Source organism: Petromyzon marinus, chromosome 49, assembly GCF_048934315.1.
Source record: "Petromyzon marinus isolate PM22_M1 ecotype Great Lakes invasive population chromosome 49, UKy_Petmar_22M1.pri1.0, whole genome shotgun sequence".
Classification (NCBI taxonomy): Eukaryota; Metazoa; Chordata; class Hyperoartia; order Petromyzontiformes; family Petromyzontidae; genus Petromyzon; species Petromyzon marinus.
The window spans coordinates 3630159-3774337 of NC_133715.1; the positions used below are offsets into that span (position 1 = coordinate 3630159).

At 47.7% G+C, this 144179-nt stretch overlaps 3 protein-coding genes across 4 annotated transcripts; 2 read left to right on the forward strand and 1 right to left on the reverse strand.

Annotated features, from left to right (window-relative positions):
* Positions 1-5141: 5141 nt before the first annotated feature.
* On the forward strand, positions 5142-60497 carry LOC116953028 (adapter SH3BGRL-like). Of its 2 annotated transcripts, XM_076074609.1 has the most exons (10): positions 5142-5533; positions 22677-22862; positions 26541-26621; positions 28057-28119; positions 38096-38191; positions 38930-38965; positions 41519-41548; positions 45732-45776; positions 58739-58774; positions 59689-60497. In XM_076074609.1, exons 1-9 carry the CDS (start codon positions 5489-5491, stop codon positions 58751-58753), a joined length of 597 nt encoding a protein of 198 aa, XP_075930724.1. In that variant the 5' UTR covers positions 5142-5488; the 3' UTR covers positions 58754-58774; positions 59689-60497. The 2 variants fall into 2 exon arrangements, with proteins under 2 accessions (XP_075930724.1, XP_075930725.1); XM_076074610.1 differs by lacking the exon at positions 41519-41548.
* A 650-nt stretch (positions 60498-61147) lies between these two features.
* LOC116953029 (SH3 domain-binding glutamic acid-rich-like protein 3) lies at positions 61148-88064 on the reverse strand. The gene is made up of 3 exons (XM_032972849.2): positions 87896-88064; positions 66665-66832; positions 61148-61916 (listed from the first exon to the last, which is right to left on the reverse strand). Exons 1-3 carry the CDS (start codon positions 87938-87940, stop codon positions 61851-61853), a joined length of 279 nt encoding a protein of 92 aa, XP_032828740.1. The 5' UTR covers positions 87941-88064; the 3' UTR covers positions 61148-61850.
* Positions 88065-101385: 13321 nt separating this feature from the next.
* On the forward strand, positions 101386-128888 carry LANCL3 (LanC like family member 3). The gene is made up of 6 exons (XM_076074554.1): positions 101386-101816; positions 102649-102982; positions 111296-111419; positions 114779-114976; positions 124670-124877; positions 125351-128888. Exons 1-6 carry the CDS (start codon positions 101386-101388, stop codon positions 125511-125513), a joined length of 1458 nt encoding a protein of 485 aa, XP_075930669.1. The 3' UTR covers positions 125514-128888.
* The last annotated feature ends 15291 nt before the right edge of the window (positions 128889-144179 follow it).

Consider the following 144179-nt stretch of genomic DNA (forward strand, 5'->3'; position numbering starts at 1 on the left):
GAAGGCTGAGAAGGACTGGAAGCGTAGGCAGGAAGGCTGAGAAGGATTTAGAGCGAAGGCAGGAAGGCTGAGAAGGATTGAGAGCGAAGGCAGGAAGGCTGAGAAGAAAAGGAATTCAATAGCCAACGTTCTGCTGGACAGCTTCTCCAATGGATTCATATTCTTGGTTCTTTCTGTAAAGTCACGTAGAAGGGAAATAATAAAATAATAAAAAATAAAACAATTAAATTCTCGATTTAAAGCTTTCATGACTGCAGGGATTCATATTCTTGGTTCTTCCGGTAAAGTCGCCACGTAGAAGGGAAACAATAAAATAATAGAAATATAAAACAATACAATTCTCACGACGTTTCGACTGCAACACAAGCAATCATCATCACCACACCACGAAACGTTGTGAGAATGTTATTGTTTTATATTTGTATTATTTTATTGTCTCCCTTCTATGTGACTTTACCGAAAGAACCAACAAATATGAATGTGTTTTTGTTGTCGTTACGAATGCATTGAGGAGGGGAGCAGCTAAATGTTTGTGGGCACCACGGTGGCTAGGAGATGTTAAACTCCCTCGAATTCATCAGTACACGATAGTCACAAATGCTCACTGCTGCAGAGTCTGTGGGAACTCTAAATGTGGAGTGCCAAATGACACACACCGGGGCCCAATTTCGTGATTACCAATCTATTCTTATTCTATAGCACGTCATCAGATCTCAGCAGGTAAGCAGGGCTGAGCCTGGATAATACTTGGATGGGTGATTGCCACGCACAAGCAGATTAAAATACAGGCTTCAAGGTTGTGTGGCTAGGAGATGTGAACTCTCGCCTGGTACACGCGAGGTCGTGGGTTCGATCCCGATCCCTGACGCCTGTTGTATTATTTGGAGTTTGCGTGTCTCTCTCTCTCTCTCCCTGTGGTCGTGTAGATGTTTCTCCGGGTCCTCTGGTTTCCCCCCCCCCCCTCCACATTCAGAAACGCGCGTTTAGAGTTTGTGGCTGCTGCTGCTGTACATTTCGACGTGATTAGCTATCTGCGTTGAGCTATCATTTGTGGCCAGGTCGCTTCTGACCAAGAGCTAAGATATACCTGTGGGCCTTACTTCGTAAAATTAAATATATATATAGTTGGTTGTGGTATCACAAGCAAATCTTTAAATTGTGTTTACACGGCAACGCTTATGGAACGACGTAGCCACGCATGGCACGGGAACTCTTGTGCACCCATTGATGTTTTTACGTTCGAGCCTTTATGTTACAAACGCTCCGTAGTGTGAGACTAGTCACGCTTTGCTTGCTGTATGCAAACACTCTGTCGTCTTCCGTCGTCCTCAAATGAGAAGACAGGCGAACTATTAAACAATCTTGTCAACTAGTTTATCACGATCTTTGGTGTCCGCATTCCTGTGTATGTACGGAGGTAAGTTGAACGTCTTTGGCACCGTACGTAGCCAACCGTGCTGAACGGAGGTGCGGGGGAAGAACAACAAACTAAACGAAAGAAAAGTTCATGGAGGGCCAGAGAGATACATTAAACCACTCTGCTGAGCTATCATTTGTGGCCAGGTCGCTTCTGAAAAAGATATACGCTATACGGTTTATCATCGATTAGCAGGCGGTTCCAGGCCAATCCGGCGAAACCGGCAGAATCGCTCCAAAGGCTGTACCAGTCCGGCAATCGTCACCACGTAGCGTGACAAACACAAGTAGCTTCGCTTGATGTCACTGTCGAATATTAATATCCAGTACCTTATACACTACATACAACTTAATGAAAATACTGCACGTATACACATCACCACGTGATGCAGAGTCTACGAGATTGGAGCGGTAAGTTCGGTGCACAGTAAATACAGTAACTTTAAAAAGTACGAAGTTAAATTTAGTCTATTTGCATGTTTATTTAGGTCAATTTCACATAGTAAACACAAGTTTAAAACACGCACAAAAAACATAACGACGCCTAAAAACGTAATGTCATGCAAGAATGTGCAAAAATTAGCAATAATAATCACAAATCATGATTAGTGATTATTTTCCGGCGTTTTTGAAAATCCGGCGACCCCTCCCCCCTGAAAGCCGCCAGATAAATGAATCGATGATTTACTGTAGCTCAGTGGGCCTTACCTGGTGAGATAAAACAGACATAAAACATGGGAAACATAGGGTTGGGTTCCCTTGCCTGACTGAACATATGGGATATTAAAAAAAAATTATCATGACATTAGCCCCGTACGGTATTAGTTATAATGTCCATAACCACATTGTACGACGAGCCACGCGTGTCTTCTGGTGCCCGTCTTAACATTAAAACAAAGTTATTTTTACTCCGCAACAAAGTAAGCCACCATGTGTCCTCGGCCCCGAGTGGCCGGTTTAATGCGACAGACCCTCGCAATTTTGCCACTCGTTCCCAAAAGTGCGTGTGATCCATATGCCCACTTTTAATGAGTGGCAATTTTTCCTCGAGTTGATTGAAATGAATAATTTCTAACGGTTGTGTAAGAAAAGTGACCCTAATAAAAGTGAAGATATTACACGAACATATATTTTTTATGTGTGTGTACGTTAAATATGGCATGGACACTGATGTAGTATGGTGGTCTATGTCCCTCTTACTGTTTACACGACAAAATGTGTACACAAAAATTTTTTGCGTGTATGTGTGTGTTAAATATGGCATGGACACTGATGTAGTCTTGTGGTCTATGTCGCTCTTACTATTTACATTTGCCGTCTCCTCGCTTTGTTTCTGTCATTCAGTCGGTCGATCCTCTGTGCTCACCTTGCTGCGAGCCCCTTCAACTCCGTCTCGCTGCATCCTGCCCCCGCTCTTTGCCCCGTGCCATCGCCACGCAGCGTCAGCTTCGCTTCCCCGGCCCTCTCTGTGACCCCTTCAGTTTAAACACTTATCCAATTCTACCCCCTTTTCCTTAATTCGGGACCTCGAAATTCTCCTTTTGCCTCAACTGCAACTACCGCAAGCCTTCCCAAATTGTACCTGCCTGCCCGTCTTGTGTCGGGGATTGCTGCAATTACGACTCCGATTTTCACCTACAATTGTTGCTCCATCTCTGATCTTTAGCTCTTTCTGCGAAGTTGCCAGCCACGTGTCCTCTGCTTTGCTTACTCGCCCTCGCTTCGCTCTTCTGTAACAACTCCGTTGTTGGTTGTGTTCCGAGCTGACGTCTGCAGCCCTGGAAGTTATGGTCTGAAGAATGCATGTCCTCCTCCGCTGCCCCCTGGTTACGATGAGTCTCGGTGTTACCGATGGACTTCAGGTTTCAAATGAGACAACCAAAATGTGTAAAGCACACAGCCATCTGTGCAAGCACCCAGCAATTCCTGAACGTGTATTGTGTATATTCTTAGCTCTTTCGGTAAAGTCACGTTGAAGGGAAACAATAAAATAATAAAATATATATAAAACAATAAAAATTATAAATTAATGCAAACCGACACACCTGATGACGACCGTTTGTGTTATGGTCGAAACGTCGTGAGAATTTTTATTGTTTTATATATATTTTATTATTTTATTGTTTCCCTGCAACGTGACTTTACCGAAAGAGCTAAGAATATGAATGACTGCAGTCACGAAAGCTTTAAATCAAAATTTAAGTGTATTGTGGTCCTCTTGTACAGGGTGTCTATAAAGTCCATATTTTAGTGAACTAATGGTATATATATAGATAGGGACTTCATGGACACCCTCTATAGGTTACCAGCACAAATACATTCTGGAGAATGGTGACCGACTGACTGCAGCAGCAGCAGCAGCAGCAATAGACAACTTTGGAATGGTGTTGTTGTACTTAGGACTCATCAGCACGGTATAGTCACCAGGGCTCGCTGCTGCAAACTTTGCCTCTGGGAATTGTCTGTAGTTCCCACATCCACACTACGGGGCCCGTGAAAGCCGTCAACGCTCAACTCTGTAAATGACGAAACGAATCCCATCATATTAGAAAAATAATGTCCCGCTGCGGGGGGGGGGGGGGGGGGGGAGGGGACTTACTAATTTTTCTCTCATTATTTACAGATTTAAGTCAATAAACCGTACACTCTATAAGTTTATGGTCCTTTAAGTTAATGACGTACACCAACGATGCTGTGGGCCATACGGCATCTTTAATGAGGGTCTCTTTCCACGTGACCCCCGTTTAGCCTCTTAACAGACTGTTGGGGCAAGTGCTGTTAGCGAGCAGCACCTATGATAGCCGACACGGCACACGAAGCGGTGGGCGGCCAGTACCACGCCCGGCCGCCTTTGTCTCCCCAGTGGCGATGTTTACACATCGCACCAGGTAAACATATAACACGCACACACGCGCGATATTAAACTCCTGTATCTCTCAACACAGAACCACCAATACTCTTTAGTTCTATTCGGTAAAGTCACGTAGGTAAAAAATAAAACAAAAATCACGACGTTTCGGCCACAACACAAGTGGCCTTCATCAGGTGAAGGGACCGTACTGTCCAGAGGACAGCGTTGGAGTGAAGACAGCCAAGCCCAGGTCGCGTCCTTTAAGCTGTGTGGGAGAAAACAAAAAAACGCCTTGACAAAGGAATTAGCATAACATGATGTAGAGGACCGGCACGGGGGGGGGGGGGTTTACAAATGTTGGTGTGAAGGGAAATAAGCTGCTGTGAAAGTTTGGGAAACTAATTTTCAATGGTACAGTATATTTATTCAAGTAGTGTATCCCAAACTTTCACAGCAGCTTATTTCCCTTCACACCAACATTTGTAAACTCCCCCCCCCCCCCCGTGCCGGTCCTCTACATCATTGTTATGCTAATTCCTTTGTCAAGGCGTTTTTTGGTTTCCTCTCACACAGCTTAAAGGACGCGACCTGGGCTTGGCTGTCTTCACTCCAACGCTGTCCTCTGGACAGTACGGTCCCTTCACCTGATGAAGGCCACTTGTGTTGTGGCCGAAACGTCGTGATTTTTTGTTGTTTTATTTTTTTACCTACGTGACTTTACCGAATAGAACCAAAGAGTATGGATCCTTGCAGTCACGAAAGCTTCAAATCTAGAACCACCAACGTCCAATTGTCGCTGAACTTTCTAAAATAAACTGCTGCGGCAGACGGAATCTAATCACCCCTCTTCCAGTCGCTGCCGGAATCGATTCAGTGCAGGTCCTTTATTTAGCCTTCTGTGGGACAAGCACCAGCAGCAGCACCAACCCCTCCTCTCCCGCCCGCCCGTCAACCTCGCCAGCCCCCCACACATCTACCCACGACACACAGACACGCACAGTGAGAGACACTGACAACGCTGGGGACAACTGCCACCCCGAGAGAGAGAAGCAGGCAACAGCAGCAGCAGCAGCTGAGCCGTCTCTCGAACACCGGCGAGTGAGCGAGCGAGAGAGAGAGGGGTGGAAAAAAAGAGAGAGGGAGATAGAGAGACGGTGGCTGGGCCAGGAGGTGCGGACGAGGAGAGAAGGAAGGGAGAGAGAGAGGAGGAGCAGTACAACGATGGTCATTCGCGTGTTCACAGCTGCCCTGGCGGGTTCCGCCGTGGTGAGTTCACGGAACGGTCAAGCCAAACGCCAAGCAAGGATCGATCGATCGTCTTACTCGCGTGACGATGGCACCTGCGTAGCACGCGCGTGTGCTTGCGGGGCATGCGTTTGTGTGTGTATCGCGCGTGCGTCATGTGTGTTCGTGTCATGTCGCGCGAGTGTACGTGTCAAGTGTGTTAGTGCCACGCGCGTGTTGTGAGCCGTGCGTGCGCGTTTTGGCGTGCGTTTGTGTCATGCGTCGATGTGGGTGCGTCATGCATGTTGCGTGTCACTCCGTGCGTCATGTGTGCGCCAGACGTGTGCACGTGATGCGCGTGTTTGTGCCATGCATGTAGTTCGCGTTTGTGTGCAACATAAACGTGTATGTCATATCATTCATACGTTTCGTCGTGTGTGTGTGTAATACATCTTTTACACGTGTGTAATAACAGGTCACGCAGGTTGTATGTTTCATGTGCTTGTAATTCACGTATATTTGTCATGTGCGTCACAAGCATGTGTGCATTGACTCTAATACACGTGTGCGTCACGTATCATGCACATGAATAATTTGTTATACACGGGTGTGTGTGATATGAACATACGTGTGTCGTACGTGTGTATATGCCATGTATGTCACGCACGTATGTTTGCCATGCATACGTGTGCCATGCCCATATAATTTATACATATGTGTGTGTTCATGTACCGCACATATGTTAATCATGAATGATGTGGGTGCATATGCGCGTGTGTTTGTGTCGTGCATTTTATCCATCATGCGCATGTCATGCAAATGCATTCACGTGGGGAGCGGTAGTGTAGCGGTTAGTGCGCTGCGCTGTGAACCCGACCATCTGAGATCGATTCCAGCTCACGGCCAATACTAGCGACGATTATCTTAACCGGTCTTGGGCCTCCCCGAGGTCGACTCGGCCTCCAAAGAGTACCTGGTGCGGTGTGCAAACATCGCCACTGGGGAGACAAAGGCTTTCGGGCGTGTGGCTATCCGTTCATAAGGTGCTGCTACGCTAACAGCACTTGCCCCACGGCAGCCCGTTGGAGGCCACACGGGGGATCTTTGCCTTTGTGTGTCGGTGTGCTGTGGCCGAAGCTAAACTTAGCCTGGACAGCCCCGCGGTGCTGGGGGTGGTGATGGTGGGTGGTGGTGGGTGGTGGTGGTGGGTGGGTGGGGGGAAGTTTCTCGAGCGAGTTTATTTTCGTTACAAACTTTACTGTGGCCCTGCGGGCGCGGATCATTTCAATTACCCCTCCCCCCACCTCCCCACCCCGTACGAGACGTGTCATCCCACCCGCAACAACGACGATTGGTGGCAAGTTCTTGTCGTGGTGGACATTGCGTTGGTGTTTCAAACCCCATCGGATATTGCCATTCCCACGGCAGGGGTCAATATTCGAGCAGGCAGAAGACGTCAAAGCAAAGAGGCTCAGCAGTGTGAAACCTTGTCCACCCTTCCAGCCCGTGCCCACTGCCACTCACGCATTACAGACAAAGATCCCTCCCCGTATAGCCTTGAGCAAGCTGTTGGGGGAAAGTGCTCGAGCAGATATTGAGGCCGGAAAGGCGGTGGGTGTGGCCAACACTACACCCGGCCGCCTTTGTATCCCCAGTGGCGATGTTTACACACCGCACCAGGTACTCGTTTGGGGCTGTGGTCGACCTATGGGGAGGTCCAGGACCGGTTCAGATAATCGTCAAAAACTCCACAGCGCGCTAACTACTCACACTACCGCTCCCCACACAGAAACAAAGACAAAAATCCCCCGTGTAGTCTTAACAGACTGTTGCCGCAAGTGCTGTTAGCGAGCACTTATGAAGGCCGGCACCTGCACACGAGGGGTGGGTGGCCAACGCCAAACCCGGACGCCTTTGTCTCCCCAGTAGCGATACTTACACACCGAACCAGGCACTTATTCGAGGCTGAGTCGACCTAGGGGGAGGCCCAGAACCAGTTCTGATAATCGTCAAAAACCCTCGAATGGAACTCGGCGTTCCTAGGCGCAGTGCGCTAACCGCTTTACACTACCGCTCCGCACATAGACACACAGACATACACACACTCTCGCACACCACCCCTCCCACCATGAATAACGCCCTCTCTCTCACACACACAACTGTTTGGCGCTCTGAGAATTGCCGGTATGGAAGATACCGCCGTATTCTGGGGACATCTCCACTACTGGTCACACAGTTCGCCGCGTAGCAGCAATGCAATATTTCAAGCGTGTCTGGTCTTAGCGCATGTCTTGTGTAGGAGGTGTTATCAACAGGAGTGTCTTTATGCTGACATTAGCGTTCAAGGTATTCGTTGTGTAATAGCGCAGTTGGTAGATTTGTCCAATCTCCAAGCAGTGAGGCCCAGAGTTCAGGCCCCAATAAGATTATACGCTGCCTCGATATCATCATCATCAGCATCGTCGTCGTCGTGTGTGATTAGTGAAGATCGAGTTGAGCCACTAATCTGGCAGTCTCTTAGATTCAAGCAAGCCTGACTCTGCTGGTGAGACACTGAATTTCGAAAGAGGACCCCAGAGTTTGTGTTGAACCGATGCTGCTGAAATGACGCACTGACAGAAGGCAGTGTGGCCGATGGGATGTGTAAAATTACTTTTTCACGTGGATGGACGAACATGTTAAACAGGCGCATTGTGTCAATTGAACTGATTGTTGTGTCAGTTCAATTGTGAATCGTTAATTTGTAATGCGATGGTTTGTTGTTGAGCGATAGCTCAAGAAATATCTTATTCTGTGCTCTCCCGTTGCTTGGGTGAAAAGTGATGGATGGTGGTGGAATGTCCTTGCCAAAATTCTGGCCAGTGAGGTCGAAAAATCCCAATACACCAGGCAGACGCACGTGGAGCAATTCGACACTGATGGGGCACGGGCAGAGTCGCAAGATAACTCGTATGCTGGCACGCACCACGGGGGGCCACGCGTCCTTCCCTGTTGCTCGTGGTCCCCCCCCCCCACCACAGCGCCACGTGAATTATTAAACTCCGTGCTGTTTTGTTTGGAGCTGCCACTTCTGCGTAGCAAGTTATTTTTTTCGACGCGGTTTTTTTGGCAATGCCTCTGATTTGTCGGATGGGTGTGTCCGTTCCTCAATAGCTACTCCAGAGTGTAACATTGTCGTACAGTATACTAATTTAGAAACTGGTGCCATCAGAAAACACTCTTTTTGAAATGAAATTCTCATCAGGCCCCATCGGATTTCTCCATCATAAATAAATATTCTGATTCTGAATTTTTGTTTCTAATTCTCTAAAGTGCAGTCTCCAACTCTTACTATCCACACCTTCTCTCTGGCCTCTCTAGCTATGTGCTATAAAGTAAGGGCCATTGCCCAAAACGTCACCTCTTTTATATATTTGTTTAACCTTTTAAGGCCACACACAGCGTGATTGACTAATATGTTCAGTTGTTCATAATAAAGGTTTTTGGGTTAGATCGCGTTTATTTATAAATGTGTCGTAACCCTCCACCACCTGACACGGCCAATCAGCAAAAAAAAGTGTCACGTTGACAAAAGACAATTAATTCGCTACTTTAGCCCACCGGTGTGTTGAAGAGTGAATCCACATTTACAGTTTGAGTACGACGTTTCGCTGGTAAATACATCCAGCATCATCGGGCAATTCGCCAGAATGGTAAAGCCCTCGCTTGCTCCCGGTTTTAAATAGAGCAGCAGGGTGACGTCATCACTTAACTCATATCAGGTGCAGTGATTAGAGGCGGAGGGGGGGGTATTGTAATTATATAATCGATTAGTAATCAGTCATTGGTTATGATTAGTAATGAGTTGTAGATTAGTAATTCTTTAAATCAAAATGTAATGTGTATTATTTAATAATACGCTTCCAGGCCGCACTAAGCCTGTAGCTGTCAGAGCGATTAAAGTTATTCTTGTCCCTCTCAATTTCAATGGATTCTCTAATTAGTCTTTGCCAGTAATAATTAGTTTTACACACCACTGCAACATTGTCAAAATCAATTGAGTGTCCTTGTTGACAAGCATGTTCTGCCACTGCCGACAGTTGTGTTTGAGATAATTTAATATTTCTCTGATGTTCTTTTAGCCTTACGCTGATGTTACGTCCCGTCTGCCCAATGTAGCAGCTGCCACATAAACAATTAATCCGATATACACCTTCTGTTGATAATTTAGGTAATGCGTCTTTAGTGCAAGATACTAGTTTTTGAATTTTGTGTACTGTACCAAATCTTACTGTATTTTGCTTGGACGTGGCCTAAACGGTAAAATAACACACAGCGTTTACAGAAAGCAAATGCACACTGATGCCTATTTGAATGCAGAATCACATCATCATCCAGCTCAGAAATCCTCTCTTATCAAGACGCTCATACATCGGGCTAAAACAGTGTCAGATGGTGAGAGTCTAGTGAGAGAGATTAAACACGTTAAAGACGCACTACGACAGAATGGCTACAATAATGCTCAAATTAACAGAGCACTGAATGCCAAATCACGATCGCAAAGCAATACTGCTGAAAGCGACCAGATTGTTAAAACAATAAAAATTCCATATATCTCAGGAGTAACTGACAAATTAGCCCGTGTTTTGCAAAAGCAAAACATTACAGTACGATTTGGTACAGTACACAAAATTCACAGCGTAAGACTAAAAGAACATCAGAGAAATATTAAATTATCTCAAACACAACTGTCGGCAGTGGCAGAACATGCTTGTCAACAAGGACAGTCAATTGATTTTGACAATGTTGCAGTGGTGTGTAAAACTAATTATTACTGGCAAAGACTAATTAGAGAATCCATTGAAATTGAGAGGAACAAGAATAACTTTAATCGCTCTGACAGCTACAGGCTTAGTGCGGCCTGGAAGCGTATTATTAAATAATACACATTACATTTTGATTTAAAGAATTACTAATCTACAACTCATTACTAATCATAACCAATGACTGATTACTAATCGATTATATAATTACAATACCCCCCCTCCACCTCTAATCACTGCACCTGATATGAGTTAAGCGATGACGTCACCCTGCTGCTCTATATAAAACCGGGAGCAAGCGAGGGCTTTACCATTCTGGCGAATTGCCCGATGATGCTGGAGTAATTACCAGCGAAACGCGTTCCTGTTCCCGTTCTTCCTGACGCACTACTGCAGCGCTCGTCGGTGTCTCGTGGGTTCTCCAGCCACCCCGGGGTGTGCGAGGGCCCCAGGCCGGGTGGTCTGGGGTGGCCTTGCTGCCGGAGGGAGGGGGAGCCACAGGCGCCGCGGGAGGAGTGACCCCGCTGCAGCGGCCACGTGGAGATGGCGGGGATGGAGACGGAGTCGCGGCGCACGTCGCGGACCAAGGAAGACGCCCGGGGTGCTGCGAGCGACCGGAGGAGCGGCGCGGGCCCGTCTGGTGCGAGGGTGACGTTGGGTGAGGCGCAACGAGGGAAGAGAGTGGAGGGGGTGGATGGGCTGGAGAGTGCGGGGAGGGAGGAGCGGGGAGGAGAACGAGGGGGAGCGCCGGGAGGATGGGGTGGGAGTGCCCCCGACCAGAATGGGGAGGAAGGGGCAGGAGAGGCGCCTGCAGCCCAGGGGCCGGGGGAGGGGCAGTGGAGGGAAAAGACCGTGGGCGCTGGCCCGGTGGGTGCGGGGAGGCCCGGCGGAGGAGCGGGGAGGTGGCGCAGCGGAGCTGGGGCGGGCCTGACCCCGATGCAGGCCAGGAGGCACAACTGCGTGCGAGTCGAATTCAAGGAAGATGTGGAAGAGGGGGTGACCCTGGACAGGACGACCTTCGTGAGGTCGGTGGTGCTTGGGATGCTGCGGGTGGGGGTGGAGGACCTCTATTGCTTGATTGCTCTGCCGGGGGGGAGGGCGTTTGATGTGAGCTTCAACTCCAACATTCTGCTACAAAATGTCCTTGCCCGTTTCGAGGAGAAGGCAGGGGAGAAGCCGCTAACCTCCATGAGGACGCGGTTACTGTCGGACCTGGAGACAAAGGTTGTGACCGTGTTCCTTTACAATGAAGCGCTGTATGATCAGGACGTGGAGGTGTGGCTGAGGCAGCATTGTGTGGTGCTGTCGGGTTGCAAGAGGGTGCTGGATGCGGCGGGGATATGGACAGGGGCCAGACAATGGAGGGTGCGTCTGAAGACGGAGGGGGGGGGGCACTGAGGCATGTCCCGAGCGCATTGAACATTGGGGGGAACAGGGGCTATGTTGTCTAGGCGGGACAGCCCAAACTGTGTAGGAGGTGTGGGGGAGGGGGGCACCTGGCGGCAGCGTGCGTGGCACGCGTTTGTTACAGGTGCAGGGCGCTGGACCACACGGTGGAGGAATGTGGGGAGCCGGCCCTTTGCAACCTGTGTGGCAGCAGAGGGCATCTGTATAGGACCTGCCCAGAGTCCTATGCTAACAGGGTGCGGGCATGTCGGAGTGGACAGGTAGAGGAGGCGGCGGAGGAGGTGGCCGGACGGGAAGTGGGCCGGATGCATGGAGGGAAAGGGGAGGTGGAGGAACCACGACCCCCTGGGGAGGGTGAGGGGGGGGGATCTGTGGGGGAGAGAGCACCACCACCACTGGAGGGTGAGGGGGGGGAGGAGGGGAGGGGAGATGGAGAAGAGGACTCGGAAACCCCAGTGGGGGACTGGGCGGAGGTGATGGGCGAGGAGGAGGGCGAGGAGGGGCAGCGGGTGGAGGAAGAAGCGGATGACGCATGGGAGGAATCGGGGGGGAGAAAACGGAAGCTGGATAGAGTTCTGAAAGAAGCTAGTCCCCAGCAAGATGCGAGCCTTTCAGGATCCTTGCCGAATTCGGGGGAATCTGGGTGGAGGTGGGCGGAAGGGGGGGGGGACGTTTGAACCGGGGGAAGCCCCGGAGGTTGAAGGGGAGAAAAAAGGTGAAGGAGAAGACGGACAAAGGCAGACGGGGGGAGCGCGCACCGGAGCCCGACACGGAATAATGCTCGCCTCGGCATGGACATATCTGTAGCATCTGTTAATGTGAGAAGAATGAAGGGGAAGGGAAGGAGAGGGGCAATCATGCAGTGGCTGCAGATCACCAGACGTGACGTAATTTTCCTCCAAGAATGTCACCTACCCTATACCCTAGGGTCGGAGGCTCTGCTGGACGAATGGAAGGGACACTACATTTGGTCTGGCAGCAACGGGAACAGATGTACAGGCGTGGTTACCCTCCTAGGAAGAAGGGGAATGAGAGTGGAAGGGACCCAGGAAATAATACCGGGTCGGCTCCTCTGTGTAGATGCATCTTACCAGGGTGTGGAGCTACGGCTGATAAATGTGTATGCCCCGGTACGATGTATGGACAGGACGGAGGTGTGGGAGAGCCTGGCGGGCCTACTGGCCACCAGGAGGCAGGTCATTGTGGTCGGGCGATTTTAACTGCCCGTTGTGTCTGGCGGATCTGGTGTCGGTAAAGGGGAGGAGGAAGTTAGATTCCTCTTCCAGGAAACTGAGGGAGTTGATGGAGGACTTTGGGATGGTGGATACGTTCAGGAGGGTGCATGGCACGCGGCCAGGGTTCACGTGGGCGGATAAGAGTGGGGGCACACAGTCACGTATTGACTTTATTTTCGTCTCCGACAAGGTGAATGTGCGAAGTGCGGGGGTGGAACCTTTTCCCCTCTCGGATCACCGAATGGTGGTGGCGGGGCTTGTGATCCCAGGTGGGGTGAAGAGGGGGAAGGGTGTGTGGAAGATGAATGTGGGCTTGCTGGTGGATCAGGAGGTGGCGGAGGATTTCACGCGAGCATATACCAGCTGGAGGACGCTGCGGGTGTGCTTCCCCACGAGGGTGGAGTGGTGGGGGCAGATAAAGGGTAGGATAAGAACGTTCTTTCAGCGTTATAGTAGGAGGAAGGGGGTGGGTAGGGAATTGAGACAGTGGAACGCTAGGTTAGAAAGGCTGTATAGACTGCTAGAGCTAGGGTTCCCGGTGGGAGAAAGGATAGAGGAGTTAAAAGGGAGGGTAGCCTCAGTCCTTGAAAAGAGGACTAGGCAATTAGTGTATAGGGCGAGGGTCAGGGCAACAGAGGATAGGGAACAGTGTACAAGATTTTTCTTTAAGGCGGGTAGGGAGGGAGACAATGAAATGAGGGAGCTGGTTAGTCCTACTAGGGGTAGACAGGTGACGACGGAAGGGATGATTAGTGTAGCGGAAGACTTTTATGGGGATTTGTATAAGAGGAAAGGGATAGATGGGGGGCCGCGGGAGGTGCTGCTGGGGGCATTGGGGAAGAGGGTTGAGAACCCGGAGGCGCTAGAGGAGAGAATTCGACGGGAAGAAGTGGAAGGGGCGGTGAAGGGGCTGAACAAGAACAGGACCCCAGGCCCGGACGGGATCCCAGCGGACTTCTTTATAAAATTCTGGGAACTCCTGAAAGAGGATATTATGCAAATTTGTAGGGAAACTCTGGAGGAGGGGCGGGTGCCAGACGACATGCGGGAGGGCCTGGTCACATTGATTTATAAAGGGAAGGGAGACCGTAGGGACCTGGGAAGTTGGAGGCCAATAACCCTCCTGAATGCGGACTACAAGATCTTGGCAAGGGTAGTCGCGGGGCGACTGGGGAAGGTGGTGGGTGAGGTGGTGGGGCCGGACCAGACATGTGCGGTCCCGGGGAGGAGGATCGCGGACACTTTGGTAGTTTTGAGGGAGGCGATTGAAGGCGAGAGAGAGAGGGGTTGCCCGTTGGGGATCCTAAGTCTGGACCTGGACAAGGCCTTCGACCGCCTCTCTCATGAATTCATGCTGGCGGTGATGGAGAGGATGGGGGTGTGTGGGCCCCTGGTGGAGTGGGTGGAGCGACTTTATGGGGGGCTCAGAGCCAGGCTCCTGATAAATGGGGAACGCTCCGGGATCATTCCAGTGGGTTCCGGGGTGCGGCAGGGATGACCGATGTCCCCAGTACTATTTGTCATGTGCATGTAGCCTCTGGCGCAGATGATAAGGAATGACCAGAGGATTAGGGGGGTGGTAATACCGGGGAGCAAGGAGCAAGGAAAGGTGACCCTGTACATGGACGATGTGGCCGTGCTATGCAGGGACGTAGCATCGGTATGGAGGACAATGGAGGGGATGGGGAGGTTCTGCGCGGCCTCCGGATTGAAGGTTAGTGTGGGGAAAAGTGAGCTGATGGTTTATGGAGACGCGAGGCTTTTCGAGGGTCGGCCGCCGGAACTGAGTCTACAAACAGAGGGGATAAAGGTACTGGGGGTGTTCTTCTGTGGGGATAGGATGGGGGAAAATAACTGGGAGAAGGGGGTGAGGAAGGCAAGGGGCTGTCTGGGTAAGTGTGCTGGGAGGCGGCTCACGATGGCCGGTAAGATTATGGTGGTAAAGACAGAAATATTACCATCCCTAAACTACTTGGCACAGGTTTTCCCACCAGGTGGGAGGGAGGCTAAGGCCTTGACCTCGGCGATTTTCAGGTTTATCTGGGGGGGAGGGATGGAGAGGGTGAGAAGGGCTGCGGTGTGTCTGCAGGTCGGGAATGGGGGGAGGGGTGCCCAAAATGTGGGGTATACCCTTCAATCGACTTTTGTCTGCAACGCGCTGCGGCTGTTTTTCTCTGCGGAGCCGCGGGGCAAGGCAGCGTGCTATATGAGGTATCGGCTGACGTGGCGGTTGCGGGGGCTTGGGATGACTGAGATAGGAAGGAGCTCTCCTTTGGACTGGCCGGGGGGCTGGGTCAGCGACGTGGTGGGGAGCTACGTCGGGCAGCACGGCCTGTACCGGTGGGGTGGCCGGTGGGCTCCCAGGGAGGTGCGAGCTGCGGCGGAGAAGGAGGAGGCCTGTGACGAGGTGGCCGGTGCGAGGAGGGAGATGCACGGGAAGATTTGGAGGAATGTGTTGTCGGCAGCGCTCACGAAGGAGCAGAGGGACCTGTCATGGCTGGCTGTCCGGGACAAGTTGGAGACGCGGGGTTTCTTGTACAGCCGCCAAATGGCGCATACCCGCAAGTGTCCGAGGGGCTGCAACGCGGACGAAACTGCATCGCACGTGATGGTGGCGTGGCCCTTTTGCCCAGGAGGTCTGGAGGAGGAGTAAGCCGTTGCTGGCCCGTTTCGCGCTGTCGAGGGTGACGGCACAGGACGTCACGTGGGGAGAGCTGCGGGGGGTGGGGAGGGAGGACAGGGACCAGGTGTGGGCTGTGATAGGAGCGACGAAGGAGGCGCTGTGGAAAGCGCGAAAGAAGGAGCTGGAGGGGCCCCTGATGTCCCCGTTGGAGACGTGTTATGTTGCGAGGAGATTGTTGGAAAGGGTGGTGGAGGTGGACCGCGTGAAAATGGGGCGCGATGCCGCAAGGGAACGATGGAAGTGGCCGCTGCCCAGGGTGGGCTAGGGCGGCCGGGGGGGGGGGCCTTACCGGCGCCCGGGGGTGAAGGTGTGCGTGACTGGAAGGGGAGGCTGCCCCTCCAGTGCCGTGGCAGGGGTGACTCCGGTCCAGAGGATGGGTCGGTGGCCGAGCGGGGCCTTTATGGCGCGAGCGAGGGGGTGGCCCCTCGGTCTTTGCTTTGTTTTGTTTTTTGTTGTCTCCGCTGAGATACTGAATACAATTTTAAAAACCGTATTTACCAGCGAAACGTCGTACTCAAACTGTAAATGTGGATTCACTCTTCAACACACCGGTGGGCTAAAGTAGTGAATTATTTGTCTTTTGTCAACGTGACACTTTTTTTTGCTGATTGGCCGTGTCGGGTGGTGGAGGGTTACGACACATTTATAAATAAACGCGATCTAACCCAAAAACCTTTATTAGGAATAATATTGGTCGCGAAAGCCTACATGTTAAAATGTTCAGTTGTTGTTAACTGTGCTTGTGCACCACAGCCTACGCAGCAGCATCACCAGATAATTTGTTTAACATGTTTAAGATGGCATTGCTGCCTCTAACAGATTGATCTTATTTACACCGATGTTTAAAAGCCCACAATGATGTAGATGGTTAATAGAGTCTGGGATTGCAATATAACTGTACGCCGTGGTGGCAAGATGTTAACTACCTCGCCTGGTATACATTAGGTCGTAGGTTCAATCCCGACCCTGACGCCTGTATATTTGGAATTTGCATGTCTCTCTCCCCGTGGTCCCGTGTATTTTTCTCCCGGTTCGTTGAGCTATCAACTTGTGGCCAGGTCACTTCTGAAAAAAGAGCTACATAGCTCAGCGGGCCTTTCTTGATAAAATAAAAATAGTTAAGTTAAATTCGTTAAACTCCCTCCACAGAGATGGCTTTTTTCTTGTGCCCACATCTCACTTGAAGCCTCTTATCCAGTACGAAGCAATTTATTCAGTCATGCACAAGTGACCAGAGAGTGACTGTGAAATCTAAGTTGTGGAAAATTAAATTCCTTATAGTGCTTTGATGCGTCTCCGCGTCCTACCGCACGTTATTCGGCTTGATGTCCGACATTTCGCTCCGCATGCTGGGAGCAACACGACTCGTACAGAGACTTCCTGTAGCTCGGCTTCGCGGCAGGAAGTGCCAGGCACAGTACATGCTGACACACGTGTGCAATACGTGTGCACAGATTGTGAATTGTCGTTCGCTAGCACGCCACGTTACAACATTTTCCACCGGCGCCTGGGATTTATTTTCGCCCCTTTCCGAATTACGTTACAACCGCGGTTATTGATGTCGCATAAGCAGACAAAGAAATGTCCGACAAATAAGAATAGGTTTTACCCTTTCTGGCAATAAAACAGGTGTTAAGATTTTGATGTTAAGCTTTCGTGACTGCAGGGATTCATATTATTGGTTCTTTCGGTAAAGTCACGTAGAAGGGAAACAATAAACTAATAAAACATTCTTGCTGTGGTTTTCACACCTGATGATGATTGCTTGTGTTGCAGTCGACACGTCGTGAGAATTGTATTGTTTTATATTTTATTATTTTATTGTTTCACTTCTACGTGACTTTACCGAAAGAACCAAGAATATAGGTGTTAAGATGTTCAAACACCAGCTGGAAACATTTTGCAAGGAATCAAATGCAGTGTAGGCCAATCAGTTTCAAAGCCAATGCATATATAATTATCAGAGCGTGTTTGTTTGTTTTGCATGTTCAACACAAGTACGTGTGGTTAATGCAGACTTAATTCCTTGCAAAAGGTGTCTGTTGTTTGAACATCTTAACACCTGTTTTATTGACAGAAAGGGTAAAATGTATTATTAATACTTGATACTGGCAAAAAAGGTCCCATGATTAAAAACAAAATGTCCAATCACAATTCTGGCAGAGGGCACGACCAGAATTGCTTGACTGGAGGCCTCAAAGCAAACTCAGGAGGAGAGCTGGCGACGCGATTGGTTACGTCTGCTTATTTATATTATTATAATTCACTTATTTATCTAGGAGAGCCACACCGTGCTGTAGGGCTCATTTTCAGGAGGTTCCTGCCGCTGCTACATTATGAGTTTTAAAAAGAAATAAATTTTAAAATGTTTTCAGCCAATTAATGACGAGCCGTGTTTATATTGTGCAAGTGGAACTGATGGGCATTGGTCCACTGGCTCATCGACGTCCACGGGAAGGGAGTTTCCGTCTGGGTGATTCACTAACCTTGCTGCTGCTTCCACGGTGCTGGACCACCGTCGAGTGATCCACTGACAATTCTAATGGACTGCTCCGTGGCCACCTCCTCCCACACCTGTATGTGGGTATGTGTATGTCGAATTTCTTTTGCGCCGTACGTAGCCAGCCGTGCTAATCGGAGGTGCGGGAAACTTTCTGTACAAGAAACCCCAAACAAAGGCTGGAGGGGGCTCAGCATCCCTCCTACTCCCCCCCCCCCCCCTTTATAAATTGTTATCAGAATTCGAATATTTATTTATACTGGAGGAATCCGACGAGTACATTGCCACGTTTTGTTTACGTGACAAACCTGACTGGCTGTGTCGGGTGGTGGAGGGTTTATCACACATTTATATTTACGCGATCGAAACCCAAGACCTTTATTATGAATAATATTGGCCGCGAAAGCCTACGTGTAAAAACTGACTTAAGAAGATGCGTTTTCAGACTAGACTTAAAAGTATTCACATTATCGGATAAACGAATTTCCAAATTATTATTAGTGTGACGCTTGTTTACATGAGAAAGCCTCACCGTGTCTCGACTCTTTTACACGCTTTTATTTAACTCTGTTGTTGTTGTTGTTGTGGTATCAATTCTTGTAACTAAATTTTAACCCACTTCCCAATGCAAACTTGGTATACTTATGTCATACTTATGACAATACTATTCTATCATTAAAAATAAAAAAAAACATTTTAAAACAATATTTTTACACGCTTTCTATTAACTCACTCTGTTGTTGTATCCTCAAATCTTGTAACTCAATTTTAAGACACTTCCCAATGTGCTATCGACTGCAAACTTGCTATACTTCCGTCATACTGATGACAATACTATATTATATCAACATTTTTTTAAACCATCTTTTTTTATATGTTATGTTTCGGCTTGGCTCTAATTGTCCACGTTCAACTGACGTTGGCTGTAAATCACCACGGTCTCATACGTTGTGGCAAGCTTCGGGGTCACTTCCTAGAGTCGTGGAGTTCTTCCATTACTCGTACGGTACATTTAATTAAAGCGTGTTTAAAAAAAAAAGTATTTTAAAATATTACTTATTTCAGGTACTGTCAAGTTTTTTTTTTGTTGCAGTAGGCGGCGATGTTGTTCCTGCTGCTGCGAGTTCCATTCTCGCTCAAGGCCACCGACACCAGTGACGATAATCTGAACCAGTCCTGGGCCTCCCCATAGGTCGACCACAGCCTCAAATCAATCACTGCGGGAGACAAAGACGGCCGGGTGTGGTGCTGACCACCCACCCCCCTCGTGTGACGTTGCCGGCCTTCGTAGGTTCTCGCTAACGGCATTTGCCCCCACAGTCTGTTAAGGCTATACGGAGGATCTTTGTCTGATCCCAATTGAGTCATTTGCATGTCGTTTGTCAGCATTGGGATGTTGGGCCAATTCCGGTACATTCCGCGGTGTGTGTGTGTGTGTGATTTTTGTAGCTATGGGGATAAATTGTAGAACCTGGAGGGAACTGAAGGAACCTCCATTCAGAGCAGGGGACAACATAAAACATTCACAGACGAGTTGGGAATTAAACCAAAGCCCTTCTTGCTGTAAGGTCACGGGCATTACCACTGCGCTCCACTGTCGCCTAAAAAAATGTCAATACCTTTTAAACAAGATCACGCCTATATCGGATTGCCTCCCACAGTAGTAGCCACCCACCCCTTCGTGTGCCGTGCCGGTCCGATCTTCGTAGATCGCTCGCGAACAGGCACTTTCCCCAACGCGGGGGATCTTTGTCTTTGCGCGACCCAGTACTGTGCTCATTCCTGTGGCTGCTGATGTGTTTGGGGAATCAGCTCAGGGCCCAGCTGCCCAGCAGTGTCATTCACGAGCCTCCTCCTCCTCCTTGCGCACACGCTCGCTCACACCACCACTTCCACACTTGGGCATACAGCATGCAGACAGTTGGCACAAAGACAAAGATCCCCCGTATAGCCTTCAACAGACTGTTGGGGCAAGTAATCTTAGCGAGCGCCTATGAAGGCCGGCATGGCACACAAGGGGGTGGCTAGGACTACGCCCGGCCGCCTTTGTCTCCCCAGTGGCGATGTTTACACTCCGCGCCAGGTACTTATTTGAGGGTGAGTCGACCGAGGGGAGGCCCATAACCGGTTCAGATAATCGTCACCGGTGTTAGCCGTGAGCGGGAATCGAACTCGGGTTGTTGGGTTTGTAGTGCAGTGCGCTCACGACTGCACTATAGCTCACACACGCATACAGATGAACACGCACACATCAATAACTCCAACTCTCTCTATCCTCCTGGCCTGAAAAAGGGTCATTGCCCAAAACTTTACCTGATATATTTTTTTCTTTTTAAGACCACAGTGTTCCTACTGAAGAGTGTGTGGAGCTCTGTGTTGCGTTGTGCACTGCCAATGGAATGTCAGCAAATAATACTGGTGGGAAACGTAGTGGACTGGAAGCCCAACCGGGATTAATTCACAGGAGGCAGGGGATTAATTGTGTATGTCTGTGGATGTCTGTCCACGTGGGAGGGCTGGGGCTGGGTGGAGAGGGGAGGGTAGGGAGGGGCTGGGTGGGGAAGGGGCTGGGTGGGGAGGGTGGGGCTGGGTGGGGGGTGGGAGGGGTGGGGCTGGGTGGGGAGGGGCTGGTCACCCCGTGGTGCCCTTATAAAACTCAACGTTTAACCTACTCACGCCGGCTTGTGCCCTCCCTCACAGTCGGGCATATTTGCAGAATACACCACGCCGCCGTTGACCCTGGCCACTGACCGAGCAACCAACGTTCCTACCAGCCCCCTCCGCAGGAATGTGTTGTTTGTTTGAGCCATTAGCTGTCCACGTTTTGCGAAGAAGCCAAATGTGTTTATGCAAGCAATTATGTTCCAATGACAGGTACAGTCCGGGCACTGGCCTCTCTGTCCCCGTCTCTGTTTAGGGGTGGCAGGAATGATTTGTGTCGAGGTCTGCTGCCAGTATTGCGTTGAACTTTTTCACAGTGGACTGCACATTGTTGGCAATTGACTGAGAAATGAATCTGTCCGGGTTTGGTCTAAAGAGTTGAAGGTTGCATTCGCAGCGATGTTTTCAGAATCAGAATATGTATTTATACTGGTGGAATCCGATGATCTATGAAGCTCTTTTTCACAGATGTACAGCCGGGGCGGGTCAGAACGTTACAACAGGAGCCATCCTTGATAAGCACTCTTTATGAACACGAAAACATATTTTTCCACGTAAGGCCCCACTGAGCTATATAATGGCTCCTTTTCAGACGCGACCTGGCCACAAACGATAGCTCAACGAAGTGGCTTATCAAGTGTAAATTTATAGTAGCAGCCAAATACTCTAAACGCACGGTTTTTTTCTAAATGTGGAGGGAAAAACCGGAGGACCCGGATAAAAAATCCACGCGACCACAGGCAGAGACACACGCACACTCCAAATATACAGCAGCAGCAGGCGTCCGGTTCGGGATCGAACCCACGACCGTCCTGTATACCAGGCGAGGTAGTTAACATCTCCTAGCCACCGTGATGATGATGCGAGAGAGAGACACACAAACTCCAAATATACAGCAGGCGTCGTCAGGGTCGAGATCGAACCCACGACCGTCCTGTATACCGGGCGAGGTAGTTAACATCTCCTAGCCACCGTGATGATGATGCGAGAGAGAGACACGCAAACTCCAAATATACAGCAGCAGGCATCGTCAGGGTCGAGATCGAACCCACGACCGTCCTGTATACCAGGCGAGGTAGTTAACATCTCCTAGCCACCGTGATGATGCGAGAGAGAGACACACAAACTCCAAATACACAGCAGGCGTCGTCAGGGTAGGGATCGAACCCACGACCTCCTGTATACCAGGCGAGGTAGTTAACATCTCCTGGCCACCGTGATGTCACAGTGTGCTCCTGGCTCGGCTCTGACTAATAACCAGAGGAATGCCACCCGTCCGTGAAGAGCCTAGCGCGGGTTCGCCACCACGACTCTCTCCTTCGCGAGGCTGAGTGACAAAAAAAGACACGGAACGTTTAGCCACGAACGTCGATGCAACGTTGGAGGAGGCAAGATGGGGGCGGGGGGGGTGCCCCAACGTTTCTAACCGCAAGCACGTTCAGCCGTGTCTTAGGGGCCGTCCATAAATGACGTCACGCACCTAGGCGGGGGGGGGGGGGGGTCAGACATTTGTGACGATGTGTTACGAGGGGGGGGGTTGAGAAATGTGACGTCACATCAAAATGCGCAACTTTAAATAAATATAGACGACACGTTCTACTTAATTAAATAGACTTTTGAATAAATGTTTTCTCCTACAACATCAGAGTGCAGCGCCACATTAAATACGCACTACAAAGACAATAGTTTAAAGCGATTTGAAGCATGTTTTATTTTCAAAATGGGGGGGGGGGGCAGAGCTTTGTGACGTCATGAGGGGGGGTCTGCCCTTTTATGACGCCGTGTGACGAGGAGGGGGGGGGGGTCAAAAATCGTCCAAAATCGCGTGACGTCATTTATGTACGGCCCCTTACACCCCTCCCCCCCAACCCCTCCCCCCCTTTATCATTGTCGTCAGATCAAGAAGAAGCAGCAGGACGTGGTCGGCTTCCTGGAGTCGAACCGCATCGCCTACGAGGAGCTCGACATCGCCATGAACGACATCAACCGCCGCTGGATGCGGGAGAACGTGCCGGGCGAGAGGCGGCCCGTCGCGGGCAATCCGCTCCCGCCGCAGATCTTCAACGAGGAGATCTACTGCGGGGTCAGAGGCCTTCCATCCACATCACGGGGGACTCGCCGAGGATGGAGCACGCACAGACAAAGAGCTCCCCACGCCGTGTGGCCTTAACAGACTGTTGGGGCAAGTGCTGTTGGCGAGCAGCACCTGTGAAGGCCGGCACGGTTCACGAAGGGGGTGGTTGGATAGGTGTGTGGCCAGCGAGTTGGCACAGTAGGGGGGGGGGGTACAGCTGGTGGTGCATCTACCGGTCATCTCAGTCAGCCCATGGCACCTGCTGGGTCTGTCTCGTGACCTCCTGCACCTAGCCTGGCACAGTATGGGACAGCTGGTGGTACATCTACCGGTCATCTCAGCCCATGGCACCTGCTGGGTCTGTCCTGTGACCTCCTGCACCTAGCCTGGCACAGTAGGGGGGGCAGCTGGTGGTGCATCTACCGGTCATCTCAGTCAGCCAACCCATGGCACCTGTGGGGGTGAGGGTGAGGGGGGTGGAGGGTGAGGGGGGTGGAGGGTGAGGGGGGTGGAGGGTGAGGGGGGTGGAGGGTGAGGGGGGTGGAGGGTGAGGGGGATGGAGGGTGAGGGGGGTGGAGGGTGAGGGGGGTGGAGGGTGAGGGGGGTGGAGGGTGAGGGGGGTGGAGGGTGAGGGGGATGGAGGGTGAGGGGGGTGGAGGGTGAGGGGGGTGGAGGGTGAGGGGGGTGGAGGGTGAGTGGGAGGGGTGAGATGGGGTGCGGCAGAGAACGCTGGGCCCACCGCTCCGTTTGTTTTGTCCGCTGATGGAATCCTCCCCGAGTGGAGCGGTGCCAGCCGGGTTGACAGCCGCAGTCATCATCACTTTGACACGTTGCCGTGGTCGGGCTGTCACGACCAAGGTTACCCATAATAGAGGGGATTTTTTAAAATAAAAATGTGTCTTTATTTCCCGCCACCACCCGACACAGGCAATTAGTAAGGTTTGTCACGTAAACAAAACGTGCCAATTCGTTGTGTTTTTGAGAGAGAACCCACAACATTTACAATTCGGGTAACCATGACGTTTCGCAGGTAATTACAAAACAACAACAACAACAACCAGGCTCATCAGGCGACAGCCAGAGTTGTGGAGAAATCCTCCTCCTTGTTTTGTGACCTCAAACAGAGCGGAGGGGGCAATGTCACTTGGGAGCCAATCAGGTGTGAGGACCAGAGAGGGCGTTTCCTTATATGCCGCGCGCTCCACAAAAATGTTAACACTTAAATGGGAATATCGTTTCCAATGGAAAAAGAAGGGATAATGCACTGTGACGTCATAACAGATGTACTGCTAATAGCTTCGAAAAGTCAAAGGCTCTCCACGTGTTCGCCATCGTTGTCAACGCTACGTCTGGAATCCTCTCCACGTGGTCTCCAGAGCCTGGAAGAACACTTCTCGTGGCGTTGTTGCGAATTCTCAGAAGTGTCACAATGCTTGTGAAGCACCTTGTATATGAATGAAAGTCTGTCTGTTCCGAACACAAATCCACACCGTTCAAGCGATCGCCACCGAACCTTGCAGGGGTTACCTTAGCCACGTGGCGAGCCAACATTTTACATCGGGGGGGGAGGGGTCTGGGGCCCCCCAAACGGCCCCCTACACGCTCCCAGCGACGTCACCACCCCTCACCCAGCCCCTCGCCCAGCACACATCGCACATTCACGTGATGACCACCACCCCCCCCCCCTCCGCATTAATCGCGTCATTCCGATGAGCCGTCGTTGGCGATTCCAATTGACGGTGAACCTCCGTGACCACGTGCGTCACCTTCCCGTGCGAGAGACGCAAACAGCACGGCATCGTTCACCCTTCAAAACGAGATGTGTCCTCGATTTGGTCAATGAGACATTTTTTTTATTTTTCCAGCTACCGCCGTGCCTGCTGCAATTGCCCTGCCACTTGCAGGTTACACGCTTCGTGATGAACGAGCACATTTTGCCGACAATCACGCGCGGCGGTATGATGTCATACCCCATTGTGGGCAGGCAATGTTACATTTACAGCAGGCCCAATGGCACAGCAACATCTTAACAGTTGCTCTAACGCCACTGACCCCCTCCTTGCGAACACAGCGGTTGAGCCACCGCTCTGCATTCGCAAAAGATATCCGCAAGTGACCCGGGCAACGCCGGATATTTCCTGCTAGGGTATTCATAGAAATTGCAATGCATGTACAGTGAGGGAAAAAACATATTTGATCCCCTGCTGATTTTGTACGTTTGCCCACTGACGAAGAAATGATCAGTCTATAATTTTAATGGTAGGTTTATTTGAACAGTGAGAGACAGAATAGCAACAAAAAACATCCGTAAAAACGCATGTCAAAAATGTTATAAATTGAGTTGCATTTTAATGAGGGAAATAAGTATTTGACCCCTCTGCAAAACACGACTTAGTACTTGGTGGCAAAACCCTTGTTGGCAATCACAGAGGTCAGACGTTTCTTGTAGTTGGCCACCAGGTTTGCACACATCTCAGGAGGGATTTTGTCCCACTCCTCTTTGCAGATCTTCTCCAAGTCATTAAGGTTTCGAGGCTGACGTTTGGCAACTCGAACCTTCAGCTCCCTCCACAGATTTTCTATGAGATTAAGGTCTGGAGACTGGCTAGGCCACTCCAGGACCTTAATGTGCTTCTTCTTGAGCCACTCCTTTGTTGCCTTGGCCGTGTGTTTTGGGTCATTGTCATCCTGGAATACCCATCTATGACCCATTTTCAATGCCCTGGCTGAGGGAAGGAGGTTCTCACCCAAGATTTGACGGTACATGGCCCCGTCCATCGTCCCTTTGATGCGGTGAAGTTGTCCTGTCCCCTTAGCAGAAAAACACCCCAAAGCATAATATTTCCACCTTCATGTTTGACGGTGGGGATCGTGCTCTTGGGGTCATAGGCAGCATTCCTCCTCCTCCTCCTCCAAACACGGCGAGTTGAGTTGATGCCAAAGAGCTCCATTTTGGTCTCATCTGACCACAACACTTCCACCCAGTTGTCCTCTGAATCATTCACATGTTCATTGGCAAACTTCTTTGTCAGTGGGCAAACGTACAAAATCAGCAGGGGCTCAAATAAATTTTCCCTCACTGTATATTATTGGTGGGCTATTCACAGTTAATCAACATACATAATGCATGTACATTTACGTATGTACATCATGCATGTAGATTATGCATGTACATTCTGCCGCCACTGCTGCATTCATAATAATCATAACAACAACAACAACAACGAATCACCATCACTCAGGACGATGCATTTACGTGAAGTTCTCTCGTCTTTTTGAGCTGCGGTCGTCAGCGTCGAAACGTCTGGCTAAGCTCCAGCGAGGCCTTACCAGCTGCGATGATAAAGTCCACGCCCCGAACTCCTCTGCCCTCTGCACTTACACTGCAGGAGGGTCAGCGGTCCGTTCATCCACTGAGATATTCTGCTTCACGATATGTCCGGGTGATTTTTTCTGCCACCTCCACTCGAGGTGGGAACCTTATCTCTGCACTCCTCTGCTCTTCGAGAGATTCATTATTATTATGATTGTTTTGGAATAGATTCTTCATCTCGTGAGATGATGTCGAGAGCGGATTTGTAATCAATTGGTGGAGGTAAGGGGAGAGATACAACAACAACAACAAACACCCGAATTAACCACTTGATGTGAAATCGTGTGATCTGTTTTCCTCCCTCACTCCTTCAGGATTATGAGGCTTTCTTCGATGCGAAGGAGAATGAAGCCATCCTCACGTTCCTCGGAATAGCCCCACCGCCCCAAGAAAAGGTTTGACACCCACGAGTGTTAAAAGCACACGCACCAAAGACAAAGATTCCCCGAATAGCCTTCAACGGACTGCTGGGGCAAGGGAGGTTAACGTGCCGGCACGGCAAGCCTTTATCTCTCCATTGCTGATGGTAACACACACCGCACCGTTTACCCATTTAAGGCTGAGTCGACGTAGGGGAGGGCCCACCACCGGTTCAGATCATCGTCACCGGTGTTGGCCGCGAGCGGGACTCAGCCGCTAGGTCATTGTTTCACGTGTAAACTTATTGTTTCGAGTGGGCATAATTCCTACTTGTACAACTGATTGAAAAAAAAAATGGACCTACCAATCACCAGGACCAGGTGGCAACCCCAGATGGCATCTGGGCTACGCGCGACTCGAATTCTCGATGCGGCCGTGTCGGCCCCCAGCGGGGCCGGGGCACGCACACACAACCCCTACTGGGGCACCGTATTGCCCATTCCCGCGACCCAGCGGAGACGAAATTTTCAAAGTAAATACTTCCTATCGGACCTATTTATAGAGCGGCACATTGACCGTTTAGACAAGCAAGTGGCCTTGGGTAGGGCATACGGCCCAAAAGGGATGGTGGCCGATGGCCGAGACTGACGAGGCAGTGGTGGCCAGCAAAGGAAGGAACGAGCCCGAGCGTACGACCACAGCGGAGATGGAGCGGTGAAATCGGAGCGCGTGTGCAGGAGCAGTGTGGGATTGTGGCGTTTCTGAGTAATCTTGAGCCGGCGTTTAACGCCACGGAAAATATGACCGTTAAACATGACCCCATTTCCACTGACACATCCGAGCCGAACCGGCGCTGGGCTCTCTCAGTACGGGTGGCTTTCCCCTGGTTATTTGTCGAGCCGAGCCAGGAGCAGACTGTGACACCACGGTGGCTCGGAGATGTTAACTACCTCGCCTGGTATACAGGACGGTCGTGGGTTCGATCCCGACCTGATGCCTGTATATATGTAGTTTGCATGTCATTTTCCCCCTGGTCGCGTTGCTTTTTCGCCAGCTCCTCAAGTTTTTTTCCCTCCACATTTATAAACGAGTTTTGATTATATTATTTGAGTATCTGGCTGCAATACATTTCCACGTGATAAGCCACTTCTTTGCGCTATCATTTGTGGCCAGGTCGCTTCCCAAGGAGAGCTATATAGCTCAGAGGACCTTACCTGGTAAAATAAAAAATAGTTAAAAATTTAGTTTAGACACGATGACCTTCTGATTCAGGCTCGGGGGCCAAGCAGGGCCAGGGTCGGGGCTAATATTTGTTGCCATACGTGCGTCAGTCGGTAGACTCATCAGCAGCGTGGCTCGGGTTCTGCTGTGGCAAAAAAAAAACGATTTGTTTCCTTGGCACGGCTCTGTCACGGCTCAGTTTAACGGCTCAGTTTGACGGCAAGATGCATGGTCTTGTCGCCTCAACAGGCAGAAGTGGAGGAGGCCCCAGTGGAGGAGACTTTGGACGAACCGCAGGCAGAAGACCACGAGGTACCGGAAGTTAATCGTCCTTTGTTCGGGTGGTGACACGGCGTAGCGGTAGAGCGTTCGACACTTTGTTACAAAAGCTCACGGTTCGAATCTGGCAGCCTGCCACGGTTAATGATTATAAATCGTGACTCAAGTTCATCGGAGGAAGTCTGACGCAAAGGGTTTGATAGCTCACTGCTATTGAACCGCTTTTTGTGTTCAGTTTTTCTCGTCCTTCCCCCACACTTCCGATTAGCACGGTTGGCTACGTACGGTGCGACAGAAGTTCAACGTGTAAGTACAACGTACAACATCGAACACCGCGGTTGTGTGTAAACCGGGGGCAACACCAACGCACCACCCCGCCTCATTGAGGACGTCGTTCGCGAGAGGAGGCCATTGTGCGCTGGCGTCACGGCCCACGCACGTGGCCAGCCTGAAAAATAACGAGCGCTGTCGCTCAATTTTTTTTTAGCCAGAGTGAGAGAAGAGAGCTGCGAACAAGATCGAGGCGACGGATAGATATTCATTAGCGCGCGTGTGCAGGGGGCGGGGGTTCACTTTTAGCAGAATCTGAATGAGGGGCTGATATTCGGTGCACCGTAATTAATTTTTTTACGTGACTCCGGGACCCCTTGGGCCACCCCTACACTGTCGCTCGGTCTTGCTCGCGCATCATCGCCGCCACTCCTGGGCGCAACACCCCTTGAAGTGAACACCATCGGTCGATGAAACCTGGCGACGCGTTTTGTTGAAAGCGACGATGCTCGCGGCGTCCGCCGCCTGCCACGTGACCGTGTTTTTTTTTGTACCATGCTGATGGAAAGGAGGAGGAGGAGGTGGAGGAGGAGGAGCAGGTGGAAGAAGAGGTGGAGCTGCCTGCGAATGAGGCAAGCAGGACTGCCGGCCTGTGCGCGCGCTGTGGTCAAATGTCGATCGCTTGCGTGCTGTGCCCCATCGCATCCCAGGCAGCCCGCCGCACTGAGTCCACTCAGGGCCAGAAGCGATGGAGGAGTTGGCGCGTAGGGTTACACTGAGAGACGCTGGGGAGGGACCCAAGGACTGTTACGAAAGGGTGCCAAGGTGGCGAGATGTTAACTACCTCGCCTGGTATGCAGGAGGTTCGGGGGGGGTTCGATCCCGACCCTGATGCCTGCTGTATATTTGAAGTTTGCGTGTCTCTCTCCCCGTGGTCGCGTGGATTTTTCTCCGAGTCCTCCGGTTTATGCCTCCACGTCTAGGAACACGCGTTTAGAGTATTTGGCTGCTATACATTTCCACGTCACGAGCCACTTCGTTGAGCTATCATTTGTGGCCAGGTCGCCTATTAAAAAGAGCTACATAGCTCAGTGGGGCCTTACCTGGTAAAATAAAATAATAAGCATAAAAGTTGCTTAATTGGGCAGGACATGTCCCGAGAAAGGATGATGGCAACCAAATGAGGGAAGGCCCCAAAATGTTTCGTCCTCTTCGGAGATGGAGCGATGATATCGGCTCGTGTGCGGGAGCTGGATAGATCGTGGCGTATTGTGCGAGGCGTTGACAGCGTGGGCGAGGCCTTCGTCCAGCAGTGGATGAAGCATGCCTCGTGGTCACGTTGGTGACGCTGAAGCACAGCTGCACATTTAGCGAGTTCTTTCTTTTTGGCGTGCAAATTAACTGGCGGTGGTTTAGACGGCGCACTGCACGGCGGCAGGGAGACGTCCGTGTACGGGGGGCGATCAAAGAGTTTGCAGCATGACGTGGGAGAAGCGGTGCTGCGGGTAAGGATTCGGGACTGGTTAAAAGACTGGTGCAGGCGCCGGACGGATTGTTACATCGAGACGGCGTGTGGCATGGCGATGGCTTGGGGGAGGCCTTCATCCAGCAGTGGATTGATCGTGGCCTTTGACAAGTGACGACGATGGGTAATAGTTGCTCAGAACCGGCCAACGTTGGTTCAATGCGAGCGGGCTACTTGGGATGCAGCCTTCATTCATCATCTTCGTAATGACTAATCTTTCTCGTCCCTGCTTGCCCCATTGTGTGTTATTTTATGGTACAAGACTCCTTCCTCCACAGACATGGTGGGTTTGTTTGAGCTTCCTCCGCCCTGGCGAGTTTCACCCGTGCAACGTCATTCGCACACTGACATCGCTTCACCAAATTGTGGTTTATTTACAACTCAGTTTGGTTACACAATTCAAGTCAAATGTCAGAGTAATTTCCTGCTCAAATTAGCATTTGGCGCTCATCTCCTGCTTACAATACTGCAGACAGTTGGTGGAAATTTCTCATTTCATATGGCTGGGTTCGAGTCTATCCATAGGACAACCATCCATAATAAAGTTTTTTTTTTATTTTCTGGTGAGATCGTGTGAGTATAAATGTGTCCTTAACCCGCCACCACCCGGCACAGCCAATTAGTAAGGGTTGTCACATAAACAAAACGTGGCAGTTAGTTATTGCTTCAGCCCACCGGTGTTTTGGAGAGTAAATCCACAACATTTACAATTTGAGTACTGTGACGTTTCGGTAGTAATTACATCAACCAAGACACAGATCCGCGGTAATAGGGCGAAATATTTAACGTGAGATTATTCACCTCTTTCGTTACGATCAGAGTAGACATTTAGTTTAAAACCCTTTACAGATACAAAGCTATATTTATATTTACGCGATCTAGCCCAAAACAACCTTTATTATGAATAATATTGGTCGCGAAATCCTTTGTGCCAAAAGGACAAGCATCAATGACTTATCCACAAAGTGGTACGAATTTTACCGACCGTGGCAGTATGATGATGCCGATGGGCTAAGTCAAGCCCCCCTCCCCTCACAACCAGGGTTCGAACCCGCAACTTTTCCGATCGCGGGTCGCTTTCTCGAACGCTGTGAGCCACCTGGCCGGATGGTGACACGGAACTCTGGACATCACAAACATTGTCACAAAACAATTGTATCCGTATCGGTGTGCAGCACAGTGCAGTCTAACCGGTATTGGATGGGAATTTTTGAAATTTTACATTCGGGCGAAATGCCGCAACGTTTGTGAAACGTTCATTCAATGTTCAATGGGAAGGGTGGTCCCGCCTCACTGCCCAATTGACGCGGAGGTCACTTGACGTGATATCCAGGCTGGCAGTGCTGCATTCATTCCTGCCTCGGCAACGATTTACGCGCCTAGTAAACGCCACTTAATCCTTCCACCGCAAGGCGCTTCGCGTCAAGTGCCGTATTTCCTCCTTCGCAAGACTCACAGCGAGGTCGGATGACGTTGATGCAAAAACCGAGGTCAAAGTTCACGATGGATTTCAGCCGCTCTGCAAGCTGCTCGGTGGATCGTTACGGGGTCACGGGACCCCGAGGTGTGACGGCTGGGCAGGACGGTTTCATCTAGCAGTGGATTAACCGAGGCCGATGATAATGATGATGTTGCTGTTGGTATTGTAAATGGATTGTAGTGTGGTAAACCGCATTTTGAATGGTTGAGATTTGCTTCACTGTACCACTCCATCTTTATCAATGCGCCCATTGCAATCAATATCACGATCGAATTAGTACAGTCATTAGTATTAGTCCCATCATCATCATTTGATCATCATCATTGTGTGTGATTAGTGAAGATCGAGTTGAGCCACTCACTGGTCACCCCTTACGTTCAAGCAAGCATGACTCTTGCTGATGAGACACTGAATGTTTAAAGAGGCCCCCAGAGTTTGTGTTGAACGGTGCTGCTGAAATTACGCACTCCCAGAAGGCAGTGTGGCTGATGGGATGGGTAATATAACATCGTTTATTGTGTTATGTGGATGGATAGATACGTGAAGGAGGCGCATTGTGTGGGTGTGTGTTAAGCCAAACACTTATTGGGGAAATTTACCAAATATCCCAATGAAAGGACTCTCATGAAAAGGAGCCTTGAGACTCGATGAGGCTTTTCCTGGGGGATTGACAAAGAGGGCTTTAATCTCCTTGTCGTTATTCTTCTTAAATTTTGATTTAAAGCTTTCGTGACTGCAGGGATTCATATTCTTGGTTCTTTCGGTAAAGTCACGTAGAAGGGAAACAAGAAAATAATAAAATAAACACCGCCACTTTTTTCAAAATTTTATTGCTGTGGTTTTACCACCTGATGATGATTGCTTGTGTTGCAGTCGAAACGTCGTGAGAATTTTATTGTTTTATATTTGTATTATTTTATTGTTTCCCTTATACATGACTTTACCGAAAGAACCAAGAATATTTTGATTTAAAGCTTTCGTGACTGCAGTGATTCATATTCTTAGCTCTTTCGGTAAAGTCACGTTGAAGGGAAACAATAAAATAATAATAAAAAATATATAAAACAATAAAAATTCTCACGACGTTTCGACCATAACACAAACGGTCGTCATCAGGTGCATCGGTCTGCATTAATTTATTTTTTAACGGTGCATTTATTTACTTATAAATTATATAAATAAATAAACGCGCTGTTTATTTAACGTGACTTTACCGAAAGAGCTAAGAATATGAACCAATAATATGTTCTTATTATGCTAAGTCGCGTTAATGAGGTCAGTTCTTTGCTGGTTGGCATATCGCGTCGTGTAACGTTGCGTAGATGCCGCGAATGTTGATGTTCACAGACGCCCATTGACACACGTGGCAACCGTAGTGAAGATGTAACCTCCTCAGTGACGTCATTTCCTGTCACATGACCGTGTGTGGCTCCACACTGACCCAGGAGGAGGTCAAGGAGGAGGCTGAGGAGGCTGAGGAGGTGGAGGAGGTTGCTGGGGTTGAGGCAAGCCAGCCCTGCGGCCTGTTCCGATGTTCGCTCGGCACTTAATGCTTCGCTGACTACTCATCGACAGTTTTGGTTGTTGGATATTTTAATTAATTTATTTACAGTTTCAAGGTTTTTCTTCCATAACCTCTTTGTTGACGGCTTCTCTTTCAGCTCACATTGCAGTGTCGATTTGGTTTTGAAAAACTAACGCGGATTTAAATTATTTCGTCCGCGGATTATTTCCATTTTCACGTCTCTAAGTTTTTATTTGACCTTATTTCGTACGGCACAGTGGGGGTTGAGGTGAGCGGTGGCACAGTGGTTAGCGCACTGCACTACGAAGCTGGCTACCCGAGTTCTATTCCCAGTCATGGCTACATCAGTGACGAGCAATAACTGATACCGGTCCTGAGCAGCGTCGTTCTACCAACCCACACTTACCAGCGTGGTGAAGTATGGTCAGACAATCGTCCATGACCAACATAAGCGTGGGGAAGCCTTCATCAGCAGTGGATTGTCAGTGACTGATGATGATCATGGTGAATTTTCGCAGTGAAGTCAGTTAAAATCACTTTCGTGCGATTTTTTATTTATTTTTAATGCAGTGATGGGCAACGCTCGGATGAGACCATATGAGCTTGTATCTCATGGGGAACTCTGTCATCACAGTGCACTGGAGTGTGACATTACTCTGTGTCAGAGTCGGGTTCACCATTAAACATCAGTAGCCTAACTAACACATCGCCCCTCAATGCACCTTACTTCATTGGAACTTGGAATCCAAGCCGAGCTCAGCCTGGCTAGTGTACCTTTTGGGAGACTGCCTCCATTATCACCTGTTGAAGACGCTCACTGTGAGCGGGTCAGGAGGTGGCAGTGAGGCATTTGATTTTCAAATCTATCTGAGCAGAGATTTCAGTATTTTTTACTCTCATAATGTGCCACGGTGGCTAGGAGATGTTAACTACCTTGCCTGGTATACAGGAGGTCGTGGGTTCAATCCCGACCCTGATGCCCGTTGCTGCTGTATATTTGGAGCTTGTGTATCTCTCTCTCTCCGTGGTAGCGTGAAGTTTTCTCCAGGTCCTCAGGTTTTTCCCTCCACGTTTAGAATAAACATGCGTTCATAGAGTATTTGGCTGCTATACATTGCCACATGATGATAAGCCACTTCGTTTAGCTATCATTTATGGCCAGGTTGCTTCTGAAAAAGAGCTATATAGCTCAGAGGGCCTTGTCTGTTAAAATATAAAATATATATTTTAAATAGTTTTTATTTTGGGTTTTTTGTCTCTGGGTGCTCCTGTTTTCTCCCACGTGAAGCCAAATCACTCAATAGCCCATGGCAGGGCTCTCTTGAAAATAAGCCTTCAGACTCGGCGAGGATTTTCCTGGAAGAACCGGGTCATTGTTATCACACCTGTAGCACAACCGTCGTGAAGATGTAACCTCCTCAGTGACGTCATTTTCTGTCACGTGACCGTGTGTGGCTCCACACGGACCCAGGGGAGGTCAAGGAGGAGGCTGAGGAGGTGGAGGAGGTTGCTGGGGTTGAGGCAAGCCAGCCCTGCCGCGGCCTGTGCCGATGATGGCTCGGCTCTTAATGTGTTGCTGAGTGCTCATTTACAGTTTGTTGTTGTTGTTGAATTTTATACATTAATGTATTTACAGTTTCAAGGTTTGGCTTCCATAACCTCTTTGTTTACGGCTTCTCTTTCAGCTCACATTGCAGTGGTGACTTGATTTTGAAACACTAACGCGCATTTAAATAATTTCATCCGCAGATGATTTTCATTTTCACGTCTGTACGTTTTAATTTGACCTTATTTCGTACGGCACAGTGGGGGGGGGGGGGGGGGGGGGGTGAGGTGACCGGTGGCGCAGCGGTTAGCGCACTGCACTACGAAGCTGCCCCCCCCCGAGTTTGATTCCCAGCCATGGCTCACATCAGTGGCGAGGGACATCTGAACCTGTCCTGAGTCCCAACTTCTCCACCCCGCCCTTCACCAATCTGCTCTGACCAGCATGGTGAAGTATGGTTAAACAAACGTAATGGCTGACAATTTGGGGGAGATCTTCATAGGCAATGGATTGACAAAGGGCTGTAAATTATTTTAGTGTATATGTACTCTCAGCTTTAACCATAAATGTAATACTGAACAGCAGCTACATGACTTACCACGGGTTTAAATAACTCAAAACTGAGTCTGCTCGAACTGGGCATTGAAGTCCTGATGTATGTGGTGTTTAAAATTCGTCATTCGTAGTTCACTGGTCAAGTGTTGTACTTTTCTTACGAACATTTTCCTCATAGCTTCAGCCGTTCGCGTGTGTATAATTGCGCACCTCTAAATATTTGATTTTAAAAGCCACGAAAGGGGACGGCGTTGGGTGTCATCGTCGACTGGGGCTCGTGTCAAGCGCTGTCATTGGCCGGCTCCACTCAGTGTCGGATTAAGCTCGTGCGGGGCCTGAAGCTTATGTCATAAATGGCCCTTAAATAAATAAACAAAACACACACATTAACACGCACATTTTAAACTTGCATAATAAAGTAATCGTATTTTTTCATTTGCTATATAGCCGGATAATACGACAAATAGCTAACCTTAAACACCCAGTCATTCATAAAAGTTGAAGGCGGTATAGTACTATAGTAATAGAGCTAGTGCAGAATTACCGGAATTGACAGCTTGAAAGCATTTAGCGCGGGGCCCTTGAAAGTGCGGGGCCCGTAGCATATGTACAGTGAGGGAAAAAAGTATTTGATCCCCTGCTGATTTTGTACGTTTGCCCACTGACAAAGAAATGATCAGTCTAGAATTTTAATGGTAGGGTTATTTGAACAGTGAGAGACAGAATAACAACAAAAACATCCAGAAAAACGCATGTCAAAAAGGTTATAAATTGATTTGCATTTTAATGAGGGAAATAAGTATTTGACCCTTCTGCAAAACATGACTTAGTACTTGGTGGCAAAACCATTGTTGGCAATCACAGAGGTCAGACGTTTCTTGTAGTTGGCCACCAGGTTTGCACACATCTCAGGAGGGATTTTGTCCCACTCCTCTTTGCAGATCTTCTCCAAGTCATTAAGGTTTCGAGGCTGACGTTTGGCAACTCGAACCTTCAGCTCCCTCCACAGATTTTCTATGGGATTAAGGTCTGGAGACTGGCTAGGCCACTCCAGGACCTTAATGTGCTTCCTCTTGAGCCACTCCTTTGTTGCCTTGGCCGTGTGTTTTCGGTCATTGTCATGCTGGATTACCTATCCACGACCCATTTTCAATGTCCTGGCTGAGGGAAGGAGGTTCTCACCCAAGATTTGACGGTACATGGCTCCGTCCATCGTCCCTTTGATGCGGTGAAGTTGTCCTGTCCCCTTAACAGAAAAACACCCCCAAAACATAATGTTTCCACCTCCATGTTTGACGGTGGGGATGGTGTTCTTGAGGTCATAGGCAGCATTCCTCCTAAAAACACGGCGAGTTGAGTTGATGCCAAAGAGCTCCATTTTGGTCTCATCTGACCACAACACTTTCACCCAGTTGTCCTCTGAATCATTCAGATGTTCATTGGCAAACTTCAGACGGGCATGTATATGTGCTTTTTCTTGAGCAGGGGGACCTTACGGGCGCTGCAGGATTTCAGTCCTTCACGGCGTAGTGTGTTACCAATTGTTTTCTTGGTGACTATGGTCCCAGCTGCCTTGAGATCATTAACAAGATCCTCCCGTGTAGTTCTGGGCTGATTCCTCATCGTTCTCATGATCATTGCAACTCCACCAGGTGAGATCTTGCATGGAGTTCCAGGCCGAGGGAGATTGACAGTTCTTTGTGTTTCTTCCATTGGCGAATAATCGCACCAACTGTTGTCACTTTCTCACCAAGCTGCTTGGCAATGGTCTTGTAGCCCATTCCAGCTTTTTCTAGGTCTACAATCTTGTCCCTGACATCCTTGGATAACTCTTTGGTCTTGGCCATGGTGGAGAGTCTGGAATCTGATTGATTGATTGCTTCTGTGGACAGGTGTCTTTTATACAGGTAACAAGCTGAGACTAGGAGCACTCCCTTTAAGAGTGTGCTCCTAATCTCAGCTCGTTACCTGTATAAAAGACACCTGGGAGCCAGAAATCTTTCTTATTGAGAGGGGGTCAAATACTTATTTCCTTCATTAAAATGCAAATCAATTTATAACATTTTTGACATGCGTTTTTCTGGATTTTCTTGTTGTTGTTCTGTCTCTCACTGTTCAAATAAACCTACCATTAAAATTATAGACTGATCATTTCTTTGTAATTTGGCAAACGTACAAAATCAGCAGGGGATCAAATACTTTTTTCCCTCACTGTGGTAGTAGCTACTACATATGTAGCTACTATATATGTAGTTACTACTACTACATATGTAGTAGCTACTACTATATATGAAGCTACGACTACATATGTACTACATATGTAGCTACTATATATGTAGTAGCTACATATGTAGTAGTAGCTACTACATATGTAGCTACTGTTGCTACTAGAATAATCCGGCACTGGCTCCACTGAGGTCTCACGTAGATCTCAAACTAGAGCTTCATTCAGCACGGTTGTTTACATAAGAGTCAATAAGAATCTCAGAGTTGAGGTTCGGAGATGAGATTCTCAGAGGTGAGCTTCTTAGAGGTGAGTTTCAGAGGTGAGATTCAGAGGTGAGATTCGAAGGTGAGATTCTCAGAGCTGAGATTCTCAGAGGTGAGATTCCTAGAGGTGACTTTCAGAGGTGAGTTTCAGAGGTGAGATTCAGAGGTGAGATTCGGAGGTTAGATTCTCAGAGCTGAGATTCTCAGAGGTGAGATTCAGAGGTGAGATTCAGAGAGTGGAATATAGAGGCGAGACTCTCATAAAAGACCGATGAATGTCACAGTCCTGTCATGGTAACAGGATGAGGACCCTGTGAGCCACTCGTCCAGCTGCTCTTTCCATTCAAAATTCATGTGCCTTGAGTACACGACACTGGCTTTGAAGGGATGCGCTTGTAAGAGAGACAGAGAGAGGGATACTGCAATATTAATGGACCCCCCTCCCAGTCTACAATACAGCCACTCATTCTCTAAAGTCACGCCCAGACATTGGGCCACTGTCTCAGAGTGATCGCTGCTTTTAATACCTTATCTCGTCAGCGCTTTCACAACGTGCGGCGTCACTGCGTGTCTGTGTGTGCGAGACATCACCAGACAGCTCTTCATGTCGACCAATAGGAGGAGGAGGCTGAGGAGGAGGTGGAGGCGGTGGAGGAGGAGGAGGAGGAGGAAGAGGCTGATGTGAAGGAGGAGGAGGAGGAGCATGTGACAGAGGCAAGCAAGTCGCCCCTGTCTGGTGGATTAATTCTGCTGCGCGTTCGGTTTGCAGATCTGTGGTGGGCCCACACTGCGCACTGCCGTGAGCCACAGTACCAGAGGCGGAGAGCGAGAAACTTCATAACAAAGGGTGGGGTAGTGCCGAAATTCGAAGCTTTTTTTTTTTAAAGGGGGACCTACTTTAATAACAATTTAAAAAAAAACTCCATTCGTTGTTTATTCACTGGCACAGTAAATAGATTATCAATGGAATACCAAATTTAGGGGCCTCACGGGACTCGGGTACGACCACGAGGTGTCGAGTTTCCGTACCTTCTACTCAACTCAAGTTCAAAATCTAACCTCCCATTGGCACAGTTAGCTATACGTACGGTGCAAAAGAAGTTCAACATACGAATTTTTTTTTGTTTTGGCTCAGATCGCGTGAGTAAAATGCGTGCCAAAAATGAAAACCAAAACGTTCATTTGCCAACCTGTGCATCAGGCCCAGTGAGTATCAACACTGACGTTGCACAGAGCATTAGGCCACCACCACCACCGTCACCATCACTGCTGCCGCTGCCACCCCCGCCACCACCACCGCCACCACCACGCGCGAGCCAGCATCGATAATATAGCAGCGCGCCCGTCAATCCGAGACGCGTTTGTCTTCTTCAGTCTCGACTGCCGCCTCGAAAGATAACGAACGACGCGACGGGCCTGTGTGTATCCCCCCCCCCCCCCCCCTAAACGTAGACGGAGGAAGACCCAGAAGATGAGCCAGTCACAGAGGTAGAGTGACCGTGCAGCGGATTGTTTTGCGTCTCATGGATTTCATTTCTCTCTCGCCGCGCCCTTCATTGTGTGTATGTTTCCACGTTGAACTGCTTGCGCGCCATACGTAGCCAACGGTGCTAATCGGAGGTGCGTGGGGGTGAAAGGACACCATGCTAAAACACACACACACACAAAAAAGAACCCTACACTGGCGATTAGTATATTTCCATCTCTCTTGGTGTGCTTTGCTGCGTTATCTCTTCCAGCCGTAAGCCATCACGATGACACGAGGCGCGTAACCATCCATCGATGCGTGGATTACGATTTGGGTTGCCGAATTTGACTTTGATTGTGACCTGAGACGAGAGGACCACAATGCACGTTTACGGGAAAATGCTGATGGGTTGTTGTTGTTGTTTTGCTGCACAATGCACGGAGGCTGTGTGCGTTCAACACGTGGCTGTGTATGACAAAATAAGGATAGGTTTTACCCTTCCTGGTAATCTGTTAAGATGTTCAAGCACCAAATAGAAACCTTTTGTAAGAAATCATGTCTGCATTAACCACACACCATACTTTGTGCTCGATATGCAAACAAAACATGCTTTGATTACATATGCATTGTCTTTGAAACTAATTGGTGGGCAGCCTTCTTGAGTACGTGTGGTTAATGCAGGCACGTTTCCTTGCAAAAGATTTATATTTGGTGTTTGAACATCTTGTAACACCTCCTGTTTTAGTGCCAGAAGGGGTAAAACCTATTCCTATTTTTTCATACTTTAGGACTGGCAAAAACAGTGTCTGTGTATTGTGTGAACCTCGTGTTTTTCTCTGGCCTGCGCAATTTTGATATTATGATTGTACTACAGGCCATTTGTAGGAGCTTTCATCATAACCCGCCCAATGCACCGATTAACTAACAAAGACAAAGATCCCCCATACAGCCTTAACCTACGGTCAGCACAAGTGCTGTTAGCGAGCACCTACGAAGACCGACATGGCGCACAAGGCGCTGGGTGGCCAGCACCACGCCCGGCCGCCTTTGTCTCCCTAGTGACAAAGTTAACACATCGCACGAGGTACTCATCTGAGGCTGAGACGACCTAGGGGAGGACCGGTTAAGATAATCGTCACTGGTGTTGGCCGTGAGCGAGAGACAAACTCGCGCCTCCGGGTTCGTAGCGCAGCGTAGCGCTAACCGCTACACTACCGCGCCCCACAGATTCACTTTCAACCACGACCCCAGCTGTCGATGCTTTCCAAGTGAATGTTGGATGCCCTCTCCTGGGCCCATGGAGTAATTGACTGGTTATGTCCCACGGCAACAGTGTCCATCGCATTGCAGTGTCGCGAGAACATTCATCGTCCCACCGTTACATTTTAAAGCGTGCATTGGTCATACCTCGTTAATAATCTACGAATTGTGCAAATAAAACTTTCTCGGCTCTTTAGGAAGAACCGGCAGATACACTGCGATGAGCGCACCTTGACTACGCAGGAAAGCTCCGAGGTGTATACAATAAAGAAGCCAATGTTGGCCTAAACGTTCCGTGCCTTGAGATTATTTAGATTATTTAGGCGCTACAAATGTCCAAATGATGGTGCCACTTTGTCGAGCTGTCATTTGTGGCCAGGTCGCTTCTGAAAAGATGAGTTAATACCTCAGTGGGCTTTGCCTGGTAGGATGGGGATGGTTTATTTTTATTTGTGTCTGTGTTTGTGTGATTTGTTTACCTTTCTTGCACTTTGCACTCCGATGGTGTGTTTGTAATGTTTGTTTGTTGTAACGTTCTTACCCCGTGCCACTACTGAACAACTGTGAAAAAGAGCTTCATGGCTCATCGGATTTCTCCAGTATAAATACATCATCTGACTCTGATTCTGGATACGCAGGTCTCTAAACGTTTGCAGTTTGAAAAATAACAAACAAAGCTTACATAGCACCTCCAACCAGAACACACAAAGTGCTGATCCTATGGAGCAAATCAACCGCATTGGGCTACATCTCGCCAGAACCTCGGAAGCTCAGCAGGCGGTTGAGCCTGGAGCGTACGTGCGTGGGCGACCGCCTATATACATGAAGTATTAACAGGTGCTATAGGCTGCTGCTGCTGCTGGGCTGAGTTGTGGGCAGCAGACGGCAGTGCAGAAAAGCGCCCATTGGCTACGTACGGTGCGAAAGAAGTTCTACATAATACATACATCTACGCTCCCTGTGTTCAGCAACCCGGCGCTGACCAGGACGCTTGAAGTATGGTCATGTGACCCCGACGACCCGCGCGGTGTGGGAAGGCCCTCTTCCAGCAGTGGATTTGACGAAGAGGGCTTGAACCTTGTTGTTGTTATTTTTGTAAATATGTTGCGTTATATTAATGTTCTCTGTGACGTGTACGTACGTGCGTGCGTGTGTTTGTGTGCACGTGTGTTGAACTTTTGCGCACCGTACGTAGCCAACCGTGCAAATCGGAGGTGCGGTGGAGCTAATCGGACGCGTTGCGTCGTGCGTAGCGTCGTCTGATGATGTTGACGAACGCTCATTGACACGCGCGTCTTGTTGCACGTTTCTAGGACGAAGACGATGTGGAGGCAGTGTCAGAGGTAGTATGTCTCCAGAGAAAAATCCATCCCATTGCTCTGCCATCCTCTCTCTCTCCGAAGTGCGGTACTAACGTCTTCTTATAATCTCTCATTCCAGCTCTTCTACTCCGAGTGCGTTTTTGTAACACAGTTGGGTGCCACTTGTGGTGGTGGTGGTGGTGGAGGAGTTCCCCCCGTTTCGTCCGTTTGCATGAAGTTCACTCATCATTGGGTGCCGTGATTCCATTTCTTGGTTGGCATCCAGTTTGTAAACTTAATATATTTTTTGAAACTTCGCTATTTAAAAAAAAATGTTACTAGGTAAGGCCCACTGAGCTATATAAATATTCTAAAATTTGAAGTTTTCGTGACTGCAGGGTTCCATACTCTTTGGTTCTTTCGGTAAAGTCACGTGGGTAGAAAATAAAATAAATAAATTCATGGTGATTTATTTTATTTTATACCTACGTGACTTTACCGAAAGAACCAAAGAGTATGTAGATATTTTCTCGGAAGCATCCTGGCCACAAATGATAGCTCAACAAAAGTGGCTCATCGCGGGGAAATGTACTAGAAGCCAAATAAAGCATGTTTCATGCACATATTGGAAACAATTCTAGATTTAAAGCTTTCGTGACTGCAAGGATCCATACTCTTTGGTTCTATTCGGTAAAGTCACGTAAAAACACAAAACAAAAAATTCACGACGTTTCGGCCACTCCAGCGCTGTCCTCTAGACAGTCTGCTCCCTTCACCTGATGAAGGCCACTTGTGTTGTGGCCGAAACGTCGTGAATTTTTCGTTTTGTTTTTTTTACGTGACTTTACCGAATAGATCCAAAGAGTATATTGGAAACACTCAATTTATTGGCCGATGACACCTGAATATGTGGACGACCGCAGAGCTTGGGCAGTTGTTGGTAGCTCAGGCTAAACCGTCTGACCGCTGCCTCCCCGCTCGTCTGCGGTTCCTCCTCGCGCCTCCGAGCCGCATTCACAAGATTCGCTCTCTACGGGAGATCCAATGCTCGGTGGCGGTGGCGGCGGCGCATTAAATTTTGAGATTATCATTGTGAAATTATAATGATAATCACTTCATTTTATACAGCGGCAGTCGTGCAATCGCATCCCACAACGCTGCACATCGATTATCCAGTTCCGTACACAGATAATACAAAAACAAAACCCCACTACTTAGCAAATTTAAAAAATGAATACATAAATAACGAGAAAAAATATACGCATCATAACTTAATATTCATTCTAGATTTGAAGCTTTCGTGACTGCAAGAATTCATACTCTTTGGTTTTATTCGGTAAAGTCACGTAGGTAAAAAACAAATTAAAATAAAAAAAATTAAAACACGACGTTTCGGCCACAACACAAGTGGCCTTCTTCAGGTGAAGGAACCGAACTGTCGGGACGACAGCACTTCAATAAACGCTGCTAAGATTCGCAGCCTCTTTTAAGCTCGGTGGGAGGAGCAGAGCGCCTTGACAAAGGAGTTTACATATCAAACAGGATAATTTAGCATTGAAATATCTGTGTTAAAGTGTTGAAACAGCAGGTTGTTAAAACTAGCATGTAACTGGGGGATTAGCATGCTTAATATTCATTCTCTTTGGTTCTTTCGGTAAAGTCATGTAGATAGAAAATAAAAAATAATCGCAACAACAAGGGGCCGCCATTTTTTTAATTCACCTGAAGACGACCGCTTGTTGCGATCGTGAGCTATTATTTTTATTTTATTATTTTTTAAATTTTCCATCTACGTGACTTTACCGAAAGAACCAAAGAGTATGAATTCCTGCAGTCACGAAAGACTCAAATCAAGATTAACGTTCATTGCTCGTCAGAATTGCGTCATGGACAGTTGCATTGTTGGGTGAAATCATCAATGCAATAGTGCCGGTAGACCTGTTTTGTTACTTGGGCGCAGCGTGAGTCAAAATAACTTTGAGTCCAGCGATTGTGAAAGGCACTATTTTTTCTACCTTTCTTGAGCAGTTGGGAAACCGCTACACGGAATACCACAGTGTCGGACGGACGCAGACGAACGATTGTCGTCCAGGCTACGGCGGCGGTGATGGTTAATTTGGTTTTGAGTGTTTTTTTTCAAATGTATTGTACATGTCGTTTTTTTAAACAAATACATTCGAAAAATATATATATAAACTAAACACATTCGTCAATAACAACCGTGTGGTCTTAGAAAAAAATACGTAATAGGTGACGTTCCGGGCAATGGCTCCTTTTTATAGCACGTGGACAGCACACGAATCCACGTGCTATAAAGAGTGGCCATTGCCCGCGATGTCGCCTATTCTATATTTTTGCATATATTTTATTTATATGTATTATAAAAAATATATATACATACAATTTTGACAATTGTATGAAACCGCCGAAAATCTGCGCTCGCTTTTCAACGTAACTGGTTTGCTGAAAAACAATATCACTTGGCACACGTGGTGACTACTATTTTATTTGGTCGTGTCGCGCGGTGCAGGGCGGTGCATTGCTCCACCAATTAACGTTATACCCACAGGACGATCCAACCCACAAAAGAAACCAATCATGAGCAGCAACAATAATATTATCAGTCGTGAAAGCAACATGTTTCACGTTCACCAAAACCGGGAGTGTTTCGGAATGCCAGCTGCTGGGATAATGAACATCGCAGTGAGTTGTATTCAAGGCTTCATTTCCCGCTGAACGTTTTCCAGGTTCGCCCGGAGACTTGGAAGTTCAGGCGCCGCGGCCGCAGCGATAGGGAGATGAAGGCTGAGCGTGGTGTGTTGCGGGGTGGGTGCAGGAATATTCAAATTAAAGCTGTGGCTATGTGTCGTTCCAGTCAAAGGGTTACTACGGCACACAGGGCTACCTTGTTGTGGACGTGTTCAGCCGATTTGGAACGTGAGCAGGGTGTGAATTTGTAGATTCAGGCAGCAGAGGGCACACTTGGAGTGAATTTCAGGATTTCGTAATGTTGCGTTGGCAGCGGTGCGCACAAAAACAACTGATGACACAATGCCTCATTGAGCGTAAAATAAGGCGGTGTGTTACGACACACGGTCAGCTAGTAAGAAGGGCCACTTCTCGAAACGTCGCCTGGCTGAAATGAACACAGCGACAGCGGTTGGTTAATGTTCCCTTTCGAGATTTTGGAGGATGCTAGGATTTTCATGGCAGGATAGGGTATGCAACTTGGAAGGTCGGAGTTAACATCTTGCGGTGGCTAGGAGATGTTAACTACCTCGCTTGATATGCAGGAGGTCGTGGGTTCGATCCCGACCCTGACGCCTGTTGCTGTATATTTGGAGTTTGCGTGTCTCTCTCTCCCCGTTGTCGCGTGGATTTTTCTCCGGGTCCTCCGGTTTTCCCCTCCACATTTACAAACACGCCTTTCGAGTGTTTTGCCGCTATAAATTTCCACACGATGATAAGCCACTTCGTTGAGCTATCACTTGTGGCCAGGTCACTTCTGAAAAAGAGCTTCATAGCTCAGTGGGCCTCCCTCACCTGGTAAAATACAATTTCCCCAAAAAATAGGAAGTGGCAGGAAAGTGCTGTAGATGTGAGCGGGACGCATGTTTCAGGATGGAAACGGGGCAGGTGGTGACATTTCAGTGGCACTGCACTCATCGATAATAGGAGACGAAGGGAGAAGAGAGCTGATTAATAACCTTGTTGGAGGGATGTTAACTTTGCGAGGGAAGGAATCGATGGAGAGCTGTGGTGGCATCAACCGCATTGGGCCCTGATGACCTCCCTGATGGGGATTTTTGTTGTTGTTGCAGGCATCTGAGCGTTGAACTCTCAAGACTCAATGGGCAAATAAACACGTGATCGCAATCTCTGAATACATCGTAAGGCGTACTGCATAGGCGGGGTTAACTCTTCAACATCTTCTACATTAACAGCACACAAGTTGCCCGTCCACTCTCGATTGAAAGCTAATGTTTTTTAGATCTGTGTTTTTTTTTGTTGCGTTTAGTTTGTTACCCTCCCCACCCGCACCTCACGGCTGGGTACGTACGGTGCGAAAGAAGTTCAACGGACGTACGTACGTTCTCCTTCCGCATGGTGGCTGCAGACACCATCACCTGTCCGGCGATATTTAACGAATTTGCTTTTGTGTCTTCCTTTTAAACGCACGCACACCCGCACACGCACGCACCACCCCCACTCAACCCCCCAACAGGAGGAGGCCGAGGAGGAGACGGCAGAGGGTGACTCCCAAGGCGAGGTAACCCCGGAGGCCCCGCGCCCTGTGTTGAGGGTGGACCCTGCCCCCGCTCCTGCCTCTAGAAGTGCACGCAAGGGTGACTCCAAGGCCATGTGGAGTGCTTTGTTGAAGGCCCTGCCTCAAGTGACCCAGTCCCAGCCTGCCGCTCCCCTGCATGTACATACGCCGCATGCACACGTACAGCCCGCATGCACCTCCATGCATTCCGCCGCAAGCACGCAATCCGCGCCACCGCCACCACCATCCCCTCCCTCCCATTCCTCATTTGCCTCCTCCACTCGCGCGCACGCCGCGCGGTGTGTGGCATTGCCTGCCTGTGCCATGATGCAAGTAGCCCGTGTTGCATTTCCTCTTTGCAGAGTGCGCGCGCACGCGCGCGTGCATGGCGTCTAACAGCGCCCTGGCGATGACGGCCACGGGGGGGGGGAGGGGGGTGGAAATTCATCAGTCACCGCAGGGGGTCATCCGAACACGATGACCTCTGGGTTTTTTTTTTTACCGGCGCCCGCCCGCAGTGTCACTTGCTTTTCATAAATGACTAACTCCGTGTACGAGTTGAGTTATCGTCGTCAGTGGCGGCTACTGTGGGCACTCTGCCGTTGGATGAAGGCCTAAACCAATAAAAACCATCACCTTGCCATACATAGCAGGGGTGACCAAAAAGACTTCCAAAATCAAAAACGCAAGATCCAGGTCCGATTTAACACAGTACATAAAATTCGTGATCTGATCCCATCTGTGAAGGACAAGATTCCTGACATGCAATATCCCGGCGTCTACAAACTAAGCTGTATCTGCGGCAGCAGTTACATTGGGGAAACTAAGCGACATGTCTCGGACCGTGTTCGTGAGCATAAGGCAGATTTGAAACACGGTAAGACCAATACTTTTGAAGTGGCTGATCATTCTTTTAATTCGGCTGGCTCACACGAAATTAATTTCTCTAAGACGATGGTACTTTGCATGCCTATTGGCTATCAACAAAGATTCGTTCATGAAGCCATCCATATATACGGACACAATTTCAACTGAGAGGATGGTTATCAACGCAGCAGTCATTGGAAAGATGTCATCAACCACTATGGGTCATGACTTGATTTGTGTTTTCTTGTCAACCTCCACCATCAACAGCGTGGGTGTGTGGAGCAAGGTGCAATGATTGCCTGGCGGCCCTTTGATTGGTGGAGACCCACTACCTTGGCGTTGCTTCCTCCTACATTAACATTAGCTGCCCCGCCCATGCTGTTGACACACTTGGGCTACGCCCATCTCTAAAACCTTTATAAACAGTTTGCCTTTAGAGGCTAACCCTCCTTTTCCTGATGACGACCGCTTGTGTTGCGATCGAAACATCGTGGTTTTTGTTTTAATTCAGGTTAAAAACCAGACGACAATACATTATAGATTGCCAGTACACTCACCCAGCTTAATAGCCATTGCTACAATCTACATTATAGGTTGCCAGTACACTCACTAAAATTAATAACCAGGCTACAGTCTACATTATATATATCAGTACATTCACTCCGATTTAGAACCAGGCTACAGTCTACATTAGTGTGTTTTTTGTTTATTATTTTTATTATTGACTTAATTTGTATTATTATTTTTCTATCTACATGACTTTACCGAAAGAACCAAAGCATACTAACCCAAGCCGTCAACACCACCCCTTACGAACCTGCGATGTAAATTCCTGCGACCCACCTGCTACAATGGCTCCTCCGGCATCTCTGAGTCCTTCTGGACACGTTACACTCCGTGGCTGCCACTCCATCTACATTTTTGATCATGGGCCTTCATTCTAGCGATGTGGCTACCCTAGCCCACTCACGTCTCCTAACAGTTTTAACGATTTCATTAATGCATGTATGTATGTTGAACTTCTTTCGCACCGTACGTAGCCAACTGTGCTAATCGGAGGTGCAGGGGGAGTACAACAAACTAAACGCGCACAAAAAAAAACCTGCACGTGTGTTATAATCCGTGTGTTCCACTTTCTGTCCCTGACTTTAATTTCAAGCGTGCACCTATTTCCTTGCTTGTGAACTTTCCAGTCTTTGTTCCAATGTTTCTTGTTGTTGTTGTTCAAGACCATGCTGATGAATCGTATTTCGTAGCGGTTAGTGCACGCACTACTTGAAACGTTTTACATTCAGGCACGTCATTATGTTGCTCTTTACCATCAAGTTCAAAAGTCCTCCATCCTGCTCTCATCCCCTCTTTATTTGATCATCTTGATCCCGAACTGCCTTCAACTACTGCCCTCGGTACACAAACCCTGCCACGTGTTGCAGTTTGCAACGTCCCACCGGCGGAATGATCTCCCGATTTTTTTTTTTTAGAGTTTAGTGAACTTGCTGTTGCACGTGATTTGGTCACGTTCATTCCGAGCCCAACTGGGCAGCCATCTCAAATAAGTGACGGATAATGACTATTATCCTGTTATCACGACCGTTGTCGCGGCTGATGCTGATTTCCTCCATGAATATTCGTGCCTTTGATTCTCAAATCCAAATTTCAGGATAGGACTTCTAACATCGCTGTGCATATCTTTGGCAAAAGTGTGTCACTGTGTCTCGGGACTTTATAATTTCTACAATGAGACATTCTCCCCTTAACCTAGTGTGGCCGTTCAATGTTAGTTCATGATAATTATAATAATAAAAAACATATTTTTTATATTTAGCCTTGGTTTGTGAACGGTTGGATGGTTGCAGCTATGCCAGTTGAGTCGAATGTAATTTTTGTTAATAGTCTACAGAGGCCAGCCGCATTGGGAATTTAAATTAATTGGTCTTTTCCAGGATCTGGTTAATGGTATACATGCGTTCCATGGTAGAGAACCCTTTCCAAAACCCTCCTGGCTCCCGTGGTGGCTTGGCCTCTGCATTTTTCTTCCTTCTGTTCTCAATGATCAGAATAATATGCGCGTGCAATAAGAGACACATGCGCCTGTAATGCTTCAAGACCGATTTGATCTCCGTTTTTGAACAGAATAATAATTGAGGTGTCATTTCATGACTGCGATATTTAAACGATTAGTGAGCAGGTCCTCTGATTTTGTTCCAGCACTTGGACCCGCTTTAATATAATTTACACAGTCACCCCTTCTGATCCAGTCAATGTCCCCTCTTTTCACGCTGCGATGGGCAGATTTTATTTATTCACACGTGACTTACAGAACTTCATCCTCTTCATCTGCGGGAGTCGGTCATATTACGAGGCTATTATCCGTTTGATATTGCGATCTCTATAAAATTCCTCCACTTATCTTGAGAATCCGTTTCCATCATCAGTTGAGGTGTTAAACATTTTCAGATAAGGTATTGTTTATCTTTAAACGCCACCACTGGCACCGTGTGCTGTGATTTACACCATTACTATGCACTGGAGTTCTTGATTATTACAGTAAATTGACGGAGGATCCGTCACATGCTTGTTTAATCTTAAAACTGTGACGTGTGATCGATCTGGTAGAAGCCGGTAGACTGTGGCTCAACATGAGCGGATAAATCGATGAGCGGAGTTCATTCATTGAATACATTAATGAAAACGCATTTTAAAATAACACAAAAAGACCAAGATGTAATTGAATCAGTGAGTTGATTGGCAGCTGCTTTTGAAACGCCACATGCCAGGCGTGTGGCCTGTCCGATGCGGGCAACTCATCGCAGTGCCAGCCCAGCGGCACGCAGTGATGAGTGGCGATGATGACGATGACGATGATGACGACGATGATGACGATGACGACTATGATGATGACGATGACAACGATGATGACGACAATGATGACGACGATGATGACAACGACGATAATGATGAAGATGACGATGATTATGACGATGCCATTGGTCCCTCGTCATCTTGATCTCCAGTCTGGCACCACGTCACATCTTGATTTTTTTTGGTAAAATTTCCCCTTCAAATAAATGTTTCAGGATTAGAGGCTAACAAAAAATGCTGACGTATAACATTGCTCTCAGTACAAATTGCCTTTAACCCCTGCGCTTAAAACTCACGTGTTGAGGCGACTGTGAGTCAATAGTTGTTGTGTTGGCTTATGCTAACGACACGCAGATTACACGCTATTGTTTTAATTAATGCATTCTATTAATCTATATATTTTAGTCGCGGCCAGGACGTACTTTCAGTCCAATCTGTCCGAGGGGGGGGGGGGGGGGGTTGTTCGGCGATCCGGAAATTAATTCAGCACCCCCTGCACACCACATCCAGTATAACTATCTTGCTATGGCTGCGGGGGCTGTGGCTGGTCGCGTGCCACCACCCGCACCCTGGCCTACCCAACGATCTGCAAGAGATTTGGCGAGAAACTAAGCCCTGGCTCGCGGCCCTCTTCAGTTGCGAGTCCGTCGCCGGTCGATAGCGTCAGCTCGCGGACGAAGACAAACAAATCGCGAGTTGATCGCACAAGCGCCTCGATCACTGGCGGAGCCAGTGGGGTGGGTGGGGGGGGGGGGTGGCACGTGCCCCCTCCCCCCCCAATGATCCGATCGAAATCCCTAATTTCGATCGGATCATTGGGGGTTATTAGTAATTAATCGGCATTTTGCGACCCCCACTGCCACTGTGTAGCATATTATTACGTGCCAGGGACTCTATGAGATGATAGGACAATAGTCTGAGTCCATAATTGGCAATAAGTAACGGCAAATCGGTTATAAGTGACTCAGAATTGTGCGCAGTTGTGTATACAGAGTACACGACTTCCCTGAAGGCATCAACACCTTCAGTGAGCGCGATGCCGATCCATGGCTGCGCCATCGCCGCACACGCGTCTCATTAACAGCAAGGGACAAGTCCTTACTAACCACTCCTTACTAACAACTCCTCTATAATTGTTCATTGCTGGAGGGGTTGCCACCCCCCCCCCCCCCCCACCTGAAAATCCTGGCTCCGCCATTGGCCTCGATCATTCTTTGTGACGCGCGTGGCGTCGTCCGGAAACCCGGCGCGGCTACCTGTCAACCCACACGGGTTTACCCCGTATTACTGTGCAGGCGAATCGAGTTTTCGGGTCCATACGACGTACAGCCCATTGAATACGGACAAACAAACGTGTCACATTTTTTACTTGTGTTTCTCCCTTGCAATGGCACTTTGTGGGATGAACGTTGAGATTTATAAAGGGGCGCCGGGGTGACCAATGAGGTCTGAATTGTTCCGTAATAAGGTGGGGCACTGACAAGGGGTTGACAGGTGTGGGGGCGCCTCGCGCCTCGCGCGCGTGAACTCTGAAATGCAACACTGGCTCTAGATTCCCATTATGCACGCGCCCCGCAGTAAACATGAGGACACGTTGGTGCTCCACCGATTCCGCTCACGGTGCCAACAACGTCGGTTGCATTGTTCACCGAGCGCACACGTGACGATGTGTCTCTGTCTGTGTGTGTGTGTGTGCGCGCGCGCATGCGGAACACGTGTGCACGTGATGATGTGTAATGTAAATGTACACGTGGTAATTTGCGCGTGTGTAGTGCTCAGCGCCCTGCGTTGCGAAGCCTGCGAGCCGAGTTCGATTCCCGCTCATGGCCACCAGCACCCAGTGTGACGATTATCTGCACCGGTCATGGGTCTCCCCCTAGGTCGGCTCAGCCTCAAATGAGTGCCTGGTTGGGTGTGTAAGCATCGCCACTGGGGAGACAAAGGCGGTCGGGCGTGGTGCTGGCCACCCACCCCCTCGTGTGCCGAACTGGCCCTCGTAGATGCTACTCGCTTACAGCAATTGCCCCCAACAAAGTCTGTTGCAGGCTACACGGGAGAAGCTTTGTTTTTGTCTATGCAGTGGTTGAAATGTGCCGGAGCATGTGGTCGGCGGGTTTCGAAACGGTTGAACCTGAAGTAAGAACTTTATATTTGTTTGGGTAGAACGGCAGTGAACGTGGGCTGCAGGACGAATGTGTTTTCATCCCGAGGCTTCTAACATTCCAATTCGGCCACGGTGTGTGTGTTTGCGTGTGTGTGTGTATATATCTATCCATAATAGAGGGTGTTTTTTGGGTTAGATCGCGTAAATATAAATGTGTCGTTAAACCCGCCACCACCCGACGCAGCCAATTAGTAAGGTTTGTCACGTTAACAAAACATGACAATTCGTTACTCGTACAACACACCGGCTGTGTGTTGGAGAGTGAACCCACAACATTGTTACTTAGCGGCGTTATTTATCAAGGACCCAAATGCATTGCGGCTTCTGAAATATTGAGGTTTTTTTTTTGTTTACCCAATTCGAAGAAAATGGCTCGTATTGTTATTTTGGCTGCCGACCCGTATTTTGGTGACAGAGAGAGAGAGTGACAGAGAGTGCCGCATGCAGCGGTGGAGAGACTCTGCTTTGACGTTGTCTTTTAGAAACAGAGATTACTTTGGCGACATCAAAGCGGCCACCCAGCCGAAAGCCGGGGGACTATTGTTGTTTTATTATTGTCGCAGAGCGTGACCCCACGCAGCCGTGACCCTGGGGTCATTTTACTCGACGGGCCTACAAGACCGGCATGCACGTCGTGCGAAATGTGTGTGTCTGTGTGTCTGTGTGTGTGTGCCTGTGTGTGTGCCTGTGGGCTTGTGTGTGTGTCTGTGTGTGCCTGTGTGTGTGTGCCTGTGTGTGTGCCTGTGTGCCTGTGTGTGTGTCTGTGTGTGTGTGTCTGTGTATGTGTTCTGTGTGTGTCTGTGTGTGTGTCTGTGTGTGTGTGCCTGTGTGTGTGTCTGCGTGTGTGTGTGCCTGTGTGTGCCTGTGTGTGTCTGTGTGTGTGCCTGTGTGTGCCTGTGTGTGTGTCTGCGTGTGCCTGTGTGTGTGTTTGTGTGTGCCTGTGTGTCTGTGTGTGCCTGTGTGTGTGTGTGCCTGTTTGTGTGCCTGTGTGTGTCTGTGTGTGCCTGTATGTGTGTGTGTGTGCCTGTGTGTGCCTGTGTGTGCCTGTGCGTGCCTGTGTGTGCCTGTTTGTGTCTGTCTGTGTCTGTACGTGCCTGTGCGTGTCTGTATGTGCCTGTGTATGTCTGTGTGCCTGTGTGTGTCTGTGTGTGTGTCTGTGTGGGCTTGTGTGTGCCTGTGTGTGTCTGTGTGTGTGCCTGTGCGTGTCTGTACGTGCCTGTGTATGTCTGTGTGTGCCTGAGCGCGCACGCCCGAGGAGAGATCTGCATCTCCTGCAAGGAATGCGTTGGTGCGAAAGCTCACAGCACAGGTTCTGCAGAACAGTCGCGAGCTCCTCTTTGCACTAGGAAGGAAAGAAACTGGTTTAGCGACGAGATATGCTACGTTAGGTGAAAAACGGCATTTTTTGTGCGGTTATCGATGACCCCCGGGTTTTTGACCGACAGCTCGCTACGCTTGATAACAAAGGGGAAAGTCACAGGTGGCTCAAATGTAATTTCGAATCTAGGATCTTGGCCGTGCCTGTCCAGTAATTCGACGGCCGGTCCCGTAATTAAGGTTATAGTTTGTAACGCGCCACATAATTTTCGTTCACTCTCGGTGAGAGAGAGAGAGAGAGATTCAGAGGAGCGAGAAACCAGAGTAAGAAGCGGGAAGGAAGCCAAAACCGATGCTGACAATTGCCCCAAGTTCTGTCGCCCTATATTGGGATCTTTGGCCAACTCCATACTTGCCCTGAACCGTGGTCGTCCGTCCACAGGTTTCTGGAGGCCTCGAGGCAAAATACCCAGTGGGTCTCCACGTAGTCAAACAAACGGCGGAGCGCATCGTGAACTAGTGTCCTACTCGAGCCTGCAGCTGTATTCACAACCTAGATATGAAGTTGTAGTTGTTTATAAATTCATATTCGTACGAGATAGGGACGAGAGTGATTTGGCGACGGAAAAAAAACACGGTTCCGTTATGGGGTCATCTTTTATTTGAGGCCAGGAGAAAGTTTCCCCTTTTCTCCACCTCTCTGGGCGGCCCTGCTCTCACCCACTATTAGCTATCGGAGCCACCCGACTGCATCCCAGATTGCTCAACGAGCGCCACTTGTGGGGCAAAAAAAAATAGTCACGAACAAACGCCTCGTGAAAGACCCGACCCAAATGATCGCTGGCTTCGATCGTCAGCCATGAAGCTTACGAGACGACACTAAACCGCATCCAGTGCACACACCATGGCAGCAGATGCGAATACCTGATGATGATGCGGTCACCCAGAACAGAACCATGAGACATTTAACCACTCAACACCCGATTCACAATTACGAGGGAGGAGGCATCATCACATCAATTATCTGGCTCAACCACCCCGATGTAAACTCAGAGTTGTTGCTGCTCTACAGCAGTGGTGGTCCCAGCACCACCAGTGAGTGGTCCGTGACGGTTCCTCCAGGTAGTCCGCGGCTCGATCCGGACAATGCTTACATTAATTCATATTTTACTTATAATATTTAATAATATAGAAATTAAGTTAGGTAAACTACCCTGGTTAAACTACCCTGACCCTAAGATCTGAATGCCCCCCGCTCTCATTTTTGTTGTTGTATCTGCGTAAACTAATATTCCCATTATGACTAATTTGGTATGAGTGGTATTTAGAGAGAGAAGTGAATGCGTTTTGTTACCAGGAGTGTGGGTGGGGGGAGGGGGGTCCGCATAAATGTTTGCATCGGCTGAAGCGGCCCGCGGGACATGAAAGTTTGAGAAAGACCGCTCCGCATCACGATCAGCACCCATTGGAAAAAGAAGCCAAAAACAAATTTGGCCACAACTGTTTTCAATGAACGCAAAAGCCAGCGCGCGTTAATCCGTTGTGTTTCTTCAAAGGTGACTGCGGAGGAAGACAGTATGGTCTCGTATAACGCGTTTTTCATGGAGCGCATTGGATATAACGCGATTTGAATGTATTAGGGAAGACTTTTTTTTCTATACCGCGGATGCGAATTGGATATAACGCGATTGAGTGAACGGAACTACGTCGCACGTGTAAGGAATTAGCGGTTGTACGCTTGCCTCGGCGTAGCATCACGCATGGCTGGATGCTGCTGGATGCTTCTAGATGCTACCCACGCGCCTCAAGTCTTCGTTCGGTCTGCGAACGCATCTCACGTGCTATTGCGGACTGTGCTTTACCCCCCACATTATTTATTATAACGCGATTTTTCCATCATGGGGTGTTCTTCAGGAACGCACTAACTACTACCGTGTTAAAGGATAACGGACTGTAGCATTTTGAGCGTGTGCCTGGTCACGTATTCTGATGAATTGTTGTAACTTCACGTCCGTGCCTGTACTGTGTTCATAAGTGCACTTTTTTTTATTGAGACGGACAGATCTTCTCTACATTTTCCCAAAGTTTAGCTGCACTCTTTTCAGAGATATGCCCAACAATCGGCGACGTTGGTTTTCAATGTGAATTGAAATTGTGTTGGGAATTGAGCGTGCATATTGACTTACGGTTGACTTACGGTTGACCTTGAGTTAGATTCCCTGCCACGGCTAACATCAGTGGCTGAACTGGTCCTGGTGCCTCTGTTCACCAACCTGCGTTGACCACCGTGGCGAAGTATGGCCAAACAACACACCATGTCTGCCGCGTCACAGGGAGGAAGCCTTGATCCAGCAGTGGGTCGACAAAAGGGCTGTAGGTGACCGTTGATGTGCGTGTAGATGTAGAAAAAAGGGGGGGAAATCCTATTATTAGATGCATTTCTCTTTGTGATTACGGCCAGTGCTGCAAAACGTGCTGTCATATAGCCAAGTCAGCTCTTGCACATAACAGCTGTTGGCAAATGGCTCAATGTGCAGTGTTGCGTGGCCGGCTTAGTCAACGTCACCCCTTGATTATTTTACCCTGTGCTTGTGTGTGTGCGTGTGTGCGTGCGTGTGTAAGGAGCGGTGGTGTAGTGGTTAACGCGCTGCGCTACGAACCCGGCGATCAGAGTTCGGTTCCCGCTCACGGGCCAACACCGGTGACGATTATCTGAACCGGTCCCGGTCCTCCCCTAGGTCGACTCGGCCTCAAATAGGTTCCTGTTGCGGCGTGTAAATTCATCGCCACTGGGAAGAAAAAAGTGGCCGGGCGTGGTTCTGGCTACCCACCCCCTCGTGTGCCGTTTCGGCCTTCATAGGTGCCCGCTAACAGCACTTGCCCCAACAGTCTGTTCAGGCTATACGGGGGATCTTTGTGTGTACGAATCTTGTTCTTTGTCTGTACTTAACTGGCGACGTCCGGAAGATTCCGTGGAGCGATGGTTACCAGCGCCACCGGACTCGCGATCCGGTGCTCGCAGGTTCGATTTTAGATTCGTTCATCCCCCCCCGCCCCCGCCACCGCCGCCTCTCACCGACAGTCCAAGTGGATTCGCCACAGTTAAATCGATCGGCGTGTTGCGTACGGTGGGGTAAAGTGTGGGTACCTTCAACTCTTCCGAGACGTCTGCCCCGTTACGGCAGGTGTCGACCAAATACGATGCACGTGGGGGGGGGGGGGGGGCTCTCTGGGAGCTGCCTGTGTCGCAGGTCACTGGCGTCGGCAGTGGCGAGAACGAGAACACTATTGCAGGGCTGCGCCTTTAACTTTTCACGTTGGACGCGTGCGTCAGTGAGTGCGCACGTGTGCACGTTGAACTTCTTACGCACCGTACATTCGGCGATTTGTTGAAACGGGCACAGGCGACACGTTGTAAATCGCGAATCAACGCTGCTCAGCGAGGACCGCGAGGCAGTGTGACAGTCGCATCTTTGATTTTAATTTTATTTTTCTCGATGCACCGATACGGCAATGCGCTCGAGTCAAAGTCACGACAAACTCCCGGCCGGCGATTCCATAAAACCAAACAACGACAATGAATATTTAGAACGCTTCAAATCATTGTGAATGTGTGTGGTTTATATATTTTTTTTTATCTAATTCCAATTCTAGCTATTATATATTTTTTCGCTCAGAGTTTATTGATTGCACCCCCCAAAAACCCCTATCCCCAACCGCGCTCGCGTGTGCGTGGAGTGTTTCTCTGCACTGCGTGCCGTTGACAACGTAGAGCTGTTTGCTACTCCACGCGTTTGCGATCTCACATTAGTGGGCCCTCTGACGGTCGTGCCATCACAGCGGCCGTGGTAGGGCACAGGCCGAAGCAGCAGTGTTGTGGAAATTCATTGACGCTGCCGTACCACAACTGACGAGGCAGTGAAAATGAAAATTACGTCGTGACGTCTCGGTGTTAGTCCGTGTACAGGCTTAGGGAAAGCTGCAACCGACAGCCCATCTATGGAAATTCACGTTCTCGTGGGGATCATATCTCAGCCAATGTTCTCCAAGTCGCTGGCAAGCGCGTGACTAGTGGTCATTCTCACACCTCCGATTAGCGTGGTGGGCTACGTACGGTGCGAAAGAAGTTCAACATACGTGCATTGTGAGAGCCATACTGGATGTGGTGGGTTGGGTCAGGCAGCGATGGAGTAATAGAGTTGAAATATTACTGGAGTATGGTAATGCGATGTGTTGATACACATGTATTAACCACTGTTGCAAAATGAGACTCATCCTGGCCTCTTTGAGTTCTCAGCTGGAATTTGTTCATATCCAGTTGAGGGCCCATTGAGCTCAGCAGTATCTCGGTCGCGTGAGAGCTGGACTTATAAATGACAGCTGTGCTGCAGATAAAGCAACATCCAAATCAAAACAATGCATGCAGGAAGCAATATTCAATACAAAACGACCCCAATTACATTTAGATCTAGAATACGTCCCCGTATTAACCCGCTGCTGAATGAAGGCATCTCCACTCCGCGTGGGCCATGCGGGGAGTGTTTGACTATACTTCATCGCGTAGGTCAGTGGGCTTGGTGAAAAGTGGCCTCCAGGACTGGTTGATATATCTATATTTCGCAACTGATGTTAGCCATGGCCAGGGAATCGAATGTAGGTCGCAGAGTTCATAGCGTCGCGTGTCACCGCTCCTCTCCAAGCCTAGCATAGATTTAGACCAACTTACAAATATGTGCAATGAGGAGGGGTTCTTTAAGAGAAGTAGGATAAATAAAAAGCCATTCCGCTGAATTTAGGGTATTGCAAATTGCTAATTAGGCTCTGTTATCCCTGCAGTAATTATAATGTATCAGTCTTAGTTAGACATTCTTCAGAGTGTTCGCGATAGTCTTCAGCAAACACCTCCACGCGAAATCATTGCTGTTGCTGCTGCCACATTGACTTTGCTAAACTATAAAACTAAACTATTTTCAGTAAAATATTTTTCCAGGTAAGGCCCACGTGAGCTATATACCTCTTTATCGGAAGCGACCTGACCACAACGAAATGGCTCATCGCGTGGAAATTTATAGCAGCCAAATACTCAAACGCATGTTTAGAGTTTATACTCTGCAGAGTAACACCGTTTTAAATGATCTGCGACAAGATTGTCCTTGTCTATCGGAAGTGAAGCGTGAAATTTCGTTTGTATTTTCGTTGACGCTTTATTTACACAGGAAGGCCTCACCGAGTCTCAAGGCTCTTTTTCAGGAGGGTCCTGTCACGTTTTCGCAGAAGTGGTGTAATCTTTCAGCATTGCACGTGTGTATGTTGGACTTCTTTTGCGCCGTACGTATCCGATCATGGCAATGGGAGGTGCGGGGGGAGGACAGCCAACTAACCACAAAGCAGTTCTAAAGAAATTAGTTTGTCAATCTAGATGATTGATAAGTGCACGGCTAAATTGGCTTCCTAATATCGGAAGGAAGAGCGTTCCAGAAGCGTATCTGAAAGCGCGTGAAAATTGCGATGTGTTGTTGGCCGATACAAAGTGACATTGTGGGGTTTATTTTAGCTGCGGGAACAAACCCGGAGCACCCGGAAGCAACCCACGCGGAACATGGGGGTGAACAAACTCCAACCAGAAAGGCGTCGGGGGAGTCGCACGCAGAACATTCTCGCTGCGAGGCACAATTGTTACCAACTGTGCCACCCCCTCTCTGCCGCCACGATGATAACGATTCACTTCTCTTGTTTCCCTCCCCTGGCCGAGCAGGATGCGGCGGAGTAAGGCGGCACGAAGGCCAACATGGTAATTATTGGCAACTATTACGTTCGTGTTACTTGATCAAAGTAGAGCGTGGGGCTGGTTGATGTTCTTAGCCCCGGTCACCAATGACTGCAGGAAAAACACAATTTTGCATTCACGTTGTTTCTGCACCAAATTTGGCTAAAATATCAATTCTAAAAGAAAAACAATCTAAAATAAAATAAATTCTAAAATATCTAAAATAAAATATTAAAATAAAATATAAATTCTAAAATAAAATACAAATTCTAAAATAAAACAAATTCTAAAATAAAATATCAATTCTAAAATAAAATATCAATTCTAAAAGAAATATCAGTTCTAAAATAAAATATCTAAAATAAAATATCTAAAATAAAATATAAAATTCTAAAATAAAATATGAATTCAAAAATATTAAATTTGGCTAAAATATAAATTGTGATAATTGGCTTCACTCTCGTGCGATGAACGCTCTCATATGCAGAGGCGGGTAGGAAGGTGCTACCCTCTACTGTGGCCCAGAGGGCGCATGAAACGGTCTCAGAGGGTAGCTCCATGGTATCCGCTTCTGTGGGCCGTTCTCTTAACAAGAAAGGTGGCACACTGCTCTGCGAGAGATCCGAATGGATACTTCGTCTCGTGACATTGCGCAATCGGAGAAACAATTGGGAAAAGTAAAACAAGGTGGCTGACGTGACTATCAACTCGCTGCATTCGCTGAACGCCCACCAGCTTTAATAATCACCTTGGCGGACACCACTTTGTGCACCAAACACTTTGTGTAAAATAGCCAAATTGGAAAAAAAATACCAGCGGCTCAACTGCTTTTCCACCCAACGTCTGAGAAAACGCAGAGACCCACGTGTTTTTGCCAAACGGACGAGTCCCGTTCGTCTCGAATGCCACGTTCCCGTCCACCGTGTGTGCTCCCGCAGGAGTTTCCGCGTTCGGGCCTTGGAACGCGGCTCGCGACGGGAGGCTTCGCGGCCGCGGTGGCAGCTGCCGCCACCGGTGGGCGGTCACCGTCACAGGGCCGCCGGAGGGAGGCCACGTCACGAAGCGCGGCAGCGTTTCCCCGCGTCCCACAGGCCGCTCCGCCGCGTTCCTGTTTAATATGCATGTCCGTGTGTTACCGGAACCCTCGCCAAAACCTGCCACCGGCGCGTCGATGTTTGCATGCCCACTGGCACGCGGAAGCGGACGACGCTTTTGCAAATTCGCTTGTGCCACTGAACCCTTTCCCCGTTTCCGTTCACCGCTGAATCATGGAATGCCGCGCAAGCGGTTCAGCATTAATTTTATTTCGAGAGGCGTAGCGCCATTGTTTTTAAAGGCCGTAGCGACACGACCGTACTCTATCATAGCTGGCACCAAACTGTGCCACATGCCCTCCCGCATGGCCTTGTGGGAGCCTCGGTACCGATCAAGTTATTTGAGTTTTTCTTCCAGTTTCGGAATGGAATCGGAAGAAAAACTCATGACGTACATGCACGTCATCGGAATGGGAGAGGGGTTGAGGGTGCAATCGAGCCGCGTTGTCGAAACTGTGAGCAAAATAATTAGCTACTTGTAAAAATAAACACATTCACGATGACTTAAGCGTTCTAAATATACGTTGCAGTCGTGTGGTTTATGGAATTTCCCGGCTGGGAGTTTGTCATGACTTTGACTCTCGCGCATAGCCATGTCGATGTATTGAAAATTGTTTTAAAATTAAAGATGCGACTGTTACACTTCCTAGCAATCATCGCTCTCAGTAGTGTTGATTTGCGGTTCACAATCCCCTGTGCCATTCTTAAACAAATCGCCTAAAATAGATCAAGTTTGGACAGCGACTGCTACATGCTAATAGATCGACTTACAGATACAAGATCACAACTGGTCCTGTCCAGAGCCACGATTGTTACAAACAACAACAAAAATGAACCTGTTCACAATCGACTGGATTTCACCTCGTCACGAGATTCAAGGTTGCTCAAGTTAGAGCACTCTCAGCTGACACTTCTGAGATAGATTCTGGGTTAGAATCCAGGCAGCTGCATCTGATTTTCTGGCCCCTCAAGTGTAGCTAGTTGATGGTCTCAGCCTGAACACAAATGACTGCGCAAAAAACGCAGGAACTAATTTTTTTTTTAAGTCAAAATCTTGGCCTTGTGATTTTAGAGAGGAGCAGGTTAATTTGGCAAGTGTCCACTGGTTTCATCCGTGTTAGGAATCATCAGGACTTTGCAACCGTCATGGCAACTGCAGTAAACAGACAACGTAGCATGGACAAAACAAACTGTAAGTGATGTGATAGTAATAGCGACGGCTGAAGTAAAAAAAATTCGAAAGTAGTAAATCCACGAGAAATTCGTTTTGAATCAAACCAGATAGGAAACGTGCACGCAAAAATAACTTTTTCTCAAGAGCCACAATTTATTGCTTTCTTCATTGAACGGATTTTTTTTTTAAACCCACAACAGACCCGTCTTGATTTTCCGTTATTTTCCAAGAAAATGCCCCACAACCAATGGCCCCCACCCCCCCCCGCTAAATCCAGACAACACGAGGTTCGTGGCATGGGGGGAGGGGGGGAGGCAAAACGTTCAGAAACACTCTTCGCGGAAAGGGGCATTCCGCTCGCAGATTGGCTGGAGAAGTGCCACCAGGCACCCGCGGTGACCTTATGGCAACTGTGGTTTTCGTGGCTTTATACTCGGTGTGGATGGGTCGACAGCGCGGGTGAGCAAAGGGACGACGATTGCATTTAATCCACAAAGCCGGGACGCTGCAAGAAAAAAAACCCAACGCTAAATGGCAAGAATTCAAAGCATGTCCATAGAAGCCCGGAGGAATGTGTTTCGTGATCGTGCGCTTGGGCGGAATGGACAAGGGGGGGGGAGTGGGTCCCAGGCATGAAACGCTCGGGCGAGGAAAGTTGGTCCGTGAAAAGTTTTCCAAAACGTGCAGTGGCGTCCACAGAATTGGCTTGTTACAAATATGAACGTAACAAGAAGCAGTGTTCTGCCGGCGGACTATCGCGAGCGAAAAAAACAACTGGTACGGGGCACGCACGGAGCGGTGTGCGTGGACCGCCACGTGGAATGGCAACGTTTCATTTGAGCTTCAGGAAAGATTCCAGGCTGTCCAGCTCCACGGCTTCTGCAAACTGCTCGTAGTCCTGCAGGGTCGAGAGAGACGGGGGGGGGGGGGGTCACGGAAGGGTGTCATAGCAACAGGGCAACTTCACGATAACGCCAAGTGCACTCCACGCATGTCACAGATGCGGGTGACCATTGGTAAAATCGGCGGGTACGACCCGACCGTACAAGTGCCGGGATATTCTCTCTCTCACGACGGCTGTGGACCACACTGAGCCGCGCTCGGACGCAGCACGGGAGATGTACGGCGTACCACGTTGTTCCATTAATGGCAAATCAAAGATTCACCAATCTGCGACTGTGGTAAAGATCAAACCATCAAATACATCACAGGTGAGTGCGTCATCCATGCACACCCTGGCAGCATCGCTGAAATCCTTACCGCATCTACTGCCGCCTTGGATCGGTTGAAGGACCTTAACATTAAACTCTGACATCGTCCATACAATCCACACAGCATCTACTACCACCTTGGATCGGTTGAAGGACCTTAACATTCAACTCTGACATCGTCCATACAATCCGTGCCGCATCTACTGCTGCATTTGATTGGTTGAAGGACCTTAACATTAAACTCTGACATCGTCCATACAATCCATACAGCATCTACTGCTGCCTTGGATCGGTTGAAGGACCTTAACATTAAACTCTGACATCGTCCAAACAATCCATACAGCATCTACTGCTGCCTTGGAATGGTTGAAGGACCTTAACATTCAACTCTGACATCGTCCATACAATCCATACAGCATCTACTGCCACCTTGGATTGGTCGAAGGACCTTAACATTCAACTATGACATCTATACAAACTGTTGCTTACATGCCATACGAATGGAGTATAATCGTGAAGGTTGCTTTGTTTTGACTTGGCACGAATACGTCAAACCGTTAGGGCTGTAAATGTGATGCAATAAAGGTGTCCGTTGATAAGATAGGAATGAGCGTGAAATTCCACGATGGGGTTTTAGTCGAGACAAACCTGATTTTCGTGTAGCGGTTTCGGGAGTCTAACGAATGTGTGTGTGATCCACCAACCCTTGCCTTCAAGGTGCTGGACTACGGTACACTGCAGCACCACCGGCTAACTGCGTGAGAACCGTAAATTCTCCAACAACGGAATGTGTGGCAATGTCATTTGGACCACCAACTCGGAGAGTTTGAAAGAATGCGGCCATCCCAACAGGTGAAACAAAGACAACCGCAGACCGGTTTTGTCATCCAGTAGATGAGATAATTGCTGAGGTAGAATCAGCAGTAAGACTCCTTCCACATAATGAGGCAGAGATGACTAGACATGAGGTTGCCAAAATAATTGAGAATAGCAAAGTTCCAAAAGTTAATATTAGCTCTAACGAGGCAAAAGCCTTAAGAGAGCTACGTGTAAATAAGGATATCCAAATCCTGGCAGCTGATAAAGGCCGCACTACTGTAGTGATGTCACGAGCCGATTATGATAATAAAATTAGAAATTTACTAGAGGAAAGTACCTACATTAAAATTTAACGAGATCCAACTAATACTTTAGAACGTAAGACTACTACAATAATTGCAAATTCATTAATCCCTAAGAATGAGCAATACCAAATTAAGCCAAGGGCCTCAAAACCACCTAGACTGTATGGGCTACCAAAGATTCATAAAATCGGCATCCCATTACGACCCATAGTACAATTGGCTCTGCCACATAAATTAGCAAAATATATAACTAAACAAATACAGCCCTACATCGGTAGGACATCTTCATTCATAAGAAATTCAGAACATATTGTGAATGTGATTAAAGATATTAAACTTAATCCTAATGATATTCTGATAAGTTTTGATGTGATTTCTCTATTCACTAAGGTTCGAGTGAACGAATCGCTTAAATTACTTGATACACTAGTAAAGAATACAGGTTTACCAAAAGATATTCCGAAACTTGCTGACCATTGTTTAAATAACGCTTACTTCTTATGGAGAGGGGATTTCTTTAAAGAAAAGGAAGGAGCAGCAATGGGCTCTCCTTTATCCCCTGCTATAGCAAATTTGTACATGGAAAACTTTGAAATAAGAGCACTTGCCTCGAGCACATTAAAACCATCTTTTTGGTTTAGATATGTGGATGACATTTTGGTTGTCTGGCCACATGGTAAAGCTACACTTAATTATTTTCTAAATCATCTCAATGCACAAAACCCGGCCATCCAGTTCACCATGTAAATGGAGGTGAATAACACACTCCCGTTCCTACATATTTTGCTTGGACATGGCCTAAACGGTAAAATAACACACAGCGTTTACAGAAAGCAAACGCACACTGATGCCTATCTGAATGCAGATTCGCATCATCATCCAGCTCAGAAATCCTCTCTTATCAAGACGCTCATACATCGGGCTAAAACAGTGTCAGATGGTGAAAATCTAGTGAGAGAGATCAAACACGTTAAAGCAGCACTACGACAGAATGGCTACAATAATGCTCAAATTAACAGAGCACTGAATGCCAAATCACGATCGCAAAGCAATACTGCTGAAAGCGATCAGATTGTTAAAACAATAAAACTTCCATATATCTCAGGAGTAACTGACAAATTAGCCCGTGTTTTGCAAAAGCAAAACATTACAGTAAGATTTGGTACAGTACACAAAATTCAAAAACTAGTATCTTGCACTAAAGACGCATTACCTAAATTATCAACAGAAGGTGTATATCGGATTAATTGTTTATGTGGCAGATGCTATATTGGACAGACGGGATGTAACATCAGCATAAGACTAAAAGAACATCAAAGAAATATTAAATTATCTCAAACACAACTGTCGGCAGTGGCAGAACATGCTTGTCAACAAGGACACTTAATTGATTTTGATAACGTTGGAGTGTTGTGTAAAACTAATTATTACTGGCAAAGACTAATTAGAGAATCCATTGAAATTGAGAGGAATAGAAATAACTTTAATCGCTCTGACAGCTACAGGCTTAGTGCAGCTTGGAAGCGTATTATTAAATAATACAAATGTAGTGCCGTGAATTTACTCGGACGACAATCGCCTTTCTTCCACCGTCACTTATATTTCCATCGTTCCGCACACACAGTAATTCTCCTCTTCGCTCTCCGCCAACTCGGACACTCCGATTCACCTCAGCACCGTCCGCTCATCCTCCTTCCACACACAGTGGTTCTCTCTCTATCTCCTCACACACAGTGTCTCCTCTATCTCTTCACGCGCAGTGACTTCCTCTATCTCCGCACACACAGTGACTCGTCTGTCTATTCACACACAGTGACTCTATCTATCTCGGCACACACAGTGACTTGTCTGTCTATTCACACGCAGTGACTTTCTCTATTTATGCACACACAGTGACTTGTCTGTCTATTCACACACAGTGACTCTATCTATCTCCGCACACACAGTGACTATCTATTCACACACAGTGACTCTAGTTATCTCCGCACACACAGTGACTCTATCTGTAACTCTCCCTGTACCTATCTCCTCCGTAACTATCTCTCTGCTCGCTAACTCTCCCTATCGCTATTTACCATCCTTTGGGTTCGGCTCCCAGTCTATTCTTCCCTAACATTTGCCGGCTCTCCTCTTCGCATCTCTCCACCTCTCGCCAACAACTGCCCAACAACAACTCAACTCCCCGTTCAAATCACCTAGCGTTTTATTCCCTTTCCAATCAGCCTTAATTAATTGCCACGTGGCTCGCTGGAATTTTCCCGCCAGCTCGCACCTATCCAACGGTCCAGACTTCGCGACGCCGCCACTTAACGCTAACAGCCTCTTGACCAATCACAGCCCTTGTGCCATGACTCCTTTAATTACTTCGGTTTGTTTACGCCACCCGTGACTCCACCACCTGCTCGACCTTATGTGACCCACACTGCTTGTATGTCTGTATGTACTGTATGTGGCCAATTTACCTATGCGTATCCTTTACTCCACTACACATATTACAATTCCTTATAGTGGAAACACATACTAATTAATGGATTACTAACGTAGCATATAATCACTAACACACATTACAACTAATTACTAATCTACAACTCATTACTAATCATAACCATTGACTGATTACTAATCGATTACATAATTACAATACCCCCCCCCCTCCGCCTCAAATCACTGCACCTGAATGAGTTAAATGATGACGTCACCCTGCTGCTCTATTTAAGACCGGGAGCAAGTGAGGGCTTTACCATTCTGGCGAATTGCCCGATGATGCTGGATGTAATTACCAGAGAAACGTCGTACTCAAACTGTAAATGTTGTGGATTCACTCTTCAACACACCGGTGGGCTAAAGTAGTGAATTATTTGTCTTTTGTCAACGTGACACACTTTTATGCTGATTGGCCGTGTCGGGTGGTGGAGGGTTACGACACATTTATAAATAACGCGATCTAACCCAAAAACCTTTATTATGAATAATATTGGTCGCGAAAGCCTACGTGTTAGATTGGCACCAGCTATCGTAGAGCGCGGTCGTGTCGCGACAGTTCTTTGCGGTGAGTAACGTCTTTAAAAGCAGCGGTGCTACACGCCTCTCTATATTAAATTAACGCCGAGCCGCTCGCGCGTTGAGATTCGCCGGCGAACGGAACACCCCACCCCCTTGCAACCTGCAGATGTCTCGGAACGGGAAAGGGTTAATATCTGCCTCCAGCCTGCGTCAGGTTTTCTGTTTGCCACGGCTCTGCTTGTCGTTTTATTGTTTTATTACAGATTTAAATCCGAACGGGAGGGGGGAGATGCGGAGGGAGAGCTCACCCCGCAGTAGGTGTTGTCGTTGAAGATCTGCGGCGGAACGGCCGTGGGGTTTCCACTCAGGTGCCTCATGTTCTGGCGGAGCTCATCGTTGGAGGCGATGTCGACCAGCTCGAACCTCACGGCTTTCCCCTCGAGCACGCGCCACACGTCGCTCTGGTTCGACTTGATCTGGACGATCGACACAGGCGCACACGCAAAAAAGACAAAGGTGGCCCCGTGTTAGCGAGTAGCAGCACCTATGAAGGCCGGCACGGCACACGACAGGGTGGGTGGCCAGCACCACGCCCAGCCGCATTTTTCTCTACAGTGGCGATGTTTACACATCGCACCAGGTACTCACTTTAGGCCAAGTCAATATAGGCGATGCCCAGGACCGATTCCGATAATCGTTACTGGTGTCGGCCATAAGTGGGAATCCAGCTCAGGTAGCCAGGTTCGTAGTGCATCGCGCTAAACACTACACTAACGCTCCCCACGTGTTGTGCACACGCACAACATGCCTGGGCACACGCACGGACAAAAAGACAAAGGTCCCCCGTGTAGACTTAACAGACTGTTGGGGAAAATGCTGTTTGCAAGTAGCACCTATGAAGGCCGGCATGGCACAGGAAGGGTATGGGTAGCCAACGCAACGCCCGGCCTTTGTCTCCCCAGTGGCAATATTTACAAATCAAATCAGGTACTCATTAAGGACCAAGTCGACCTAGGGGCGGCCCAGGGCCGGATCGAATATTCGCCACTGTTTTTGGTCGTGAGCGGGAAAGGAACTGGCGTCGTTGTGCTCGTAGCGCAGCAGCGCTAACCGCTAGGATACCGCTCGGATACCGCTCTCCATCACGCGTGTACACAGCGTGGCCATGTTAACAGGTGCCCTAGCTCGTCGCCCATTAACCACCAGCGTTGCAGGTGGGCAGCCGAGATACACCATTGTACACGTGCAATGGTGTGCAAGGCAATTATCACCTTTGAACAAACGAGTTGAAAGCGAACGTTCTTGACTGAATTTCATTTTATAACCCGAAGTTAAACTATAAACTCAACTAAACTATTATAACCCGAAGTTAACTATAAACTCAACTAAACTATTTTTGTTCATATTTTATAACCCGAAGTTGAACTATAAACTCAACTAAACAATTATAACCCGAAGTTAAACTATAAACTCAACTGAACTATTTTTTTCATATTTTATAACCCGAAGTTAAACTATAAACTCAACTAAACTATTTTTGTTTATATTTTATAACCCGAAGTTGAACTATAAACTCAACTAAACAATTATAACCCGAAGTTAAACTATAAACTCAACTGAACTATTTTTTTCATATTTCATAACCCGAAGTTAAACTATAAACTCAACTGAACTATTTTTGTTCATATTTTATAACCCGAAGTTGAACTATAAACTCAACTAAACAATTATAACCCGAAGTTAAACTATAAACTCAACTGAACTATTTTTTATTTTTCCATGGCGCCCAATCCAGTGGTAGATGGAGGGGGTTGTTTGACCGTGCTTCACCACGCTGGTCAGTGTAGAGTTGGCGATGGGGCGAAAGGGGGTGTGTGGTGGCTAGGAGGAATTGAGATATCTCGTGCGATGCCACTGACGATAGCCGTAGTTGGAAATCGAAGTCCTGAAGGTCGTTGAGTTCACGGCGCAGTGCACTAACCGTTGCACCACCACTCCAAAACTGTCTCCCGTTCTTGCAACATCTTAACGCGATCTTGCCAACCGACATGCGCTCAAAGACAGATCTGTAAACACGCGCGTGTCTGTTCCCCTCGTGCACTCGCTCCGCAAGTTTTCATGGAAACACGACCGAGCACCCGTGACTTCAAGAAAGAGCGACGGGAAAACCGGCGCGCATACCTGAGGTCGAGCGTCTCTTTACAACCGTGCACTCGTAGTCAAACATGGGTTTGCGGCCACCCAAAACTAAACTGGGTTCCCAAGCGCAGCAAGCCCATTGCCTCAGCCTGCTGCCCAATCGGCACAGCGGCAACACGCCTGCCTCTCGGCAAAGACGGCCCTGGGTTCGATTCCCGGCTCGGGCGCCTTTCTGTGCGGAGTTCGTACGTTGTCCCCCTGCTCTGCATGGGTTTCCGCCGCTTTACTCCCGCACAAACGCCACCGGCATTTGGTCGAGCATCGATCCCAACTCACGTGAAGGTAGAGCCTTGGCAATGTCGCTCGCGCCAGGCGTGCACGAGATGAAAGTCTCGAGGGTATTTGGCCTACTGCGCCATGCGGGCGAGATGGTGTGGGAGAGGTGGGAGTGCCCACACTTTACCCCACCACACGCGACCTGTCGATCGACTGCTGCAACCATTTACTTCACGATGGCGAGATGTTGAACTACCTCGCCTGGTATATGGGAGGGCGTGGGTTCGATCCCGACCCTCACGCCGCTATATTTGCAGTTTCAATGTTCTCCCTGTGGTCGCGTGGAATTTTTTTTTCCCCAGTCCTCCCGGTTTTTCCCTCCACATTTAGAAACATGCATTAGAGTATTTGTCTGCTGTATATTTCCACTTCATTGGGCTATCATTTGTGGCCAGGTCGCTTTTGAAAAAGAGCTATTTAGCTCAGTGGGCCTTACCTGGTAAAATAAAAACTGTAGTTTAATGTTGTTTATAGTTTATACTTTTGGGTGGACAGGTGCAGTGGATGATTTTAGAAACTTGCTCCATTGGTTCAACTGCCGCAGACCTCTGGATTGCATACCCAGTGAGCTACGACACCATTGCAGCATTCTCATGCGTTAAGGAGGAAGTCAAATTCCCCAACAGTAAATTCAATCGAGATATTTACCATGGCGACGAGTGCACAAATGGCCACAAATATATCAATCAACAATGAATCCCAAGTGGCATGCAATGCTAGCTTCACAAACCCCAGTAATAATAATGATATTGATGATGATATTATTGACTTATTGTGGAAATCTCTCACCGAGTCCCAAGACTCTCTTTCAGGATAGTCCTTCCTGCCTTGGGATGTTTGACCAATTTTCTTTCAAGCGGTGTGTTGCTTTGTGTTGGGGGGAAACCGGAGAACACGGAGAACAACCCGCGAATACGAGGGGACCACACTCACCGGTCTGCAAACACGCGGAGTTTCACAAACCTACACTGTCCCCCCCAAAAAAGCCTTATCTCTGAAGTGCTGGAATATTTTTTATTTTACCAGGTAAGGCCCACCGAGCCATACAGCTCTTTTTCAGAAGCGGCCTGGCTATCACAAACGATAGCCCAAAGAAAGCGGCGTACCATCATGTGGTATTCATAGCAGGCAAATGCTCTTTAAACGCGTGATGTTGATTCCAAACGTGGAGGTAAAAACCTGAGGACCCGGAGAAAAATCCACGAGACCACGGCGAGAACACACAAACTCCAAATATACAGACATCAGGGTCGGGATCGAACCCATGAACCTCCTGTATACCGGGCGAGGTAGTTAACATCTCGCCACCGCGGTACCCAGGTGAGTGCCACAGCGCCAGCTAAGCTATAATGTATAAAGGCAACGTAATGCAAACGTAGGCCCATGACGATTTGCGGTATCTGTGCAAACCTTGTGCAGCGAGATGGCTAGCGCAGCTTCACTGGGGCCTCGGGCCGCGAACACCTGGACCCAGTTACGGGTGACAGACTTTAAACAGTGTTTCTCCAGAGAGCTGACTACGCAAATATACAGCTATGAAACCCTGAACGATGATCCGTCGTGAAAACTTTGAAACTAAGAAGTCTTCTTGGCCACGAGGTATTTGGTGATGCTGCTGCTGCATTGGCAGTGGTGCACAAGCACAATAAACACAAAAAAATCAACATGTCTGTCAATAACGATGCCTAAACACAAAACATATATAATAGGTGAAGTTATGGACAATGCCCCTTCATTTATGTGCTATGAAGAAGGGCTAGGTCTAAGGCGTTCTTCGCGCAGCATTGCTTTATTATTTCAGTCGTTTACTGCCGTACGCACCCTGAAAGTTGTGTGTGTGTCTGCAGCAAGCGCGTGTGTGTGTACCTATGGACGCGCGCGCGCGTGTGTGTGTGGGGGGAGCGGTAGTGTAGCGGTTAACGCGCTGCGCTACGAACCCAAAACGTCGCTAATTATATATTTTAATTTTAGGGCCACATTGACGAATGTGTTCAGTTTTCTTGACGAAAGAGAGTACTGTACTGCATGCTTACATGCCTTTGCAGCCACGCTTGTGCGATGACAAGTTGGCATCTGTAATCTTCAAAGAATGCAGAAACAAGTGCCCGTATCGACTCTGTGAGCCTTTGGCCACAAAGGACTCGTGCAAACACATGACCTGATAAGATCAATCTGTCAACATGTTCGCTGATAGCACGTAGCCGAATCTTAAAACCACAGCCCACACACCTCCTCAAATAAGCAAATAACAATAACTAATTTCGAACCCCTAAGCCAAAGCACTGCTGTAAGCAGGCCTCACCACGCCTGCTGGTTGTGTGATTATACTTCATCACGCTGGTTAATGCCGGTTACTCGCTTGCCAGACCTTCCCCCCCCCCATTATATCCATCACCAAGAAGAAGCTGGATGTCGAACCGGCCAAAACTGCTGCTGCGGAAAAAGCGGCGCCTTCACCACCTGCGGAAGAAGCCGGGTTCCAGCGCCGACAGGTAAAAAGCGGCACGGCAATTATTGACCTCTCTGCGGACTACGACGACGCCGTGTGGCATCATGGCCCCCGCTGTTGCTGCTGATGATGATGTCGCCGTTCCACTGCACACCGATTGGACGCGATGCGCAGGAAGCGTACCTTTGACGGTGAACACCTCGCAGGAGAACGCAGTTGCAAGAGAATTGATGAACGATGGCCTCCCTCAAGGCCCCCTACTAGCGCCGCCACTGTTGACCATACGTACGCGTGACCTGCTATGTACATCACCTCGGAGGCTCGCATATGCAGGTGACATAGCCCTGGCCGCACAGGGCACTAAACCTCGAGGACGTTGCCAATACAGTGCTCTTAACAGCTGATCTAACTTTATTGGAGGCGTATTTATCTTGCCGGAGACCCCGACCAAATCCCTCGAAACCACCACGAGCGCTTTCCACCTTAACAATCGTGCAACAGATGCCACCCTCGATGTGTCCTTCTTTGCGAGCCCACTCCAAGATACACAAGGGTTATCATGGATAGTAAGCCTGACCTTCAGGGCCCGCATAAAACGGACCTGTGAAAACACCAACTCAAGCATCACCCAGCTTAAGAAATGTGCAGGAACGACCCAAACTATGAACCGTGTAGTAAACCACCGTAGTCTACGCGCTCCTTCGACGGAGGGAAAGCAACATTACAAGAACTCTCTCCCAAAGCCCTCTCGTCATGGCATGGTTGGCTACGTACGGTGCGAAAGAAGTTCAACGCACATGCATACATACATGGCGAAGCAGACCTCGACATTTGCATTTAGCTTTCTGAGCAGGCAGGGTTAAATTATGATGATGGTGGTGGTGGCGGGGATGGAGGCGGTGGCACGGAACTGAATGAGTATTACTCGCCCTTGATGTGAGCCACAGGGGGGAATTCAACTCGTCATGCGCAGCGTGAACCCTCTGTGGCGACATCTCCACGCCCAGAATTTCACTGCTCTTCTGTTGGGCTCGTGAGGAAGAGGAAGTCACGCATCCGTGACCGATCGTCAACATTCTTACAAATTACCCCCCCCCCCCCGAGACATAAATGTGAAATATCATACGAGCGACGAATATCAACGACAAAGCGGGAGTTACGTGTGCATGTTGAACTTCTTTCGCGCACCGTACGTAGCCGACGGTGCTGATTGAAGGTGCGGGGGGAACAACAAACTAAACACAAAAAGCAGCTAAATGTCATTCCCAGTTCAGTGCAAACAATTTTACATCATGCATTGAATTATTAATGAAGTTCACTTCTCTAAGCTGACTAGATATACATGCATGCACATATCCAATAATACATGTTTTGATCCGTGTAACCACTCCCCGCAGGCACTAGCGATGCTACTATTCACCGCAATCATACTACAGTAATATGAAAAAAATATCTATGCCTCGATTATCCTGGCTGGGCTCCTGTTCAACCCCAACAGTAACTCTGTTGTCAGTGGCTGCTGTGGGCCGTTGCTAATTAAACTAGCTGGCTAACTGGCTAAAAGGGATTTTCTATGTAGCAAGCGATGCATTATTCAAACGGAAGTTCAGAAGAATAAATAGATAGCGATACCAACAAGGTGGGAGTAATTAATACAGTGACATGTTATTTTAAAATTGCTCTAAATTTTCACTTCGTGCTTCTCATAATGCACTTATTTTGCCAGAATATTATTTAAATCCTAGAGAATGAAAACATACTCTTTGGTTCTTTCCGTAAAGTCACGTAGGTAGAAAAATACATTTTTTTGTTTGTGACTTTACCGAAAGAACCAGAGAGTATGGATTCCTGCAATCACGAAAGCTTCAAATCAAGAATGAAAACAAACCTTCACAATATGTATATTCTTTGCAAAAAAAACCGGATTATTCTTCATGCTCCACATTGCAAAGCCACAAGTAATCTACGAGTGTTAGTTTAAAAAAAACAATTGATTGAGGAATACATTTTTGTAATCTGAATCGTGACAATTCGTCAAGGGTGAAAAATCGTTCCACCTCGAGCCCGAACGCAAGCACAACAGCAGAGTGCACATCGTGTCACAACATGGGTGCGTTACTCTTCATTCAGCTACGCTCAATGCCGAAGGGAACAACGAGCGTGCAAAATACGCTTCCATCCCACGTCTGATGATGACGTGGTCAACCCGAAAAACTGTGACCTTGGGTCCAAGCGTCTCCTAGTTGTGTGTGCGAATGGTATGTAAATTGCATATTTATTTTGAATTAAATTAATGGATGCAATAATAAATACATGAATAATTTCAAGAGTCTGGTAGTTGTAGCTCTAATGCGAAGGAGCGCCTGTAATAATAATAATAATAATTCAAATGTATAATGCACATTCCATCCTAGGATCCCAATGCACAATGCATGAAAATCAGGAAACAAAAACAGAACCAGGGCAACCGACTAAAAAAAAGAGGGAAGGCCACTTTAAAGAGTTGGGTTTGCAAAGCAGACTTAAATCTATCTACAGACTCTGATTGCCTGATTTCAAGTGGCAAGGCGTTCCATAGTTTGGGTGCCATGCTAACAAAAGCCCCATCACCAAAAGAGCGCAACTTACACCTGAAGTCCTGAGCAGTTCGGAGATCAGAAGATCCTAAGGCCCTTGATGGAATATATAAATGCGTTAGTTCCTACAAGTAGTGCGTGGTGAGCCCTTTTAAAGACGTACAGGATAATAGCACGATCTTAAAAATTCAGAACAGCCCAGAAAAGCTCTTCAGATGCCTTACGGTGGTGAACAAGGCCCCATGGAGACCTGGCAAAGGCGACACAGCAAAATTCATGGAGATTTTTTAAAGAGCCCACAAAGGATTCAGCAAGCTAAGGGGAATTGAAGGAGAGCACGGCCTCAAAAAAACTAACAAAATAATGGGATCGTGGATTTTGTAGGCGGTCAGATAAAGTTTTGTTATTGTTTAACCAGGTGATTGATGCGCCAGCATTTACTAATTCATTCCGGTAACTTTCTCCCTGGCGCTTAGTCACATCCTTATCACTCTTCTATCGCATGGTTACTGTTATCGTGCACTGCTAATTGACTCCTCCACCCATGTTTAGGACTTGGTTCTGGCAGACCCACCGTTTTGTCTCATAAATATTGTGTTCAACCACCACCATACTGCAGGTCAATACAACACAACAACAACCGACATTCGCCATTAAGTGGCGGTGACGTCACTACAGCACTTGTGCCAGGCTATGTGCGCTTTAATGCCACGTGAAGTGTCGAACGCACGCGGGACAGACCCGGGTGCCATGGGTTGACTGAGATGACTGGCCGATGCACGACCTGTGCCCCCTACTGTGCCAACTTGCTGTGTTTTAGACGCCCGGCGCTCTGCTCGTTGTTGTGAGCGTTGCTCCTCTGCCCTCCGATACAACGCACTCGCTCACCCGCCCATTCACCCACTCACTCACTCACACATGCAAGGTCACAACATCTCTCTTTCTGCCTCTTCCCACGCACTGCTCCACTTTGAAATTCCCTACCATTATCGCCTTTCCCATGCTCGTGTAACCTTGCTCAATGCAAGGTTGGCTACGTATGATCGTGCCGTATGTTGCTGGCTGCCTGACGTTTTCGGCCCTTGGGCCTGTGCTCAGTGAATGGACTGATTATTGGGTTTAGTTTAACCTACACAGGTAAAGACTGCTCACCATCTGTTGGCAACTAGTGCAATGATGAGTCCTAATAGTAACGAAAACCGGTCTGCGGTTTATATCTGTCTCACTGCTGCCTGTCAGTCGGTCATATTTGCTCAAATTTATTTTGATGGTGACCAAAGACAAGAGGACCACAATGCAGTTCTTCAGGAACCGCCGATGGGTATTGTTTTGTGTATCATGCACAAAGGCGGAGTGCTTTTCACACGATCTGCACCGATACGGTTTTCAGGCCTGTGCTATTATTCTGCTTTCGTTGATTTCCATCTCGTCGTTCAGACTCCACAAAGCGCGTGTTGCAAAATGTGCGGGCATAAAAGGGGAGCAGCCTCTGCTTTCAGGAAATTACAGCTCCTGCGTGTTAAGACACCGCGGAACCACCCTCTGTGATTGGCGTGGCATGATGACAGGGATAACGTCGTCATCTGTACGCGTTCTGCATGGACATGTCTGTGTGTTATGCACCGTGTGCTAGACACGTCACAGCCCTTTCGGCAATCCGCTGTGGGATGACCATTCTTCACCATGCTGCTCAGTGTCTGATGGTGAAGGCGGCACGTTGCATAGATGTGGGAGCATAGGCATTCAGTACAGTACGATAATCCAGTAGGTGTGAGTGTGCGTTTGTGATTAGATCTGTGTAACTTCATTGACAATGGCCACAAGTTTTTTTGGGGTGAGCTTTTACTTTCCGGGGCATCTTACAATGCAGAGAACATGGTAACTGCCGTCTTCAATGCAGGAGGAATGGCAAAAACTGCATGAACTATCTCCTGAAGCCGCTTCATCTGGTCGTGACTAGCAGACCTCGGACACGCAAACTCCGGTCATCCTAGCCAGCGCCTTTTGGCTAGCTATCGAACAAAGACGATCACCGCGTCGCTCACTTTCAGATGCTCTTGTGCAGCCGTCTGGAGCGCTTTCCCTTCCGATATCTAGGAAGCCACTGGAGCTATGCACTTTTAAATCATCTCGATTGAAAACTCATTTCAGTAGAACTACTTTTTGTGTTTAGTTTGCTGTCCTTCCCCCGCACCTCCGATTAGCGCGGTTGGCTACGTACGGCGCGAAAGAAGTTCAACGTACACCGATGGCATTCGGCTCGTGAACATATTGCTGCCGTGATGCGCGGGAATAGAACGGAGGCATGACATGAAACGCATTTCACGTCCAAGGCCACTGCACTCTCCCGCCGAAGATGCTCTCAGCGGGGTTGCACATTTGTTGAAAAAAAAACGACTGCTCACAGCGCACAGCGTGCCTGCAAATGTTTTAAGTTAACAAGCCCAGCAAGTTATATTTCTAAAAATGCTAAGTGCGCCGGGTCACCATGGCTGGGTCAGTAGGGGCAGTCACAAAGACGCTGCGCAGAGGAGCAGCAGCAGCAGCAGCGGCGGCAGCAATGCCTCGGGCTAACACTGTCCTCCTTTTGGTGGCTGCAGATTGCTAGGAGGCGCATGTTTTTTTTAACAGCTCTTTAACAGAGGGAGGTGGAGCAGCGGCGGCAGCAGCAGCAGAAGTTCACCCGTGTCTGTCCCCGAAACACTCAACGTTGGCTCGCGCACGACGCAGGTCGAGACACGCTGCTGCTGCTGTTCATGGTTGCTGCGAGCAAATGATGCCAGAACACAACTCACTCGACCAGACCTGCAGCATCAATCATCATCTCATCGATCCGTGCAGCCACCAGTGCACCCTGAACGCTGCAGTAAAACCCTAAAATGTATTTGTTATTTGTAATTAGCCAGCTTGTAAATGTTACAAGTCTTTACAACTGCTTTTGGTTTTTTGTTTGTTGTACTTCACCCCCGCCCCGCACCTCCGATTAGCACGGTTGGCCACGTATGGTGCAAAAGAAGTTCAACATACGTACATACATACAAGTCGCCTATGTATGGCATTTAGTCTGAACACTGCATTTTATTTCGTTGAAAAGCGGTTTTAGCTGGACTCACAATGTTGCGCAAGTTTTACGTCTTTAACACGCCAAACTGCCTACAGTTCATGGGAGTTGTTTTACCATCAAACTATTTTTTACAAATATTTTTTTCTTTTACCAGGTAAGACCCACTGAGATACGTAGCCCTTTTTGAGAAGCGAACTGGCCACAAATGATAGCTCAACGAAGTGGCTTATCATCATGTGGAAATTTATAGCAGCCAAGTACTCTAATCGCGTGTTGATTCTACACGTGGAGGGAAAAACCGGAGGACGCGGAAAAAAATCCACGCAACCACAGGGGGAGCATGCAAACTCCAAATATTCAGCAGGCGTCAAGGTCGGGATCGATACCACGACCTCCTGCATACCAGGAGAGGTAGTTAACATCTCTCCACCGTGGCGCCCCATACTTTACTACACTAGTGAGTAAGGTTTGGGGAAAGGGGTAATTACCAATTTAGATATCAATCGCCAGTGATGTTAACCGGCCAGGCGGCTAGAGGTCACACATTGGTTGGGGGTCATCTCTTAGCCCATCCTCTCGTCATAGTCGACAAAAATGAGGACCACTTTGTGGGAGACTCGTGGTGATTATGATGGTGTTTGTCTGATTTACTGGAATGCCAATGTTCAGTGTGCAATGTTACGCAACAGCTCTGTGTTGTAATCCAATAAACAGACGGGATCACAACGACCCTCCATGTGGACTTACATTAAACCTGTGTCCATCAGCTGTTGTTATTTTATGAAGGTGCTAAAACAAAGTTAAGAGGATATATTTGTATTCTTAGCTCTTTCGGTAAAGTCACGTTGAAGGGAAACAATAAAATATATATAAAACAATAAAAAAAATTCTCACGACGTTTCGACCATAACACAAACGGTCGTCATCAGGTGTGTCGGTTTGCATAAATTTATTTATATTTAAACTGTGTATTTATTTATTTATAAAAAACGTCAGCGCCACGCGCAGCGATTTGGCAGTTTATTTAGAAGGACTAGTCCATCTATGTTCTGAAAAGAGGAGGGGGGAGACGAAAAATTAATGTATGCTGTCTGAAAGCCACTGTAAGCGTGAACAATCAATTAAGACCTGAAATGGTTGATCAAATCTTTCCAATGATTGCTAAGCCAGAATCCATCTTCTCGGTTGAAATTGTCTCTGTGCTTGTATATGTGGATAGCCTTCATGAACGAATCTCTCATGGTAGCCAGATGGCTTACAAAGAACCTCTGAGAATTTTTATTGTTTTATATATATTTTATTGTTTCCCTTCAACGTGACTTTACCGAAAGAGCTAAGAATATGAATTACTGCAGTCACGAAAGCTTTAAATAAAAAAGGATATATTTGTTTACCAAACAGATATTTTGCGCTTAGAGACAACTGAGGCATACAAGGCTATATAACAAACAATTATCATTATTATCGTCGTATTAAACACTTCCAAGGCTATTTTGTTAGCAATTAACTACAAATATAGTGGGCGATAACTACATTATTTCTATTTATATTATACTACATGGTGCGAGTAAATATAAATTACATGGTACCAAAGCATTGGGTCACAATGAAGAAAAAGAGTGTTCACTTGCACCCAAATAAAATGCCCCACTGCAAAGTGAACACGACAAAAATGTGCATGCGAAGACTTGTTTGGTGGCTTCATCACCGCACCGCGGAATGAATACCAAGCAAAAACGTGGCCCATCTCGGCAACAATACACGTGTTCGCGTTCTGTGGACATTGCAAAAAAAAAAAGAAACCACGCACCCCTAGCAAAACCACAGCAGGCGCAAAAAACAGCCTAGGCACCAGGCGTGGCCACGTGGCTTCTTCCATGGCTACGCAGAAAAAGCTTGAACTCGCTCCACCATAAAACCAAGGACACGGTACAAAACCACCATGTTGTTCCACCGAGCTCTCTCTCAAGGTTTCCCGGGCCCCCATACACCTCCACCCTCCTCACTCCAATGAGCACGGCAAAACCGCCGCGTCCTACGGAGGCACGTCCAATAATTCGCTCATCGTACCCAGAAGCGGGACCGTGCGCGGCTGTGCGGTGTCACCGTAGCAGCACCGGCAGCTGTCTGAAACTCTCTCCCAATGCTGCACATTCGCAGCATGCAAGTCCCATTAAAGCACCATTATCTACCTTCATGAAGCAGCTCAAGGCTCTCACTAATGCAGGCCTCAACCGTTCAGGCGTTCACCGGTCCAGTTTCTCACCCATTCAGGCGCTCACCGGTTCAGGCCATCACCTGGCCAAGCCTTCACCTGTACAGGCTCTCACCTGTCCAGTCTCTCACTGCACTGCGAAAATTTATTTCTGGTTTGCTTTACGAAACAAAGTAAAATTTTGGCTTCCTTGGGAAAAAAAAAACATTATTTAGTAGCCTTTCAAATTTTTAACACGTAAAATATCACGGCCTCTGCTATCGATTGACCCTTGACACCCAGCACAATCCCATCACCAGTCTCACAATTTCTCAGTGGCAATATATATCAGCCATGGTTGAGTGAGGCTATCCAACTAATTAAGTATTATATCACTCTGATTATTGACTCCATTAATTCGACGAATCGGATAACGTGGAAAAACATTAACAGAAAAACGTATTTCCTCTGTTCCCACATGTGCCACTGGATGGGAAGTGATGGACGGGCCTTGGTAATGTCAACAGCATCATCATCCTCGTCATGTCAGGCACGGCCCATAAAGGGTTTCCCGCCTTCGGGAGGCAGGATTCTCTGGGCGGCGCTATTATTGAAGGGGCCTCTGTAACCGACCGCAAGAGAAGTAGTCGATTACAAACCTGAGTCAATTTGTCGACTCTTCATCCCAGCTATCGTTGATAACGTCCGTTATTCCATAGCGTCACACGGTAGCGTGAGTCAACTCAATGTCCCTGCCGAGCCATTCAACAGCAAGAGACCCGAGGGGGTAAGTGATCGCGTTTCTTCTTCCCATCGCGGTGCTCAATTTCATGTAAGCACGCGCTTCTCGGTCGCGTGTTGTCACACCTCTAACCTACACCGGCTGTGATTACTCGTCTCACTGCAGCCACGCCTCTCGGTCATCTCCAGTGAGCTGCACCAGGTTAGAGCTTCACCAAGCTCTCACATGGACCAGATTTGAGCTTGTGGTGCGCCTCGGTGGTGAGATGTTTACTACCTTGCCTGGTATGCAAGAGATCGTGGGTTTGATTCAGAGCCTGACGATGCTTGCTGTATATTTGGAGTTTGCGTGTCTCTCTCCCCATGGTCACGTGGATTTTTTTTGCGGGTCCTCCACTTTTTCCCTCCACATTTAGAAACATGCGTTTTCAGGATTTGGCTGCTATATATTTCCAAGTTAAAAGCCACTTCGTTGGGCTATTATTTATGGCCAGGTCGCTTCTGAAAAAATAGCTATATACCTTAGTGGTCCCTACCTATAAAAACAAATAAGCGTTTAGTTTTATAGTTTTTCACCACCACTCACCTCTCGTGCCACCAGCACCCGAGTGGGCACTCACTGCCTTTATTAGCAGGCTTACACAAACCCCCATCCTCTTATCTGAAGAGTGCACGTTAAACCAAGGTGACATTTGCCTGCAGTGTTGTTACTAATAGAATGTTGATGATGAAACAAACTATTCGGTGATACTGCCGATGCATTGGTAGCGGTGCACAAGGACAAATCCTTAAAATAAAGTCAACACATTCAACAATAAAACTGTGGCCCAAAAATAGAAAAAGACTATGAAATGCGACGTTTTGGGCTATGGCCCATCTTCCTACTACAGGTAGTCCCCGACTTACGATATTTCGATCTTACGATGGCGATATGACAAAATTGTAAAATATTTCTCATTTCGCGCGGCAGGCAAATGCAGTAGCGTACGAGGTACGATACTGTAACTTTATCATCGCCATCCTCCTCTTCCGACAACTAAGTTAATGTAGCCATCAACAACCTGACATCGTTCAAGTATGCAGACGACAGACATAATCTTGGTGAGCATAGTAGAATATGATACGTTACGATACGTTCAATGCATGTATGATACGTAGCTTCAGCGATTTCGTGTTAGGGTTACCACGATACGATACATACGTTCAATGCGTTAAAAGTTTTTTTATAGCAGATAGGATTGTTTCCTGAAAAAACTTTCTATGAAATTGCAGTTCATATAGGTAGGCTAAGAATTTACCTTGTTTTTTTACTTTAAATTGTACTGTGCAATACAGTATTGTAATTAATAAATACATACAGTATATAGTTTGTACAGTACGGTGCTGTAAATTGCTCTGTTTTGCTAAATTATCACCATTCTTTAAGACTCCTTGGTAGGCTAGGCCAATGTCGACTTACGATATTTTCGACTTACGATGGGGTCGTCGTAACGCATCTCCATCGTAAGTCGAGGACTACCCTGTATTTTACTGTCGTTACAAAACTGGATGTGGGTATGCTACATACAAATTTATTCAAAATGATACCGTTTGTTGTTGCTCATGGGACAGTGCTCCCATTCTGCTGGGTCATGTGGTCGCCATGGTACTGTGAAGTAATGTTCCAACCTGGCTGAATGTTTCAACGCTTGCCAGAGCAAGGCGAGATGTTCAATAAGAAAACTTGGATGATTCTTAATTCATAACATGTATAGATAGCGTGTTACATTCACCTCGCTTTATTGATTTTTTTCCCTTACTTTCACCGTATTTATTTCTCTAACATGCCTCAAGTCAGCCCTCGTTCCAGTCACGAATTAAGACAAACTCGTCTTCACGTGAGTATCACTTACATATGTTTTTGTTTGTTCTCTAAACGCTTTTGTTTTGCACAGGGTGGTCCAGATCTATTGCGACTCCCAATAAATTGACCTTTACATATTAATGTCTGTTTTAAACAAACCTTACTTTAAACATATATATTAAGTTTTCGAAAATGTAATTGGGGTCGCAAGACATCTGGACCGCCCTGTAGAATATTGAAAATGTTGGTTTTAAATCACACGCCATGTCTAGATTCCCTAGGCTTCCTCATCTAGATAGTTACGATAAATATATCTCTCTGCAAGTGGCGAGATGTTAACAACCTCGCTCTGTATACAGGAAGTCGTGGGTTCGATCCAAACCCTGATACCTGTATATTTGGAGTTTGTGTCTCTCTCCCTGTGGTTGCGTGGATTTTTCTCCAGGTCCTTCGGTTTTTCCCTCCACGTTTAGAATCAACATCACGCCTTTCGAGTATTTGGCTGCTATACATTTCCACACGATAAGCCACTTGATTGGGCTATCGTTTGTGGCCAGGTCGCTTCTGAAAAATAACTACGTAGCTCAGTGGGCTTTACCTGGTAAAAAAATAAGAAGTAAAATGTTCAGTTTATTTTTGTTAAGCCACGGTGTTATTGACGAATGTGTCGAGATTTGTTGTTAACTGCCCTTAAGCGCCACTGCCAATGCAGATTCCCTTTACTAGGGGCTCTCCTTAGCCTTCACCGTGTGGGAAAGATCGGAGCGCAAGAGCGGGTTAGTCCTCAAAAGTCTCTTGCACCTTCGATGTTAATCATTAAAGACACACGAGGCCCTGACTTATTAATACGGTGTCAGCAATGTGCAACCGTAGCCCTTTTTAATGCGTTCCGATTCAGGTCCAAAGCGTTAACGCATTCATTAGCTCTGTCCGTAGTGGGGGACGGCCTCCCCACACCAGAGACAAAGAAAGCTGTCACTGGTGTGGACCAATCAGTTTCAAAGACAATGCATATATTATCAGAGTATGCTTTTTGTTTGCATTTTGACCGCAACTATTGTGGTTAATGCAGACATGATTCCTTGTAAAAGGTTCCAGTTTGGTGTTTTAACAACTTAACACCTGTTTTGTTGCCAGATAAAAAGGGAAAAAAGCCTATTATCATATTTTGGTACTGGCAAAAGAGGTCCCATGATATGAAACGATTGCTTTTATTTTACCGGGTAAGGCCCACTGAGCTATACAGCTATTTTTCTGAAGCGATCTGGACCCAAATGACAGCCCAATCAAGTGGCTTATCACGTGGAAACTTATAGCACTCAAATACTCTAAACCAGGGGTGGGGAACCATTTTTCTGCCAAGGGCCATTTGGATATTTATAACATCATTCGCCGGCCATACAAAATTATCAACTTAAAAATTAGCCTGTTATATTTGGTCAAACATTTAATTAACTCACCCCTAGTGCGATGCCTGGAACTGCTTCTCTTTGGTGAGGCGTGTGATGATGTTAGCTGGTATTGACGATGGCGAGACGTGGTGATGATGTTAGCTGGTATTGATAATGTTGCTACTCGCAACTGCTTTTCCAGGTTTGCTCTACCTAGATTTGTTGAATTTCGAGTCCCTCCTGCGGTTGCCTTGGCAGGGCCAGTCCAAATGATTTTGCGGGCCTCATACGGCCCGAGGGCCAGACGTTCCCCATCCCTGCTCTAAACGCATGCTTCTAACCGTGGAGGGAAAACACGGACGACCCAGAGAAAATGCATCTGACAACGGGGAAAGATACACGTACACTCCAAATATACAGCAGGCGTCAGGATCGGGATCGAACCAACGACCTCCTGCATACCAGGCGATGTACTAAACATCTCACCACTGCAGCGCCCCATATGAACGGAATATGAATGGAAGTTTAGCAAAAAATTGCTGTGACTGATAACTGGCCAAACGGATCAAGCGGTTGCGTAAAAAACTTGAGGATTAAAAATAAACACTGCTAAAAGAGAATTAACCTTAGGTGGCACGGGCAAGTGTGTGTTATTACGTTGTGTGACGTGTCCTAGGTCACATGTCATGGGTTTAATCTCGCCTGCCGATTACGTTCTCATGTGTACTGTGTGTCATCATCTACAACAGGCTTTGCATGACGTGTGACATACGACTTGGAACGCGTCGCTATTATTGCTAAGACAAAAATCGAGGGCAAACGCAGATTGGGGAAAGCATTTAAAAGTCCACGCGTATGGATTATTTGTTCCTCCTTGTTAACATGAGCAATTAAATCGGCGTATTGTGAAGGCATTGTGGCCAATGCATTTCCAACAAATAACGACCTCCTTGCGAAAGGTTGTAATAGTAGTTTGCAACATGCTGAAAATCGGCGTGAATTAATTTCGCATGGTTCAGCCAAATCAGTTGCAATAAACCAAATCATTGTTCCTCAAGTTAAAGTTGTGTGCTGCTAAGAACGGAAGCGACCAAGTTGCATAGCTGAACGCAGGAAAACTTAACGTATTAGGGACCGTCCATAAATGACGTCACGCGATTTTGGACGATTCTTGACCCCCCTCCTAGTCACACGGCGTCACAAAAAGTCAGACCCCCCCCCCCAGGTGCGTGACGTCATTTATGGACGGCCTCTTAGGTCTGCACAGCCAATATTATTCATAACCGATTTATTGGGTTTAGGCCTGGTAACGATCTGGCCACCCGCTAGGCAAAGTCAAACAAAATTAAATTCTCACGCACACAACAGAATGCAGTAAATCTATACCAGAAATGCATCTTCAACTTGCGAACTGAAACATTAAATAACCGTAGTGGTGTTAACAAGACAAAGGTCCCCCGTGTAGCCTTAACAGACTGTAGGGGCAAGTGCTGTTAGCGAGCACCTTTAAAGACCGGCACGGCAAAACGAGGTGGAGTGGCCAACACCACGCCCGGCCGCCTTTGTCTCCCCGAGTGGCGATGTTTACACACCGCACCCGGTGCGCATTTGAGGCTGAGTCAACCTAGGGGAGGCCCGGGACCGGTTCAGATAATCGTCACCGGTGTTGGGGCCGTGAGCGGGACATATGTGGTTGTTTTTGTTGTTGTTTGACACTGCATCCCACTGGGATTTGTTGAACACAGCGTTGGTGGTGTACGGTGCTTTTTCTGGTATATATTTTGATGGGTTTTTTTTCCATGGATTTTCTGTTTTGCACAGTCACACAAAGCCACTTTAAGATGTTTTTCTTGTTCGTGTTTTAGGTTTTTTTTGTTTGTTGCGGTTGCACCCGATTCAAGAGCCGAATGGCTCACAGGGGCTATACCAAAACAAAATAAAACTGAAACTCGAACTCGCCGGGGTTCGAAGCGCAGCGTGGCGCTGATCGCTGCACCACCGCTCCCCGGTGTTAAACCTCGCGCGCGCCTTAGAATGTTTTGGCTATGACTACGATGGCGATGATGGTGGAGGGTGGATCGAAACTGAATAGAGGAATTTTGGACAGATAATTGCGTGGGCCGAACCCTGAAAAAAAAAACCTGCGGTGGATTCTAGACACGGCAGAGTTGCCACGGCACTTTGAAAAGTGCATGGAAGTTGAACTGTAACAGCGTTTACCAAACATGCACCGATTCCAATATGTTAAAACTATTTGTTTTATTTAACCAGGTACGGCCCAACTAAGCTAGATATAACATTTTTTTTACAAGCGACCTGGCCACGGGTCACTTGTAGCAGGCAAATACTCTAAAACGCGTGTTGTTGATTCTATACGTGGAGAAAAAATCCACGCGACCACGGAGAGAAAGAGAGAGACACGAAAACTCCAAAATACACAACAGCAGGCATCGTCAGGGTTGGGATCGAACTCCACGACCTCCTGTATACCAGGCGAGGTAGTTAACATCTCCTAGCCACCGTGATGATGAGAGACACGCAAACTCCAAAATACACAACAGCAGGCATCGTCAGGGTAGGGATCGAACCCCACGACCTCCTGTAAACCAGGCGAGGTAGTTAACATCTCCTAGCCACCGTGATGATGAGAGACACGCAAACTCCAAAATACACAACAGCAGGCATCGTCAGGGTAGGGATCGAACCCACGACCTCCTGCATACCAGGCGAGGTAGTTAACATCTCGCCAACGCGACGCCCTCTAACAAAGGTAGAATTGCTTCTCAGATGGAATCTCTTAGTTACTATCAGGCCTAGCAATAACTAACCCTTCATCATCACGTATGGCTTACAAAAACACCTGTCGCAAACAACACGTGTTTCAACCCTCCCCACCTGTAGCCGGGCTTACCGATGTCTCTGATCGGAGGTGCACGCTCACTCATCTCCCCACGTGGATGTCCTTACTAACGCCTCTCATGTGTAGCTGGTGCAATCGTTCACAGCTACCACCCACAGCACGAATTTCGTGATGCTTATACAAAGTCTCTGCACCAATGCTCACTAACATAACTCACCTGTACCCATGTTCACTAACATAACTCACCTGTACCAATGCTCACTAACATAACTCACCTGTACCCATGTTCACTAACATAACTCACCTGTACCCATGTTCACTAACATAACTCACCTGTACCCATGTTCACTAACATAACTCACCTGTACCCATGCTCACTAACATAACTCACCTGTAGCCATGTTCACTAACATAACTCACCTGTACCCATGTTCACTAACATAACTCACCTGTACCCATGTTCACTAACATAACTCACCTGTACCCATGTTCACTAACATAACTCACCTGTATCCATGCTCATTAACATAACTCACCTGTACCCATGTTCACTAACTTCACTCACCTGCACCCATGTTCACTAACATAACTCAACCCATGTTCACTAACATCCCTCACCTGCACCCATGCTAACTTCACTCACCTGTAGCTATGCTCACTAACGCCTATACCCATGCTCATTAAGATAACTCACCTGTACCTATGATCACTAGCATCACTCACCTGTACCCATGTTCACTAACATAACTCACCTGTACCCATGTTCACTAACATAACTCACCTGTACCTATGATCACTAGCATCACTCACCTGTACCCATGTTCACTAACATAACTCACCTGTACCCATGTTCACTAACATAACTCACCTGTACCCATGTTCACTAACATAACTCACCTGTACCCATGTTCACTAACATAACTCACCTGTACCCATGTTCACTAACATAACTCACCTGTACCCATGTTCACTAACATAACTCACCTGTACCCATGTTCACTAACATAACTCACCTGTACCCATGTTCACTAACATAACTCACCTGTACCCATGTTCACTAACATAACTCACCTGTACCCATGTTCACTAACATAACTCACCTGTACCCATGCTCATAAACATAACTCACCTGTACCTATGATCACTAGCATCACTCACCAGTACCCATGCTAACTTCACTCACCTGTAGCTATGCTCACTAACGCCTATACCCATGCTCATTAACATAACTCACCTGTACCTATGATCACTAGCATCACTCACCTGTACCCATGTTCACTAACATAACTCACCTGTACCAATGCTCACTAACATAACTCACTTGCACCCATGTTCACTAACATCCCTCACCTGCACCTATGCTAACTTCACTCACCTGTACCTATGATCACTAGCATCACTCACCTGTACCCATGCTAACTTCACTCACCTGTAGCTATGCTCACTAACGCCTATACCCATGCTCATTAACATAACTCACCTGTACATATGATCACTAGCATCACTCACCAGTACCCATGTTCACTAACATAACTCACCTGTACCCATGTTCACTAACATAACTCACCTGTACCCATGTTCACTAACATCCCTCACCTGTACCCATGTTCACTAACATCCCTCACCTATACCCATGCTCATAAACATAACTCACCTGTACCTATGATCACTAGCATCACTCACCAGTACCCATGCTAACTTCACTCACTTGTAGCTATGCTCACTAACGCCTATACCCATGCTCATTAACATAACTCACCTGTACCTATGACCACTAGCATCACTCACCAGTACCCATGCTAACTTCACTCACCTGTAGCAAGCAACGTGTGCCCACAACGTGCGCCCCCAACCCACCCACCCACCCCGCACGCCCCCCACTGCAGCCACGCTCACCAAAATTGTCCCCACAAACAACCCTCGTGCTCACCTGGTGAGCGCCTCACCTGTCGGGAGCCCGCCACGCTGGTGTAGTAGATCTTCACCACCATGGCGACCCCGGGGGAAGAAGATTGTGCCCGGAGCAGAGTTCTCGACACAAGTGGCGAGATCTCTCTCGCTCGTGTCTCCCTCTCTCTCCCTCGCTCTCTCTCTCTCTACTCGGCAGTCAGGCTGCAGTTTGACGCGGACCCCCCGCACCCACACCCGCACCAACCCCCCCCCCGCCGCACCACCGCACGACCCCCCACACCAACCTTCCCCCCCCCCCGCACCAACAAGCCCCTCCCCCGCACCAACCAACCCATCGCACCCCCCCCCGCACCAACCCACCGCCCAGCGAATGGGCGTGGTCAGAGGGGTGGGGCTAAAAAAAGGGCGGGGTGGGCTTAGGGACCGCGGGAAATAGATGCTGCCGGCACTTAAATAAATGACGTGAGGTAAACTACGATGCGCGTCAGTTTTGAGATAGTTTTTTTTATATAATTACTATTTTTTTCGCGTTGGTTATACGGTTATTTGCTACGTCGCAGTGGTGCACAAGCACAGTTAACAATTAACCCCACGCATTCGTCAACAGCGCCGAGCGTGCGTCCGTCTGGAACGCTCTTGCTTGCGATAGTAGGAAGCCATTGGGAGCTGCGAAAGGTTTTAAATCATCAAGGTTTTAAAACTAATTTATTTAGAACTGCTTTGTTGTGTTTAGTTCGTTGTCCTTCCCGCCCCGCAACTCCGATTAGCCACGTTTGGCTATGTATGATGTAAAAGAAGTTCAACATGCAGTACATACATAGAAGTCACTGGGAGTTTTGCACTTTTAAATAATCGAGGATTTAAAACTAATTTATTTAGAACTGCTTTGTTAAGTTCGTTTTGCCCCCCCCCCCCCCCCGAATCGTCCGCAATTAAAGTGATGCAAGAAATAATAATGGGAGTTTTACCCCTTGTCTGGAAATGAAACGAGTTGTGTGAAGATGTGCATCAAGTTCTGCATTAACCACACGCGGCACACGTGGGGAAACATGCAAACAAGCACGCCCTGAATAACACGTTCTCCTGCGGAGGGTGCTGGTAGGAACGTTGGCTTGCTCGGTCAATGGCCAGGGTCAACGGCGGCACCACCACGTGGTGCGTTCAACACAATATGCCCGACTGTGAGGGCGGGCACAAGCCGGCGTGAGTAGGTGAAACGTTGAGTTTTATAAGGGCACCACGGGGTGACCAGCCCCTCCCCACACCAGCCCCACCCCTCCCACCACCACCCAGCCCCTCCCCTCCCCACCCAGCCCCTCCCCACCCAGCCCCACCCCTCCCACCCCCCACCCAGCCCCTCCCCTCCCCACCCAGCCCCTCCCCACCCTCCCATCCCCACCCAGCCCCTCCTCACCCTCCCCTCCCCACCCAGCCCCACCCCTCCCACCACCACCCAGCCCCTCCCCTCCCCACCCAGCCCCTCCCCACCCTCCCCACCCAGCCCCTCCCCACCCTCCCCTCCCCACCCAGCCCCACCCCTCCCACCACCACCCAGCCCCTCCCCACCCAGCCCAGCCCCTCCCCACCCTCCCCACCCAGCCCCTCCCCACCCTCCCCACCCAGCCCCTCCCCACCCTCCCCACCCAGCCCCTCCCCACCCTCCCCTCCCCACCCAGCCCCACCCCTCCCACCACCACCCAGCCCCTCCCCACCCAGCCCAGCCCCTCCCCACCCTCCCCACCCAGCCCCTCCCCACCCTCCCCACCCAGCCCCTCCCCACCCTCCCCTCTCCACCCAGCCCCTCCCCACCCTCCCCTCTCCACCCAGCCCCACCCTTCCCATTTCTGGATGCACGACGGATGGACGGACACAACAATAATCCCCTGTGTGCTGCTGCTGCTGGTGTAGTAACCAGGAGGTTCCTACCAGTAAAAGACGAGGTCTGCAGTTAGTCTTTTTTTCCTTCCCACCGCGGATAATGAGATCCGCGACTGATTTCCTGCACCATTACGGATAAGAGGGGATTCTCATGTAATGGACCGACAGTTAACACGGGTAATTCTTCACAAACATGAACTATATATACACACACACACACTTATAATCAGTTTATAGACTTTTTTGAATAGTTGATCAAAGAATGCAAGTACAGTAAGTTGCGTATGTAGTAAATTACTGAAATGACCTGTGATTACATTATCTTGAGTAAATTACGCAAACAACATTAACTAACTTGCCTATCATCAACCACGTGGAATACGCACCCTCCTCTATTTAGATCGCAGTCTGGATGATGATAATGCCCTGCTGAACCATCACCATGCATATAGGGGCCGTCCATAAATGACGTCACGCGATTTTGGACGATTTTTGACCCCCCCCCCCCCTCGTCACACGGCGTCACTAAAAGCCAGACCCCCCCTCAAATATGACGTCACAAAGCTCTGCGCCCCCCCCCCCCAAACCATATTTCCATTTTGAAAATAAAACATGCTTCAAATCGCTTTAAACTATTGTCATTGTAGTAATGTGGCGCTGAACTCTGATGTTGTAGGAGAAAACATTTATTTAAACGTCTAATTAATTAAGTAGAATGTTATTCTTAGTTTTTTCGGTAAAGTCACGTTGAAGAGAAACAACAAAATAATAAAATATATATTTTGTTAAATATAATTAAATATATAATATATATTATATATTTTTTATTATTTTGTTGTTTCTCTTCAACGTGACTTTACCGAAAAAACTAAGAATATGAATTACTGCAGTCACGAAAGCTTTAAATCAAAATTTAAGTAGAACGTTGTTGTCTTTATTTATTTAAAGTTGCGCATTTTGATGTGACGTCAAATTTATCATCCCCCCCCCTCGTCACACATCGTCACAAATGTCTGACCACCCCCCACCCCCCTCTAGGTGCGTGACGTCATTTATGGACGGCCCCATAACAGGTGTTATAGGCTGCAGCAGGGTTACGTTTGTGGGCAGCTGGAGAGGCGTGCACAAAGGCCCATTGTACTATTGTACTATACTCCTATGCTTCCAGTCTTCACCAACACGCTCTGAACCAGCGTGGCGAAAGTATGGACAATTAACGCCCACGACCCGGGCGGAGTGGAAGTCGGTCATCATCCAGCAGTGGATTTACACAAGGGCTGTAAATGTTCTCGCAATGTATGCACAACAGTCCAGTAGATTTGAAGTTTTCGTGACTGCAGGGATCCATACTCTTTGGTGCTTTCGGTAATGTCACGTGGGTAGAAAATAAAATAAAATAAATTTAACAAAATAAAATACATTATTTTATTTTATACCTACGTGAATTTACCGAAAGAATCAAAGAGTAACAGTCCAGTAGTCGCTTGGTGGTGACCTGTGGAATGTAATCCTGCGCTGTGGACACGAGGGTTTGTGGACCACACAAGCGCCGTGGAGCCATGCGCCACAATCTGAATATTTATTTATGCTGCAGGAATCCGATGAGCTATGAAGCTCTTCCCACCCCCCCCCCCCCCCCCCCCCACAGATGCCCAGAAAGGGGCGGGTCAGATCTTTACAACAGCCAACAATGACAAAAATACAATGTCATCACAGGAGGACGGAGATCAGCAGTCCAGGGAAGAGCTGGACAACGTGACTTGTGTGGTGGACTTCAAATTAATTGACACATTTTAAAAAAAGTACTGTGCTCGTCAAGGCATGAAGAATATACCGGACAGCATCCAAAAACAGTTTCAGTAATTCATTTTTCAGTATATATCTGTGTGTTTGTCAAGCCAAGGCAAAACTAAACTTACACAATCTCTCCCATCAACATAATGCTAATCTCCCATTAACACTCTTGTTGTGCGCATATGCGGGGACGATACTCTTATGCGGGCGACAGAAACTCATTTCATGCTAATCTCTATCCCTAATCTCTCTCTCTCCCTAATCTCCCCCATTAACACAACTGAGGTGCTTGCGTGCTGGGATGGAATTCCTTTCCAGCTCGGACCCCGCTTGCTTGCCCTTCGCCACGTATATAACCTCTTGTTGTTGTTACAGCTCTCTCGCTGTGTTCGTCCTGGTTCAGCAGTTCTACTGCTGGATTATTTTTTCCCGCCTGAGGACGACCGGTGGTGTTGCGATCGAAACGTCGCGATATTTTTTTGTATGCTATTTTTCTAAACTTACACATCTCATTTTTCATTGTGGCTGTGGCGTTAAGATCAGCTGACAGGCATCGTGAGCGGTAACACGTTCACGGGGTGTTCTGTTATTTTTGTCGTTGCTATGTTTGTTGTCACTTTAGATTATGTTCACGATAATCCAAGACCGTGTTCGGGTCTCTATCCGTACGCTGCACGGAGATTTCGCTGCACGGAGATTTCGCTGCACGGGGATTTCACTGCGTATAATTTTCTGGGGAGCGGAAGACGCCCCACTAACGTGGGTGTTTTCCTGAAGAAGAAGTTAAACACATCAGTTGGTTTAATTTGATTTCATCTCGGGCGCGTTCCATCCTTTGTCTGCAACTCGGTTATTATTCTCGACCACCGGTTATCATCCCTGCTCGTGGTGTGTTCCTGTCCAAGCACACTTACTTTTATTGTTAACAGTTTGGCTCGTTTAACAGGTAGGCTTTCGCGACCAAGATCATCCATAAGAGTTTTTTTTTGTTTAGATTGCGTAAATATATAAATGTGTCACTACCCGACAGCCAACTAGTAAGGGTTGTCACGTGAACAGAAAATGGCAATCTGAGTACGACGTTTCGCCAGTAATTACAACTAGCTTCATCAGGCGACAGCCAGATTTGTGGAGAAGTCTGTTTCCTTCCTTATATAGAGGCGTAGATGTATTGACCAAACTTCTGCGATCTTGAGTCAACGCACATTATGCATGCGCATTATGCGGGCCCTTTGATCTTGTCCTTCCTGTCCATTGTGTGTATTTAAATATCCCTACCAACGGTAATCTCTATTGAAGTATGGTGGCTTGTATAAGCATGCATTTAAACAATGAGCGCAGAAGTTTGGTCAGCACATTAAGCTAGTTGTAATTACTGGCGAAACGTCCTACTCAGATTATAAATGTTGTGGATTTACTCTCCAACACACGGGCGTGCTGTATTAGTGACGAATTGTCTACGTTTTGTTTACGTGACAACCCTTACTAGTTGGCTGTGTCGGGTAGTGGCCGATTTAACGACACATTTATATATTTACGCGATCTAACCCCCCCAAAAAACCCCTCTAATTTGGAGGCGTTTGGCTCGCGTCATTAGGCCTGCGTACGTTCTGTAATCCGTGCGTTCCTTTTGTTGTCATCTCCGTGCAGTTTCCTAGCAGCCTTCTGCTGGCCGCTGGTGGCGCACGCCTGGTCATCCGGCACACGTGCAGGCAAGGGTTGGTGGATCACGCACAACCCTGCAAAACCCACCCTGCTGCGAGGTCGCCATCTACTGGCCTGACCAGCGCATCGCAATATAGCGATGGGTAAATTAACATCTGTATGCAGGGGCGGAGCCACAGGGGGGGCTGGGGGGGGCTCAGCCCCCCATGAAATTTTGGGAGTCAGTAATCTGGATAACCGGATATCCGGCTGCTGCAAAATGATGGCTGTCAACTTGTGCTGCCCTGCAGGCTGCTTGAGGGGCAGCCTTTCGAACTTATTAGCCACACCGCGTTTAAATCCAAAATTTGTTTTATAGATTTGTGGCGCCCATTGGAAAACATACACTGGATATCTCAGAATAGTGAAGTCAGCCCCCCCCCCAAAGTCAAAATCCTGGCTCCGCCCCTGTCTGTATGCCATCTGTACACATGATGAAGTGGTCTCCCTGGGTGTGCTCATTTGCTGAGATCTTAGCAGTTCAACAATAATACCCTCCCGGTCTGAAAGCACGAAAGCCCAAAACATTTGAACCAAAGGGCCTTTCCAGGACCAACCCACCAAGATAACGGGGCCTAGCACTCAGTATTTATCACCGGAATGTTGAAGGCTTATCCAGAGCAAAATGTGAGGTCGATGTAAAAAAAAATATATACTTAAAATGCAAAAGATCGATGTTCTTAGCCTTCAAGAAACCCGCCTATCTGAACCCAACCCATGCCGGAAGAAAGTTCAAGGATTCCACGCATTCCACATGCTGGCATGCCGATGCCAAGAGACAGCACACCGTTTTCCATCACAATTAGAGTGGGAAAGCTGACCATTGTGAATGTCTACGAGCCTCCAAGAGTCACGGCCAACCAATCGCTAACCACCCAGCCATCTATTTTTTTTTTACTTACCAGGTAAGGCCCACTGAGCCATGCAGCTCTTTTTTCAGAAGCGACCTCTCCACAAATGACAGCTCAACGAAGCGGCTTATCACGTGGACGTTTATAGCCGCCAAATACTCTCAGCGGATGTTTCTAAATGTGGAGGGAAAAAACCGGAGAACCTGGAGACAAATCCACGTGACCACGGGGAGAACATGCAAACTCTAACTATACAGCAGGCGTCAGGGTCGGGATCGAACCCACGAGCTCCTGTATACCAGGCGAGGTAGTTAACATCTCCTAGCCACCGAGGCGCCTCTCCACTTCAACAGCCATCACTCTTACGTGGGGCTACCAAAAAAGCAGACCGAGCGGGCAAAAGCCCACCTCGTTTTTCGACGCCAAACGTCTGCCTGTCGGTGGAAGGAATACTCACCAGACCCCCTGCTTCACCACCACCGGTACGTGTAGGGGATTGAAGTGTCAAATAGTCGCTTCAGTCCCAAGATGGAACTTGGCCCCACCTTAGCGAGCATGGTCGAGGCGGCAATAAATAGAATATCACCACCTCACCACAACATCAGAAGCAGCAGCAGCAGCATTTCCTATCCCCTACAAGCTGCCATCAATCCCTGCTCCGAGTTGACCGGGAGTAACCCGGCGGTTCGATGATACGGGAAAACCTTGCCGAACGTGGATTTACCGAACGCGTGTTTCGGCTATACGCGGATTACCTAAATGGGAGTGTATATTTACGGAACGCCAGGGCGGGGTGATGTATTCGGCTGTACGCGGTTTGACGCTGCTAAGATTATCGTCGCCGTGTCGAAAATACAGTGCCGTGAAAATTGCTGCATCTGTTGTTGGAAGGTGCTTATGAATCGACTGTGGGAACGATTTATTTACCATGTGATGTGTAATAATAGGGTTTTCACCCTTTGTTCTGACAACAAAACTGACACCTTTTTTTACAAGGAATCATGTTTGCATTAACCACAATACCTGCGGTCAAAATGCAAACATAAAATGCAAACATGATTCCTTGCAAAAAGGTGTCAGTTTTGTTGTTAGAAAGAAAGGTAAAAAACCTTTTTATTATATTTTGCTACTGGCAAAGGAGGCCTCATGATGTAAATGCTTTACCCCGAGCCCTCATAATCTGATAGTGCGTTGTTTTTGAGTTGTGCGCCTTTTGGCGTCATCTGGTCCAACACCATGTGAGACTAGGCTCTAAGAAAAGCTGTCTCTGGTGTGGACCAATCAATTTCAAGGACAATGCATACATTATCAGAGTTGTTATTTGTTTGCATTTTGACCGCAGGTATTGTGGTTAATGCAAACATGATTCCTTGTAAAAAGGTGTCAGTTTTGTTGTCAGAAAAAAATGGTAAAAAACCTATTATTATATTTTGCTACTGGCAAAGGAGGCCTCGTGATGTACATGTGATGTGTGTTAGTGTGTTTCTTTTATTACTCGGGCACGCACAACGGCACATTGCTGATGTCCACACACATTGCCGCATGCATTTTTAGCTGTCCACTCGCTGAGGACGTCAGTCATACGGACACCTCGACGGCGAATTATGAACGTTCAAGTGACAAAGTTAGGGGCGTGCGTAGTAGGGCTTGCAATGCAGTATTATGGGCGCGCGTGTTGGGCTGGAGATTCGTTGTTAGGGGCGCGCGTGTTGGTCGTGAGTGCCGCGGTGCGGGGAGAGGATTGGAGACGAGTTTTTATTACGTTAAATGTAAAAATAAAGTGTGCACACATACAGGAATAGTGAGCGACTCAGCCTCCTTTAGTACAATAACGCAAACTTATTTTTTTCCACAAGGACAATGATTTGTCTCACGCGGTTTTTCCCAACACGGCATTTTCCAGGAACGTAACCCCCGCACTCGGCGAGGTATGCCTGTAAGTGAATTGAGATGAGGAGACACGGTCCGAAATTTGACGATACACGCATGTGATTGGCGGCTGGGAATGAGGTGAGTGGTGGCGCAGTGGTTAGCATGCTGCACGACTATTACAAAACTTGAGACCTTTCTTGCCAGTGTCAAAGTATAAAAATAGGGTTTACCCTTTTTTGGAAATAAAATCGCAAAACAACAAATATCACGACGTTTCGGCCACAATACAAGTTGTGGCCGAAAGGCCGAAACGTCGTGATTTTTGTTTTGTTTTTTACCTACGTGACTTTACCGAATAAAACCAAAGAGTATGGATCCTTGCAGTCACAAAAGCTTCAAATCTAGAATAAATAAAATCGCCTTTTGACGTTCTCTGTTCTAAGACCGGTTGAGACTAGGCCCAAAAAAAGGCTGTCTGGTGTCGACCAATCAGTTTCAAAGACAATGCACACGTTACCAGAGCATGTTGGTTTTTTGCATGTGGTTAATGCAGACATGATTCCTTGCAAAAGGGTTCTATTTGGTGTTTTAACATCTTAACACCTGCTTCATTGCCAGAGAGGGTACAACCTATTCTTAATTCTAGATTTTCAGTTTTCGTGACTGCAAGGATTCATACTCTTTGGTTTCTGTTTCGGTACCTACGTGACATTACCGAAAAAAACAGAGTATGAACCTATTCTTATATTACAAAATAATACGAAACTATGTTTTATTTTACCAGGTAAAGCACACTAAGCTATATAGCTCTTTTTCAGAGGCGACCTTGCCACAAATGATAGCTCAACGAAGTGGCTTATGTGGAAATGTCTAGCAGCCAAATACTCTTAAACAATAAAAACCGGGCATCCCAAATTCGCTTCCTGCTCAAGGCCAACACCACTGACGATTACCTGAACCAGTGCTGAGCTTTTCCTACGATCAACTCAGCCTTACATGAAAACATCATCCCTGGGGATACAAAGACGGCCGGGAGTTGTGTTAGCCACCCACCCCCCTCGTGTGCCGTGCCGGCCCTTAATAGGCACTCTCTAACAGCATTTACACCCCAACAGTCTATTCAGGGCTATACGGAGGGGAAGGGGATGGAATATTTGATGCGTGAGCACCATCCCTGGCTGGTTGGTCGCGTGGCTGGCTGAGCCAGGCTGATGAGCCAGGCCGATGAACCAGGCTGATGAGCCTGGCTTAGCCTCGTCCCCCGTGAGCCCGGACTCTCACTCGGCTGCCGCGCTCTCTCCCAGCGAGAGGTAAGAACGAGGCTGTCGCTGTCTGTCGCTCGCTCGCTCACTCACAGCCAATTGATAAGCGAGCGACAATAATTGAATACGTGTCGGTGACTGTCAATGAATGTGTTTCGTGAATGTCAATGAATGAATGTGTGTCGGTGACTGTCAATCACGGACGCTTGTGTTGCACCCGAAACGTCGTGATTTATTTTATTTTATACTTACGTGACTTTACCGAAAGAACCAAAGAGTATATCGAATGAATGTCAATGAATGAATGCGTGTCGGTGACTGTCAATGAATGTGTTCAGTGAATGTCAATGCATGAATTAATTAATCCATAGATAATCAACGCATTTTAATACACTATTGTAGTTTGATGAATACATGCTCGTTAATATGTGAATTAATTAATGAACGAATTACTATCATTGAATGATTGGAAACTATTAGAACATGTTTACACATCGATTGACTGTTAATCAATGTCAATGGATGTCAGTGGATAGTTACGTCAGTGAATACATGGTTATGATCGACACTGAATACATAAGTGGCGATAATTTAATACTGAATTACCGTCAGTGAATGACAATCAATGAACAACACATGGATGGAAATCGAGTGAATGAAAAATTAATGTAAATGAATGAATGCATTCCTCTCCCACGTGTAATGACAGTATCGTCTGTCTTTACGCAGACACACACACCGTTGTCAACAGCAACAACAATAGCAACAACAACAATAGCAACACCGTGCCTGCGTGTGTGTGGGGACCGTTAGCCCAGTGGTTAGCACTGCCCTGCGAACCCGGCGACCAGATTTCGATTCCCACTAACAACGTGGGCCTCCTCTAGGTCCACTCGGCTTTTAATTAGTACCTCGTGCGGTGTGTAAAAATCAACATTCGGGAAACAGGGACGGCCGGGCCTCGTGTGTCGTACCTTCATTGGGGCTCGCTAACGGCACTTTCCCTAACAGCCTGTGTAAGGCTACACGGGGGAATTTTTGTTTTATGTGTTTCAGACATGTATAGGGAGGCCTCTATCACACACAAGCACACGCCATTAATCAAATCTGTAAATGACGAGCAATATCCGTCGTTACAACCCATCTGCAGCAGTGAGCTCCATTGGTGACTCCAGTGTACTGATGAGTTACAATGAGAACGGAACCTGCCTTCGGGTGTCTGTCTCGCTGCTGTCTTGTTAGTCAGTCATATTTGCCCATACGGCGACCTAATGGGCACGAACACTATATAGTTCGTTATGAACTGCTGATGGGGTTTTTTGCGTAATGCTTTTTGTACACGTTTCGTCTGCAGCGCGCACGCCGATGTTAACAGCACAGCACGCGTGTGTGTTTGAAACAGAGATTCATACACTGTGATTTATTATTGTTGCTGCATTGCCTCAACCATAGCCACAGCGTAACACAATTGTGTACAACGAGTATTGTTACTCTGTGCAACGCGAATCGTCGCCCGCTGGGGACAGAGCTTGCAGCGCCTTATCATATTGGTGCTTCGTGGAAATCCCACATCCCTGCCATGGGAATGTGGGATTTCCCACCACTGGTTCCGCTCACACCGGAGGATATTGTTGCTGGAGCATTGAGAGAGGGAGAGAGGCAGTTGTGGCTTTGACTTGTCCCAGAGTGAAAGCCCATCTGGCTCTGGGATTGTACAAGGCTGCCTTATCTGCTTAGTCTCCCTCTGTTCTTCACGGGATTACAGAGAGCTGGAACTTCGTGGCCCTGGGTGTTGCAACTCGCGGCGACTGTGCAGCAGGAGTGCAGCAGGTTAGCTAACTCTGGGGACGTTGCAGCGATGTGTAACAGAAGTGCGGCGAGTGTGCAAGGTTAAGCAATTCTGCAAAGAGCAATAACTTGCAGCAGACATGCAACGATTGGTACGTCTTCTTTTCGTGCAGCCAGGCGTGCGGCAGGTTTGGCAAATGTTGTGGTGTGCATCGGGTATGCAGGATTGTGTGGGGTTGCAGGGTTCCACATAGGATGCAGAGCATGGTTCAAATGTGCGGGATCGGGTTCAAACTCGTGCAGCAGGTCACCGCAGATGCAGCAGTGCTTGCACGATGCAACAGCTGTGCATGGACGGGTTGCAACAGGCTGGTGTGCATGATCACGTGCCTGCAAAGTGTGTAGCCGGGGAGGAGGTGGGGGGTACATCCCATTTAGGCATGTAGGTAGGCAAGTTGTGCTGGGTGCAGTGGCAGTACAGCAGGGTCATATTGCTGTGGTTAATGTACAGGGTACTGCAGGGCTAACGTAAAACAGCAGGGTGCAGTGGCAGTGCGACAGGGTCTATATTGCTGTGGCTGTTGTGCAGGGTGCAGCACAGCTAAGCTAAATCTGCAGGGTGCAGTGGAAATTGCTGGGTGCCGGCTGGTGAGCTTCATAATCCAATGCGTCCATCGGCAGAGTAAAGCTCCTCTTTGCGTGAGCCGTCGGGGCTCATTGTGGATTTCCCACTGCCGTGGGTCAAGCGTCTATCAGGGTAACGGCCCCGCTGTTGGACGTTTCCATTAATACCCATAATTCTTCTAGACGATTACAGACAGTAGTAAACTGATAACACAGTTGACACTCGTCTATTGAAGTAAAGGCCCGTTGAAGCTTCTTTACACATTTCGTTTTTAAAAATGAATACTGAACATCCAGCAGCATTTTTTTTTAGATCCGCTACCTCGTTGCCTGTAAGGTGCTGTGCTTCTATGCTCCCGCGTCTATGCTGCTTGCATTCACAAACCCGTACTGACCAGTGTGGTGAAGTATGGTCAAATGACCCATACGGTATGGGGAGGCCCTCATCTAGCACAGTGGCAAGATGTTAACTACCTTGCCTGGTGTACAGGTTCATGGGGTCGATCCTGACGCCTGCTGTATATTTGGAGTTTGCATGTTCTCCCTGTATTCGCGTGATTATTTCTCCAGGTCATCCGTTTACAGCATCCGGTTGCTGCTCTAAATTTAAACGTGATAAGCCACTTTTGTATGTATGTTGAACTTCTTTCGCACCGTACGTAGCCAACCGTGCTAATCGGAGGTGCGGGGTCGCTTCTTAAAAAAAGCTATATAGCTCAGTGGGGCCTTACTTGGTAAAATAAAAAAATATATAGGTTTTTTTTAGCAATGGATTGATAAAGGCAGCCGTGGTGCTGCTGCGCTTATCCTTTTGCTCCCGAGGAATTTAAAGCGGTTTTTCTATTTAGATCGCGCGGGGCATCTGAAACGTTAGGATTCGCGGCTTGCAGGAATGCAGATTGTGTTCCTGGTGGACATCCTCTCGGACGCGTTCCATTCTCTGACTATCGCTCCGTCACGATCCTTGACCACCGGTCATCACTCCTTCGAGTCATAACGTGTGCTGTCTGATCAAGCCCACTTTACTTTTCTGAAAAAAAGTTTTTAATAATGTTTAAGTTTTAATACAATTGACCTTGCGTGTGCATAATAAAGTTTTGGTTTTTTGGGGGGGGGGGGGTTTGATCTCGTGAATGAAAATTAGTGTCGTTAATCCACCACCACCCGACACAGCCAATCAGTAAGGTTGGTCACGTAAACAAAACGTGCCAATTAGTTACTGCTTCAGCCCACTGGTGTGTTGGAGATTAAATCCACATTTACAATTTTGGTACGACGTTTCGCTGGTATTTACATCCAGCATCATCAGGCGATTTTGTCAGAAAAACCATACTGGTTGGCTGTGTCGGGTGGTGGTGGGTTAACGACATTTTTATATTTACGCGATCTAACCCCGAAAAATCTTTATCATAAATAATATTGATCGCGAAAGCCTACGTGTAAATCTTGCGAATGTTCTCTGATCCATGGGTTCCTCTTTCTGTCTCTCAGTAAAATTCCAAGCGTGCGCCTCTCAATACTACTTCCTGTTTTTGTTCCGTAAAATGTTCATCAATGACCCTGTTTCCGAACGGCATGTCATGCAAGGTACCCCTGTCATAGTGGCTACACATGTCATAGCAGGTACACGCTGATTAACAACATATGCAACGATGACATGCAATGCAATTTACGACTGTTTAATGTCCTTCCCCCAAAGCCCCTCTCCCTATCAGGCCGAACTCGCCTCCCACGAAACTCCCCCGGGGCAGCATGGAGCACGACCGTGGCTTCAACAATCGCTTCGACGACCTCGCGGGCTCGCCGCTGCCCGGCCGCTCGCGCGAGGCCCTGCTGCCCCTCGTCACGGCCATGCTGGACGCTATCGCCGGGCAGGCACCCCCGGGCAGCGGCGAGGGCGACGGCGTTGGGAAGCGAGCGGCGGCGGTGTCGGTGGCGCCGGCGGGCGGGTTGTACCGCGGGCCGGCGGGCATGGCCCTGGCGCTGGCTTTTGCGGCGGCGCCCGACAGCAGCCTCCTGCCCGAGCTGGACGCGGGGCGGCGGGAGAGGTACGCGGACGCGGCGCGCAGGCTCGCCGAGGCGTCCGTGGAGTACGCCGAGGAGATGGAGGGAAGAGCGACGTGCACGGGAGCGGCTGTCATCAGTAGCGGTGGGGCAGAGTCTACGCGCATGCGAGTGCGTGCGTGAGTGATTGCGCGCGGTCGCGTAACGGTTAGCGCACTGCGCTAAAAGACCCGGCCACCCGGGTTCGATTCCCACTCACGGCCGAGACCAGTGACGAATATCCGAACTGGTCCTGGGCTACTCCCCTAGGTCGACTCAGCCTCAAATGAGTAACTGGTGCGGTATGCAAACATCGCTACTAAGGGAGACAAAGGCGGTCGGGAATTGTGTTGGCTTCCCTCGCTAACAGCACTTGCCCCAACAGTCTGTTAAAGGCTATATGGGGGATCTTTATATTTGACGCGTGCGTGTGTCAACTGTGGAGTGGAACATGCTAATTTGACTTTTTATCGTGTTTTTTTCTTTCTGTCGTCTTTTACACATTTATGGTGGATGCCAGCAACATCAAATCTGTGAATGATGAATAATGAAACCTAAACTATGGACCGTACAGTAAACCCACTGTGCTCTGCACTTTTTCAATGGAGGAACAGCAAAACTACACAAACTCTCTCCTGAAGCCCTCGACATTGGGATTTAGCTCCTGAAAATAGTGGCATACGCAAGAATATAACCAAAAAATCCGAACAGAAATCGGTGAATATACTTTACTAATTGGTGACTATACTCTATTGAAGAAGGCAACTGGCCTGAAGTTGTCTAACTCTTCAATTAGACAACTTGCCACGCGGCCACATTCGCTTATATTCACAACAGAACCATGATGCAGATCCGATAGCTTGTCACCCGCACCTCCGATCAGCACGGTTCGGCTACGTACGGCGAGAAAGAAGTTCAGCGTGCACACGTGCGTTTGCGTGACCGACCCCGTCACCCTCTGACCCTCTGACCCCTGACCTCAACACCCCCCTCCCCACCCCGCCTCCCCGCACCGCCGACGGCGCCCTCAGCCAGCAACGGGGAGCGCGAGAGCGGCTCTGAGACGAGCGCGGCGTTCCTGCTGGGCGGCGCCGGCGCCTTCGTCGCGGCGGCGCTGGCGAGCGGCGCCGCGGGCCGGACGGCCGCCGCCGTGGGCCACGCGCAGAGCTTCGCGCGGCTGCACCGCGAGCTGCAGTCGCGCGCCGTCACCGTGCGGGTGCACCGCCTCGGCTCCGACGAGCTCTTCGTGGGCCGGGCCGGCATCCTGTGCGGCGCCTTGCTGCTCAAGCGCCGGCTCGGCATCGAGGTGACAAGCGGCGGGTCCGTCCGTCGCCTCCCCGCACCGCCTCGCCTCGCCTCGCCTAACTGAACTAAAACTATAAACTTCTAGCCTTTTGCTCGTCCAAGGAGACGGGTGTGTTGCAGTAAGTCTGAAACTTGCGAGCGAAAAGCACAGACCGCCACGTGATATTCATTGCATCAACGCGCGTGCAATGTGCAAGGGCCGTGGTGACGCAGACTTATTTCATTTTAAGGTTATAATCCCTTCTAGATTTGAAGCTTTCGTGACTGCAAGGATCCATGCTCTTTGGTTCTATTCGGTAAAGTCACGTAGGTAAAAAAACAAAACAACACCTACGTGACTTTACCGAATAGAACCAAAGGTTATAATCCCTTGTTCATCACGACGTCCTTTTTACTTCGATGTCTCAACAACAGCGTTACGGAGATCACGTGACGTGAGGGTTCTGCCTTTGTCGTGAGGGTTGTAAGTTGACGCCGAGGAGGGGGGAGGAGGCCCCTCGCCCCTCCATGTGGAGTGTCGTCAGCCGCTAATTATTATGAATGGGGGGGGTGTCCATTTGGAGGACGTCACCTGCTCATGAATATTAATGAGGGGGCTGGTCAATGTGGAGTGACGTCACGAGCGTTAAGGACAGACATTCCTGGGTGATTAGAGTAGGTATGCTTTTTTTATTTTACCAGCTATTAGTGCTTTTTCAGAAGCGGCCTGACCACAAATCATCGCTCAAATTTAATTGGAAACCAATTAAGTGATTCGTACATTCCATCTGGGTGGGGATTGAGTGGAGTGTTACCTCTCTCACACGTTTATGTTTTCTCTGGGCATTACGTTTTCGTCCCACATTAAGGGGTCCGCAGAGATTGGGCAATTGTTGGTACCGGATACTGACTGCCTTCCCCACTTGTCTGTGGGTTCAATCCCGACCCTGACGCCTGTATATTTGGAGTTTGCCTGTTGTCCCCGTGGTCACGTGATTTTTCCATTCACATGTAGAAACAAGCGTTTCGAGTGTTTGGCTACTATGAATTTCCACTTGATAAGTGACTTCGTTGAGCTATCACATTTGATAGCCAGGCCGCTTCTGACAAAGAGCTACACAGCTCAGCAGGCCTTACCTGGTAAATAAAAAAAAGTTTAGTTTAGCTTCATCTGTCGCTCCCAATGCCTCTTTTTCTAACGAAAGCCGTGTAGCGTTATTACAAATTTGCGTATTTAAATTGACATCTTATTGATATTTACCCCCCTGGCTCTGGCCCTGGGAGGTTTCTAGATACACCCCTCGCAGCAGGCCCACAGCAGTGAAGGAAGGGGCCCAGGCTCACAGCAGGCCCCTTCACTGGCCAGAGGAAAGCCCACGGGCAATCACACGCGGGCGAGGCAGCGCCTCCTGTCTGCACTGCTATTGAAGAGCACCGTGACACAGCCGCACAAGCATCTGGTGGAGACGGCCCCAGCAGTCTCTCGCGATCGCTCGTGAAAATGCGCCTCGTCTCGTTCAAGACGTAAACACGAAGCTCATAGACTTCGCAACGAGCATGTATTGATGGGGGTGGGGGGGGGGGTGTTCTTCCCCTGCATTTAACGTTGGGCCAACGTCGGTTCCAACGGTTCCAATCACATGGACACAAAGCTGGAGCACCTGTAGAAAATCCGCGCATGCGAGGGGGCAACACTCTAATCCAGTATAGAAGGGACGGATGATGTGTGTCCACACTTTGCTGCTGGCAGGGCCCGGGTATGGAAAGGGAGTTTCACATGAGTGTGATCCACCAACCCCCACCTCCACAGTGCTGAGTTACAGGCGTGCATAGTCACCAGCACCCATGGGCCATAGGTACCCCATCCCTGTCCTATGGGGTTCGTGATGCAACGCCTCTGTTACAAGGCCACGCACTTTTCGTTCACCAAACTCTCACATACAGAAGTAACTCAATACATATGCAGATAATATCTCTTTTATGCATCTACCTTGTGAAAATATAAACATTTTTTTTCCACTCACCGTCAATCAAAAGGCTTTCTGGGTTCACCTCCCCTTGCCGGCTCACCCACCACTCACGGCGAAATTTTGGCCTGATGAGGGCCCTCCAGTTTGGCTAACTCGACCATACTTCACCACGGTGGTCAGTGCGGGTTTGCCGACGGCGGGGAGCATAGACGTGGCGAAGAGAGAGAAGAATTCTAAAGAAATGCATTTATCTTCACCGCCCTCTGCTGCTCACTACGAGGAGCCCTTCTGCTTTAGGACGGCTGATGATGTAGATGCAGATCAACTACTACAGTTTCACATTAAAGGTGGTCAGGTCGCAGACAACCGCGTCAGGAGCAGTGGAGGAGTGTAGCCCAGCTATGACTATAAGCCCAGCTATGACTATAAGCCCAGCTATGACTATAAGCCCAGCTATGACTATAAGCCCAGCTATGACTATAAGCCCAGCTATGACTATAAGCCCAGCCATGACGATATGCATGTATGGTAGGCACCTATTCAGGCACTTTTCATATTAAACTCCTCCTTAGCTTCTGCACGTCGGTGACATCGGGCGCATTTCCATGCGACATTGGTGTACGTATATTTATCGTCACTTTCGTTATGTCCCACACTATTTAGTTGCTCTTCCCTCCAGCATCAATAAAACGAGCACCAGTTCACTTGTGGGAAATCCACCGCAGCTGCCCCCTAGATTGACTCGCCCCCACCACAGGAGTGGGGAATTTTCACCACTTGCTCGTTCGAGTGTGTAAATGGAAGACGGGCAATGCCTCAGTGCTCGTATGAATGGTAACATCACTTTGGCTGTCATCGTCAGAATCATATTCTTTATTTATAGGTACTGGAGAAATCAGATGAGCTATAGCGCTCTTTTTCACAGATGTCCTAGAATCAGGGTTGCAGCCTATTCCACAGACCACACCCGAAAATGTTTCTCAGAGAGCCTAGGTCAGGGGGTTGGTAACACGAGACATTTTTTTCGAATTCGGAAAAAATAAAAGCTCAATATTTCAAGAGCCGTAATGAACTGTGTGGAGAATGCGAGACGGTGGGTCCTTAATAAGATAACTGTCACGAAGCAGCCCTTCAAAGAGCCACCAACGCATGCGGCTCTGGAGCCACAGTTTGCCGCCTCCTGGCTTAGATCTATCAACACTTAGTGCGGTGTACAGCAGCAAAGTTCAACACAAAGCCAGCTGCAGATCTCGGTACAAATGGATTTCTGCCACCCAAACACAGGGCGCCACGGTGGCGAGATGTTAACTACCTCGCCTGGTATGCAGGAGGTCATGGGTCCGATCCTGACCCTGACGCCTGCTGTATATTTGGAGTTTGTATGTCTCTCCCCGTGGTCGCAATAATTTTTCTCCGGGTTCTCTGGGTTCCCCCTCCACATTTAGACGCAACATGCATTTAGAGTATTTGGCTGCTGTAAATTTGCAGGTGATAAGGGGCCGTCCATAAATGACGTCACGCACCTGGGGGGGGGGGTCGTCATACATTTGTGATGATGTGTGACGAGGGGGGGGGGGGTTGAGAAATGTGACGTCACATCAAAATGCGCAACTTTAAATAAATATAGACGACACGTTCTACTTAATTAAATAGCCGTTTTAACACATTCCTGCGGAGGGAGCTGGTAGGAACGTTGGGTTGCTCGGTCAATGGCCAGGGTCAACGGCGGCACCACCACGTGGTGTATTCCGCACAATATGCCCGACTGTGAGGGCGGGCACAAGCCGGCGTGAGTAGGTGAAACGTTGAGTTTTATAAGGGCACCACGGGGTGACCAGCCCCTCCCCACCCAGCCCCACCCCTCCCACCCCCCACCCAGCCCCCCCCCACCCAGCCCCTCCCCACCCTTCCCTCTCCACCCAGCCCCACCCCTCCCATTTTTGGATGCACGACGGACAGACGGACACAGTAATCCCCTGTGGGCTGGTGGTGTAACCAGGAGGTTTCTACCAGTATAAGTTCACATACGGAGCGCATCGAGCGTCGGAGTGCGATTTGTACGCTGGGATTACATCGTCACATCTCTCGAATAGGCTTATGAAACGTGTTGTTTTTTTGCGTGAGGTTTTTGGTTTCATTTTTGGCCGGTTTTTTTTCTTCTTCTGTAAATTATACATTTTAATTCAGTGCTGTCTCGCGATTTAACTGTGTCTGAGGGGAATTACATCCTCATCCGAAATTATGGACCCTGTGTCATAGGAATGTGGAATTTGCACCACTGGGTCTGGATTGTGACACTAATATCAGCGGCATTTCATTCTGCATTTGAGCAGCAAATCACTTTCACTTGGACACATGTCATTATTAAAATGTTCATGATGTGGCTGTTAAGGCACACAACTGTTCACTAACATGTCACCAGCTAACCATCTGCTGTACATCTCAATCAGCTCAAGCCTCCCGAGAATCACGTGACTTCCGTGTGGTCACCCTCACCTCTGAATCCCTCCCCCTGTCCACACCGCCCACTGTGAAAACAGACGCCGCTCCACTCCTTCTCTCTCGCTTCCCTACGCTCGTATCTTCATCACGATCATCGCTCTCTCTCACCCCTCCCCCCCACCTTGGCGCGGGCGGACATTCCTTCCCTTCCTCTGTGCCTGTCTTTGAGTGCCCTTCTGGTGGTGTGCCACGGGGAAAAGTTTTTACGGTATTTTAGGGGCCGTCCATAAATGACGTCACGCACCTGGGGGGGGGGTCCAGATATTTGTGACGATGTGTGACGAGGGGGAGGAGGGGGTGAGAAATGTGACGTCACATCAAAATGCGCAACTTTAAATAAATATAGACAATACGTTCTACTTAATTAAATAGACTTTTTAATAGATGTTTTCTCCTGCAACATCAGAGTGCAGCGCCACATTAAATACGCACTACAATGACAATAGTTTAAAGCGATTTGAAGCATGTTTTATATAAAAAAACATTTGGGGGGGGGGCAGAGCTTTGTGACGTTATATTTGAGGGGGGGGGGTCTGACTTTTTGTGACGCCGTGTGACGAGGGGGGTCAAAAATCGTCCAAAATCGCGTGACGTCATTTATGGATGGCCCCTTAATCTGAATCAGCAACGCGAGTTCGACCCCGATGAAGCTTGGAGAGTTGAATGGAGTTAAAAATAACTCGCAACAAACGCCGTGTCAAAGATCCAACACAGAAGATCCCTGGATTTGCTCTTCCACGAAGCTCACGGTTCACCCTAAACCGCATCCGCACAAACCATGTGGCAGATGCGGATGATTCCTGATGCACAAATGGAAAATTAAAAACTCTCCAGTCGTGTTTTGACTGTGGTCATCCAGAACAGACCGTACAACGTATAAGGGGCCGTCCATAAATGACGTCACGCACCTGGGGGGGGGGGGGGTCAGACATTTGTGACGATGTGTGACGAGGGGGGGGGGGAGGTTTGAGAAATGTGACGTCGCATCAAAATGCGCAACTTCAAATAAATATAGACAATACGTTCTACGTAATTAAATAGACTTTTTAATAAATGTTTTCTCCTACAACATCAGAGTGCAGCGCCACTTTAAATACGCACTACAATGACAATAGTTTAAAGCGATTTGAAGCGTGTTTTATTTTTTGGTAACGACACAATGCCCGATCCACAAATACGAAAGGAGACATCGCAGCGATGATACACTACTCCGCTGCTCTTGACGTGGTTATCTGGCTTGACCACGTGAATATGAATTGTCGTCGTTCCTCTGCATCGACATCAGCCATACGAAAGAAGAATTTTAAACTAAACAAAAGCATTGGATTGGATAGGACTGGCGTATTCTCTGGATTAAAAGACGCTCCAGAAAGTATGACACAACTCAAACTTGCGCCTGGTATTAATAGAGTTATACAAATATGCACTCCAACACGTACCTACAAGATTATAAGATGCATCCCTTCAACGTTTTGCTTTAAATTACATGTTTAAAAAATTAATTGTCTTATCATCAGGAGAATACGGTAATTTAAGGCGCTGGCTCGGATACAAACACATCTGGGGATGTTGTGTGGGTCAAGTTCTGTGTTACCTGTGGCGTGCGTGTCCTTTACATTTGTCGTGGGTCAGAAACCAGGGGAGACACCAGTTGAGGCAACACGATATTTATTAACGCTCTCTTTCTACAGGGTCCCTAACACAAAGGGGTAGCGGCCCCTTTACCCGATACCTGTATGGCCTCCAGACTACATGGGCCTAACACTGGGACCCTGCTAATTCCCAGTCCTCCGGCTGGGGGCCCTAGGGGAGGCTACGCTGACCCGACCGTGTCAGGGTCTTCGGGTCCTGACTACTGGCCTCACTGAGCTCCGGCCCTTAGAAGGACGGCGGAGCTTGGGGTCCGGGGTCCTAACTTCAGCCCAGGTCTTCAGTCTTCGGAGTGGAGGTGACTGTCTCTACCGTTCAGAGGTCCGACTTATGTACAGGTCCGGGGCTTGCTCTGCCCCGGCCACGCCTTCCTTCCAGAACCTTCCACCAGGTCCTGGAAGGGTGACGTCATCCCCCAATCCCACCTCCCGGGGTTTGGGGATTGTGTCCCAGGATCCGTTATCCCAGAGATCATAGTCCTTGAACATAGGCGCAGTCACTCTTCCGCCCCCTGTTGACCCAACAGTGATGCTACCCGCTGGCAACATGGGGAGTGCGGAATAACACCTCTACACATGTACAGTCATATGTCAATCTGCTGCTGGATGAGGGCCTCCCCACGCCTTGCTGGTTTATTTGGGCTATCTGACGATGCTTCATCACGCCGATCGGTGTGACGGGGTGGTGGAGGTTCGGGAGCATAGAATTGCTGCAGCGCAGCGCAACAGTGGATTTGTGTGCGCCGCACTCCACTGCCCGCTAAGCGGCAGCAACAACTACAGGGCTGCCGATGACAAACCTGTCCTTCGTGGTTGATCACCCATCAAAGCACTATCCTGCCACTCAATCCCGCTGAGCTACCGGAGGATCTGATGAGACAAGGTGCGTTCCGGGGTGATTTGGTCCGAGGCTGGAGACTGGAGTAGAGCTGGAAAGTTCCCACAAGTCCCCCACGATGGAGCGAGAGTGTGCGGATTCCTGCACCGCATTTAAACGATGGAATGCATGGGCTCTGCATGTTAATAAAGGCCATGGTGCGATATAAAATGTTACAATGCAACGAATATGACGATATCAGCTGTGATCCTTTATTTCTCGTGCGTATTGTGCTTCTGCTGTGCTTTTGTCGTATTTATAGGATGAGTTAAGATTTAAGAGAACAACAAAAATCCACTGCATTTTACCACTCTGCGCGAGCCTGCTAAACCTTGCGGTTGTTCAGGATAGAGAGCACTTACAATGCACATGTCGTCAGTTACCAAATAAATAATCAAATTATCATACGCACTAAAGGAAATTAGCAAAAAAAATCTGTCTGTCACCTGATGAGGCTAGTTGCTGTAATTACTGCCGAAACGTCACTGGTACTCGAATTGTAAATGTTGTAGTGGGTTCACTCTCCAACACACAACGGGTGTGCTGAACTAGTAACGAATTGGCACGTTTTTTTTACGTGACAAACCTTACTAATTGGCAGTGTCGGGTGGTGGCGAGTTTAACGACACATTTAGATTTACGCGATCTCACCTATAAAAAAGCTCTATTATTAGACAAAATGATGGCGTTATACAATTGCCATGCCATCAGTCATTCCAAAACACCTTTTGCAAAGCACTAATTTTGTGATTATTAAATATTTACAACGCTTAATAATCCAGTTCGTTTTGTCGTCAACATTGTCAAAATTGTTTTTAATATACATAAACATTTTAATTAGTGCCGATAATCATGATCTAATGATATATATTTTATAAACTGACGATTAGATTATCATGGGATTTAATATTGTACGTCATCGTAGTGTTGTCGTATCGCATACACTCGGGTTGCCATCTTATTTCTCGGTCAGCAACTGAGTCTGTTGTCAAAACTCTGCAGTCCAATCTAGATCTGAAGTTTTCGTGACTGCAGGGATCCATACTCCTTGGTTCTTTCGGTAAAGTCACGTAGGCAGAAAATAAAATAACTCACGACGTTTTTCGGAAGCAACACAGTCCACTTTGGCAAAGTTCAACGCAACATCAGTGCCAGATCTCGGAACAAATCAACCCCTGCCACCCAAACACAGATGCCAATCCCGGACTGCCCGGGTCAAACCCGCTCAAAACTCGGGACAGGTTGCAACCCGAGTGGCAAGCCTAATGTCCACCGCTAACCTTCGGTGCCTTGTGCATGTGTGTGTCCTTTGATGGGACGCGGCTCTCGCGCCCTAGATCCTGACGGACGAGGAGACCTCCACCGTGTGCCAGGCCATCGTGGACTCGGGAAAGGAGTACGCGGCACGCAAACACAAGCCCGCGCCTCTCATGTACGCCTACTACGGCACCGAATACCTAGGCACGTGGCATCACCTGAGCACCAGCGCTACCACAAATGGCTTGTGTATGTATGTGTGTTGAAATAGTAGTGGGGAGCGACACAACAGTGACGATTATCTGAACCAGTCATGGGCCTACCCTAGGTCGACTCAGCCTCAAATGAGTGCCTGGTGACGTGTGTAAGCATCGCTACTGGGGAGAGAAAGGCGTCCGGGTGTAGTGTTGGCCACCCACCCCCTCGTGTGCCATGCCGGGCTTCATCGGTGCTCGCCAAGAGCACTTGCCCCTACAGTCTGTTCAGGCTATAAAGGGGATGTTTGTGTTTATTTTGTTGAACTATGAGCACAACATGGCCCTGCTCTCGCTTCTCATCTTGCTCCACCTGTCCTTGCCTTGAGTCTTCGCCAGCCAGGAATTGTCTGTATGTATGTACGTTGAACTTCTTTCGCACCGTACATAGCCAACCGTGCTAGTCGGAGGTGCGGGGGGAAGGGCAACAAACTAAACACAAAACGCAGTTCCAAAGAAATGAGTTTTCAATCTAAGTTTTAAAGTGCATGGCTCCAGTGGCTGGGTGTCAAACTCAGTCACTGCCCATCCAGTGCCGTGTCCATGGGACTTCACGGCCACCAGCACCGATGCTAATGATGATAATTTCGTATGGCCAATGGATATTTATATTTATAAAGCGCCTTTATCCAAGGCGCTTAACAAGGGTTATGGTACAATGAGGGTAGCTGAAATGTAAATGGTGATGGGGTATGGGGAGGAAGGTTCGTGGGTACGGGACTTACGGTGGGTACCTTGGGATGGAGGGAAGGATGGGCCAGGGAAGAAGAGGTGGTTTCTTGAGGGAGGCGTGGAAACGAGACAGGGAGGGCGCTCACTTAATGTGGAGGGGAAGTTTGTTCCAGTGCAAGGGGGCAAATGGGGAAAAGGAGCGGACACGGGGATTGTGCACAAGGAGAGGGGGGGGGACGGTTAGGAGGAGGAGAGATTGAGAGCGGAGCGGGCGGGAGGGGATATAAAAGGAAATGAGGTAAGCGAGGTACGGTGGGGCAAGGCCATGGAGAGATTTATATACCACCTGTATAAGATATTAATTTCTAAGTGATTTACCCATTCAATGTTGTCGTTGTTGTTGGAGAGTTTGTGAATTGCAGATACACCACATTCAAGTTTATTTTTGGGGCGGGGTGAAGTTATATGGTCCACGAGGTGCATCCATAATGCCTAGGCACGTGTCACATAAACTTCCCAGTCCGTGTCTTCCACGTGTGCAATTGCAATTCCACACATCGTGAATTGAACACACCTCCCCCCTAGCCTTATCTGCAGAGCAGCGGCTCCCAAGCTCTGGTCCACAAGGCCGTGGGAAAGTGGAACTGCTGTAGAAACGCCTGGTGTTTGTTGTAACAAAAGCACCAACTTTTCTACTGCACGGTGATCCTGGAAAACGATTCGAGGGTTGACAGTGGCACGTGGGTCCAAAATAGGTTGAGAACCAGCACACCCTGTAAGTGGTTGTCAACCTGTCAACCTTTCCCACAAGGCCGCGGGAAGTGGCCTGCGGAACTGTTGCAGACTCTACGATTTGGCGTCGTTTTCCATTTAAAAAAAAAAGAAGAAGCTATTGGTGGCATGGTCGTCCGGGGAAATACGTTTGAGGGTTGATCGTGAGATTCAGACAGAACAATCCAGCGCAGGCTGGCAATAAAGAAGAGTCGCGTTCAACGCAAAAGGTGATGTGATTTTATTTGCAGACTACTGTCACGACACACGCTGCCTCGAACAGCCTGGCATGTTTGCAACTCACAAACCAACAGCACCAACAATTACAATTTGCAGAGCCCATTGCGTTTAAACGCTAGGGGTCAGGGCAGGGAAAGGCGGGAGAGAGGAGAGCGACCGACTTAGCCAGGAACGTGGGACCCGACGTATGCATGTTGAACTTCTTTCGCACCGTACGTAGCCAGCCGTGCAGGCGTTTGCAGTTGCACTGCACCCCACGCCAGAGGCTCTCGACCAGGGGGCACGCTGACCCCCCTGGGGGTAGCGTGGTAAGGGGCCGTCCATAAATGACGTCACGCATCTAGGGGGGGGGGGGGTCAGACATTTATGACGATTTGTGACGATGTGTGACGAGGGGGGGTGGGGTGAGAAATGTGACGTCACATCAAAATGCACAACTTTAAATAAATAAGACAACACGTTCTACTTATTAGATAGACTTTTTAATAGATGTTTTCTCCTACAACATCAGAGTGCAGCGCCACATTAAATATGCACTACAATGACAATAGTTCAAAGCGATTTGAAGCATGTTTTATATATTTTGGGGGGGGGGGGGGGCAGAGCTTTGTGACGTCATATTTGAGAGGGGGGGGTCTGACTTTTTGTGACGCCGTGTGACGAAGGCGGGGGGGGGGTAAAAAATCGTCCAAAACCGCGTGACGTACGAGTGCTTTGGATTACAAACACGTCTCCGGAACGAATTATGCTCGCAATCCAAGGTTTTACTGTATATGGCACCTTTTTGGCAGTATCAAAAATTACGCCTTGCATAGAGCTGTCTATTTCGTGTTTGAACATCTTAAGACCTGTTTTTTTGCTATAAAGGGTAAAGCCTAGTCTTCTTTTTCAGTATTTTTTTTTATAGTGGCAAAAAAGTAGCATAGACTGTGGCCGGCAGCGCTCGAGCTGATTGTTCACTTCCTGGAGAAGCTCCAGGCACGTGGAGCGAAACGCCGGACACCGTGACGGACAGTACGCGGTGCGACCCGGCAACGCGTCGAAGAGCTGAGGAGTCGTTTTTTTTGTTGTACAAGTGGAGTCATTTCAACCTGACATCTCACGGGAAATCACACGAGTGTGCGCCAAAGCCTCCCAAACAACAAACACAATTCCACCCTCTGCAGTGACCCCTGAAAGCAACACAGCGGCATCCCGCAGTCTCCAATCGCCCAGGTGCAAAGGATGAATTGTTTGGGGGGCCCCTGTCCAATGCTATCACCCCCCCCCCCCTCCTCCGTCTCGTAGCCTCCCACCTGGGCCTCCTCTGGAGACCGCTGGCCCTGTGCAGTTGCACCGCCTGTACACTTCATAGCTACACCCCCACCACCACCCCTCACCAACCCTACCCCAGGCTCAACCCAACAACAATGGGAGGCAATTGGCGGGGGGAAAAAAAATATTTTTTCTGGAATTCAGCCCCCGACAGCTTCGGCTGAATTTAATTCCGGACGAAGCCACCGGGAATCCCAGTGAGTGTGCCCGGTGCTCCCTTACCAACCAGCGCGGCTGAGCACCGGAGCGTTCGATGCGTTAACGCGGCCGTGAGAGAGTGCACACGTGTGCTGGCGTCGCTGTGATTTGCAGGCGCGGCTCACGGCCTCTCCTCCATCCTCCTCATGCTGCTCTCCTACCAGCAGCATCTCGACGCCGAAGACCGAGAGCTCGTGTGGAGGACCCTGGACTTCCTGGCCGAGCAGGAGCGCGACGGAAACTGGGCGGCTGAGCTAATGGAGCCCGCCGTGGACGACAAGAGCCTGGTCCACTGGTGTCACGGCGCGCCTGGTCAGAGCGCGTCGCCGGCCGCGCGGGCCGATCGATCAATCGGGCCGGTCGGCTCAAGCTCGCGAGTTTGGCCGGCACGAGGGGCACGCTGGGTGGCGGTGGCGGTGGTGGTGGCGGCGGTGGTGGTGGCGGTGGTGGTGGTGGCGGCGGTCGCGGTGGTGGTGGTGGCGGTGGTGGTGGTGGTGGCGGTGGTGGTGGCGGTGGCGGCGGTGGTGGTGGTGGTCGCGGTGGTGGTGGTGGCGGTGGTGGTGGTGGCGGTGGCGGTGGTGGTGGCGGTGGTGGTGGTGGCTGCGTTGCACGCGGCCTGGAATGCCAGCACTGTGGAGGTGGCAGCGAGGGTCGGTGGGTCGCGTAAATGCGGTGAAACTCCCTTGCGGGTGGGTCGTCAAGGACGGGGCCACCGCCTGACTCTCCAAGAGAGAAGGCGGTACAGGAAAGCGTGGGTTGTTCTCCCACACGTATGCACACTAATATGTACATTAAAAAAAAAATTGCCTGCAAAAATCTTAATCTATACGCGCATCGGTGTTTGTGGATTGTGTGGCGTTGCGTGACACAGTTGCATAAATTACGCTACTATATAAACACAATGATATTATCTGGGGCATCGCGCGTAGGCACATTTGTATGTATGTATGTTGACCTTTCGCACCATATGGAGACAACCGTGCTAATCGGAGGTACTAAAGTATCCGCGTCTGCCGCTGGCACGGTTTGTGAGGTGGCCACGCACGTTGCGAAAGAAGTTGGACGTACATCGCGGAAAATCCCAAGGCAGGGATCTCCTGCGTCGTCGGCTCTTTCACAAGGAGGCGGCGTTTGTTGGCGACTTCTCGCGAACCCCACGTGGCTCTCCAAGCTTCATCCTCATCGGGGTGGTCGAAGGCTTAAGCGAGGTGCGGTGGCATCAGCGCCTGTGGCCACGGTGACGCCCTGATCTCGTGCAAATTATACTGTGTAGGAACCTCCTGGTTACACCACCAGCCCACAGGGGATTATTGTTGTGTCCGTCCGTCCGTCGTGCATCCAAAACTGGAAGGGGTGGGGCTGGGTGGGGAGGGGAGGGTGGGGAGGGGCTGGGTGGGGGGGGAGGGGCTGGGTGGGGAGTGGGGAGGGGCTGCTCACCCCGTGGTGCCCTTATAAAACTCAACGTTTAACCTACTCACGCCGGCTTGTGCCCGCCCTCACAGTCGGGCATATTTGCGGAATACACCACGTGGTGGTGCCGCCGTTGACCCTGTCCATTGACCGAGCAACCCAACGTTCCTACCAGCACCCTCCGCAGGAGAATGTGTTTTGCTGCTGCAGCCGCTGCCGCCGGGCTGACAATGGTGCACAAGGACGAATAACAAAGAAAAATCCAACAAGTTCGTCAACGATAACACTCCGTGCGTGGCCTTACAAGGCACCCGTGTACGATGGGCAACGTTTAGGAGAATGGCCCTTCTTGAGAGCACACAGAGAGGCACCTGTTGTGAGGAAGGGCCATTGCCCGAAACGTCACCTATTCATCATCATCGTCATGACTATCCATACGCAGGGAGGCCGTAGTCGGTGTTCACTGCACATTTCGCCATTTGTTTCCACTTTCCTCTCCCGTCTTGTACTGCCAATGTGCTCAAGTAGGGCCAGATTTTTACGACAACAATCTCTGATGACGTCGTCAAGCCATTCTCTGTTTGGTCTTCCTTTCTTTCCGGTTCCTTACATTTTTTTCCGAACAACAACACCACGCTTTTAATTGTACTGTTGTTGTTGTTGTTCATTCTACATGTTTCCAAATAGTGCCAGTTCCCTTCTCATCACTGTCTGCAATCAGGTCTTCTTCTACATGCAACCGTTTTTCTTATTTATACCCGTCACCTATTTTATATATATAAAAGGCAAAGTTGTAATTGTGTGTCTGTTCAAAATGTTTAGGATACTTCCGAACATGCTAACTTGAAATTTGCCATGTGGGTACTTTCCAGACTGTACACCATGCAAACATTATAAAAAAAACACGCTTTTTTGGGGGGGGGGAGCTCAATAATGCATATATTTTTTGCACGGCAAGTGAGCTGTGACGTCAAATCTGTCACGTGACCCTCGCATGTGGAAGCGTAACGCATTGTAGTGTAGTGGTTAGCACGCCGCACTACGAACCAGGCAACCCGAGTTCGATTCCCGCTCACGGCCACCACCGGTGACGATTGTTAACCAGTCTCAATCGAGTAACTGCTGTGGTGTGTGAACATCGCCACTGGAGAGACAAAGGCGGCCGGGAGTGATGGATCCAAGTCCCGGGCGAAGCCGGGTAGTACAGCTAGTATTATATGTGTATTAATTTTAAGGCCACGATTAATTCTTATTGATGAATGTGTTGGGTTTTTCTTGATTGGTGCAGCATTATTCTACGCTGCAAAACCTTACATCATTATTTTTAAAAATCTGCCCGCTGCTGGTTCAAGTATTGACTGTGGCAATACCGGTTTTACATAATAGAGGCTTTTGGGTTCGATCGCGTAAATCGAAATGTGTCGTTTAACCCGCCACCACCTGATACAGCCTATCAGTAAGGTTTGTCACGGAAACAGAACATGCCAATTCGCTACTAGTGCAGCACACCAGTGTGTTGAAGAGTAAAACCACAACATTTACAATTATAGTCATTACTAGTACAGCACACCAGTGTGTTGGAGAGTAAAACCACAACATTTACAATTATAGTCATTGCTAGTACAGCACACCAGTGTGTTGAAGAGTAAAACCACAACATTTACAATTATAGTCATTGCTAGTACAGCACACCAGTGTGTTGAAGAGTAAAACCACAACATTTACAATTATAGTCATTACTAGTACAGCACACCGGTGTGTTGGAGAGTAAAACCACAACATTTACAATTATAGTCATTACTAGTACAGCACACCAGTGTGTTGAAGAGTAAAACCACAACATTTACAATTATAGTCATTACTAGTACAGCACACCAGTGTGTTGAAGAGTAAACCACAACATTTACAATTATAGTCATTGCTAGTACAGCACACCAGTGTGTTGAAGAGTAAAACCACAACATTTACAATTATAGTCATTACTAGTACAGCACACCGGTGTGTTGGAGAGTAAAACCACAACATTTACAATTATAGTCATTACTAGTACAGCACACCAGTGTGTTGAAGAGTAAAACCACAACATTTACAATTATAGTCATTGCTAGTACAGCACACCGGTATGTTGGAGAGTAAAACTACAACATTTACAATTATAGTCATTACTAGTACAGCACACCAGTGTGTTGGAGAGTAAAACCACAACATTTACAATCATAGTCATTACTAGTACAGCACACCAGTGTGTTGGAGAGTAAAACTACAACATTTACAATCATAGTCATTACTAGTACAGCACACCAGTGTGTTGGAGAGTAAAACCACAACATTTACAATTATAGTCATTACTAGTACAGCACACCGGTGTGTTGAAGAGTAAAACCACAACATTTACAATTATAGTCATTGCTAGTACAGCACACCGGTGTGTTGGAGAGTAAAACCACAACATTTACAATTATAGTCATTGCTAGTACAGCACACCAGTGTGTTGGAGAGTAAAACCACAACATTTACAATTATAGTCATTGCTAGTACAGCACACCAGTGTGTTGAAGAGTAAAACCACAACATTTACAATTATAGTCATTACTAGTACAGCACACCGGTGTGTTGAAGAGTAAAACCACAACATTTACAATCATAGTCATTACTAGTACAGCACACCAGTGTGTTGGAGAGTAAAACCACAACATTTACAATCATAGTCATTACTAGTACAGCACACCAGTGTGTTGGAGAGTAAAACCACAACATTTACAATTATAGTCATTGCTAGTACAGCACACCAGTGTGTTGAAGAGTAAAACCACAACATTTACAATTATGGTCATTACTAGTACAGCGCACCAGTGTGTTGGAGAGTAAAACCACAACATTTACAATTATAGTCATTACTAGTACAGCACACCGGTGTGTTGGAGTGTAAAACCACAACATTTACAACACCGTTTTTTTTGCCCTGGCTGGACTGTATCGCATCCCCTACATTTGGGTTTCCTTCGAGTGGCCTCGTCGCTTCTCTGCGAAGGTGAGGAGGTTGCAGTCGTGCGTTTGGATTATTTTTCGTGGTGTCGCCACAAATAAGCACACCGGCTACAATTTCAATCTCGCCTACGGAAAAAAACACACGTGTGCCCAAAAAGGTGTTGTGGGCCCTACCCGTGGAAGACACGAATGAATTAAATAGCATTTGCGATCGTCCTTTGCAGCTCCATCGGATGTTTACGTAGCAGGTCAAGCACTGCCCATTATAAGGTCCCATTTTAAGGCGATTGGTGAAACCGTTTGCAAAAAGTTACCGATCTCATGCTACTAGCGTCAATTTTAATTTGCGTATATAATTGCGATCGTGGCCAGGCAACCCAAACTGTGGACGATGTAATAAACCCACAGAGAGACTTAGATATTAAGACAGATACGTAGAGACCCATAGAGATACATGGAGACTCAGAGCGATACATAGAGACGTTTAGAGATGTATATATATACTCATAGGGATACACAGGTATACATTTAAGACAAAGCCCCAGTGCCATTGTGGCCATGCATCCCACACTATGGACAAAATAGTAAACCCACTTTAATCTACGGTCTTTCATCGGAGGAAGAACACCAGCAAAAAACGAACTCTCCCCCAAAGCCCTCTCATCCTGGCGAGCAGATCTCCATATTGGCATTAAGCTCATGAACATATTGCTACCGTACGCAAGATTATAAGATAATATAATTCATAATATTATCTCATGTGAATAACAGTGGCCTTAAAAGAAAATAAATACATACAGTAGGTGATGTTTTTTGGTCATAGCCCTTCTTCATATGCCAACATAAGCTTTGTAACTTTTACAATATACAATGCTTATCACGCAAATGCTGTCGGCAAATTATGACGTCATTTAACCGATACGTTCGGCAATTCCTCCGAAAAGAACGTTTAACAAAGCGGTGAACGAATGCGTCGTGCGGTTATTTATGAAGTTCATTGTCGCCTTTGTCATTGAACATTTTTTTTAATATCAGGAAATAAAATATAAAAAAGGAGTAATGATAACCACGAAACGATGATGTTTTGCAAAACGGATCACACGATTATCGTGGGGTTTAAAATTACATCAAATATTGTAGCATCACAACGTCGTGGCAATGCTACTGCCACACAACTCTTGCTTGGTCATTTAAAAAATAATAATTCTGAGTTGTCATTGCAGTGATTGGCGCAAACCTTAGAGTGAAAAACAACAAAAAAAAACACTCCAACACATTCGTCAAAAACGCTGTGACCTTAAAATAAAAATTTGGAATTTGTCGACGTTTCAGGCAATGGCCCTTCTTTGCCACCTGCTTATTTTTCCTTTTCCTATAAGGATGTTGTTATTGACGGAGCGTATTGAGCTTTTGTTGTTGTTGTTATTCGTGCTTGTGCACCACCGCCAGTGCGTGAGCCTTGACCATTCAATTTGTTCGGAAGGGAACATTGCTATGGGGAAGAAGCAGCGAGGATTTCAGAAATTGATTCGCCAATCCATACCGCCGGAACGGTAATCATGCATACTGAGCGCGGGAGTGTCCTTGAGAGAAAAGCCATTTGAAAGAACGACTGGCAGAAGTGGATAAGGACTTAGCGCTGACCTCAAGTGGTCTCTTAGCATTAATGAGCCAATATTGACCACGGAGATAATGATTATGACCCTGCAAGTGAATCTGAATAATTATTCCCAGCGTGACTTTACCTGGGCGTGGGGGCGGCTGTGGGGGTGGGGGGTGGGTCATGCGCATCAACCTCCCCACACGCTGGCGATGGTCGTGGCATCGCACGGATGCGGTGCTCGTAATTAACCCAACCGCGTTTCACAGCCACCAGCGCAGGGCGGGTGGGGGGTGGGGGGTGACCACCGGGAGGACGTTTGCTGCCAGGTTCGTCGCGATTCAAAGCGCGGCGGCTCGCCGGCACGCGCTCGCACGACAGCGGCGCGCGGCGAGCCCCGGTGACCGTGCGCGGATTAACGGGCAAGTGGATTGAGTGTGCTTTTTCGGGCCATTCAATTACTGGGCACTTTGGCCCGGCCTGATTTGGTCCATAAACGGCGCGGCTTACCCAAGGTATTCATTATACATTAACGGAGAGCGTAGCAAAGTCGTGTGTTTGCCTTGCTTTTGTGAGTCGAACCGAACTGAAAACACCGTGCCTCTGTATAAGGAATTAGGCAAAGTTATATATTTATTTGTTTTATTTAACGACAAGCCTTCTGTTTATATTACCCATCATAATAATAATCATCATCATCCATAAGAGGTTTTTTTTTGGGTTAGATCGCGTAAATATAAATGTGTTGTTAAACCCACCACCATCCGACACAGCCGATTTGTAAAGTTTGTCACGTAAACATAACGTGCCAATTCGTTATAATTGCAAATGTTTTGGGTTTACTCTCCAACACACCGGTGTGCTGTACTAGTAACGAATTGTCACGTTTTGTTTACGTGACAAGCCTTACTAATTGGCCATGTGATCTAACACAGGGAAGAAAAAAACCCCCCCTCCCTATTATGGGTAATATTGGTCGCGAAAGATGACACTTCAAACTCAATAATAATAATAATCATAATAACGTCGTTCAGCAGTGGCAGAGTGGTTTGTGCACTGCCCTATGAACCCGGCGACCCGGGTTCGTATTGCCGGCCACGGCAAACATCAGTTGCGAGTGAAATCTGAACCATTCCTGGGCCTCTGCCTTCACCATCCCGTGCTGACCATCAAGGCGAAGTGTGGTCAAATGACCACTATGACCGACATGACGTGGGGGAGACCCTCATTCAGTAGTGGATTGTCAAACGCCTGTAAATTAATCGTCGTAATTTTTCACTTTAATTGGAATTGTATATCGCTTGAGTTGTTGCTCTGCAGACCGAGAGATTGATGATCAATGTTCAATCGTCGGGTTATTGATGGCATCACTCACGATTTCTCAACTAACGGAGTAGGTCGCGTGAAGGCTCGCATCTCCCATTCGGAAATTATAGTTGTAACATTATAGTTGTAACATTATAGTTGTAAAATTATAGTTGTAAAATTATAGTTGTAACATTATAGTTGTAAAATTATAGTTGTAACATTATAGTTGTAAAATTATAGTTGTAAAATTATAGTTGTGGCTCTAACATCACCATCAGCCATGCGAAGAGCGAGATGTTTTTGACAATTTAGAAATGTCCTATATACAGCACATCTCATTTGGCAAGACCAGCAGAGGTCCCAAATGTGAGCTAAATTCTTTGGCACGTGTCGTGACGGATATTTTCAAGATCCGACCGTGTCCGTCAAGTACTCGCCAAGCTGCATTGGCTTCCGGTTGCCGAACGAGTTCGTCATAAGGTCGGACTTATTACACACAAAGTACTTGCCAGAAATTAACCATTATACGTTGCCGATCTTTCCATGGAGCATAAACCATCAAGAAAACTCCGGTCATCGTCGCATCGGCTTTTGGCTGACCATCGAACAGTCACTGCATTGCACGCTTTCAGATGCGCTTCTGCAGCCGTCTGGAACGATCATCCCTTCGGTATTCGGAAGCCACTGGAGCAATGCACTTTTAAACCTAGATTGAAAACTCGTTTCTTCAGAACTGCTTTTTGTGTTTAGTTTGTTGTCCTTTCCCCTCGCCTCCGATTAGCACGGTTGGCTATGTATGGTACCTAATAAGTTCAACATACGTACAGACAATTCCTCGCTGGGGAAGTCTCAATGCAAGGCCAGGTGGACCAAGATGAGAAGTGAGGCAGGGCAATGTTATGAAGTATAAACTATTTTTTTTTATTTTACCAGGTAAGGTCCACTGAGCTATATAGCTCTTTTTCAGAAGCGACCTGGCCACAAATGAAAGCTCAACGAAGTGGCCTTATCACGTGGAAATGTATAGCAGCCAAATAATCTAAATGCATGTTTCTAAATGTGGAGGGAAAAATCGGAGGACCCGCAGAAAATCCACACGACCACGGGGAGAACATGCAAACTGCAAATATATTAGCAGCCGTCAGGGTCGGGATCGAACCCACGACCTCCTGTATACCAGGCGAGGTAGTTAACATCTCCTAGCCACCGTGGTCATAGACTCCATGCCTGAGAGCTGCTGAGACTGGATAGTCACTGTGGCGGTGATCCGGGTGCACAGTTCCAGGACAAAAAAAAAAACAACGACTGAAAAACACAGCAACGTTCACCGTTGGAAGTTGACCACAGGAAGCTTGAGCGTGGACTTACGTTAATTAACAGGCTCGCGATTGGCTGTCGAAACGCCCGGAGATGAAATTGCCTCGGGTTGGAGAAGCGTGCTCTTGCGGCGAGATCTTTCCTTACCCACGATAATTGTTAATATATTTTTAGGCAAACGCATGGGCAGATAAACAGCATTAAATTGTGAATGATAAACCTGCTCATCGAGATGTCTTCCGTGACATTTTGGCGCCCGCTGCGGTGAGCACGCGCGCCATTCTCGTATTTCTCGCCGTACCGCTGATTCTGAATGCTGAGCAACAGCTGTAGATTTTACATTGAAGTGGTCGAGTCAAATAATCGCATCAGGAGTAGCGGAGCGTACCGCTGGGATGGTGCCTCATTCGAAAGAATTTGTGAATCGGCAATTGAGTCGTAATATGCTCCATGGCGGTGCTCTGGACGACTGTTTTGATTTTTTTTCCATTTGTCGTCCTTGCCAGCTTTTATGGCAACTGTGTTTGCGGAGAAGTTTAATCGGCCGACGTATTTATCGAGGCGTTTGGGCAAGGGGGGCCGCTCGAAGCATAACGTCGGCCTGAAGTAGGCGTTCGCTCAGGTGCACCGGGAGGCAGACTCCAGGAGGTCCTGCGACTCTCGCGAAGTTAAGGCGAAAGATCATTGCTCTGCACCGGTGGATGACGTGGGTGAGGCAGGGGTGTGTGCTCACCCCTACACTTTTCGATGCTTGCAAAAAGCGCGATGCTCAGCTCTCGGTCTGCACGGGGCATCCTTTGGTCAAGTGAAGGTCACTGACCTTGTGAAGGTCACCGACCATGTGATTGTCACGGACTGTTGTGAAGGTCACTGAACTTGTGAGGGTCACTGACTGTGTGGACGTTGCTGACCTTGTGAAGGTCACTGAACTTGTGAAGGTGACTGACTGTGAAAGTTACTGACCTTGTGAAGGTCACTGACTGTATGAAGGTCACTGACTATGTGAAGGTTACCGACCTTGTGAAGGTCACTGACTGTGTGAAGATCACTGACTGTGTGAAGATCACTGACTGTATGAAGGTCACCGACTATGTGAAGGTTACCGACCTTGTGAAGGTCACTGACTGTGTGAAGGTCACCGACTATGTGAAGGTTACCGACCTTGTGAAGGTTACCGACCTTGTGAAGGTCACTGACTGTGAAGATCACTGACTGTGTGAAGGTCACTCACTGTGTGAAGATCACTGACTGTATGAAGGTCACCGACAAATGTGAAGGTCACCGACCTTGTGAAGGCTATCGACCTTGTGAAGGTTACCGACCTTGTGAAGGCCACTGACCGCGCAAAGGTCAATCCATGCTTTGCTGCGGTGTTCCCACAGGTGTGGCGTATGTGTTTGCCAAGGCGTACCTGCTGTCGGGCGAGGCACGCTACTTGGCGGTGTGCGTGCGCTGCGCCGAGATCGCCTGGCGACGGGGCCTTCTGAAGAAGGGGCCGGGCATCTGTCACGGCGTGGCCGGGAGCGCCTACGTCTTCCTGCTGCTCCACCGGCTCACACGAGACCCCAAGTACCTGTACCGCGCGCATAGGTAAAGTCGGCATACACGCGCGTGCATGCGTGCTCTCCGGATTGTAAGAAGCGCAGCAAGACGAAAAATAAAAACACCAATTACAACCGCCATTCGCCACGAAGTGATGGTGACGTCACCACGGCGCCTGTGCAAGGCCAAGTGCACTTTGAAGCCACGTGACGTGTCGAAGGCTCGCTGACAGGAGGTCAACCCAGGTGCTCTGGGTTGACTGAGATGACTGGCAGATGCACCAGCTGTGCCCCCTACCGTGCCAAAAATACACACACGCACTCGTGCTTACAGTGTACAGCCAGTGTTGGCCAAAACATCGCCAAATGCTGAAATTTGTACCTGTACATTAAGGACCCTGTACGCATCCTCTGCAATATCGACGTTATTGTCTCATGCCGGCTTTCACAGCTTCCCCGCTAGCACCATTTGCCCCAACAATCCGCTACAGGCCATACGGGGTGACTTTGTCTTTGCTGCAGGTTTGCGGAGTTCATGTTCTCCGAGGAGTTCAAGGCGGGGTCACAGCCGCTGGATGCCCCGTTCAGCCTCTTCGAAGGCCTGGCCGGAACAGCTTGCTTCTTCCTCGATTTGCTACAGCCGGATAAAGCCGAGTTCCCCATATTCAGTGTCTTCACGCCGTGAGGTCACGTGCACCGTGGCCACCACTGTGTGACGCAGAGCGAGAAAGGACGCCACGCGTAACGGAAGGTGGAAGTGTGTGCCACGGTGGCGAGAGGTTAACGCAGGGGTGGGCAAATTTTTTCACTCGCGGGCCACAATGGGTTCTAAAATTTGACAGAGGGGCCGGGCCAGGAACAGATGGATGGAGTGTTTGTGTGAACTAAATATAAATGACGTGTAAAAATCATTACGTGAAAGGATTTGGCCTTTAACAGGTAGCAAAGCATTTATTTGCAAGGCAATTTAACAAATTGCACGAACATGAACGATACAAAACATGTCGTAACTCCTGGTCAAAGTGCGCCATCTAATGGGGAAATGGGCGCATTACAGGAGTTCGGCGGCCCGGATTAAAAAGCCCAACGGGCCGTATACGGCCCGGGGGCCGTACTTTGTCCATGTCTGGGTTAACGGGTGCCACGGTGGCGAGAGGTTAACGGGTGCCACGGTGTCTCCCTCCCCGTGGTCGCGTAGTTTCTTCTCCGGCTCATTTGGTTTTTCGCCTCCACATTTAGAATCAACATGCGTTGGGAGCAGTTGGCTGCTATACATTTCCACGTGATGACGAGCCACTTCGTTGAGCTATCTTTTTGTGGCCAGGTCGCTTCTGAAGAAGAGCTACGTAGCTCAGTGGGCTTTACCTGGTAAAGTAAAAAAAAATAGTTTGGTTTCAAATAGTTTAGTTTTTGCGATCGGATTTGTGACGTTCAATCGGCGTGCACTCTGGATCCGCAGCGTGGGATTTGACCAAACGCCTGCCTCAATGTTCCACCATGGGTCTGGTTTTTATCCTCGCATAAAAATGCAAATTAGGCCGTTTTGCATTTTACAATCCAATACCAATTGGCTTCATACTCATTGTTATTATGGGACTTGGACGAGATGCCCGGGACTTTTTGTTGTTGTTGTTGTATTATCGTACGCACTTAATGATTTGTAACAGGGCCGCCAAAACGTTTTTGGAGGTCGGAGGCTGAAATACCAATTTAGGCCTCCTCAGAGGGATCCGGGCCCCATGTGAAGCCTCCTTGTGTCTGATATGGTCCTCGCCAATGAACATCTGCCAGTTCACCAGCAATCTAACCAGCAATGGTGAACTGCTGACGGGCGACCGAATCTCAAAACCGGTCCAGAGTTTGCTTCTGTTTAACCAATGCTGCTGAAATAATTAACTCCCAGAAGGCCGTATGTGTACGCATGCGACCGATGGGATGTAAACAAAAACCTGTCCTTTCCATGTGGAGGGACAGACATGAGAAGGAGGTGTATTGTCTGTTTGTTTATTTCGTCCGTTGGATATAGGGCCTGGGACAAAACTGTTCCACCCCTTCCCCCCTGATTGGTAAACAGGGAATCATGGAGCATGGTGGCATGACAAGTAGTGTTAGTTTCGGGTCACTTTCCATATTTATGTATGTTGAACTTCTTTCCCACGGTAAATAGCCAACCGTGGTAATCGGAGGAGCGCGGGGAAGGACAACAAACTCAAAACAAGAAAGCAGATTTAAAAGTGCACAGCTCCAGTGACTTCCTAGTATCGGAAGGAAGAGAGTTCCAGACGGCCGCAGAAGCGCATCTGCAAGCGTGCGACGCGGTGACCTGTCCTTGCTCGATGGCTAGCAGCCAAAAGCTGCCGCCGCTGCTGCTGCGAGGATGGTGGGCATGGAGCATGGTGGCACGAGAGGTGGCATTGGTATTTTCAGGGTTTCTCCACAAGGAGGATTTCTCCACAACTCTGGCTGTCGCCTGATGATGCTCGTTGTAATCACTGGCGAAACGTCGTACTACCCGAATTGTAAATGTTGTGGGTTTACTCTCCAACACACCGGTGTGCTGTGCTAGAAACGAATGGCCACGTTTTGTTTACGTGACAAACCTTATTAATTGGCTGTGTCGGGTGATGGTGGGTTTAACGACAAAAAAAAGTCTTTTGGATAATATTGGTCACGAAAGACTATGTGTTAAACTGACTTACAGGGTCACTTTCCGTCTGTATGTATGTCGAACTTCTTTCGCACCGTACTTAACCGATGTGTGACAGCGCCAGCTATAGTGTTGATACAACGTTTCACCACTGGGTGTCAGACTGCCAACGCTCGTGCACCACTCGCTCCCAAGTCACACGTTCAAGTATGAAAAATAAGACTAGGTTTCACCCTTTCTGGCAATAAAACAGGTGTTAAGATGTCCAAACACCAAATGGAAACCTCTTGTAAGGAATCAAGTCCCGCATTAACCACACAGAGTACTTGTGTCGAACAAGCAAACAAACTCTGATGACATATGCATTTTGATTTAAAGCTTTCGTGACTGCAGGAATTCATATTCTTGGTTCTTCTATGTGACTTTACCGGAAGAACCAAGAATATGATATATGCATTGTCTTTGAAACTGATTGGCCTACACCACAGACAGCCTTCTTTATATTATCAGAGTTTGTTTGCATGTTCACCACAAGTACGTGTGATCGTTGCTAGAAAGGATAAAACATATTCTTATTTTTCATACTTTGATCCTGGCAAAAAGGTTTCACAAGTCCAAGCAAGCGTCTCCGCGCCCGGCTCTGTCGGTGGCCCTGTGGGCTATTGGTGGAAATTCCACATTCCAATGGCAAGGGGCCGATTTATACAAAGAAGAAGGCCAATTTTGGCTTGATCTGAAGTGTGTTGTCAATGCAACTTCAAAAATTGTGAATTGTTTCGCGGAGAACAATTCGTGACAGTTTAAGGGCAACGATTACGAATGCGCGTGGCACTTCATCAGAAGAGCACTGCAAGATGCACCGGTTGCACCTACAGAATGTATTTTCTGTACCTATTTCCACATTTGTATTGTGGTTACGGCCAATTTGTGATGAATTCTGCCTCCGTGTGCGATTTTTGTGTTTTAATTAGACGGGGCATCTAGCACAGAAGGATCGAAAACATTCACAAACGAATGTATTACATTCCAGCAAATAATAGTACCGTACTTAGTTCCAGCAAATGCTGTATACAGAAATATTGCATTGGGGGGAGCGGTGGCACGGTGGTTAGCGCACCGTTCTAGGAACCCAGCGACCTGAGTGATATTCTCACCACCTCTCTGCAACCCACGTCGGTCAGTGTGGTGAAGTATGGCCAAGTTATCCCTACACGCAAAAGCAATGCTCATCCAGTGGGAAATGTAAACATTTTTAAAATTAAAATCCAATTCCCAATTGGTCAAAGTCAACAGGGGCTTTCCCCACTCACGCCGTCACCAATCTCTGCGGCCTTGAGCCAGCGATGGGAAACTCGACGTTCCTGTGGTGAGGATCAGCATAAGGAAAAACGGTTCGGAGTAAAAAAAAAACAACCTAATGACAAATTTTGATTTAAAGCTTTCGTGACTGCAGTAATTCATATTCTTAGTTTTTTCGGTAAAGTCACATTGAAGAGAAACAACAAAATAACAAAATATATATAAAACAATAAAAAATTCTCACGACGTTTCGACCATAACTCAAACGGTCATCATCAGGTGTGTCGGTTTGCATGTAAACCGACACACCTGATGATGACCGTTTGAGTTATGGTCGAAACGTCGTGAGAATTTTTTATTGTTTTATATATATTTTGTTATTTTGTTGTTTCTCTTCAACGTGACTTTACCGAAAAAACTAAGAATATAACCTAATGACACTCAAATGAATCTAATTGTTTAGTGACGCTGCGTCGGCATTAAAGCACAAGCACAAATAGCGAAAACACATTTGTCAGTAACACTGACTTGAAACTAAAAAGATATATAATCGACGACGTTCCGGGGGAATGGTCATTCTGCATAGCACATAAACAGAGAGGCAAAGTTCATATTCTTAGCTCTTTCGGTAAAGTCACGTTGAAGGGAAACAAAATATATAAAACAATAAAAATTCTCACGACATTTCGACCATAACACAAACGGTCGTCATCAGGTGTGTCGGTTTGCATTAATCTTTCTTTTTAAACAGTTTATTTATTTATTAAAAAACGTCAGCGCCACGCGCAGCGATTAGGCAGTTTATTTAGAAGGACTAGTCCATCTATGTTCTGAAAAGAGGAGGGGGGAGACTAAAAATTAATGTATGCTGTCTGAAAGCCACTGTAAGCGTGAACAATCAATTAAGACCTGAAATGGTTTATCAAATCTTTCCAATGATTGCTAAGCCAGAATCCATCTTCTCGGTTGAAATTATCTCTGTGCTTGTAATTTCAACCGAGAAGATGGATTCTGGCTTAGCAATCATTGGAAAGATTTGATAAATCATTTCAGGTCTTTATTGATTGTTCACGCTTACAGTGGCTTTCAGACAGCATACATTAATTTTTCGTCTCCCCCCTCCTCTTTTCAGAACATAGATGGACTAGTCCTTCTAAATAAACTGCCAAATCGCTGCGCGTGGCGCTGACGTTTTTTTAGAAATAAATAAATACACCGTTTAAAAATAAATAAATGCAAACCGACACACCTGATGACGACCGTTTGTGTTATGGTCGAAACGTCGTGAGAATTTTTATTGTTTATATATATTATTATTTTATTGTTTCCCTGCAACGTGACTTTACCAAAAGAGCTAAGAATATGAATTACTGCAGTCACGAAAGCTTTAAATCAAAATTTAGAGGCAAAGTTGATAAGAAGAATTGGGGCCTGATGAGAGAATTATATTTTTTAAATGACCAGTTTTTAAATGGGCATGTAAATAGTCACCTAATAGCTTTTGAGTACCTGACAAGTCTTTTAAATATCAAAAAAGTATTCCTACGAAGCAAACGCATGCATATTGAAAGTAATATTATAAGATGTTGCTGGCACAATACATTCGTCAATAACACTCCATGCCTTTGCAGTAGTAAATAAATATCGGCAACCCTTCGGGCAAGATGAGACCACGTGGAGGAACGAAGGTTCGCGGTGGTTTCGGGCACGTCACGAGGATCCTGCGCTTGGTGATGCGAGCCACACGTGTGGGAGAGAGCGGGAGCAGAGGGAGGGAGGGCATAAAATCCGGAGTAGATACACAGCGGTCAAGAATCTCGAAGAAAAAAAGGATTGAGTCTGAGCGAAGCGGTTGCTCCGGCTAAAGTGAGAGAACCGTGGTGGAAATGTGTTCGGCCCCATAGCAGCGAACGTGCTGACCAGAGGGGACAGATGATGCGGTGGCGAGATGTTAACTACCTCGCCCGGTATACAAAAGGCCGTGGGTTCGATCCCGACCCTGACGCCTGATGTATATTTGGAGTTTCCACGCTCCCTCCATGGTCGCGTGGATTTTTCTCCAGGACATCCGGGGTTTTTTTTTTTTTAGAATTTGGCTGCTATATATTTCGACGTGATAAGCCACTTCGTTGAGCTCTCATTTGTGATAGCCAGGTGGCTTCTGAAAAAAAAAATAGCTGTATATCTCAATGGGCCTTACCTGGTAAAATAAATAGTCTCTGTGTCTATGTTGTGTGTCTCTGTGTTGTCTCTCTCTCTGCTTGTGTGTCTATCTGCGTGCCTCTGTGTCTGTTTTGTCTTGCTCTCAAATTTAGTTCTCCCTGATGACGACTGCTTGTGTTGCAATTGGAAACGTCGTAAAATTTCGATGTAAAGCTTTCGTGACTGCAAGGATTCATCTTCTTTGGTTCTTTCGGTAAAGTCACGTAGAATGAGAATAAAATAATAAATTGATAAAATAAAATAACACAATAACATTCTCACGACGTTTCGGCCACAACACAAGCGGCCTTCGTCAGGTGAAGGGAAGGCCGCTTGTGTTGTGGCCGAAACGTCGTGAGAATTTTATTGTCTTATTTTATTTTATCAATTTATTATTTTATTCTCATTCTACGTGACTTTACCGAAAGAACCAAAGAAGACGAAACGTCGTACTCTATTATTTAATTTATTTTCTTTCTACGTGATAGTCACCTGGGAGTTGTATAGATTTTTCATGAATCCGGATGAGTGTGGGAACCTCTACTCTTATAGTCTTCTGCGCCAAGTGCTTCATCTTTAGTCTCTGTCTAATTTGTGTCAATACGGTACGGAATAAAGTGATGCCTGCGGAGGTACGATTTATTCTTTGCGACAGACGCCGTGATATTTCTCATACGAGCAAATTCACTTAATTTGTTTTATATTTCAATTTAAAGCTGTCGTGACTGCAGGGATTCATATTCTTGGTTCTTTCGGTAAAGTCACGTAGAATGGAAATAATACAAATATAAAACAATAAAACAATTTTAATAATACAAATAAAACAATTTGTATTATTTTATTATTTCCCTTCTACGTGACATTACCGAAAGAACCCAGAATATTGTTTTATATTCTCGAACTCTTTCCGTGGTTGTGGCCTAAAGCGACACAAAGCGTCGCTTTGGGCCTCCATAAACAGCGCGCGGGTGTGACGCACTTTAACAAGCATCGCAAGGCCACCAAAGTGGACTTGGCGGCGGGCGGAGGGCTTTAGGCTAATGCCGCCCACACTGCGCCCTACCCGTTCCCTGGTGAGACATTTTCACTGGCCCACGCGCTCTCTCTCTCTCTCTCGCCCTCTCTGAGCCATGCTCAGTGGTTTAGAATTTAACCCCCGAGGCGATCTGTTGCCTCGAGCTTAGCTGGCACCCACTCTTCAGACACGGGCAGCCCGGTTTGCGACCGTACACAGGATGGATGCACTATTAGGTCATGCAATGCAATGCGACTTTGATGTACCGTGTATAGACATCGCGATGCAAATGCATTTTACGATGCTGCGGAAAGGAGTTTATTTTTCAATATATTTTTGCTCTGTAAGCTATGAAACGAAACTTTTTTTTTTATTTCAGCATGTAAGGCTCACTGAGTTATTTATCTCATTTTCAGAAGCGACCTTGCCACAAATGATAGCTCAAAGAAGTGGCCTTATGTGGAAATGTATAGCAGCCAAATACTGCATATAAATGTGGAGGGAAAAACCGGAAGACCTGGAGAAAAATCCAAACGACCACGGGAAGAAAATGCAAACTGCAAATTTACAGCAGGCGTCAGGGTCAGGATTGGACCCACAACCTCATGTATACGAGATGAGGGAGTCAAATTATCGCCACCACAACACCCCTGAACCTGTACAGGGGCTGGCCATTGACAACACGGACAATAGGAACAGCAGTTTACAACCGAGTGGAGATTGACCAAGGGCCTCGACAGAAGGTTTACGTTGCTGGAGCGGAGTGTGTGGAGGGTAGTAGAATTAGGTAAGAGGAGAGAGGTACGAGAGTGCTTGTCGGGTGGGAGAGCAAAATGTAAGCGGAGAGTTGGTGAATGTGTGGAGGGGAGTAGATTGAGATGAGAGGGGCGAGTTAAGCGAGAGCGGGTCTATGGAGAATCGTGAAGGTGGCGAGTGTGATCTTGAAGTTGATTTGAGATTGGACTGGGAGCAAGTGGAGGGATTGGGATTATTGGGGTCAAGGGGTCATGTCATCTGGAGTAGTAGAAGTGAGGGATTGCGGGGGTCTATGAAGGACAGAGTTGCACTCAATGTTTAATGACTGCTAATGCAGCCTTAGCACAGGGACAGGTAATATTTTCTAGATGTTTTTTTTAAATTGCTGTAAACTAAATAAAAGTGTTGCTGAAAGCACATCCCCCACACCGAGTGCAACAATACCTTCCATGATCTCTATCTCAACACTTGAGTTCGGATCGGTTACGTTATTAATGATAAGGTTCACATGACACTGAGCTTTTGGGAGCGTGATTTCCCCAAATTGCATTTCTGAGCATAAACGTTCACGTGTACGGTTAGACTAGATTATCCGCGTGCGGTTTATCCGATTTGCGGATTAACCGCGCACCTGAGATTTTGACATAAATGAATAACTTATGGATTTTCCCTTGTTCAAATTAATAATCCATAAAAAGTTATACTTTGTTTATCTTGGAAATGTTTATTACGAGTCACGTGCTAAAACCGAAAAAAATCTGTGCTCTGGTCCATCTGAAATGCACGTGATCGCCTCTACAGTACAGTAGTTACTTATATTTACAACAGTGGGTGGAGTTTGATTGATTTGCTCTGCTATCCACTTAGTGGGCCGAATCTTCTGCACGGGAGCAAGAAAGTGTTATCACTGAGCACGCGCATCGATCGGTCAACCGTTAGTATTCATTCTTAATGTATACCTGTATTAGTGGGTTTTGGCATAGAAATGCGTGGAAAATGGATATTTTTGGATAATCCGCGATTTTGAATTATCCGCTTCCGTCCTGCCCGTCATTAGCGTGGATAATCGAGAGTCTACTGCATTTGGAATTTTCCCGCAACCACCGATTAGCACGGTTGGCTACGTATGGTGCGAAAGAAGTACAATTTGTAATAATAATTTAAAAATATATATATCATCTCGTGCAGGTGTATCGAGTGCGTGGCCCCCGCTCACCTTTCCCCGCGCGCGATTCTCTCTAACCTTGGCCGCACTCGCAGGCCGTTCTCCGACGGGAACTGGCTTTTCAAGCGCTCCCCCTGGCGCAGACGCCCAGTTGGAGACGTTCCGCCCTTTTAGGGATGACAGGACAACGGAACGTGGTCCGGAAGACAAAGAGAGGTTTCGGGAGGGAGGGATGGTGGGGGGGGAGGGGATGCACCAGGGACCTCTTGTCCAGCCCCTGTCCGTCGTGAGCGTCCTCTCTGAGTGCGACCAAGGTCGAAGAGCCTCGCACGTCACGTGAGGGGGAGGCTGTTGCACTCCCAAGTTACATCTCAATTTTTATTGAGTTTTTTTTTTTAACGGGGCCAATATATATTTTCCTTGCACGTTAATGCTCTGCAAACGCACGACCCTGACGCCTGCTGTATATTTCGAGTTTTCATGTCTCCCGGTGGAGGCGTGGATTTTTCTCCGGGTCCTCCGGTTTTTCCTTCCACATTTATAATCAACAACTTGGCTGCTATAAATGTCCACGATAAGCCCCTTCGTTGAGGCTATCATTTGTGGCCTGGTATACAGGAGGGCCTGGGTTCAATCCCGACACTGACGCCCGTTTTATATATTTAGAGTTTGCGTGTCTCTCTCCCCGTGGTCGTGCGGATTTTTCTCCGGCTCCTCCGGTTTTTCCCTCCACATTTAGAAACATGCATTTTGATTATTTGGCTGCTATAAATTTCCACGTTATCAGGTCATTTCGTTGAGATATCATTTGTGATAGCCAAGTCGCTACTTAAAAAGAGCTTTACAGCTCAGTGGGCCTTACCTGGTAAAATAAAACATAGTTTAGTATCTCGCTAACCACTGACATCTCACGCATTGTTTATTTTTGGTTAATGAAAACTGCAAGCTTACGGGGCATATAGAGTGTGAACAGTAACCTTTGAACAGAACTGCTGATCCGCCACAAAGGAAACATCAAATGAGCCGAACGAACGTGACCACTTTTCCTTGATGATTGCGGAATAATGAAGCATTCAACACAGCTCTAATGAGTATTAGCCTAATGGTGATCATTATTCTCTCTTTCTCTCGCGCCTAATTGAAGCTGCGGAAGCAGATAATACATTAGACTTGTAAATGGGCAACTCTGCGTTTGATTTTTTTCCCCCATTCAATTATTTATGGGCCTACAAATGTAACATTTTATATATATTTAGCGGCCCATGTATGCGCACATATATTAGACACGGTCGACCGGCAGGTTGCGTGTGGTGTGTTAAAGTGTGAGTACTTCCACCGCTTTGAAGACATCTGGCCAGTGCTGAAGAGAGTAGAGCCAAACACTCTCTAGAGGGGACTGTGTCTTTGTCAGAATTGTACCTGAAAGAGCAATTTCAGGGCTGCAGCTTAATCTTTTACCTGTACAGCGCACACAGACGTCCTCAATGTAATGTCTTGTGGTTGATAGCGGATACCTCAGCGTGGATGATAATTTCGTGACACGAACAATCCTAGCACCGAGTCCCTGCATCAAGGTGCTTCACCTTTGAAGTCAGAAGCTGAATCTTTGATCAGCATGTTATTTATTCTCGCGAAATCCGATGAGCTATGAAGCTCTTTTTTTTCACCGATGTCCAGCGACAAGTCACTCGGGATTGGAGTTATTGTGGTCTGCGTGAGATCCCCATCTACCCAATCTGGGTCATTAGGAGTTTGTACGAATGAGAACAACACATTTGGAAAAACATTGTGCGATCTTCTTTAAAAAATAAATTGTATCGGTCGATAAACTCCATTGTCGGCAGTGTTAAGCCCCAGCCTCTTTGGGGCTTACGTGAAATTCTCCACGCGGCACAAACGCCTGTGTTTTCGAGAGCAAGATTCCCAACCTTGCTTTTCAACATTCCGGTTTTTGCTGATACGCCAAAATCAATTCTCTATCTGCCCGTGACGTGACAATTGGAGTTTGAGCGACTCCGCGGGTTTGCCACTGCTTCAGCAGCACCACGGAGAGATGTGCTGTTGGAGAGGAATCCACAACACTTTGAACAAATGGGTGCAGGATCCCCCCCCTCCTCCCCCCGATAATTACAACCGGCATCATCAGGCAGTTGTGAGAAAAAATTAAACAAAATTCGAGCGGCATTTGCTTAAGCGGGCAGACTCTGTACCCACTTTTGTTTTCCTATCATGAGGCTCAGCAGTAGTGTGGCCCACTAAGAAATTGTCGTACTCGCATTGTAAATGTTGTGGGTTTACTCTCCAACACACAACCGGTGTGCTGAACTAGTAACGAATTGGCACGTTTTGTTTACGTGACAAAGCTTACTAATTGGCTGTGTCGGGTGGTCGCGGGTTTAACGACGACACATTTAGATTTATGCGATCTAACCCCCCCCCCCCCAAAAAAAAAATCTGGATTTGAAGCTTTCGTGACTGCAGGAATCAATACTCTTTGGTTCTTTCGGTAAAGTCACGTAGGTAGAAAATAATAGATCACGATGTTTCGATGGCAACACAAGCAACCGTCATCAGGTGAGATCAACACAGCAGGGGGAACTCTCACAAAAAAAAATCCTTTACTACGGATAACCAATTGTGGTTGGGTTGCCTGGGGTAACAGGCAAGACCTTTTTTAAGAATACCATGGGACCCAAATCAGCACAACGCTTGTACAAATAATTTCCTGCACAATTTCCAACCCCATGGTTTTAAGCGGCAGGCTGACGAATTTTAAACCGCGATGACGATATTGAAAGCAAAGTTTAGCTAAATTCGTGTTTTACATCGAAAAAAATGTGCAAAAATACAAATCGATCTGATTATAGCTTTGAAAATCGATACGCGGTAATAGGGTTTCAAACTCTGCAGCCGACTGCTTACATCTCCAGGGCTGGCAAACATGATACTGCAAGACCCTTAATCACCATATCAATATAACAAAATGGGATGCCATATTTTTTGCACGTGAATAATATGCGAATGACACACGTGCCGTAACGGTCGTCCATCCCCTCCCTCCCTCCCCTCCCCCACCCCAGTCACTGATCCCCGTGCCTTGGCAATTTCCACAAGCAACGGCACTCTCTCTGTATTCGCATGGAAACCGGCGGGGGCCCCGATTGATATGTGAAGTGCGTTGGATGCGAACTGGGTTACGTGCGCGGTATGCATACTGCGAGCTCACTGCTGCTGGCCCCCGTGATTTGCACGATTTGCCAAACGCCAACTCGGAATTAGGAGATATCAGCAGAGACAACCACCACCCACCGAGGTCCGCTGTGGCCTCTTGGTGCAAAAGAGCAGCGTGCAGTTCGGAAGACGGAAGCGGAGTTTGTCCACTCGGGCGCATCGTGTAAACCTTCCGAGGCCCCCGCATTTTTGGTGCCTTGGCCTCCACCGGTTCTCCCCGCACGTCCGATTTGCGCGGTTGGCTACGTACGGTGCGAAAGAAGTTCGACGTTACATCCGTGCATGGCACGGCGGCCGGAGGTTGCGTGCCACCGGTGTCCGTTGGACACGGCAGACGCAGAAATAAATAACGAAAAAGCAACTCCCATTAAGTGAAAGAATAGCAGGGGCGTGGGCGGGTGACGTCATTGCAAATGAAATGCGTTGACAACTAAAATGTCTTGCAATTATCAATGTTGGGTATGAGTTTTTTTTTTTAAGAACAATTGTGAATAATTGTGTCCCCCCCCTCCCCTTCCATCCCCCAAGGCGTTCTGATCGTGTACATCTACAGGGAAATCCGTGAAAAAGAGCTTGAAAGCTCATTGGATTCCTCCAGTATATATAAAAAAAATTCTGATTCAAGCGGTCTTTGGACGAACAAGCACGACGTCATCTTGTGACGTCGTGCTTTCGGATCAGTCCGAACCCATCAGGTCCGATTTTTTTTTCGAATTAAATCAAAGTTGGGAACACATCCCCCATAGTTTACGAGACGCAGTGTGTTGCCGTTTAATGTATCCGGGCGTGGTGGCGCACACGCGCAAACCAGCTCTATGGAGGCAAGGGGTCGGGGAGGATCGCACAGATGTGCGATGTCCCCTGAGGTACGAGGTGGCCCAGTAGATGGCAGCACAGCAAATGGGTTCGTGAAGCTGCCTTGTGAGTGTACTTTGTAAATGATCGTCTTTGTTCCGTACACAATGGGGTTACTCCAAATGATGCGGATGTCTTTCTTTCACGTGTGCACAAACGGCCGTTTAAAGGGAATTGTCCAAACATTCCCATGCAGGTCCCTCCTTGAAAAGTCTTGAGACTCGTTGAGGTTTTGCAGGATAAATAAATGAGATGACCATCATATATTAACTATAGGGGTGTCGCGGTGGCGAGATGTTAACTCCCTCACCTCGTATGCTGAAGGTCGTGGGTTCGATCCCGACCCTGACGCCTGCTGTATATTTGGAGTTTGCATGTTCTCCCCGTGGTCGTGTGGATTTTTCTCCAGGCCCTCTGGTTTTCCCCTCCACATTTAGAAACAACACGCGTTTAGAGTATTTGGCTGCTATACATTTCCACGTGATAAGCCACTTCATTGAGCTATCATTTGTGGTCAGGTGGCTGCTGAAAGAGAGCTACTATAGCTTAGTGGGGACCTTGCCTGGCAAAAAAAGGTTAGTTTATGCACCCTTTCATTTGTTTGTAGTTAACAGGTATGCACCATGTTCTGTTTTATTTGTTCTGTATGCTCATTAGGTCCAGTTGGTATACACAACGGAGGAATACATAGCGAAGCTACATAAACTCTCTCCTGAAGCCCTCTCGTAGCTGGCAGACCTTGACATTGGCATTTAGCTCCCGAACATTTCTGCCATACACAAGAATACAAATTAAACCCAGTGCATCTCAATGTCCCTTATTTGGAGTGACTATAATGAGTAGTCCAGTTCATTCTAATAGTGTCTCAATGCGTTATGTTCTCCGTGAATTGTGGGTCTACGTTTTTTTCCGAGCACCCATTAATTAATTAGAGCTATTTCCGGTTTCCCATTAATTTGTAATTGCATTTCCCATTTGTTCATTGCATTGTGTTTTCGTGTACCCTAATTCTCGCACAGATCATGGTTACTTTACATGATGTGATATTCTATCCGGCCAGGTGGTTTAGCGGTTGAGATAGTGGCTTGCATTTGGAAGGCGGCGAGTTCAACTCCTGTTTGTGCGGGCGGGGGGGGGGGGGGTGTTCACTCAGCCCACCATCCCTCCTGAGTTCGATAAGTAAAATCGGTGCCACTTTGTGGAATAGTCAACAGTCGTTGTCCGGATATACTCGTGCCTGTCATAGTAACTGGGAATTACGATCACTGGCTGACGGCTGTTAACAGTACATGAGCACCGACTCAATTCTTCATTTGAGCAGGAAATCGCTGACGTTTGAGTTTAATATCAAAACAAATACAGCATTTCCTTATAGCTGAATGGAAGCAATGTTCATTCTAACTATTCCCATCATTGGTTAGAGCCACCAGTCGATCCATTTAAGACACTGTTATGGTCAAGGGGTCCACGGAAAGTAAACTTGGCTTTGCATTTCAGTCCATTCTTAGTCCAGTGACTTGGACATTCTAGTTTAAAATGTTTTTCTTTTCCGTACAGCTGATGTTGATAGAGAACATCAAATATAATTTTACATTGAGGTGGTGGAGCCAAATGATTGCGCAAGGAGTAGCGGAGTGGTGTGTCGTGGTGATGAAACCTCATTCGTATTTGTAAATCGGGAGTTAAGTCGGTATATGTCCCATGGGTCTGTTCCGTGTAACCACAGTCTTACACTGTCGGAGCGTTTTTAATTGTCCATATGTGCATGGTCATCGTCAAGAATCCGCATCTGCTGCCATGGTTTGTGCAGTGGGAGTCGTTAAGGGTTTTGGCCCAGAATCTTCGCGGAAGATCTGTATTTGCTGTATTTGTAACTTCTTGTGAACTCTATTTGGGCTTTCCAAGCATCATCAGAGTTTAATTTGCATTGTTGAAGGTGACAGTTCTCGATCACATAAGACCATAAGGGAGACAAACCAGAGGGGGCCATTCGGGCCATCCAGCTCGTTCGGTTGTCCGTACAGAATTCCCTCATTATTCGCGAGGGATACGTTCTGTAGATGGTCGTGAATGGCACATTTCGCGGATAATGAGAAGGGCTACGAATGTCGTACGCGCAACGTCTGCAGATGCTTCTAAATCTTCAGTAAGTTCTCTCTCTCATCACGTTCTCGCATCGCATTCTGTTTTATCACTTTATCTCTGATCACTTTATCTCTGATCGCTTTATCTCTGATCACTTTCTCTTTCATCACTTTATCTCTGATCGCTTTATCTCTGATCGCTTTATCTCTGATCACTTTATCTCTGATCGCTTTATCTCTGATCATTTTATCTCTGATCGCTTTCTCTTTCATCGCTTTCTCTTTCATTACTTTATCTCTGATTACTTTATCTCTGATTACTTTATCTCTGATCGCTTTATCTCTGATCGCTTTATCTCTGATCGCTTTATCTCTGATCGCTTTATCTCTGATCGCTTTCCCTTTCATCACTTTATCTCTGATCGCTTTATCTCTGATCACTTTATCTCTGATCACTTTATCTCTGATCGCTTTCTCTTTCATCGCTTTCTCTTTCATTACTTTATCTCTGATCGCTTTATCTCTGATCACTTTATCTCTGATCACTTTATCTCTGATCACTTTATCTCTGATCGCTTTATCTCTGATCACTTTATCTCTGATCACTTTATCTTTCATCACTTTATCTCTGATCGCTTTATCTCTGATCGCTTTATCTCTGATCGCTTTATCTCTGAATGCAGTCTGTGTAGAGTTCCAGATGCGATTCGCGGATAGCCACAATCGCGGATAGCAATTTCGCGAATAACGAGGGAATATTGTAGCAGATCGATTCCAGAATCCCATTGAGGCGTTTTTTTTAAAGGGTCTCAGGGAATCTGCGTCCACCACGTGTTGCGTGGGCAGCTGGTTCCAGACTCGACTGCCACCCTTTGCTTCACAAAATATACCGCATTCTACGGATTATAAGATACTCCGGAAAGTAACGCGCTCCGAAAACTATGTCCAGTGTCAATAAATGTACACGAATCTGGTCACATACATACACGCACACACGGCTGCGGAATTACAGGACCCACACCTCCAACGTTCGCTTTAAAATACGGGGGGGGATGGGGGGGAAGTTGAGTCTTATTATGTGGAGAATGTGGTGCAGCACCACGTATGGCAAATGACTCGCCTCAATGTTGAGTGGCTCTTTTAAGTCGAGGTCACAAATCCTCCAAGCACACTGATCACCCGTCGAGTTTTATTTAATGCAGTGATATGTGTGTGTTGTTACCTTGCTCGTGGATTTTATTGCTGGGAATTCGCTTTTACAGCGACCACTGATGTATAGTTTTAACCCCAAAAGAGACCCTTACGATATTTTGTGCTGCCGTTAAAAATACACGTACTGAACTTTCCAACCCTGTTTTGAGCGGTGACGTTTGTCGATTGCTGGCTAGATTTGCGCACTTGAGTAATATACCCTGTGCATGTAATATCACTTTTTGTAACCTTGACCAGTGGCTATTAAACACTCATATTCGTGGCTCTTCTTCTATGTTTCGTAATGTCCACACGTGTTGCCTGTGCGTCGTCAGTGCGGTGGTTTTAAGAGAAAATTAATCTGCGTACAGAAATATCTTGAATAGAAAAAAAAATATCAACAGCGATTCGATTGCCAAAGCTTGGGGACGCGTTAGCAAAGAGGAAGAGCACGGAGAGACGACAAACATATTGGAGCGATTAAATGAGGGCTTACGTTGCCAGATCGAGAGCTTTTGTGTAACATTGGGAATTGCTTTAAGCTGCTATTCTAATCTGGCGTATGGCGGGAATGTATTCTGGAGCAAAATGCCGAAGTCGAGGTCTGCAAGCCACGACGAGAGGGCTTCAGGAGAGAGGGTTCTGCTAGCTTTGCTATTCTTCCGATGAAGGCGCGCAGACTACAGAGAATTTTTATTGTTTTATATATTTTATTGTTTCCCTTTAACGTGACTTTACCGAAAGAGCTAAGAATATACGATCCATAGTTTTGGTCACATGGTCACAATTGCACTACAGCGACTTGGAATTAATTTAAAATTCATGAAGCAAATGTGCACATTGGTCTGTTGATGTTCTTTGCGAAGAAAATGCGATTCAGAATGATTATTTATTTTCCAAAAATGTATTGCTCTTTTCTTGGGCACCACTATTGCAAATGAGGGCACCCTTCTGCCCAGATACTGGGCTCTTCTGTCCAAATGCTCAGGTGCTGTTTACATGAGAAACCTGGAAGCGGAGTTATTACTGAAAGTGTAGTGAAACGATCCTTTTGAAGACATTGCCTCACGTACAAAGGGATCGAGAGGCTCTATGACAAAAAGGGATGTGGCACCACAATGAGGAACTGCACGGACGAGACTACAGACTCGTGCTGCTGAATGTGAACAGCACCACTGAATGGACAGCGCACCACTCCTACAGCTCGTGGGTGTAACGTGGAGTACGATGGGCTGACAGGGGCAGTCAACGGACAGCCACGAGGCTGCCAGTTGAAGCAATTAAGGGAGTTTAAGAGCAAACATAAAGGGGTGAAATGGCAGTTGGAGTTCAGTTAAGTCGAGAGGGGGAGTGGCGGGGTTGTGAGAGCTGTATACGAAGTTATAGAATACAGTACATAAGTATAAGAGTAAAAGTAACCACGTTACCGATTGTTCAAATTATGTAGTAGTATATTTTGATTAAATTGTGTTACCCATTTGGTGTCAAACATACACAATTGCCAGAGTATTTTATTACTGTTTATGTAGTCAAATTTAGGGACGCTATATTTGGTGGCAAAACTGGCTTGGAGGGGATCTGTGTGGATATACTGTATATATGCAAATTAAATTCCTATGCTAAGAAATAAATTCAAACGTTATTTTCAAAAGATCGGATGTTGCGCATATCCATTTACCGTTTAGGAAATTCCACATTTCTAATTCAGAGACTAAGTTCGCAACAACGAACACCCACTTTGTGAATGTGTATTAATTCAGAGACTCGTAGGAGGCGTCATCTCTTTTGCTTATTCCGGCTCTCACAGGCATAGGGGGATAACTCCATACCGGGTCAGGACAGCCAACACGCTGCCAGACCCACAGCTTGAAGAGGTGAAGACCACAACGCCAGCAGCATGCCGAGTTCCATTCCCGATGGCAGCAGGCCCCGACTGTGATTCGCTGCTCGCCTTTTATTCTCCCCAGCGTGGCCAGGCTCCGCCCTAGACCACGCCCCCTTCTGGATCCCCCAGAAGGCTCCGGGCTTGGCCCACGGGTCCAACTGGTAGAGCGGGCTGCTACCCACAATCCCATTGTCTACCAATCTCCCAACGCCACGGGCTACAGTGACTCATTCAATGTCACTACAAATGTATCACCTTCAATAATGGGTTAACTCTTAACTGTGTTATCTCCCAGCCACGGGTCAAGACTGCCTGGTGTTGATAAATAATTGCCTATACAATTACGCGTCACGTATGAATTAGTGTGAATATTTGGGTTAATTAGTTACAATGCCAGAAAGCAATGCACATTGTAAACAGTCTTCTTGCAATGGCTGATGTTGATGTAGAGCAGCAACTATAAGTTTACACTGAGGCAATTGAGCAAGATAATTGCGTCAGGAGTAGTGGAGTGTATCGATAATAGCGGAGTGTATTTTAAACAGGAAGATTTAGCCACGGGCAGAAATTGGCACAACCGATAACGTGATAAGGATTTCTTTATATGACCAAGAATATTAAATTGTGCGTGGCTCTTTCGCCAAAGAGGTTCTCATGAGCACGCACGCAATGATTCACCCTCATCAGCGATTCCATAAATTATCACTTTGTGTGGTCGTGATCTGATTCAGGAAATTATGATTTTGTCTCAATTTAAACATTTCTGTTTTCTAATATTTCTATTAGTTTTCGCTTCAGTTGTAATCGTGCGGTTCGCAACCGTTAATCTAAATGTGACATCAGAATAACGTCTCCATATAATTTGCATTGATTGTAAACATTTCTTAGACTCAACAATGAACGGATCTCTCGCAAGCATAATAACTGATTTCGCTTTATGACTCAGCGCACCGTTGCATGCCTTATAATTAGAACCATATAAAGTATAATTGTGACATTTTTATGCTCCCACCTTTACAAA

Excerpts from the sequence above, each read along its gene's own strand:
- LOC116953028 (XM_076074609.1), top strand. The coding sequence starts at position 5,489 with ATGGTCATTCGCGTGTTCACAGCTGCCCTGGCGGGTTCCGCCGTG. Across the intron at positions 38,192-38,929 it reads AGGAGGAGCATGTGACAGAG|ACGGAGGAAGACCCAGAAGA; the intron begins GCAAGCAAGTCG and ends CCCTAAACGTAG. Across the intron at positions 41,549-45,731 it reads ATGTGGAGGCAGTGTCAGAG|GAGGAGGCCGAGGAGGAGAC; the intron begins GTAGTATGTCTC and ends ACCCCCCAACAG.
- LOC116953029 (XM_032972849.2), bottom strand. The coding sequence starts at position 87,940 with ATGGTGGTGAAGATCTACTACACCAGCGTGGCGGGCTCCCGACAG. Across the intron at positions 66,833-87,895 it reads GCGTGGCGGGCTCCCGACAG|ATCAAGTCGAACCAGAGCGA; the intron begins GTGAGGCGCTCA and ends TCGATCGTCCAG. Across the intron at positions 61,917-66,664 it reads ACGACAACACCTACTGCGGG|GACTACGAGCAGTTTGCAGA; the intron begins GTGAGCTCTCCC and ends TCGACCCTGCAG.
- LANCL3 (XM_076074554.1), top strand. The coding sequence starts at position 101,386 with ATGGAGCACGACCGTGGCTTCAACAATCGCTTCGACGACCTCGCGGGC. Across the intron at positions 101,817-102,648 it reads ACGCGCATGCGAGTGCGTGC|CCTGACCTCAACACCCCCCT; the intron begins GTGAGTGATTGC and ends GACCCTCTGACC. Across the intron at positions 124,878-125,350 it reads TACCTGTACCGCGCGCATAG|GTTTGCGGAGTTCATGTTCT; the intron begins GTAAAGTCGGCA and ends TCTTTGCTGCAG.